The sequence below is a fragment of the Scomber japonicus genome, chromosome 12, assembly GCF_027409825.1.
Source record: "Scomber japonicus isolate fScoJap1 chromosome 12, fScoJap1.pri, whole genome shotgun sequence".
NCBI classification, from domain to species: domain Eukaryota; kingdom Metazoa; phylum Chordata; class Actinopteri; order Scombriformes; family Scombridae; genus Scomber; species Scomber japonicus.
The window spans coordinates 32,902,732-33,039,127 of NC_070589.1; the positions used below are offsets into that span (position 1 = coordinate 32,902,732).

Consider the following 136,396-nt stretch of genomic DNA (forward strand, 5'->3'; position numbering starts at 1 on the left):
CTTCAACAGGAGGTGGAGGCCGTCAGTCGCTCTGCTGATAAAGCAGTGGAGGACAGTGAGAAGATCTTCACTCAGCTGATCCGTCTCCTCCAGAAAAGAAGCTCTGATGTGAAGCAGCAGATCAGATCCCAGCAGGAAACTGAAGTGAATCGAGTCAAAGAGCTTCAGGAGAAGCTGCAGCAGGAGATCACTGAGCTGAAGAGGAAAGACGCTGAACTGAAACAGCTCTCACACACAGAGGATCACAACCAGTTTCTACACAACTACCCCTCAGTGTCACAACTCAGTGACCCTGCAGACTCATCCGGCATTGATATGCGTCTTCTGAGATACTTTGAGGATGTGACAGCAGCTGTGTCAGAGCTCAGAGATAAACTACAGGACATCCTGAAGGAGGAATGGACAAACATCTCACTGGCAGTGACTGAAGTGGACGTTTTACTGTCAGAATCAAAATCAGAGCCCAAGACCAGAGCTGGATTCTTGAGATATTCACGTGAAATCACTCTGGATCCAAACACAGCACACACACAGCTGTTATTATCTGATGGGAACAGAAAAGCAGAAGTAACAGGTCACCAACAGTCTTATTCTAGTCATCCCGAGAGATTCACTGGATGGCAGCAGGTCCTGAGTAGAGAGAGTCTGACTGGACGTTGTTACTGGGAGGTGGAGAGGAGCGGGACAGGAGTTCGTGTAGCAGTCGCATACAAGAATATCAGCAGAACAGGAGGCTCAAATGAATATATATTTGGATGCAATGACAAATCTTGGGCTTTACATTATAACAGTAACAGTTATGAATTCTGGTTCAACAACATTAAAACTCTCGTCTCAGGTCCTCGTTCCTCCAGAGTCGGAGTGTACCTGGATCACAGAGCAGGTATTCTGTCCTTCTACAGCTTCTCTGAAACCATGACTCTCCTCCACAGAGTCCAGACCACATTCACTCACCCTCTCTATGCTGGAGTTTCGCTTTGTTATCAATATGGAGACACAGCTGAGTTGTGTAAAGTGAAATAGTCAGAAGTCATTTGAGGGACAGTCAGTTATTTAGTCTCTGTCATTGTTGCTGAGAGCTCTTTGCTGAGGTGTTTCTGTGCTGCACAGAGATCAGCTGTCAATCAAGTTTGATGGACAACTTTAACATCTTCTCATCTGTTGTTATGTTATGTAAATATTTGAGTTTCTTTATGTGATGCTCTTTCTTGCTTGTGTGTTTCAGCAGAGAGGCTATCACTGCTCATGATGATTTTCTTCATATATAGAAACACAAACTTGCTTTTCTCAACATGGAAACTGAAACTTTGTGCTCTTGTTTCTTTTCCATCTCATCGGTCTTAACAGAGAAAAATCAGACCTTCCTTTATCAAACATATTTTGCTCTCATGACTTTGTGAATCAGTAAAGAAATGTATTGTTGCATTTACATTCATAGTTATACATGTTGTCCAATGTCACATATAAATCAGGTGTTATTAAGTGTTATAAAACAATAATAATCATGATACTAATCAATAAGTAGATCATTTATTAAGTTCTTGTACATAGCTGACATTCTGTGATTGATTGTGTGGTTGAAATGAATCTGAACATGAAATCATTGAACAAGAGTCATTTAACAGACTTTACTGATTGGATGTGTGAACAAACTGAAGCTTTACACAATAAATAAAGTTTAATCATTCAATATTTTCTTCTGTCTTCATTTCAGGATCTCATTCAAAGAGCAAAGTTCATGTTTGTCAGTCAGTCTCTGAACTTTCGGCTTTAATCATTAAAACAGCTTCATCACAGAGAAATGAGCAGAGCTTTCTATCACTTGTTGCTTTTAACTAACTCAGATTTTATTTGTACATTCAGTCAATAAAGAGGATTTCTAACACAGGCCTAAAAAAACTGGAAAAATAGTTTTAAACATTAAATTTGGTCAAGTTTGGATGTGAAGATGTTTTGTTCAGTCATGATGAAGGTAAAACAACAGCATGTTATTGTCAATTTCAGGTAATTACTTTTATATTTACATTAATTTTCAGTATTTATCTTCTGTTAACTCACATTTAAAACAGTTTTTAGTGTTTCTGACAGCTGTGATTGATTTATTGAACCATCACAGTTAAAGTTTCTCCACCTTTTCTAGTACAGATGTAATTTACTATCATTTTATCATAATGTGAACACACACATATGAAAAACTACATTCAGTCTAATCAGAATAAACATCAGAAGAAGAAGTTGAAATGTTTATTCTAGTTTTAAACCATTAATAGTTTATAATAAATATTTGATAAAGATTCATGTTGCTTCTAAGTTTTCTTAGTTGTCACTCAAACTCAGTCTTAAAGAAAACTATAATATTCAACATTAACAACAGCAAATGAAACATATTTAAACTCTATCAGGCCCAGTCATGAAATTATTAAATTATAAACTGAATAAAATCCTTCTTTTCATCTGGTTTCAAGTAGAGAGGTTTACTATCTTATCACTATCTTTACTTTATGGCACCATTTCCAAAAACAAGCTAAGATAACCACCGTCTTCTGGAGTGAAGGAACATGTGACTTTAGACTTTAGACACACACCCACACACACACACACACACACACACACACACACACACACACACACACACACACACACACACACACACACACACACACACACACACACACACACACACACACACACACACATTGGCTTTGGCTCCAAACATGAGATTTTATGACAGTGACTCTGCAAGAATAGAAATAGTAATTCATGATTTATCCACACAACGGTAGAGCGCTTCATGACTTCAAAGTGCCATAAATGACACAAATCTGTTGTCCACAAATCAGCAAAATGACGTCATTATCAAACTAATCACCTGCTCAATATATAAGATATTAACAAGTCATATCTATTGGGATTTATATGAGCCTGAGTGTTTACATCATTATCTAGTGATGTCATCTATGAGGGGGAAAACCTCAGCTTTAGTTACGACACCAAATGTTTTTATTGGGTGGCCACATTTGGCCCATGAGCCAATGTTTGGCTACCACTGCCTAAGACTGCATGTTGGGTTTGAGTCTCAAAATGAACAGCTGATGAACTGTAATATATCCTAGAATTGCTGCTGTAAAATATATTAATATAAGAAGAGAATAGTTTTATTTTCTGGTGTTTTATTCAGATTTTTAGTCCTGTTTCAACTTTGATTTGAATCTTATTTAGACTCTTTCCTTTACGTCTGCTGCATTGACCCGCTTTCTCTTCATGGATCAATAAAGTTCATTTTATGGTATCTTATGGTAGATCTGACTGAGTATCAGCCGTGCTGTGAGTGCTGTGTGTGTATGTCGGGCTACGTGTCGTCTGTTCTGTGTTGTAAAGGCGTGTTGGGACGGATCAGATGAGCTGAACCTGTTTCCTCAGATGCCGGACTGTCAGGAGGTTCAGGGCTTGGATGGCTGCCTTTTAATGAAAGCTGACTAAAGTAGTTTTCTGACTGTGTTTTTATCTGTGAACCTGAATCTGTTACAGCTACAGGAAGTTTCTGTGAAGCTTTATGTGAATGACAAGATGAACAAATGTCTTTAAACCAAAATCAACCAGCTCTGCAGCAACAGACTGTTTTATAGGCTGATATTTATTCTGATGTCACTGTGATTAATGGAATAAATACTTTTGTCATCCTGCAATGATCATGAACAATGGAGAAGTGCTGAGTTGGAAATATATTCCACTGTTAAGCATTAAAATAAATAAATGAATATAAAAATGTGTATAGCACCATTCACAACAAATGTTACAAAAAGTTTCACGTAGCATATAAATACAAGAAAATAAAAGTCAAAATGAGAAGCAACAAGAAATAACATCACTCAGAGACCAAGTACACAGTTATAAAATGACTAAATGAAACAAATATATAATTGCAGGCAAATATATAAAAATATAATGTCTCATTTACAGTAACACTGCAGAAAGATGCTGTAAAAACTATAATTAAACCATCATCCAGTAATCAAAGTTTCTGCTTAACTGCTTTATGGGGACAAAACAATAAATGTAGTGGTGACACATAAAATATACAGTAACATTTCTAATAAGGGTTCATAACACATATTTAAGTAAATCACAGTTAATGCATGATGATTTAATGCAGGATGTTCCATGAATTCCTGTTGTTCACCATTAACAAATGATCAAGTAACTATAATTATATATACATACCACTGCAGACAATAGATTCATTAATGTTAATTCTTTAGATCACTCTCAAACTCCCAACATTACTTTGCCACCAGAAAGCAGGTGAGCAGTGTTTTTAAATAAGATATGAGCTTCATTGTATAAAAAGGGTTAAACACTCAGTATCTCTCTCAGACCGCTCCTCTTCCTGGAATGAATCAACGCTTGATAACTCCTCCCTCTTCTTCCTGCTCTCAAACACAACACGCTCTGATTGGTCCACATATTTCCTTGTTCCCTCCCCTTCAGATCTACAGTTTGAAGATGGGTGTAACCAACATGTGGTGAGCTGCCAGCCTACATTTACTGAAGCAGCACATGCTGTTTAGATCAGAGCTCAAACTAGTATCACTTCTCAGAAAGTGAAACTCAGACAGTCATTGTTACTGAGAGGTGAAATGGCGCAGCAAGGAGCTCAGCTGGACGGAGCTAAATTCTGCTGTTCCATCTGTTTGGATCTACTGAAGGATCCGGTGACTATTCCCTGTGGACACAGCTACTGCATGAGCTGTATTAACAACTTCTGGGATGAAGAGGATAAGAAGGAAATCTACAGCTGTCCTCAGTGCAGACAGACCTTCACACCGAGGCCTGTCCTGGTAAAAAACACTATGTTTGCTGCTTTATTGGAGGAGCTGAAGAAGACTGGACTCCAAGCTGCTCCTGCTGATCACTGCTATGCTGGACCTGAAGATGTGGCCTGTGATGTCTGCACTGGGAGGAAGCTGAAAGCCTTCAAGTCCTGTCTTCAGTGTCTGGTCTCTTACTGTGAGAAACACCTCCAGCCTCATTACACTGTTGGTCAATTTAAAAAACACAAGCTGGTGGACCCCTCGGAGAAGCTCCAGGAGAACATCTGCTCTCGTCATGATGAGGTGATGAAGATGTTCTGCCGTACTGATCAGCAGATTATCTGTTATCTCTGCTCTGTGGATGAACATAAAGGTCATGACACAGTCACAGCTGCAGCAGAAATAACTGAGAGGCAGAGAGAGCTCGAGGTGAGTCGACTAAACATCCAGCAGAAAATCCAGGACAGAGAGAAAGATGTGAAGCTGCTTCAACAGGAGGTGGAGGCCGTCAGTCGCTCTGCTGATAAAGCAGTGGAGGACAGTGAGAAGATCTTCACTCAGCTGATCCGTCTCCTCCAGAAAAGAAGCTCTGATGTGAAGCAGCAGATCAGATCCCAGCAGGAAACTGAAGTGAATCGAGTCAAAGAGCTTCAGGAGAAGCTGCAGCAGGAGATCACTGAGCTGAAGAGGAAAGACGCTGAACTGAAACAGCTCTCACACACAGAGGATCACAACCAGTTTCTACACAACTACCCCTCAGTGTCACAACTCAGTGACCCTGCAGACTCATCCGGCATTGATATGCGTCTTCTGAGATACTTTGAGGATGTGACAGCAGCTGTGTCAGAGCTCAGAGATAAACTACAGGACATCCTGAAGGAGGAATGGACAAACATCTCACTGGCAGTGACTGAAGTGGACGTTTTACTGTCAGAATCAAAATCAGAGCCCAAGACCAGAGCTGGATTCTTGAGATATTCACGTGAAATCACTCTGGATCCAAACACAGCACACACACAGCTGTTATTATCTGATGGGAACAGAAAAGCAGAAGTAACAGGTCACCAACAGTCTTATTCTAGTCATCCCGAGAGATTCACTGGATGGCAGCAGGTCCTGAGTAGAGAGAGTCTGACTGGACGTTGTTACTGGGAGGTGGAGAGGAGCGGGACAGGAGTTCGTGTAGCAGTCGCATACAAGAATATCAGCAGAACAGGAGGCTCAAATGAATATATATTTGGATGCAATGACAAATCTTGGGCTTTACATTATAACAGTAACAGTTATGAATTCTGGTTCAACAACATTAAAACTCTCGTCTCAGGTCCTCGTTCCTCCAGAGTCGGAGTGTACCTGGATCACAGAGCAGGTATTCTGTCCTTCTACAGCTTCTCTGAAACCATGACTCTCCTCCACAGAGTCCAGACCACATTCACTCACCCTCTCTATGCTGGAGTTTCGCTTTGTTATCAATATGGAGACACAGCTGAGTTGTGTAAAGTGAAATAGTCAGAAGTCATTTGAGGGACAGTCAGTTATTTAGTCTCTGTCATTGTTGCTGAGAGCTCTTTGCTGAGGTGTTTCTGTGCTGCACAGAGATCAGCTGTCAATCAAGTTTGATGGACAACTTTAACATCTTCTCATCTGTTGTTATGTTATGTAAACATTTGAGTTTCTTTATGTGATGCTCTTTCTTGCTTGTGTGTTTCAGCAGAGAGGCTATCACTGCTCATGATGATTTTCTTCATATATAGAAACACAAACTTGCTTTTCTCAACATGGAAACTGAAACTTTGTGCTCTTGTTTCTTTTCCATCTCATCGGTCTTAACAGAGAAAAATCAGACCTTCCTTTATCAAACATATTTTGCTCTCATGACTTTGTGAATCAGTAAAGAAATGTATTGTTGCATTTACATTCATAGTTATGCATGTTGTCCAATGTCACATATAAATCAGGTGTTATTAAGTGTTATAAAACAATAATAATCATGATACTAATCAATAAGTAGATCATTTATTAAGTTGTTGTACATAGCTGACATTCTGTGATTGATTGTGTGGTTGAAATGAATCTGAACATGAAATCATTGAACAAGAGTCATTTAACAGACTTTACTGATTGGATGTGTGAACAAACTGAAGCTTTACACAATAAATAAAGTTTAATAATTCAATATTTTCTTCTGTCTTCATTTCAGGATCTCATTCAAAGTGCAAAGTTCATGTTTGTCAGTCAGTCTCTGAACTTTCTAGTTAATCATTAAAACAGCTTCATCACAGAGAAATGAGCAGAGCTTTCTATCACTTGTTGCTTTTAACTAACTCAGATTTTATTTGTACATTCAGTCAATAAAGAGGATTTCTAACACAGGCCTGAAAAAAACTGGAAAAATAGTTTTAAACATTAAATTTGGTCAAGTTTGGATGTGAAGATGTTTTGTTCAGTCATGATGAAGGTAAAACAACAGCATGTTATTGTCAATTTCAGGTAATTACTTTTATATTTACATTAATTTTCAGTATTTATCTTCTTTTAACTCACATTTGAAACAATTTTTAGTGTTTCTGACAGCTGTGATTGATTTATTGAACCATCACAGTTAAAGTTTCTCCACCTTTTCTAGTACAGATGTAATTTACTATCATTTTATCATAATGTGAACACACACATATGAAAAACTACATTCAGTCTAATCAGAATAAACATCAGAAGAAGTTGAAATGTTTATTCTAGTTTTAAACCATTAATAGTTTATAATAAATATTTGATAAAGATTCATGTTGCTTCTAAGTTTTCTTAGTTGTCACTCAAACTCAGTCTTAAAGAAAACTATAATATTTAACATTAACAACAGCAAATGAAACATATTTAAACTCTATCAGGCCCAGTCATGAAATTATTAAATTATAAAGTGAATAAAATCCTTCTTTTCATCTGGTTTCAAGTAGAGAGGTTTACTATCTTATCACTATCTTTACTTTATGGCACCATTTCCAAAAACAAGCTAAGATAACCACCGTCTTCTGGAGTGAAGGAACATGTGACTTTAGACTTTAGACACACACACACACACACTCACACACTCACACACACACACACACACACACACACACACACACACTCATTGGTTTTGGCTCCAAACATGAGATTTTATGACAGTGACTCTGCAACAATAGAAATAGTAATTCATGATTTATCCACACAACGGTAGAGCGCTTCATGACTTCAAAGTGCCATAAATGACACAAATCTGTTGTCCACAAATCAGCAAAATGACGTCATTATCAAACTTATCATCTGCTCAATATATAAGATATTAACAAGTCATATCTATTGTGATTTATATGAGCCTGAGTGTTTACATCATTATCTAGTGATGTCATCTATGAGGGGGGAAAACCTCAGCTTTAGTTACGACACCAAATATCTTTATTGGGCGGCCACATTTAGCCCATGAACCACTGTTTGGCTACGACTGCCTAAAACTGCATGTTGGGTTTGAGTCTCAACATGAACATCTGATGAACTGTAATATATCCTAGAATTGCTGCTGTAAAAGATATTAATATAAGTAGAGAATAGTTTTATTTTCTGGTGTTTTATTCAGATTTTTAGTCCTGTTTCAACTTTGATTTGAATCTTATTTAGACTCTTTCCTTCACGTCTGCTGCATTGACCCGCTTTCTCTTCATGGATCAATAAAGTTCATTTTATGGTATCTTATGGTAGATCTGACTGAGTATCAGCCGTGCTGTGAGTGCTGTGTTTTTATGTCGGGCTACGTGTGGTCTGATCTGTGTTGTAAAGGCGTGTTGGGACGGATCAGACGAGCTGAACCTGTTTCCTCAGATGCCGGACTGTCAGGAGATTCAGGGCTTGGATGGCTGCCTTTTAATGAAAGCTGACTAAAGTAGTTTTCTGACTGTGTTTTTATCTGTGAACCTGAATTTGTTACAGCTACAGGAAGTTTCTGTGAAGCTTTATGTGAATGACAAAAAATGACTAAATGAAACAAATATATAATTGCAGGCAAATATATAAAAATATAATGTCTCATTTACAGCAACACTGTAGAAAGATGCTGTAAAAAAATAACTAAACCATCATCCAGTAATCAAAGTTTCTGCTTAACTGCTTTATGGGGACAAAACAATAAATGTAGTGGTGACACATAAAATATACAGTAACATTTCTAATAAGGGTTCATAACACATATTTAAGTAAATCACAGTTAATGCATGATGATTTAATGCAGGATGTTCCATGAATTCCTGTTGTTCACCATTAACAAATGATCAAGTAACTATAGATTATATATACATATCACTGTAGACAATAGATTCGTTAATGTTAATTCTTTAGATCACTCTCAAACTCCCAACATTACTTTGCCACCAGAAAGCAGGTGAGCAGTGTTTTTAAATAAGATATGAGCTTCATTGTATAAAAAGGGTTAAACACTCAGTATCTCTCTCAGACCGCTCCTCTTCCTGGAATGAATCAATGCTTGATAACTCCTCCCTCTTCTTCCTGCTCTCAAACACAACAAGCTCTGATTGGTCCACGTATTTCCTTGTTCCCTCCCCTTCAGATCTACAGTTTGAAGATGGGTGTAACCAACATGTGGTGAGCTGCCAGCCTACATTTACTGAAGCAGCAACATGCTGTTTAGATCAGAGCTCAAACTAGTTTCACTTCTCAGAAAGTGAAACTCAGACAGTCATTGTTACTGAGAGGTGAAATGGCGCAGCAAGGAGCTCAGCTGGACGGAGCTAAATTCTGCTGTTCCATCTGTTTGGATCTACTGAAGGATCCGGTGACTATTCCCTGTGGACACAGCTACTGCATGAGCTGTATTGACAACTTCTGGGATGAAGAGGATAAGAAGGAAATCTACAGCTGTCCTCAGTGCAGACAGACCTTCACACCGAGACCTGTCCTGGTAAAAAGTACCATGTTAGCAGATATAGTGGAGGAGCTGAAGAAGACTGGACTCCAAGCTGCTGCTGCTGATCTCTGCTATGCTGGACCTGAAGATGTGGCCTGTGATGTCTGCACTGGGAGGAAGCTGAAAGCCTTCAAGTCCTGTCTGGTGTGTCTGGTCTCTTACTGTGAGAATCACCTCCAGCCTCATTATGAATCAACAAAATTTAAGAAACACAAGCTGGTGGAGCCCTCGGAGACGCTCCAGGAGAACATCTGCTCTCGTCATGATGAGGTGATGAAGATGTTCTGTTGTACTGATCAGCAGATTATCTGTTATCTCTGCTCTGTGGATGAACATAAAGGCCACAACACAGTCTCAGCTGCAGCAGAAAGGACTGAGAGGCAGAGAGAGCTTGAGGTGAGTCGACTAAACATCCAGCAGAGAATCCAGGACAGAGAGAAAGATGTGAAGCTGCTTCAACAGGAGGTGGAGGCCGTCAGTCGCTCTGCTGATAAAGCAGTGGAGGACAGTGAGAAGATCTTCACTCAGATGATCCGTCTCCTCCAGAAAAGAAGCTCTGATGTGAAGCAGCAGATCAGATCCCAGCAGGAAACTGAAGTGAGTGGAGTCAAAGAGCTTCAGGAGAAGCTGCAGCAGGAGATCACTGAGCTGAAGAGGAAAGACGCTGAACTGAAGCAGCTCTCACACACAGAGGATCACAACCAGTTTCTACACAACTACCCCTCAGTGTCTCAACTCAGTGAACCTACAGACTCATCCAGCATCAATATCCGTCCTCTGAGATACTTTGAGGATGTGACAGCAGCTGTGTCAGAGCTCAGAGATAAACTACAGGACATCCTGAAGGAGGAATGGACAAACATCTCACTGACAGTGACTGAAGTGGACGTTTTACTGTCAGGACCAGAACCCAAGACCAGAGCTGGATTCTTAAGATATTCACATGAAATCACTCTGGATCCAAACACAGCACACACATATCTGTTATTATCTGATGGGAACAGAAAAGCAACATACATGAATCAACAACAGTATTATTCTAGTCATCCAGACAGATTCACTGGATGGCAGCAGGTCCTGAGTAGAGAGAGTCTGACTGGACGTTGTTACTGGGAGGTGGAGTGGAGCGGGTACGGAGTTCGTGTAGCAGTCGCATACAAGAATATCAGCAGAGCAGGAAACCCAAATGAATATGGATTTGGACACAATGACAAATCTTGGGCTTTATATTATTCCAATAACAAATATGAATTCCGGTTCAACAACATCTCAACTCCCGTCTCAGGTCCTCGTTCCTCCAGAGTCGGAGTGTACCTGGATCACAGAGCAGGTATTCTGTCCTTCTACAGCGTCTCTGAAACCATGACTCTCCTCCACAGAGTCCAGACCACATTCACTCAGCCTCTCTATGCTGGAGTTTCGCTATGTTATGCTATTGGAGACACAGCTGAGTTGTGTAAAGTGAAATAGTCAGAAGTCATTTGAGGGACAGTCAGTTATTTAGTCTCTGTCATTGTTGCTGAGAGCTCTTTGCTGAGGTGTTTCTGTGCTGCACAGAGATCAGCTGTCAATCAAGTTTGATGGACAACTTTAACATCTTCTCATCTGTTGTTATGTGATGTAAATATTTGAGTTTCTTTATGTGATGCTCTTTCTTGCTTGTGTGTTTCAGCAGAGAGGCTATCACTGCTCATGATGATTTTCTTCATATATAGAAACACAAACTTGCTTTTCTCAACATGGAAACTGAAACTTTGTGCTCTTGTTTCTTTTCCATCTCATCGGTCTTAACAGAGAAAAATCAGACCTTCCTTTATCAAACATATTTTTCTCTCATGACTTTGTGAATCAGTAAAGAAATGTATTGTTGCATTTACATTCATAGTTATGCATGTTGTCCAATGTCACATATAAATCAGGTGTTATTAAGTGTTATAAAACAATAATAATCATGATACTAATCAATAAGTAGATCATTTATTAAGTTCTTGTACATAGCTGACATTCTGTGATTGATTGTGTGGTTGAAATGAATCTGAACATGAAATCATTGAACAAGAGTCATTTAACAGACTTTACTGATTGGATGTGTGAACAAACTGAAGCTTTACACAATAAATAAAGTTTAATCATTCAATATTTTCTTCTGTCTTCATTTCAGGATCTCATTCAAAGTGCAAAGTTCATGTTTGTCAATCAGTCTCTGAACTTTCTGGTTAATCATTAAAACAGCTTCATCACAGAGAAATGAGCAGAGCTTTCTATCACGTGTTGCTTTTAACTAACTCAGATTTTATTTGTACATTCAGTCAATAAAGAGGATTTCTAACACAGGCCTAAAAAAACTGGAAAAATAGTTTTAAACATTAAATTTGGTCAAGTTTGGATGTGAAGATGTTTTGTTCAGTCATGATGAAGGTAAAACAACAGCATGTTATTGTCAATTTCAGGTAATTAGGGCCCGAGCGCTGACCAGCGCGAAGCCCTATTGTATCTGTCAAGATTATTAGGGCCCGAGCGCTGACCAGCGCGAAGCCCTATTGTTTTTGCCATGATTATTATTATTATTATTTTTTTTTTTCTCTCCCGACGACGGCCTTTTTGCCCCCCTGAACGTGCCCCGAAACTCACCAAAGTCTGCACGCAAGCCAGACCCGGCGAAAATTTCGATATTTTATGGTTTGCACAAATGGGCGTGCCAAAATGGCTCTCTAGCGCCCCCTACAAAATCAATAAAAGCGAGCCCCTCGTGACAGATTGACATAGAGAAACGAAACTTGGTACACATGTTCAACATGTCAAGACGCACCAAAAAGTCTCTTGGACACATACCCTAACACCAACAGGAAGTCGGCCATTTTGAATCAAAATATTGATTTTAATGCAAATTGTGGCATCATATTTGAACGCACTACTCCTACAGTTTTCTTCCCATCCACTTCAAATTCACACAGAGTCATCTTGAGACATTGGAGATGACAAGTTATCAAAAGCTTTTTCCCCCGTCATTCCTGGTTGCCGTGGTGACGCGGCGAATTTCGATCCTTCGCCATGAAAATTCAAACCCTCATAACTTGACTTCACATGGTCTGAGCTTTACCAAATTTCACATGCTTGTTCAGGGTCCTAGTCTGAACACATGTACAGTCTCATATTTAGTAACAGTCATAGCGCCACCTACTGGCAACAGGAAGTCACTTGCTTCATTCTTTCACTAATTACTCCCATAATCTTCATCCCATCCACTTCAAATTCACACAGGATCATCTTGAGACATTGGAGATGACAAGTTATCAAAAGCTTTTTCCCTCGTCATTCCTGGTTGCCGTGGTGACGCGACGAATTTCGATCCTTCGCCATGAAAATTCAAACCCTCATAACTTGACTCCACATGGTCTGAGCTTCTCCGAATTTCAGATGCTTGTTCAGTGTCCCACTCTGAACAAATGTACAGTCTCATATTTTGTGACAGTCATAGCGCCCCCTACTGGCAACAGGAAGTCACTTGCTTCATTCTTTAACTAATTACTCCCATAATCTTAAGTATTTCCACCTGAAATCGACTCAGCTGAGACATAAGACCTTGGTGATGCTACATTCTGCAACTCGTGACCCATCATCAAATACTGTTGCCATGACAACGCATTCAACGCCATGAAATACGATTACACTTTTCAGGGGCAAAGGATGCCTCCACGGTAACGAAACTCAACACACACGTCTGGAGTGTGGTCATTTAACATCCTATATACTTCAATGGGATGGCCGTGACTAAATGGCTCAATAGCGCCCCCTTGAATATTTCAAAATTGAACCTCAGACTTCCCCATTGACATAGAAGAATGAAATTCGGTAGGTTTATGTATCATCTCCAGACGCACAAAAACGCCATTTGGACCCATACCCTAAGACCAACAGGAAGTCGGCCATCTTGGGAAAAATTCTCAATTTTGGTGAGTGTTTTGGTCATTTCCAGGCCTCATATTTGAACGCACTAGTCCTAGAGATTTCATCCCATCCACTTCAAATTCACACAGAGTCATCTTGAGACATTGGAGATGACAAGTTATCAAAAGCTTTTTTATGACTTCTTCCTGTTGGGCGTGGCTGTGCAAACAATTTCGATGCTTCGCCATAAAGCAGGAAGTCCTTATAACTCCTACAGACATTGTCCCGTCTACACCAAATTGATCACACATGTAGAGGGTCCCGCCCTGAACACATCTATGCATCAATACTGTGTCAAATACACAGCGCCACCTACTGGACACAGGCAGTCAGCCTCACATGACAAACATTATCCTATTTACATGAAATTTATAGGATGTGTTCTCCACATCACACACTGCAACATGACATATAATTGGTGGGTGATCTCTAGCGCCACCTAGTGGACACATGCAATGTAACTTAGCCCCATCACACAACATTCATTACAAGCCCGGGTGCCAAGACGTCTACGTACCCGTTGTGTCTGCATGTGACTGCAGCACGCACCGGCATGCGCGTACAAGGCGGTGCATGGGGGCGCGAGGGCCCGTTCATCACTGCTTGCAGTTTTAATTAGGGCCCGAGCGCTGACCAGCGCGAAGCCCTATTGTATCTGTCAAGATTATTTTTCTTTTTCTTGCACAACGACGGCCTTTTTGCCCCCCTAAACGTGCTCGAAAAGTCACCAAAGTTTGCACGCAAGCCAGGCCCGGCGAAAATTTTGATATTTTATGGTTTGCAGAAATGGGCGTGGCAAAATGGCTCAATAGCGCCCCCTATTGAATATAAAAATGTGAGAGATTGACGTACATGAACGAAATTTGGTATATATATGTATCATGTCCAGACGCACAAAAAAGTCAGTGGGGCCCATGACGTCACTCCAACAGGAAGTCGGCCATTTTGAAAAATATGTGCGATTTTGGCGTTTTCCACTCCTCGTACTTTAACCAACTAGTCCTAGAGTTTTCATCCCATCCACTTCAAATTCACACAGAGTCATCTTGAGATATTGGGGATGAAAAGTTATCAAAAGCTTTTTCGCCCATGACTCCTGGTTGCCGTGGTGACGTGGCGAATTTCGATGCTTCGCCATGAAATTTCAAACCCTCATAACTTGACTCCACATGGTCTGAGCTTTTCCAAATTTAATATGCTTGTTCAGCGTCCTGGTCTGAACACATGTACAGTCTCATATTTAGTGACAGTCATAGCGCCACCTACTGGCAACAGGAAGTCACTTGCGTCATTTGTTCATTAATTACTCCCATAATCTTAAGTATTTCCACCTGAAATTGACTCAGCTGAGACATAAGACCTTGTTGATGCCACAATCTGCAACTCGTGACCCATCATCAAATACTGTTGCCATGACAACGCATTCAACGCCATGAAAATACGATTACAGTTTTCAGGGGCAAAAGATGCCTCCACTGTAACGAAACTCAACACACACGTCTGGAGTGGGGTCATTTACCATCCTATATACTTCAATGGGATGGGCGTGACTAAACGGCTCAATAGCGCCCCCTTGAATATTTCAAAATTGAACCTCAGCCTTCCCGATTGACATAGAAGAATGAAATTCGGTAGGTTTATGTATCATCTCCAGACGCACAAAAATGCCATTTGGACCCATACCCTAAGTCCAACAGGAAGTCGGCCATCTTGGGAAAAAGCTCAATTTTGGTGAATTTTTTGGTCATTTCCAGGCATCATATTTGAACTAACTAGTCCTAGAGTTTTCATCCCATCCACTTCAAATTCACACAGAGTCATCTTGAGACATTGGAGATGAAAAGTTATCAAAAGCTTTTTTATGACTTCTTCCTGTTGGGCGTGGCCATGAGGCAGGAAGTCCTTATAACTCCTACAGACATTGTCCTGTCTACACCAAATTCATCACGCATGTAGAGGGTCCCGCCCTGAACACATCTATGCATCAATACTGTGTCAAATACACAGCGCCACCTACTGGACACAGGAAGTCAGCCTCATATGACAAACATTATCCGATTTATATGAAATTTACAGGATGTCTTCTCCACATCACACACTGCAACATGACATGTAATTGGTGGGTGATCTCTAGCGCCACCTAGTGGACACATGCAATGTGACTTAGCCCCATCACACTACGTTCATTATGAGCCCGGGTGCCAAGACGTCTACGTGCCCGCTGTGTCTGCCGTGTGACTGCAGCACGCACCGGCATGCGCGTACGGCGCGGTGCGTGGGGGCGCGAGGGCCCGTTCATCACTGCTTGCAGTTTTAATTATTATTTTTCTTCTCCCACAACAACGGCCTTTTTTACCCCCTGAACGTGCTCGAAAAGTCACCAAAGTTTGCACGCAAGCCAGACCTGGCGAAAATTTTGATATTTTATGGTCTGCACAAATGGGCGTGGCAAAATGGCTCTCTAGCGCCACCTGCAAAATCAAGAACATCGAGCCCCTCGCGACAGATTGACATAGAGAAACGAAACTCGGTACACATGTTCATCATGTCAAGACGCACAAAAAAGTCTATGGGTTCCATGACGTCACTCCAACAGGAAGTCGGCCATTTTGAATCAAAATATTGATTTTAATGCAAATTGTGGCATCATATTTGAACAAACTACCCCTAGAGTTTTCATCCCATCCACTTCAAATTCACACAGAGTCATCTTGAGACATTGGAGATGAAAAGTTATCAAAAGCTTTTTCCCACGTCATTCCTGGTTGCCGTGGTGACGCGGCGAATTTCGATGCTTCGCCATGAAATTTCAAACCCTTATAACTTGACTCCACATGGTCTCAGCTTTTCCAAATTTCAGATGCTTGTTCAGTGTCTCGGTCTGAACACATGTACAGTCTCATATTTAGTGACAGTCATAGCGCCACCTACTGGCAACAGGAAGTCACTTGCGTCATTTGTTCATTAATTACTCCCATAATCTTAAGTATTTCCACCTGAAATTGACTCAATTGAGACATAAGACCTTGGTGATGCTATATTCTGCAACTCATGACCCATCATCAAATACTGTTGCCATGACAACGCATTCAACGCCATGAAAATACGATTACAGTTTTCAGAGGCAAAGGATGCCTTTACGGTAACGAAACTCAACACACACGTCTGGAGTGGGTTCATTAAACGTCCTATATACTTCAATGGGATGGGCGTGGCTAAACGGCTCAATAGCGCCCCCTTGAATATTTCAAAATTCAACCTCAGCCTTCCCGATTGACATAGAAGAATGAAATTCGGTAGGTTTATGTATCATCTCCAGACGCACAAAAACGCCATTTGGACCCATACCCTAAGTCCAACAGGAAGTCGGCCATCTTGGGAACAATGCTATATTTTGGTGAGTGTTTTGGTCATTTCCACGCATCATACTTGAACGAACTAGTCCTAGGGATTTCGTCTCATCCACTTCAAATTCACACACAATCATCTTGAGACATTGGAGATGAAAAGTTATCAAAAGCTTTTTCGTCCGTCATTCCTGGTTGCCATGGTGACATGGCGAATTTCGATGTCTCGCCATGAAATTTCAAACCCTCATAACTTGACTCTACATAGTCTGAGCTTTTCCAAATTTAATATGCTTGTTCAGTGTCCCAGTCTGAACACATGTACAGTCTCATATTTAGTGACAGTCATAGCGCCACCTACTGGCAACAGGAAGTCACTTGCTTCATTCTTTCACTAATTACTCTCATAATCTTAAGTATTTACACCTGAAATTGACTCAGCTAAGACATAACGCCAGTTATCAAAATCTTTTTTATGACTTATTCCTGTTGGGCGTGGCTGTGCGGACAATTTCGATGCTTCGCCATGAGGCAGGAAGTCCTTATAACTCCTACAGACATTGTCCTGTCTACACCAAATTCATCATGCATGTAGAGGGTCCCGCCCTGAACACATCTACGTATCAATACTGTGTCAAATACACAGCGCCACCTACTGGACACAGGAAGTCAGCCTCATATGACAAACATTATCCGATTTATATAAAATTTACAGGATGTGTTCTCCACATCATACACTGCAACATGACATATAATTGGTGGGTGATCTCTAGCGCCACCTAGTGGACACATGCAATGTGACTTAGCCCCATCACACAACATTCATTACAAGCCCAGGTGCCAAGACGTCTACGTGCCCGCTGTGTCTGCCGTGTGACTGCAGCATGCACCGACATGCGTGTACGGTGCGGTGCGTGGGGGCGCGAGGGCCCGTTCATCACTGCTTGCAGTTTTAATTACATTTACATTTACATTAATTTTCAGTATTTATCTTCTTTTAACTCACATTTAAAACAGTTTTTAGTGTTTCTGACAGCTGTGATTGATTTATTGAACCATCACAGTTAAAGTTTCTCCACCTTTTCTAGTACAGATGTAATTTACTATCATTTTATCATAATGTGAACACACACATATGAAAAACTACATTCAGTCTCATCAGAATAAACATCAGAAGAAGTTGAAATGTTTATTCTAGTTTTAAACCATTAATAGTTTATAATAAATATTTGATAAAGATTCATGTTGCTTCTAAGTTTTCTCAGTTGTCACTCAAACTCAGTCTTAAAGAAAACTATAATATTTAACATTAACAACAGCAAATGAAACATATTTAAACTCTATCAGGCCCAGTCATGAAATTATTAAATTATAAACTGAATAAAATCCTTCTTTTCATCTGGTTTCAAGTAGAGAGGTTTACTATCTTATCACTATCTTTACTTTATGGCACCATTTCCAAAAACAAGCTAAGATAACCACCGTCTTCTGGAGTGAAGGAACATGTGACTTTAGACTTTAGACACACACACACACACACACACACACACACACACACACACACACACACACACACACACACACACACACACACACACACACACACACACACACACACACACACACACTCATTGGTTTTGGCTCCAAACATGAGATTTGATGACAGTGACTCTGCAAGAATAGAAATAGTAATTCATGATTTATCCACACAACGGTAGAGCGCTTCATGACTTCAAAGTGCCATAAATGACACAAATCTGTTGTCCACAAATCAGCAAAATGACGTCATTATCAAACTAATCATCTGCTCAATATATAAGATATTAACAAGTCATATCTATTGGGATTTATATGAGCCTGAGTGTTTACATCATTATCTAGTGATGTCATCTATGAGGGGGGAAAAACCTCAGCTTTAGTTACGACACCAAATATTTTTATTGGGCGGCCACATTTGGCCCATGAACCACTGTTTGGCTACCACTGCCTAAGACTGCATGTTGGGTTTGAGTCTCAACATGAACAGCTGATGAACTGTAATATATCCTAGAATTTCTGCTGTAAAAGATAATAATATAAGAGACCAAGTACACAGTTATAAAATGACTAAATGAAACAAATATATAATTGCATGCAAATATATAAAAATATAATGTCTGATTTACAGTAACACTGTAGAAAGATGCTGTAAAAACAATAATTAAACCATCATCCAGTAATCAAAGTTTCTGCTTAACTGCTTTATGGGGACAAAACAATAAATGTAGTGGTGACACATAAAATATACAGTAACATTTCTAATAAGGGTTCATAACACATATTTAAGTAAATCACAGTTAATGCATGATGATTTAATGCAGGATGTTCCATGAATTCCTGTTGTTCACCATTAACAAATGATCAAGTAACTATAGATTATATATACATATCACTGTAGACAATAGATTCATTAATGTTAATTCTTTAGATCACTCTCAAACTCCCAACATTACTTTGCCACCAGAAAGCAGGTGAGCAGTGTTTTTAAATAAGATATGAGCTTCATTGTATAAAAAGGGTTAAACACTCAGTATCTCTCTCAGACCGCTCCTCTTCCTGGAATGAATCAACGCTTGATAACTCCTCCCTCTTCTTCCTGCTCTCAAACACAACAAGCTCTGATTGGTCCACATATTTCCTTGTTCCCTCCCCTTCAGATCTACAGTTTGAAGATGGGTGTAACCAACATGTGGTGAGCTGCCAGCCTACATTTACTGAAGCAGCACATGCTGTTTAGATCAGAGCTCAAACTAGTATCACTTCTCAGAAAGTGAAACTCAGACAGTCATTGTTACTGAGAGGTGAAATGGCGCAGCAAGGAGCTCAGCTGGACGGAGCTAAATTCTGCTGTTCCATCTGTTTGGATCTACTGAAGGATCCAGTGACTATTCCCTGTGGACACAGCTACTGCATGAGCTGTATTAACAACTTCTGGGATGAAGAGGATAAGAAGGAAATCTACAGCTGTCCTCAGTGCAGACAGTCCTTCACACCGAGGCCTGTCCTGGTAAAAAACACCATGTTAGCAGATTTAGTGGAGGAGCTGAAGAAGACTGGACTCCAATCTGCTCCTGCTGATCTCTGCTATGCTGGACCTGAAGATGTGGCCTGTGATGTCTGCACTGGGAGGAAGCTGAAAGCCTTCAAGTCCTGTCTGGTCTGTCTGGCATCTTACTGTGAGAAACACCTGCAGCGTCACTATAATGTAGCTCCACTGAAGAAACACAAGCTGGTCGATCCCTCCAAGAAGCTCCAGGAGAACATCTGCTCTCATCATGATGAGGTGATGAAGATATTCTGCCGTACAGATAAGAAGTGTATCTGTTATCTGTGCACTATGGATGAACATAAAGGCCACGACACAGTCCCAGTTAAAGCAGAAAGGACTGAGAGGCAGAGAGAGCTCGAGGTGAGTCGACTAAACATCCAGCAGAGAATCCAGGACAGAGAGAAAGATGTGAAGCTGCTTCAACAGGAGGTGGAGGCCGTCAGTCGTTCTGCTGATAAAGCAGTGGAGGACAGTGAGAAGATCTTCACTGAGCTGATCCGTCTCCTCCAGAAAAGAAGCTCTGATGTGAAGCAGCAGATCAGATCCCAGCAGGAAACTGAAGTGAGTGGAGTCAAAGAGCTTCAGGAGAAGCTGCAGCAGGAGATCACTGAGCTGAAGAGGAAAGACGCTGAACTGAAGCAGCTCTCACACACAGAGGATCACAACCAGTTTCTACACAACTACCCCTCAGTGTCACAACTCAGTGAACCTACAGACTCATCCAGCATCAATATCCGTCCTCTCAGATACTTTGAGGATGTGACAGCAGCTGTGTCAGAGCTCAGAGATAAACTACAGGACATCCTGAAGGAGGAATGGACAAACATCTCACTGACAGTGACTGAAGTGGACGTTTTACTGCCAGGACCAGAGCCCAAGACCAGAGCTGAGTTCTTAAGATATTCACATGAAATCACTCTGGATCCAAACACAACAAACACATGGCTGTTATTATCTGATGGGAACAGAAAAGCAACATACACGAGTAAAAAACAGCCTTATTCTAGTCATCCAGACAGATTCAGTAATTATTGTCAGGTCCTGAGTAGAGAGAGTCTGACTGGACGTTGTTACTGGGAGGTGGAGTGGAGCGGAGGAGGAGTCCGTGTAGCAGTCGCATACAAGAATATCAGCAGAGCAGGAGGCTCAAATGAATGTGGATTTGGATACAATGACAAATCTTGGGCTTTACAGTATTACAATAACAGTTATGAATTCTGGTTCAACAACATTGAAACTCCCGTCTCAGGTCCTGTTTCCTCCAGAGTAGGAGTGTACCTGGATCACAGAGCAGGTATTCTGTCCTTCTACAGCGTCTCTGAAACCATGACTCTCCTCCACAGAGTCCAGACCACATTCACTCAGCCTCTCTATGCTGGAGTTCAGTTTTATTCTAATAATTCTGGAGACACCGTTGAGTTGTGTAAAGTGAAATAGTCAGAAGTCATTTGAGGGACAGTCAGTTATTTAGTCTCTGTCATTGTTGCTGAGAGCTCTTTGCTGAGGTGTTTCTGTGCTGCACAGAGATCAGCTGTCAATCAAGTTTGATGGACAACTTTAACATCTTCTCATCTGTTGTTATGTTATGTAAATATTTGAGTTTCTTTATGTGATGCTCTTTCTTGCTTGTGTGTTTCAGCAGAGAGGCTATCACTGCTCATGATGATTTTCTTCATATATAGAAACACAAACTTGCTTTTCTCAACATGGAAACTGAAACTTTGTGCTCTTGTTTCTTTTCCATCTCATCGGTCTTAACAGAGAAAAATCAGACCTTCCTTTATCAAACATATTTTGCTCTCATGACTTTGTGAATCAGTAAAGAAATGTATTGTTGCATTTACATTCATAGTTATACATGTTGTCCAATGTCACATATAAATCAGGTGTTATTAAGTGTTATAAAACAATAATAATCATGATAATAATCAATAAGTAGATCATTTATTAAGTTGTTGTACATAGCTGACATTATGTGATTGATTGTGTGGTAGAAATGAATCTGAACATGAAATCATTGAACAAGAGTCATTTAACAGACTTTACTGATTGGATGTGTGAACAAACTGAAGCTTTACACAATAAATAAAGTTTAATAATTCAATATTTTCTTCTGTCTTCATTTCAGGATCTCAATCAAAGTACAAAGTTCATGTTTATCAAGTCAGTCTCTGAACTTTCAGCTTTAATCATTAAAACAGCTTCATCACAGAGAAATGAGCAGAGCTTTCTATCACTTGTTGCTTTTAACTAACTCAGATTTTATTTGTACATTCAGTCAATAAAGAGGATTTCTAACACAGGCCTAAAAAAACTGGAAAAATAATTTTAAACATTAAATTTGGTCAAGTTTGGATGTGAAGATGTTTTGTTCAGTCATGATGAAGGTAAAACAACAGCATGTTATTGTCAATTTCAGGTAATTACTTTTATATTTACATTAATTTTCAGTATTTATCTTCTTTTAACTCACATTTAAAACAGTTTTAGTGTTTCTGACAGCTGTGATTGATTTATTGAACCATCACAGTTAAAGTTTCTCCACCTTTTCTAGTACAGATGTAATTTACTATCATTTTATCATAATGTGAACACACACATATGAAAAACTACATTCAGTCTAATCAGTATAAACATCAGAAGAAGAAGTTGAAATGTTTATTTTAGTTTTAAACCATTAATAGTTTATAATAAATATTTGATAAAGATTCATGTTGCTTCTAAGTTTTCTTAGTTGTCACTCAAACTCAGTCTTAAAGAAAACTATAATATTTAACATTAACAACAGCAAATGAAACATATTTAAACTCTATCAGGCCCAGTCATGTAATTATTAAATTATAAAATGAATAAAATCCTTCTTTTCATCTGGTTTCAAGTAGAGAGGTTTACTATCTTATCACTATCTTTACTTTATGGCACCATTTCCAAAAACAAGCTAAGATAACCACCGTCTTCTGGAGTGAAGGAACATGTGACTTTAGAGTTTAGACACACACACACACACACACACAGACAGACACAGACACACACACACACACACACATACACACACCAGCTTGCATTTGAGCATTTAGAGTGTCAATATAATTCATATGTATATATATATATAGAGAGAGTATCAATACTAGCGTGGCCGCTACCTCATTTAACTGCAAAACAGACAGACAGGTAGAATTAGCCAATCACAAAAAGGTAACTCAGTTTCTGCCCAGCGACAGATTGCTAAGGGCAGTGAAGGCCCTACGGTTGCTAAGGGGCAGCTAAGGCCCTACGGTTGCTACGGCGATTTGAGAATGTGCTTGGAAAATATTCTCAAAATTCTGAAGTATTTGGCTTCTGACAAGGTCCCGAACAATTGCAAACTGTGAGAAAACCGTAACTCCTGTCCAAAAACCGAAAACACCGTGAGAGACACAGAAGCCGGCAGATTCTGACAGTGTTTATTTTATTCAGATATTCCTTAAAATGAGCGAGTAAGCTCAGTGTGAACACAGAGTGAGATTCTTTTGAAAAAAGAAGACGATTACATTAGGGTCAATGGGGAGCGAGACAGGGATTTCTACCGTCTCAACCCACCCGTTTAAATTTTGTGCAGACCACGCCTGTCAACGTCACATTTTATGAGTCCCAACAACTATGTCTACATTTTGACAAAAAAATATTTGTCTCCTTTTCACGGTTTGGCCGTGAGCTCGAGTTAAAAATAAAAATGAAGGTTATTTTTTACTGCTTCTCACACTCTAGCTAACTGCCGCTTCCACTCTAACTTTGAAGAAAAAGTGATTTCCACTCCTCGTTTGACTGCTCATAGTTTGAAAAGTTTACATTTTATGTAAAAACTGTTTTGTATTTTTCGAGAGAGCACAAATTTTTCTCCGTTTCAAAGTTTGAATCACGTTTCTATCTGCAAGTATGAGAGAGCTAGGTGACTCTGAAAAATGGTGTAAAAAGGTGAAAATTTGTACGTTTTTCAAAAAAATTCCCATTCATTTCCAATGGAGAAATCTCCCGTTTTTTTGGGAATAACTTTGGTAAAAATTGGAATTTCAACACCAAAAGTCATAGCCCCTCTTGCCCCGAGGCACTAATTCATGATTTATCCACACAACGGTAGAGCGCTTCATGACTTCAAAGTGCCATAAATGACACAAACCTGTTGTCCACAAATCAGCAAAATGACGTCATTATCAAACTAATCATCTGCTCAATATATAAGATATTAACAAGTCATATCTATTGGGATTTATATGAGCCTGAGTGATTACATCATTAACTAGTGATGTCATCTATGAGGGGGGGAAAACCTCAGCTTTAGTTACAATGCCAAATATCTTTATTGGGTGGCCACATTTGGTCCATGAACCACTATTTGGCTACCACTGCCTAAGACTGCATGTTGGGTTTGAGTCTCAACATGAACAGCTGATGAACTGTAATATATCCTAGAATTGCTGCTGTAAAAGATATTAATATAAGAAGAGAATAGTTTTATTTTCTGGTGTTTTATTCAGATTTTTAGTCCTGTTTCAACTTTGATTTGAATCTTATTTAGACTGTTTCCTTCACGTCTGCTGCATTGACCCGCTTTCTCTTCATGGATCAATAAAGTTCATTTTATGGTATCTTATGTTAGATCTGACTGAGTATCAGCCGTGTTGTGAGTACTGTGTGTTTATGTCGGGCTAAGTGTGGTCTGATCTGTGTTGTAAAGGCGTGTTGGGACGGATCAGACGAGCTGAACCTGTTTCCTCAGATGCCGGACTGTCAGGAGGTTCAGGGCTTGGATGGCTGCCTTTTAATGAAAGCTGACTAAAGTAGTTTTCTGACTGTGTTTTTATCTGTGAACCTGAATCTGTTACAGCTACAGGAAGTTTCTGTGAAGCTTTATGTGAATGACAAGATGAACAAATGTCTTTAAACCAAAATCAACCAGCTCTGCAGCAACAGACTGTTTTATAGGCTGATATTTATTCTGATGTCACTGTGATTAATGGAATAAATACTTCTGTCATCCTGCAATGATCATGAACAATGGAGAAGTGCTGAGTTGGAAATATATTCCACTGTTAAGCATTAAAATAAATAATTATAAAAATTTGTATCGCACCATTCACAACAAATGTTACGAAAAGTTTCACGTAGCATATAAATACAATAAAATAAAAGGCAAAATGAGAAGAAACAAGAAATAACATCACTCAGAGACCAAGTACACAGTTATAAAATGACTAAATGAAACAAATATATAATTGCAGGCAAATATATAAAAATATAATGTCTCATTTACAATAACACTATAGAGAGATGCTGTAAAAACAATTATTAAACTATCATCCAGTAATCAAAGTTTCTGCTTAACTGCTTTATGGGGACAGAACAATAAATGTAGTGGTGACACATAAAATATACAGTAACATTTCTAATAAGGGTTCATAACACATATTTAAGTAAATCACAGTTAATGCATGATGATTTAATGCAGGATGTTCCATGAATTCCTGTTGTTCACCATTAAAAATGATCAAGTAACTATAGATTATATATACATATCAGTGTAGACAATAGATTCATTAATGTTAATTCTTTAGATCACTCTCAAACTCCCAACATTACTTTGCCACCAGAAAGCAGGTGAGCAGTGTTTTTAAATAAGATATGAGCTTCATTGTATAAAAAGGGTTAAACACTCAGTATCTCTCTCAGACCGCTCCTCTTCCTGGAATGAATCAACGCTTGATAACTCCTCCCTCTTCTTCCTGCTCTCAAACACAACACGCTCTGATTGGTCCACATATTTCCTTGTTCCCTCCCCTTCAGATCTACAGTTTGAAGATGGGTGTAACCAACATGTGGTGAGCTGCCAGCCTACATTTACTGAAGCAGCACATGCTGTTTAGACCAGAGCTCAAACTAGTTTCACTTCTCAGAAAGTGAAACTCAGACAGTCATTGTTACTGAGAGGTGAAATGGCGCAGCAAGGAGCTCAGCTGGACGGAGATAAATTCTGCTGTTCCATCTGTTTGGATCTACTGAAGGATCCGGTGACTATTCCCTGTGGACACAGCTACTGCATGAGCTGTATTAACAACTTCTGGGATGAAGAGGATAAGAAGGAAATCTACAGCTGTCCTCAGTGCAGAGAGGCCTTCACACCGAGGCCTGTCCTGGTAAAAAACACCATGTTAGCAGATTTAGTGGAGGAGCTGAAGAAGACTGGACTCCAAGCTGCTGCTGCTGATCTCTGCTATGCTGGACCTGAAGATGTGGCCTGTGATGTCTGCACTGGGAGGAAGCTGAAAGCCTTCAAGTCCTGTTTGACTTGTCCAGCATCTTACTGTGAGAATCACCTCCAGCTTCACTATAATGTAGCTCCACTGAAGAAACACAAGCTGGTCGACCCCTCCAAGAAGCTCCAGGAGAACATCTGCTCTCGTCACGATGAGGTGATGAAGATATTCTGCCGTACAGATAAGAAGTGTATCTGTTATCTGTGCACTATGGATGATCATAAAGGCCACGACACAGTCCCAGCTGCAGCAGAAAGGACTGAGAGGCAGAGAGAGCTCGAGGTGAGTCGACTAAACATCCAGCAGAGAATCCAGGACAGAGAGAAAGATGTGAAGCTGCTTCAACAGGAGGTGGAGGCCGTCAGTCGCTCTGCTGATAAAGCAGTGGAGGACAGTGAGAAGATCTTCACTCAGCTGATCCGTCTCCTCCAGAAAAGAAGCTCTGATGTGAAGCAGCAGATCAGATCCCAGCAGGAAACTGAAGTGAGTGGAGTCAAAGAGCTTCAGGAGAAGCTGCAGCAGGAGATCACTGAGCTGAAGAGGAAAGACGCTGAACTGAAGCAGCTCTCACACACAGAGGATCACAACCAGTTTCTACACAACTACCCCTCAGTGTCACAACTCAGTGAACCTACAGACTCATCCAGCATCAATATCCGTCCTCTGAGATACTTTGAGGATGTGACAGCAGCTGTGTCAGAGCTCAGAGATAAACTACAGGACATCCTGAAGGAGGAATGGACAAACATCTCACTGGCAGTGACTGAAGTGGACGTTTTACTGTCAGAATCAAAATCAGAGCCCAAGACCAGAGCTGGATTCTTGAGATATTCACATGAAATCACTCTGGATCCAAACACAGCAAACACATATCTGTTATTATCTGATGGGAACAGAAAAGCAACATACATGAGTCAACAACAGTCTTATTCTAGTCATCCAGACAGATTCACTAGTTATCAGGTCCTGAGTAGAGAGAGTCTGACTGGACGTTGTTACTGGGAGGTGGAGAGAAGCGGGACAGGAGTTCGTGTATCAGTCGCATACAAGAATATCAGCAGAGCAGGAAGTTCAAATGATTGTATATTTGGACGCAATGACAAATCTTGGGCTTTATATTATAACAATAACAAATATGAATTCTGGTTCAACAACATTAAAACTCCCGTCTCAGGTCCTGTTTCCTCCAGAGTCGGAGTGTACCTGGATCACAGAGCAGGTATTCTGTCCTTCTACAGCGTCTCTGAAACCATGACTCTCCTCCACAGAGTCCAGACCACATTCACTCAGCCTCTCTATGCTGGAGTTTCGGCTTGTTATGCTTATGGAAACACAGCTGAGTTGTGTAAAGTGAAATAGTCAGAAGTCATTTGAGGGACAGTCAGTTATTTAGTCTCTGTCATTGTTGCTGAGAGCTCTTTGCTGAGGTGTTTCTGTGCTGCACAGAGATCATCTGTCAATCAAGTTTGATGGACAACTTTAACATCTTCTCATCTGTTGTTATGTTATGTAAATATTTGAGTTTCTTTATGTGATGCTCTTTCTTGCTTGTGTGTTTCAGCAGAGAGGCTATCACTGCTCATGATGATTTTCTTCATATATAGAAACACAAACTTGCTTTTCTCAACATGGAAACTGAAACTTTGTGCTCTTGTTTCTTTTCCATCTCATCGGTCTTAACAGAGAAAAATCAGACCTTCCTTTATCAAACATATTTTGCTCTCATGACTTTGTGAATCAGTAAAGAAATGTATTGTTGCATTTACATTCATAGTTATACACGTTGTCCAATGTCACATATAAATCAGGTGTTATTAAGTGTTATAAAACAATAATAATCATGATACTAATCAATAAGTAGATCATTTATGAAGTTGTTGTACATAGCTGACATTCTGTGATTGATTGTGTGGTTGAAATGAATCTGAACATGAAATCATTGAACAAGAGTCATTTAACAGACTTTACTGATTGGATGTGTGAACAAACTGAAGCTTTACACAATAAATAAAGTTTAATCATTCAATATTTTCTTCTGTCTTCATTTCAGGATCTCATTCAAAGTGCAAAGTTCATGTTTGTCAGTCAGTCTCTGAACTTTCAGCTTTAATCATTAAAACAGCTTCATCACAGAGAAATGAGCAGAGCTTTCTATCACTTGTTGCTTTTAACTAACTCAGATTTTATTTGTACATTCAGTCAATAAAGAGGATTTCTAACACAGGCCTAAAAAAACTGGAAAAATAGTTTTAAACATTAAATTTGGTCAAGTTTGGATGTGAAGATGTTTTGTTCAGTCATGATGAAGGTAAAACAACAGCATGTTATTGTCAATTTCAGGTAATTACTTTTATATTTACATTAATTTTCAGTATTTATCTTCTTTTAACTCACATTTAAAACAGTTTTTAGTGTTTCTGACAGCTGTGATTGATTTATCGAACCATCACAGTTAAAGTTTCTCCACCTTTTCTAGTACAGATGTACTTTACTATCATTTTATCATAATGTGAACACACACATATGAAAAACTACATTCAGTCTAATCAGAATAAACATCAGAAGAAGTTGAAATGTTTATTCTAGTTTTAAACCATTAATAGTTTATAATAAATATTTGATAAAGATTCATGTTGCTTCTAAGTTTTCTTAGTTGTCACTCAAACTCAGTCTTAAAGAAAACTATAATATTTAACATTAACAACAGCAAATGAAACATATTTAATCTCTATCAGGCCCAGTCATGAAATTATTAAATTATAAACTGAATAAAATCCTTCTTTTCATCTGGTTTCAAGTAGAGAGGTTTACTATCTTATCACTGTCTTTACTTTATGGCACCATTTCCAAAAACAAGCTAAGATAACCACCGTCTTCTGGAGTGAAGGAACATGTGACTTTAGACTTTAAACACACACACACACACACACACACACACACACACACACACACACACACACAGACAGACACAGACACACACACACACACACACATACACACACCAGCCTGCATTTGAGCATTTAGAGTGTCAATATAATTCCTATGTATATATATAGAGAGAGTATCAATAGTAGCGTGGCCGCTACCTCATTTAACTGGCAAAACACACAGACAGGTAGAATTAGCCAATCACAAAAAGGTAGCTCAGTTTCTGCCCAGCGACAGGTTGCTAAGGGCAGTGAAGGCCCTACGGTTGCTAAGGGGCAGCTAAGGCCCTACGGTTGCTACGGCGATTTGAGAATGTGCTTGGAAAATATTCTCAAAATTCTGAAGTATTTGGCTTCTGACAAGGTCCTGAACAATTGCAAACTGTGAGAAAACCGTAACTCTTGTCCAAAAACCGAAAACACTGTGAGAGACACAGAAGCCGGCAGATTCTGACAGTGTTTATTTTATTCAGATATTCTTTAAAATGAGCGAGTAAGCTCAGTGCGAATAGAGACTGAGAATCTTTTCTTTTAAATAGACGATTACATTAAGGTCAGTGGGGAGTGAGACAGGGATTGCCGCCAGTCTCGGCCCCCCCGTTTAAATTTTGTGCAGACCCTGCCTGTCAAAGTCACATTTTATGAATCCCAACACCTATGTCTACATTTTGACAAAACATTATTTGTCTCCTTTTCACGGTTTGGCCGTGAGCTCGAGTTAAAAATGAAAATGAAGGTTATTTTTTACTGCTTCTCACACTCTAGCTAACTGACGCTTCCACTCTAACTTTGAAGAAGAAGTGATTTCCACTCCTCGTTTGACTGCTCATAGTTTGAAAAGTTTATATTTTATGTAAAAACAGTTTGGTATTTCTCAAGAGAGCACAAGTTTTCCTCTTTTTTAAAGTTTGAATCACGTTTCTACCTGCAAGTATGAGAGAGCTAGGTGACTCTGAAAAAAGGTGTAAAAAGGTGAAAATTTGTATGTTTTTCAAAAAATTCCCGTTCATTTCCAATGGAGAAATCTCCCTTTTTTTGGGGAATAACTTTGGGAAAAATTGGAATTTCAACACCAAAAGTCATAGCACGTCTTGCCCCGAGGCACTAATTCATGATTTATCCACACAACGGTAGAGCGCTTCATGACTTCAAAGTGCCATAAATGACACAAATCTGTTTTCCACAAATCAGCAAAATGACGTCATTATCAAACTAATCACCTGCTCAATATATAAGATATTAACAAGTCATATCTATTGGGATTAATATGAGCCTGAGTGTTTACATCATTGTCTAGTGATGTCATCTATGAGGGGGGAAAACCTCAGCTTTAGTTACGACGCCAAATATCTTTATTAGGCGACCACATTTGGTCCATGAACCACTGTTTGGCTACCACTGCCTAAGACTGCATGTTGGGTTTGAGTCTCAACATAAACAGCTGATGAACTGTAATATATCCTAGAATTGCTGCTGTAAAAGATATTAATATAAGAAGAGAATAGTTTTATTTTCTGGTGTTTTATTCAGATTTTTCGTCCGGTTTCAACTTTGATTTGAATCTTATTTAGACTCTTTCCTTCACGTCTGCTGCATTGACCCACTTTCTCTTCATGGATCAATAAAGTTCATTTTATGGTATCTTATGGTAGATATGACTGAGTATCAGCCGTGCTGTGAGTGCTGTGTGTTTATGGGCTACGTGTCGTCTGATCTGTTATAAAGGCGTGTTGGGACGGATCAGACGAGCTGAACCTGTTTCCTCAGATGCCGGACTGTCAGGAGGTTCAGGGCTTGGATGGCTGCCTTTTAATGAAAGCTGACTAAAGTAGTTTTCTGACTGTGTTTTTATCTGTGAACCTGAATCTGTTACAGCTACAGGAAGTTTCTGTGAAGCTTTATGTGAATGACAAGATGAACAAATGTCTTTAAACCAAAATCAACCAGCTCTGCAGCAACAGACTGTTTTATAGGCTGATATTTATTCTGATGTCACTGTGATTAATGGAATAAATACTTCTATGGATCACTCTCAAACTCCCAACATTACTTTGCCACCAGAAAGCAGGTGAGCAGTGTTTTTAAATAAGATATGAGCTTCATTGTATAAAAAGGGTTAAACACTCAGTATCTCTCTCAGACCGCTCCTCTTCCTGGAATGAATCAACGCTTGATAACTCCTCCCTCTTCTTCCTGCTCTCAAACACAACAAGCTCTGATTGGTCCACATATTTCCTTGTTCTCTCCCCTTCAGATCTACAGTTTGAAGATGGGTGTAACCAACATGTGGAGAGCTGCCAGCCTACATTTACTGAAGCAGCACATGCTGTTTAGACCAGAGTTCAAAGTAGTATCACTTCTCAGAAGGTGAAACTCAGACAGTCATTGTTACTGAGAGGTGAAATGGCGCAGCAAGGACCTCAGCTGGACGGAGCTAAATTCTGCTGTTCCATCTGTTTGGATCTACTGAAGGATCCGGTGACTATTCCCTGTGGACACAGCTACTGCATGAGCTGTATTAGCAACTTCTGGGATGAAGAGGATAAGAAGGAAATCTACAGCTGTCCTCAGTGCAGACAGACCTTCACACCGAGGCCTGTCCTGGTAAAAAGCACCATGTTAGCAGATATAGTGGAGGAGCTGAAGAAGACTGGACTCCAAGCTGCTGCTGCTGATCTCTGCTATGCTGGACCTGAAGATGTGGCCTGTGATGTCTGCACTGGGAGGAAGCTGAAAGCCTTCAAGTCCTGTTTAACTTGTCCAGCATCTTACTGTGAGAAACACCTCCAGCCTCATTATGATGCAGCTCCACTAAAGAAACACAAGCTGGTGGACCCCTCCAAGAATCTCCAGGAAAACATCTGCTCTCGTCATGATAAGGTGATGGAGATATTCTGTCGTACTGATGAGCAGATTATCTGTTATTTCTGCTCTGTGGATGAACATAAAGGTCATGACACAGTCCCAGCTGCAGCAGAAAGGACTGAGAGGCAGAGAGAGCTCGAGGTGAGTCAACTAAACATCCAGCAGAGAATCCAGGACAGAGAGAAAGATGTGAAGCTGCTTCAACAGGAGGTGGAGGCTGTCAGTCGCTCTGCTGATAAAGCAGTGGAGGACAGTGAGAAGATCTTCACTGAGCTGATCCATCTCCTCCAGAAAAGAAGCTCTGATGTGAAGCAGCAGATCAGATCCCAGCAGGAAACTGAAGTGAGTCGAGCCAAAGAGCTTCAGGAGAAGCTGCAGCAGGAGCTCACTGAGCTGAAGAGGAAAGACGCTGAACTGAAGCAGCTCTCACACACAGAGGATCACAACCAGTTTCTACACAACTACCCCTCAGTGTCACAACTCAGTGAACCTACAGACTCATCCAGCATCAATATCCGTCCTCTCAGATACTTTGAGGATGTGACAGCAGCTGTGTCAGAGCTCAGAGATAAACTACAGGACATCCTGAAGGAGAAATGGACAAACATCTCACTGACAGTGACTGAAGTTGACGTTTTACTGTCAGAACCAGAACCAGAACCAGAACCCAAGACCAGAGCTGAGTTCTTAAAATATTCACGTGAAATCACTTTGGATCCAAACACAGCACACACAGAGCTGTTATTATCTGATGGGAACAGAAAAGCAACACTAACAAAACAACAACAGTCTTATTCTAGTCATCCAGACAGATTCACTGGATGGCAGCAGGTCCTGAGTAGAGAGAGTCTGACTAGACGTTGTTACTGGGAGGTGGAGTGCATCGGGACAGCAGTTCGTGTAGCAGTCGCATACAAGAATATCAGCAGAGCAGGAGGCTCAAATGAAAGTAGATTTGGATACAATGACAAATCTTGGATGTTATATTTTTACAATAACAAATATGAATTCTGGTTCAACAACATCACAACTCCCGTCTCAGGTCCTGGTTCCTCCAGAGTCGGAGTGTACCTGGATCACAGAGCAGGTATTCTGTCCTTCTACAGCGTCTCTGAAACCATGACTCTCCTCCACAGAGTCCAGACCACATTCACTCAGCCTCTCTATGCTGGAGTTAGGTTTCACTGTAATAATTATGGAGACACAGCTGAGTTGTGTAAAGTGAAATAGTCAGAAGTCATTTGAGGGACAGTCAGTTATTTAGTCTCTGTCATTGTTGCTGAGAGCTCTTTGCTGAGGTGTTTCTGTGCTGCACAGAGATCAGCTGTCAATCAAGTTTGATGAACAACTTTAACATCTTCTCATCTGTTGTTATGTTATGTAAATATTTGAGTTTCTTTATGTGATGCTCTTTCTTGCTTGTGTGTTTCAGCAGAGAGGCTATCACTGCTCATGATGATTTTCTTCATATATAGAAACACAAACTTGCTTTTCTCAACATGGAAACTGAAACTTTGTGCTCTTGTTTCTTTTCCATCTCATCGGTCTTAACAGAGAAAAATCAGACCTTCCTTTATCAAACATATTTTGCTCTCATGACTTTGTGAATCAGTAAAGAAATGTATTGTTGCATCTACATTCATAGTTATGCATGTTGTCCAATGTCACATATAAATCAGGTGTTATTACGTGTTATAAAACAATAATAATCATGATAATAATCAATAAGTAGATCATTTATTAAGTTGTTGTACATAGCTGACATTCTATGATTGATTGTGTGGTTGAAATGAATCTGAACATGAAATCATTGAACAAGAGTCATTTAACAGACTTTACTGATTGGATGTGTGAACAAACTGAAGCTTTACACAATAAATAAAGTTTAATAATTCAATATTTTCTTCTGTCTTCATTTCAGGATCTCATTCAAAGTGCAAAGTTCATGTTTATCAGTCAGTCTCTGAACTTTCTGGTTAATCATTAAAACAGCTTCATCACAGAGAAATGAGCAGAGCTTTCTATCACTTGTTGCTTTTAACTAACTCAGATTTTATTTGTACATTCAGTCAATAAAGAGGATTTCTAACACAGGCCTAAAAAAACTGGACAAATAGTTTTAAACATTAAATTTGGTCAAGTTTGGATGTGAAGATGTTTTGTTCAGTCATGATGAAGGTAACACAACAGCATGTTATTGTCAATTTCAGGTAATTACTTTTATATTGACATTAATTTTCAGTATTTATCTTCTTTTAACTCACATTTAAAACTGTTTTTAGTGTTTCTGACAGCTGTGATTGATTTATTGAACCATCACAGTTAAAGTTTCTCCACCTTTTCTAGTACAGATGTAATTTACTATCATTTTATCATAATGTGAACACACACATATATGAAAAACTACATTCAGTCTAATCAGAATAAACATCAGAAGAAGAAGTTGAAATGTTTATTCTAGTTTTAAACCATTAATAGTTTATAATAAATATTTGATAAAGATTCATGTTGCTTCTAAGTTTTCTTAGTTGTCACTCAAACTCAGTCTTAAAGAAAACTATAATATTTAACATTAACAACAGCAAATGAAACATATTTAAACTCTATCAGGCCCAGTCATGAAATTATTAAATTATAAACTGAATAAAATCCTTCTTTTCATCTGGTTTCAAGTAGAGAGGTTTACTATCTTATCACTATCTTTACTTTATGGCACCATTTCCAAAAACAAGCTAAGATAACCACCGTCTTCTGGAGTGAAGGAACATGTGACTTTAGACTTTAGATAGACACACACACACACACATACACACACACACACACACACACACAAACACACACACACACTCACACACACACACACACACACACACACACACACACACACAACACACACATACACATACATACACACATACACACATACACACACACACACACACTGGTTTTGGCTCCAAACATGAGATTTGATGACAGTGACTCTGCAAGAATAGAAATAGTAATTCATGATTTATCCACACAACGGTAGAGCGCTTCATGACTTCAAAGTGCCATAAATGACACAAATCTGTTGTCCACAAATCAGCAAAATGACGTCATTATCAAACTAATCACCTGCTCAATATATAAGATATTAACAAGTCATATCTATTGGGATTTATATGAGCCTGAGTGATTACATCATTATCTAGTGATGTCATCTATGAGGGGGAAAACCTCAGCTTTAGTTATAACCAGGCGGGGAGTTCTGGTCCTCTGAAATGAAGCCAACGTAGAAGTAACTTAGAGCTGCATTCTATCAAAAGGCCACCAGGGGGCGACCGTCTCTATACAAGTCAATGGAGAATTCACCAACTTCTCACTTGATTTCTAACCTCAGTAAACGTTTTCAAAATGTGTTTATGGTCTCAATCGCTAGTTTAAAGCCTTCTTCAATGCAGTATGATGTTCATTTGGGACATTTTGGCCCCCCTGATTTTATATTTGACGATAAAGCAGGGTATGCATTAGGGCGTGGCTACGTCCTGATTGACAGATTGATTGACCAATGTCCTCGAGATCCAGACCTCGTAACCATAGCAACCTCCCCACTCCGCCCATGACTCTGCCCATGGCCCTGCCTCATGCCCATATGAGTAGAATCTGTGTTTTTATTTTTCCCAGCATGCACCTGAAATTTTCAAGATGGCGCTGCCCACATTCGAAACTATTGTCTTCCGAGCAGCAGTCCACAAACCAATGGGTGACGTCACGGATGTTACGTCCATTTCTTTTATACAGTCTATTGTTACGACGCCAAATACTTTTATTGGGCGGCCACATTTGGCCCATGAACCACTGTTTGGCTACCACTGCCTAAGACTGCATGTTGGGTTTGAGTCTCAACATGAACAGCTGATGAACTGTATTATATCCTAGAATTGCTGCTGTAAAAGATATTAATATAAGAAGAGAATAGTTTTATTTTCTGGTGTTTTATTCAGATTTTTAGTCCTGTTTCAACTTTGATTTGAATCTTATTTAGACTCTTTCCTTCACGTCTGCTGCATTGACCCACTTTCTCTTCATGGATCAATAAAGTTTTATGGTATCTTATGTTAGATCTGACTGAGTATCAGCCGTGCTGTGAGTTTATGTCGGGCTAAGTGTCGTCTGATCTGTGTTGTAAAGGCGTGTTGGGACGGATCAGACGAGCTGAACCTGTTTCCTCAGATGCCGGACTGTCAGGAGGTTCAGGGCTTGGATGGCTACCTTTTAATGAAAGCTGACTAAAGTAGTTTTCTGACTGTGTTTTTATCTGTGAACCTGAATCTGTTACAGCTACAGGAAGTTTCTGTGAAGCTTTATGTGAATGACAAGATGAACAAATGTCTTTAAACCAAAATCAACCAGCTCTGCAGCAACAGACTGTTTTATAGGCTGATATTTATTCTGATGTCACTGTGATTAATGGAATAAATAATTCTATAGATCACTCTCAAACTCCCAACATTACTTTGCCACCAGAAAGCAGGTGAGCAGTGTTTTTAAATAAGATATGAGCTTCATTGTATAAAAAGGGTTAAACACTCAGTATCTCTCTCAGACCGCTCCTCTTCCTGGAATGAATCAACGCTTGATAACTCCTCCCTCTTCTTCCTGCTCTCAAACACAACAAGCTCTGATTGGTCCACATATTTCCTTGTTCCCTCCCCTTCAGATCTACAGTTTGAAGATGGGTGTAACCAACATGTGGTGAGCTGCCAGCCTACATTTACTGAAGCAGCACATGCTGTTTAGACCAGAGCTCAAACTGGTTTCACCTCTCAGAAGGTGAAACTCAGACAGTCATTGTTACTGAGAGGTGAAATGGCGCAGCAAGGAGCTCAGCTGGACGGAGCTAAATTCTGCTGTTCCATCTGTTTGGATCTACTGAAGGATCCGGTGACTATTCCCTGTGGACACAGCTACTGCATGAGCTGTATTAACAACTTCTGGGATGAAGAGGATAAGAAGGAAATCTACAGCTGTCCTCAGTGCAGACAGACCTTCACACCGAGGCCTGTCCTGGTAAAAAGCACCATGTTAGCAGATTTAGTGGAGGAGCTGAAGAAGACTGGACTCCAAGCTGCTGCTGCTGATCTCTGCTATGCTGGACCTGAAGATGTGGCCTGTGATGTCTGCACTGGGAGGAAACTGAAAGCCTTCAAGTCCTGTCTGACTTGTCCAGCATCTTACTGTGAGAAACACCTTCAGCTTCACTATAATGTAGCTCCACTGAAGAAACACAAGCTGGTCGATCCCTCCAAGAAGCTCCAGGAGAACATCTGCTCTCGTCATGATGAGGTGATGAAGATGTTCTGTCGTACTGATCAGCAGATTATCTGTTATCTCTGCCCTGTGGATGAACATAAAGGCCACGACACAGTCTCTGCTGCAGTAGAAAGGACTGAGAGGCAGAGAGAGCTCGAGGTGAGTCGACTAAACATCCAGCAAAGAATCCAGGACAGAGAGAAAGATGTGAAGCTGCTTCAACAGGAGGTGGAGGCTGTCAGTCGCTCTGCTGATAAAGCAGTGGAGGACAGTGAGAAGATCTTCACTGAGCTGATCCGTCTCCTCCAGAAAAGAAGCTCTGATGTGAAGCAGCAGACCAGATCCCAGCAGGGAACTGAAGTGAGTCGAGTCAAAGAGCTTCAGGAGAAGCTGCAGCAGGAGATCACTGAGCTGAAGAGGAAAGACGCTGAACTGAAGCAGCTCTCACACACAGAGGATCACAACCAGTTTCTACACAACTACCCCTCAGTGTCACAACTCAGTGAACCTACAGACTCATCCAGCATCAATATCCGTCCTCTGAGATACTTTGAGGATGTGACAGCAGCTGTGTCAGAGCTCAGAGATAAACTACAGGACATCCTGAAGGAGGAATGGACAAACATCTCACTGACAGTGACTGAAGTGGACGTTTTACTGTCAGAACCAGAACCCAAGACCAGAACTGATTTCTTAAGATATTCACATGAAATCACTCTGGATCCAAACACAGCACACACACATCTGTTATTATCTGATGGGAACAGAAAAGCAACATTCTCGAGTCAACAACAGTCTTATTCTAGTCATCCAGACAGATTCAGTGAATGGGCTCAGGTCCTGAGTAGAGAGAGTCTGACTGGACGTTGTTACTGGGAGGTGGAGTGGAGCGGGAAAAGAGTTTATGTAGCAGTCGCATACAAGAATATCAGCAGAGCAGGAAGTTCAAATGAATGTTTATTTGGATACAATGACAAATCTTGGGCTTTACATTATAACAGTAACAGTTATGAATTCTGGTTCAACAACATCTCAACTACCGTCTCAGGTCCTCGTTCCTCCAGAGTCGGAGTGTACCTGGATCACAGAGCAGGTATTCTGTCCTTCTACAGCGTCTCTGAAACAATGACTCTCCTCCACAGAGTCCAGACCACATTCACTCAGCCTCTCTATGCTGGACTTTGGCTTGGTAATCATATTTATGGAGACACAGCTGAGTTGTGTAAAGTGAAATAGTCAGAAGTCATTTGAGGGACAGTCAGTTATTTAGTCTCTGTCATTGTTGCTGAGAGCTCTTTGCTGAGGTGTTTCTGTGCTGCACAGAGATCAGCTGTCAATCAAGTTTGATGGACAACTTTAACATCTTCTCATCTGTTGTTATGTTATGTAAATATTTGAGTTTCTTTATGTGATGCTCTTTCTTGCTTGTGTGTTTCAGCAGAGAGGCTATCACTGCTCATGATGATTTTCTTCATATATAGAAACACAAACTTGCTTTTCTCAACATGGAAACTGAAACTTTGTGCTCTTGTTTCTTTTCCATCTCATCGGTCTTAACAGAGAAAAATCACACCTTCCTTTATCAAACATATGTTGCTCTCATGACTTTGTGAATCAGTAAAGAAATGTATTGTTGCATTTACATTCATAGTTATGCATGTTGTCCAATGTCACATATAAATCAGGTGTTATTAAGTGTTATAAAACAATAATAATCATGATAATAATCAATAAGTAGATCATTTATTAAGTTCTTGTACATAGCTGACATTCTGTGATTGATTGTGTGGTTGAAATGAATCTGAACATGAAATCATTGAACAAGAGTCATTTAACAGACTTTACTGATTGGATGTGTGAACAAACTGAAGCTTTACACAATAAATAAAGTTTAATAATTCAATATTTTCTTCTGTCTTCATTTCAGGATCTCATTCAAAGTGCAAAGTTCATGTTTGTCAGTCAGTCTCTGAACTTTCAGCTTTAATCATTAAAACAGCTTCATCACAGAGAAATGAGCAGAGCTTTCTATCACTTGTTGCTTTTAACTAACTCAGATTTTATTTGTACATTCAGTCAATAAAGAGGATTTCTAACACAGGCCTAAAAAAACTGGAAGAAGAGTTTTAAACATTAAATTTGGTCAAGTTTGGATGTGAAGATGTTTTGTTCAGTCATGATGAAGGTAAAACAACAGCATGGTATTGTCAATTTCAGGTAATTACTTTCATATTTACATTAATTTTCAGTATTTATCTTCTTTTAACTCACATTTCAAACAGTTTTTAGTGTTTCTGACAGCTGTGATTGATTTATTGAACCATCACAGTTAAAGTTTCTCCACCTTTTCTAGTACAGATGTAATTTACTATCATTTTATCATAATGTGAACACACACATATGAAAAACTACATTCAGTCTAATCAGAATAAACATCAGAAGAAGTTGAAATGTTTATTCTAGTTTTAAACCATTAATAGTTTATAATAAATATTTGATAAAGATTCATGTTGCTTCTAAGTTTTCTTAGTTGTCACTCAAACTCAGTCTTAAAGAAAACTATAATATTTAACATTAACAACAGCAAATGAAACATATTTAAACTCTATCAGGCCCAGTCATGAAATTATTAAATTATAAAGTGAATAAAATCCTTCTTTTCATCTGGTTTCAAGTAGAGAGGTTTACTATCTTATCACTATCTTTACTTTATGGCACCATTTCCAAAAACAAGCTAAGATAACCACCGTCTTCTGGAGTGAAGGAACATGTGACTTTAGACTTTAGACACACACACACACACACTCACACACTCACACACACACACACACACACACACACACACACACACACACACACACACACACACACACACACTCATTGGTTTTGGCTCCAAACATGAGATTTGATGACAGTGACTCTGCAAGAATAGAAATAGTAATTCATGATTTATCCACACAACGGTAGAGCGCTTCATGACTTCAAAGTGCCATAAATGACACAAATCTGTTGTCCACAAATCAGCAAAATGACGTCATTATCAAACTAATCATCTGCTCAATATATAAGATATTAACAAGTCATATCTATTGGGATTCATATGAGCCTGAGTGATTACATCATTATCTAGTGATGTCATCTATGAGGGGGGAAAACCTCAGCTTTAGTTACGACACCCAATATCTTTATTAGGCGACCACATTTGGCCCATGAACCACTGTTTGGCTTCCACTGCCTAAGACTGCATGTTCGGTTTGAGTCTCAACATGAACAGCTGATGAACTATAATATATCCTAGAATTGCTGCTGTAAAAGATAATAATATAAGAGACCAAGTACACAGTTAGAAACTTACTAAATGAAACAAATATATAATTGCAGGCAAATATATAAAATATAATGTCTCATTTACAGTAACACTGTAGAAAGAAGCTGTAAAAACAATAATTAAACCATCATCCAGTAATCAAAGTTTCTGCTTAACTGCTTCATGGGGACAACACAATAAATGTAGTGGTGACACATAAAATATACAGTAACATTTCTAATAAGGGTTCATAACACATATTCAAGTAAATCACAGTTAATGCATGATGATTTAATGCAGGATGTTCCATGAATTCCTGTTGTTCACCATTAACAAATGATCAAGTAACTATAGATTATATATACATATCACTGTAGACAATAGATTCATTAATGTTAATTCTTTAGATCACTCTCAAACTCCCAACACTACTTTGCCACCAGAAAGCAGGTGAGCAGTATTTTTAAATAAGATATGAGCTTCATTGTATAAAAAGGGTTAAACACTCAGTATCTCTCTCAGACCGCTCCTCTTCCTGGAATGAATCAACGCTTGTTAACTCCTCCCTCTTCTTCCTGCTCTCAAACACAACAAGCTCTGATTGGTCCACACATTTCCTTGTTCCCTCCCCTTCAGATCTACAGTTTGAAGATGGGTGTAACCAACATGTGGTGAGCTGCCAGCCTACATTTACTGAAGCAGCACATGCTGTTTAGATCAAAGCTCAAACTAGTTTCACTTCTCAGAAAGTGAAACTCAGACAGTCATTGTTACTGAGAGGTGAAATGGCGCAGCAAGGAGCTCAGCTGGACGGAGCTAAATTCTGCTGTTCCATCTGTTTGGATCTACTGAAGGATCCGGTGACTATTCCCTGTGGACACAGCTACTGCATGAGCTGTATTAACAACTTCTGGGATGAAGAGGATAAGAAGGAAATCTACAGCTGTCCTCAGTGCAGACAGACCTTCACACCGAGACCTGTCCTGGTAAAAAGCACCATGTTAGCAGATATAGTGGAGGAGCTGAAGAAGACTGGACTCCAAGCTGCTGCTGCTGATCTCTGCTATGCTGGACCTGAAGATGTGGCCTGTGATGTCTGCACTGGGAGGAAGCTGAAAGCCTTCAAGTCCTGTCTGCAGTGTCTCATCTCTTACTGTGAGAATCACCTCCAGCCTCACTTTGAATCAACCAAATTAAAGAAACACAAGTTGGTCGACCCCTCGGAGACGCTCCAGGAGAACATCTGCTCTCATCATGATGAGGTGATGAAGATGTTCTGTCGGACTGATCAGCAGATTATCTGTTATCTCTGCCCTGTGGATGAACATAAAGGCCATGACACAGTCTCAGCTGCAGTAGAAAGGACTGAGAGGCAGAGAGAGCTCGAGGTGAGTCGACTAAACATCCAGCAGAGAATCCAGGACAGAGAGAAAGATGTGAAGCTGCTTCAACAGGAGGTGGAGGCCGTCAGTCGGTCTGCTGATAAAGCAGTGGAGGACAGTGAGAAGATCTTCACTGAGCTGATCCGTCTCCTCCAGAAAAGAAGCTCTGATGTGAAGCAGCAGATCAGATCCCAGCAGGAAACTGAAGTGAGTGGAGTCAAAGAGCTTCAGGAGAAGCTGCAGCAGGAGATCACTGAGCTGAAGAGGAAAGACGCTGAACTGAAGCAGCTCTCACACACAGAGGATCACAACCAGTTTCTACACAACTACCCCTCAGTGTCACAACTCAGTGAACCTACAGACTCATCCAGCATCAATATCCGTCCTCTGAGATACTTTGAGGATGTGACAGCAGCTGTGTCAGAGCTCAGAGATAAACTACAGGACATCCTGAAGGAGGAATGGACAAACATCTCACTGACAGTGACTGAAGTGGACGTTTTACTGTCAGATTCAAAATCAGAGCCCAAGACCAGAGCTGGATTCTTGAGATATTCACATGAAATCACTCTGGATCCAAACACAGCACACATAAATCTGTTATTATCTGATGGGAACAGAAAAGCAGAACTAACAAAACAACAACAGTCTTATTCTAGTCATCCAGACAGATTCACTAATCAGTGGCAGGTCCTGAGTAGAGAGAGTCTGACTGGACGTTGTTACTGGGAGGTGGAGTGGAGCGGGACAGCAGTTCGTGTAGCAGTCGCATACAAGAATATCAGCAGAACAGGAAGTACAAATGAATGTAAATTTGGATGTAATAACAAATCTTGGGCTTTATATTATTACAATAACAGTTATGCATTCTGGTTCAACAACATCTCAACTCCCGTCTCAGGTCCTGTTTCCTCCAGAGTCGGAGTGTACCTGGATCACAGAGCAGGTATTCTGTCCTTCTACAGCGTCTCTGAAACCATGACTCTCCTCCACAGAGTCCAGACCACATTCACTCAGCCTCTCTATGCTGGAGTTTCGCCTTATTATGCTTATGGAGACACAGCTGAGTTGTGTAAAGTGAAATAGTCAGAAGTCATTTGAGGGACAGTCAGTTATTTAGTCTCTGTCATTGTTGCTGAGAGCTCTTTGCTGAGGTGTTTCTGTGCTGCACAGAGATCAGCTGTCAATCAAGTTTGATGGACAACTTTAACATCTTCTCATCTGTTGTTATGTTATGTAAATATTTGAGTTTCTTTATGTGATGCTCTTTCTTGCTTGTGTGTTTCAGCAGAGAGGCTATCACTGCTCATGATGATTTTCTTCATATATAGAAACACAAACTTGCTTTTCTCAACATGGAAACTGAAACTTTGTGCTCTTGTTTCTTTTCCATCTCATCGGTCTTAACAGAGAAAAATCAGACCTTCCTTTATCAAACATATTTTGCTCTCATGACTTTGTGAATGAAACAATAATAATCATGATACTAATCAATAAGTAGATCATTTATTAGGTTCTTGTACATAGCTGACATTCTGTGATTGATTGTGTGGTTGAAATGAATCTGAACATGAAATCATTGAACAAGAGTCATTTAACAGACTTTACTGATTGGATGTGTGAACAAACTGAAGCTATACACAATAAATAAAGTTTAATAATTCAATATTTTCTTCTGTCTTCATTTCAGGATCTCATTCAAAGTGCAAAGTTCATGTTTGTCAGTCAGTCTCTGAACTTTCTGGTTAATCATTAAAACAGCTTCATCACAGAGAAATGAGCAGAGCTTTCTATCACTTGTTGCTTTTAACTAACTCAGATTTTATTTGTACATTCAGTCAATAAAGAGGATTTCTAACACAGGCCTAAAAAAACTGGAAAAATAGTTTTAAACATTAAATTTGGTCAAGTTTGGATGTGAAGATGTTTTGTTCAGTCATGATGAAGGTAAAACAACAGCATGTTATTGTCAATTTCAGGTAATTACTTTTATATTTACATTAATTTTCAGTATTTATCTTCTTGTAACTCACATTTAAAACAGTTTTTAGTGTTTCTGACAGCTGTGATTGATTTATTGAACCATCACAGTTAAAGTTTCTCCACCTTTTCTAGTACAGATGTAATTTACTATCATTTTATCATAATGTGAACACACACATATGAAAAACTACATTCAGTCTAATCAGAATAAACATCAGAAGAAGTTGAAATGTTTATTCTAGTTTTAAACCATTAATAGTTTATAATAAATATTTGATAAAGATTCATGTTGCTTCTAAGTTTTCTTAGTTGTCACTCAAACTCAGTCTTAAAGAAAACTATAATATTTAACATTAACAACAGCAAATGAAACATATTTAAACTCTATCAGGCCCAGTCATGAAATTATTAAATTATAAACTGAATAAAATCCTTCTTTTCATCTGGTTTCAAGTAGAGAGGTTTACTATCTTATCACTATCTTTACTTCATGGCACCATTTCCAAAGACAAGCTAAGATAACCACCGTCTTCTGGAGTGAAGGAACATGTGACTTTAGACATTGGACACGCACACACACACACACACACACACACACACACACACACACACACACACACACACACACACACACACACACACACACACACACACACACACACACACACACACACACACACACACACACACACACACACACACACACACACACTCATTGGTTTTGGCTCCTAACATGAGATTTGATGACAGTGACTCTGCAAAAATAGAAATAGTAATTCATGATTTATCCACACAACGGTAGAGCGCTTCATGACTTCAAAGTGCCATAAATGACACAAATCTGTTGTCCACAAATCAGCAAAATGACGTCATTATCAAACTAATCACCTGCTCAATATATAAGATATTAACAAGTCATATCTATTGGGATTTATATGAGCCTGAGTGTTTACATCATTATCTAGTGATGTCATCTATGAGGGGGGGAAAACCTCAGCTTTAGTTACGACGCCAAATATCTTTATTGGGCGGCCACATTTGGCCCATGAACCACTGTTTGGCTACCACTGCCTAAGACTGCATGTTGGGTTTGAGTCTGAACATGAACAGCTGATGAACTGTAATATATCCTAGAATTGCTGCTGTAAAAGATATTAATATAAGAAGAGAATAGTTTTATTTTCTGGTGTTTTATTCAGATTTTTAGTCCTGTTTCAACTTTGATTTGAATCTTATTTAGACTCTTTCCTTTACGTCTGCTGCATTGACCCGCTTTCTCTTCATGGATCAATAAAGTTCATTTTATGGTATCTTATGTTAGATCTGACTGAGTATCAGCCGTGCTGTGAGTGCTGTGTGTTTATGTCGGGCTAAGTGTCGTCTGATCTGTGTTGTAAAGGCGTGTTGGGACGGATCAGACGAGCTGAACCTGTTTCCTCAGATGCCGGACTGTCAGGAGGTTCAGGGCTTGGATGGCTGCCTTTTAATGAAAGCTGACTAAAGTAGTTTTCTGACTGTGTTTTTATCTGTGAACCTGAATCTGTTACAGCTACAGGAAGTTTCTGTGAAGCTTTATGTGAATGACAAAAAATTACTAAATGAAACAAATATATAATTGCAGGCAAATATATAAAAATATAATGTCTCATTTACAGTAACACTGTAGAAACATGATGTAAAAACAATAATTAAACCATCATCCAGTAATCAAAGTTTCTGCTTAACTGCTTTATGGGGACAAAACAATAAATGTAGTGGTGACACATAAAATATACAGTAACATTTCTAATAAGGGTCCATAACACATATTTAAGTAAATCACAGTTAATGCATGATGATTTAATGCAGGATGTTCCATGACTTCCTGTTGTTCACCATTAACAAATGATCAAGTAACTATAGATTATATATACATATCACTGCAGACAATAGATTCATTAATGTTAATTCTTTAGATCACTCTCAAATTCCCAACATTACTTTGCCACCAGAAAGCAGGTGAGCAGTGTTTTTAAATAAGATATGAGCTTCATTGTATAAAAAGGGTTAAACACTCAGTATCTCTCTCAGACCGCTCCTCTTCCTGGAATGAATCAACGCTTGATAACTCCTCCCTTTTCTTCCTGCTCTCAAACACAACAAGCTCTGATTGGTCCACATATTTCCTTGTTCCCTCCCCTTCAGATCTACAGTTTGAAGATGGGTGTAACCAACATGTGGTGAGCTACTGCCTTCATTTACTGAAGCAGCACATGCTGTTTAGATCAGAGCTCAAACTAGTTTCACTTCTCAGAAAGTGAAACTCAGACAGTCATTGTTACTGAGAGGTGAAATGGCGCAGCAAGGAGCTCAGCTGGACGGAGCTAAATTCTGCTGTTCCATCTGTTTGGATCTACTGAAGGATCCGGTGACTATTCCCTGTGGACACAGCTACTGCATGAGCTGTATTAACAACTTCTGGGATGAAGAGGATAAGAAGGAAATCTACAGCTGTCCTCAGTGCAGACAGACCTTCACACCGAGGCCTGTCCTGGTAAAAAGCACCATGTTAGCAGATTTATTGGAGGAGCTGAAGAAGACTGGACTCCAAGCTGCTGCTGCTGCTGATCTCTGCTATGCTGGACCTGAAGATGTGGCCTGTGATGTCTGCACTGGGAGGAAGCTGAAAGCCTTCAAGTCCTGTCTGGTGTGTCTGGCTTCTTACTGTGAGAATCACCTCCAGCCTCATTATGATGCAGCTCCATTAAAGAAACACAAGCTGGTCGACCCCTCCAAGAAGCTCCAGGAGAACATCTGCTCTCGTCATGATGAGGTGATGAAGATATTCTGCCGTACTGATAAGAAGTGTATCTGTTATCTGTGCACTATGGATGAACATAAAGGCCATGACACAGTCCCAGCTGCAGCAGAAATAACTGAGAGGCAGAGAGAGCTCGAGGTGAGTCGACTAAACATCCAGCAGAGAATCCAGGACAGAGAGAAAGATGTGAAGCTGCTTCAACAGGAGGTGGAGGCCGTCAGTCGCTCTGCTGATAAAGCAGTGGAGGACAGTGAGAAGATCTTCACTCAGCTGATCCGTCTCCTCCAGAAAAGAAGCTCTGACGTGAAGCAGCAGATCAGATCCCAGCAGGAAACTGAAGTGAGTGGAGTCAAAGAGCTTCAGGAGAAGCTGCAGCAGGAGATCACTGAGCTGAAGAGGAAAGACGCTGAACTGAAGCAGCTCTCACACACAGAGGATCACAACCAGTTTCTACACAACTATCCCTCAGTGTCACAACTCAGTGAACCTACAGACTCATCCAGCATCAATATCCGTCCTCTCAGATACTTTGAGGATGTGACAGCAGCTGTGTCAGAGCTCAGAGATAAACTACAGGACATCCTGAAGGAGGAATGGACAAACATCTCACTGACAGTGACTGAAGTGGACGTTTTACTGTCAGGCCCAGAACCCAAGACCAGAGCTGGATTCTGCAGATATTCACATGAAATCACTCTGGATCCAAACACAGCATACACAGAGCTGTTATTATCTGAGGGGAACAGAAAAGTAGAAGTAACAAGACAACACCAGTCTTATTCTAGTCATCCAGACAGATTCACTGGATGTCATCAGGTCCTGAGTAGAGAGAGTCTGACTGGACGTTGTTACTGGGAGGTGGAGTGGAGCGGGACAGCAGTTCGTGTAGCAGTCGCATACAAGAATATCAGCAGAACAGGAAAATCAAATGAATGTACATTTGGATTCAATGACAAATCTTGGGCTTTACATTATTACAATAAAAAATATGAATTCTGGTTCAACAACATTAAAACTATCGTCTCAGGTCCTGTTTCCTCCAGAGTCGGAGTGTACCTGGATCACAGAGCAGGTATTCTGTCCTTCTACAGCGTCTCTGAAACCATGACTCTCCTCCACAGAGTCCAGACCACATTCACTCAGCCTCTCTATGCTGGACTTTGGTTTGGTTTTTATGGAGACTCAGCTGAGTTGTGTAAAGTGAAATAGTCAGAAGTCATTTGAGGGACAGTCAGTTATTTAGTCTCTGTCATTGTAGCTGAGAGCTCTTTGCTGAGGTGTTTCTGTGCTGCACAGAGATCAGCTGTCAATCAAGTTTGATGGACAACTTTAACATCTTCTCATCTGTTGTTATGTTATGTAAATATTTGACTTTCTTTATGTGATGCTCTTTCTTGCTTGTGTGTTTCAGCAGAGAGGCTATCACTGCTCATGATGATTTTCTTCATATATAGAAACACAAACTTGCTTTTCTCAACATGGAAACTGAAACTTTGTGCTCTTGTTTCTTTTCCATCTCATCGGTCTTAACAGAGAAAAATCAGACCTTCCTTTATCAAACATATTTTGCTCTCATGACTTTGTGAATCAGTAAAGAAATGTATTGTTGCATTTACATTCATAGTTATGCATGTTGTCCAATGTTACATATAAATCAGGTGTTATTAAGTGTTATAAAACAATAATAATCATGATAATAATCAATAAGTAGATCATTTATTAAGTTCTTGTACATAGCTGACATTCTGTGATTGATTGTGTGGTTGAAATGAATCTGAACATGAAATCATTGAACAAGAGTCATTTAACAGACTTTACTGATTGGATGTGTGAACAAACTGAAGCTTTACACAATAAATAAAGTTTAATAATTCAATATTTTCTTCTGTCTTCATTTCAGGATCTCATTCAAAGTGCAAAGTTCATGTTTGTCAGTCAGTCTCTGAACTTTCTGGTTAATCATTAAAACAGCTTCATCACAGAGAAATGAGCAGAGCTTTCTATCACTTGTTGCTTTTAACTAACTCAGATTTTATTTGTACATTCAGTCAATAAAGAGGATTTCTAACACAGGCCTAAAAAAACTGGAAAAATAGTTTTAAACATTAAATTTGGTGAAGTTTGGATGTGAAGATGTTTTGTTCAGTCATGATGAAGGTAAAACAACAGCATGTTATTGTCAATTTCAGGTAATTACTTTTATATTTACATTAAGTTTCAGTATTTATCTTCTTTTAACTCACATTTAAAACAGTTTTTAGTGTTTCTGACAGCTGTGATTGATTTATTGAACCATCACAGTTAAAGTTTCTCCACCTTTTCTAGTACAGATGTAATTTACTATCATTTTATCATAATGTGAACACACACATATGAAAAACTGTATTCAGTCTAATCAGAATAAACATCAGAAGAAGTTGAAATGTTTATTCTAGTTTTAAACCATTAATAGTTTATAATAAATATTTGATAAAGATTCATGTTGCTTCTAAGTTTTCTTAGTTGTCACTCAAACTCAGTCTTAAAGAAAACTATAATATTTAACATTAACAACAGCAAATGAAACATATTTAAACTCTATCAGGCCCAGTCATGAAATTATTAAATTATAAACTGAATAAAATCCTTCTTTTCATCTGGTTTCAAGTAGAGAGGTTTACTATCTTATCACTATCTTTACTTTATGGCACCATTTCCAAAAACAAGCTAAGATAACCACCGTCTTCTGGAGTGAAGGAACATGTGACTTTAGACTTTAGACACACACACACACACACACACACACACACACACACACTCTCACACACACACACACATTCATTGGTTTTGGCTCCAAACATGAGATTTGATGACAGTGACTCTGCAAGAATAGAAATAGTAATTCATGATTTATCCACACAACGGTAGAGCGCTTCATGACTTCAAAGTGCCATAAATGACACAAATCTGTTGTCCACAAATCAGCAAAATGACATCATTATCAAACTAATCATCTGCTCAATATATAAGATATTAACAAGTCATATCTATTGGGATTCATATGAGCCTGAGTGTTTACATCATTATCTAGTGATGTCATCTATGAGGGGGGAAAACCTCAGCTTTAGTTATAACCAGGTGGGGAGTTCTGGTCCTCTGAAATGAGGCCAACACGGAAGTAACTTAAAACTGCATTCTATCAAAAGGCCACCAGGGGGCGACCGTCTCTATACAAGTTAATGGAGAATTCACCAACTTCTCACTTGATTTCTAACCTCAGTAAACGTTTTCAAAATGTGTTTATGGTCTCAATCGCTAGTTTAAAGCCTTCTTCAATGCAGTATGATGTTCATTTGGGACATTTTGGCCTCCCTGATTTTATATGTGACGATAAAGCAGGGTATGCATTAGGGCGTGGCTACGTCCTGATTGACAGGTTGATTGACCAATGTCCTCCAGATCCAGCCCTCGTAACCATAGCAACCTCCCCACTCCGCCCATGACTCTGCCCATGGCCCTGCCTCATGCCCATATAAGTAGAATCAATGTTTTTATTTTTCCCAGCATGCACCTGAAATTTTCAAGATGGCGCTGCCCACATTCGAAACTATTGTCTTCCGAGCAGCAGTCCACAAACCAATGGGTGACGTCACGGATGTTACGTCCATTTCTTTTATACAGTCTATTGTTACGACGCCAAATACTTTTATTTGGCGGCCACATTTGGTCCATGAACCACAGTTTGACTACCACTGCCTAAGACTGCATGTTGGGTTTGAGTCTCAAAATGAACAGCTGGTGAACTGTAATATATTCTAGAATTGCTGCTGTAAAAGATATTAATATAAGAAGAGAATAGTTTTATTTTCTGGTGTTTTATTCAGATTTTTAGTCCTGTTTCAACATTGATTTGAATCTTATTTAGACTCTTTCCTTCACGTCTGCTGCATTGACCCGCTTTCTCTTCATGGACCCATAAAGTTCATTTTATGGTATCTTATCGTAGATCTGACTGAGTATCAGCCATGCTGTGAGTGCTGTGTGTTTATGGGCTAAGTGTGGTCTGATCTGTGTTGTAAAGGCGTGTTGGGACGGATCAGACGAGCTGAACCTGTTTCCTCAGATGCCGGACTGTCAGGAGGTTCAGGGCTTGGATGGCTGCCTTTTAATGAAAGCTGACTAAAGTAGTTTTCTGACTGTGTTTTTATCTGTGAACCTGAATCTGTTACAGCTACAGGAAGTTTCTGTGAAGCTTTATGTGAATGACAAGATGAACAAATGTCTTTAAACCAAACTCAACCAGCTCTGCAGCAACAGACTGTTTTATAGGCTGATATTTATTCTGATGTCACTGTGATTAATGGAATAAATACTTCTGTCATCCTGCAATGATCATGAACAATGGAGAAGTGCTGAGTTGGAAACATATTGCACTGTTAAGCATTAAAATAAATAAATAAATATAAAAATTTGTATATCACCATTCACAACAAATGTTACAAAAAGTTTCACGTAGCATATAAATACAAGAAAATAAAAGTCAAAATGAGAAGCAACAAGAAATAACATCACTCAGAGACCAAGTACACAGTTATAAAATGACTAAATGAAACAAATATATAATTGCAGGCAAATATATAAAAATATAATGTATCATTTACAGTAACACTGTAGAAAGATGCTGTAAAAACAATAATTAAACCATCATCCAGTAATCAAAGTTTCTGCTTAACTGCTTTATGGGGACAAAACAATAAATGTAGTGGTGACACATAAAATATACAGTAACATTTCTAATAAGGGTTCATAACACATATTTAAGTAAATCACAGTTAATGCATGATGATTTAATGCAGGATGTTCCATGAATTCCTGTTGTTCACCATTAACAAATGATGAAGTAACTATAGATTATATATACATATCACTGCAGACAATAGATTCATTAATGTTAATTCTTTAGATCACTCTCAAACTCCCAACATTACTTTGCCACCAGAAAGCAGGTGAGCAGTGTTTTTAAATAAGATATGTGCTTCATTGTATAAAAAGGGTTAAACACTCAGTATCTCTCTCAGACCGCTCCTCTTCCTGGAATGAATCAACGCTTGATAACTCCTCCCTCTTCTTCCTGCTCTCAAACACAACAAGCTCTGATTGGTCCACATATTTCCTTGTTCCCTCCCCTTCAGATCTACAGTTTGAAGATGGGTGTAACCAACATGTGTTGAGCTGCCAGCCTACATTTACTGAAGCAGCACATGCTGTTTAGATCAGAGCTCAAACTAGTTTCACTTCTCAGAAAGTGAAACTCAGACAGTCATTGTTACTGAGAGGTGAAATGGCGCAGCAAGGAGCTCAGCTGGACGGAGCTAAATTCTGCTGTTCCATCTGTTTGGATCTACTGAAGGATCCGGTGACTATTCCCTGTGGACACAGCTACTGCATGAGCTGTATTAACAACTTCTGGGATGAAGAGGATAAGAAGGAAATCTACAGCTGTCCTCAGTGCAGACAGATCTTCACACCGAGACCTGTCCTGGTAAAAAACACCATGTTAGCAGATATAGTGGAGGAGCTGAAGAAGACTGGACTCCAAGCTACTGATCACTGCTATGCTGGACCTGAAGATGTGGCCTGTGATGTCTGCACTGGGAGGAAGCTGAAAGCCTTCAAGTCCTGTTTGGTCTGTCTGGCTTCATACTGTGAGAATCACCTCCAGCCTCATTATGATGCAGCTCCACTGAAAAAACACAAGCTGGTCAACCCCTCCAAAAAGCTCCAGGAGAACATCTGCTCTCGTCATGATGAGGTGATGAAGATGTTCTGCCGTACAGATAAGAAGTGTATCTGTTATCTATGCACTATGGATGAACATAAAGGCCACGACACAGTCCCAGCTGCAGCAGAAAGGACTGAGAGGCAGAGAGAGCTCGAGGTGAGTCGACTAAACATCCAGCAGAGAATCCAGGACAGAGAGAAAGATGTGAAGCTGCTTCAACAGGAGGTGGAGGCCGTCAGTCGCTCTGCTGATAAAGCAGTGGAGGACAGTGAGAAGATCTTCACTGAGCTGATCCGTCTCCTCCAGAAAAGAAGCTCTGATGTGAAGCAGCAGATCAGATCCCAGCAGGAAACTGAAGTGAATCGAGTCAAAGAGCTTCAGGAGAAGCTGCAGCAGGAGATCACTGAGCTGAAGAGGAAAGACGCTGAACTGAAGCAGCTCTCACACACAGAGGATCACAACCAGTTTCTACACAACTACCCCTCAGTGTCACAACTCAGTGAACCTACAGACTCATCCAGCATCAATATCCGTCCTCTGAGATACTTTGAGGATGTGACAGCAGCTGTGTCAGAGCTCAGAGATAAACTACAGGACATCCTGAAGGAGGAATGGACAAACATCTCACTGACAGTGACTGAAGTGGACGTTTTACTATCAGAACCGAAATCAGAGCCCAAGACCAGAGCTGGATTCTTAAGATATTCACATGAAATCACTCTGGATCCAAACACAGCAAACACACGGCTGTTATTATCTGATGGGAACAGAAAAGCAAAACTAACAAGACAACAACAGTCTTATTCTAGTCATCCAGACAGATTCACTGGATGGCAGCAGGTCCTGAGTAGAGAGAGTCTGACTGGACGTTGTTACTGGGAGGTGGAGTGCAGCGGGACAGGAGTTTATGTAGCAGTCGCATACAAGAATATCAGCAGAGCAGGAAACTCAAATGAATGTGTATTTGGATACAATGACAAATCTTGGGCTTTACATTGTTACAGTAACAGTTATGAATTCTGGTCCAACAACATTAAAACTCCCGTCTCAGGTCCTGTTTCCTCCAGAGTCGGAGTGTACCTGGATCACAGAGCAGGTATTCTGTCCTTCTACAGCGTCTCTGAAACCATGACTCTCCTCCACAGAGTCCAGACCACATTCACTCAGCCTCTCTATGCTGGACTTTGGTTTGGTTATAATCGTTATGGAGACACAGCTGAGTTGTGTAAAGTGAAATAGTCAGAAGTCATTTGAGGGACAGTCAGTTATTTAGTCTCTGTCATTGTTGCTGAGAGCTCTTTGCTGAGGTGTTTCTGTGCTGCACAGAGATCAGCTGTCAATCAAGTTTGATGGACAACTTTAACATCTTGTCATCTGTTGTTATGTTATGTAAATATTTGAGTTTCTTTATGTGATGCTCTTTCTTGCTTGTGTGTTTCAGCAGAGAGGCTATCACTGCTCATGATGATTTTCTTCATATATAGAAACACAAACTTGCTTTTCTCAACATGGAAACTGAAACTTTGTACTCTTGTTTCTTTTCCATCTCATCGGTCTTAACAGAGAAAAATCAGACCTTCCTTTATCAAACATATTTTGCTCTCATGACTTTGTGAATCAGTAAAGAAATGTATTGTTGCATTTACATTCATAGTTATACATGTTGTCCAATGTCACATATAAATCAGGTGTTATTAAGTGTTATAAAACAATAATAATCATGATACTAATCAATAAGTAGATCATTTATTAAGTTCTTGTACATAGCTGACATTCTGTGATTGATTGTGTGGTTGAAATGAATCTGAACATGAAATCATTGAACAAGAGTCATTTAACAGACTTTACTGATTGGATGTGTGAACAAACTGAAGCTTTACACAATAAATAAAGTTTAATCATTCAATATTTTCTTCTGTCTTCATTTCAGGATCTCATTCAAAGTGCAAAGTTCATGTTTGTCAGTCAGTCTCTGAACTTTCAGCTTTAATCATTAAAACAGCTTCATCACAGAGAAATGAGCAGAGCTTTCTATCACTTGTTGCTTTTAACTAACTCAGATTTTATTTGTACATTCAGTCAATAAAGAGGATTTCTAACACAGGCCTAAAAAAACTGGAAAAATAGTTTTAAACATTAAATTTGGTCGAGTTTGGATGTGAAGATGTTTTGTTCAGTCATGATGAAGGTAAAACAACAGCATGTTATTGTCAATTTCAGGTAATTACTTTTATATTTACATTAATTTTCAGTATTTATCTTCTTTTAACTCACATTTAAAGCAGTTTTTATTGTTTCTGACAGCTGTGATTGATTTATTGAACCATCACAGTTAAAGTTTCTCCACCTTTTCTAGTACAGATGTAATTTACTATCATTTTATCATAATGTGAACACACACATATGAAAAACTACATTCAGTCTAATCAGAATAAACATCAGAAGAAGTTGAAATGTTTATTCTAGTTTTAAACCATTAATAGTTTATAATAAATATTTGATAAAGATTCATGTTGCTTCTAAGTTTTCTTAGTTGTCACTCAAACTCAGTCTTAAAGAAAACTATAATATTTAACATTAACAACAGCAAATGAAACATATTTAAACTCTATCAGGCCCAGTCATGAAATTATTAAATTATAAACTGAATAAAATCCTTCTTTTCATCTGGTTTCAAGTAGAGAGGTTTACTATCTTATCACTATCTTTACTTTATGGCACCATTTCCAAAAACAAGCTAAGATAACCACCATCTTCTGGAGTGAAGGAACATGTGACTTTAGACTTTAGACACACACACACACACACACACTCATTGGTTTTGGCTCCAAACATGAGATTTGATGACAGTGACTCTGCAAGAATAGAAATAGTAATTCATGATTTATCCACACAACGGTAGAGCGCTTCATGACTTCAAAGTGCCATAAATGACACAAATCTGTTGTCCACAAATCAGCAAAATGACGTCATTATCAAACTAATCACCTGCTCAATATATAAGATATTAACAAGTCATATCTATTGGGATTTATATGAGCCTGAGTGTTTACATCATTATCTAGTGATGTCATCTATGAGGGGGGGGAAACCTCAGCTTTAGTTACGACATCAAATATCTTTATTAGGCGGCCACATTTGGTCCATGAACCACTGTTTGGCTACCACTGCCTAAGACTGCATGTTGGGTTTGAGTCTCAGCATGAACAGCTGATGAACTGTAATATATGCTAGAATTGCTGCTGTAAAAGATATTAATATAAGAAGAGAATAGTTTTATTTTCTGGTGTTTTATTCAGATTTTTAGTCCTGTTTCAACTTTGATTTGAATCTTATTTAGACTCTTTCCTTCACATCTGCTGCATTGACCCGCTTTCCCTTCATAGACCAATAAAGTTCATTTTATGGTATCTTATGGTAGATCTGACTGAGTATCAGCCGTGCTGTGAGTGCTGTGTGTTTATGTCGGGCTAAGTGTGGTCTGATCTGTGTTGTAAAGGCGTGTTGGGACGGATCAGACGAGCTGAACCTGTTTCCTCAGATGCCGGACTGTCAGGAGGTTCAGGGCTTGGATGGCTGCCTTTTAATGAAAGCTGACTAAAGTAGTTTTCTGACTGTGTTTTTATCTGTGAACCTCAATCTGTTACAGCTACAGGAAGTTTCTGTGAAGCTTTATGTGAATGACAAAAACTTACTAAATGAAACAAATATATAATTGCAGGCAAATATATAAAATATAATGTCTCATTTACAGCAACACTGTAGAAAGATGTTGTAAAAACAATAATTAAACCATCATCCAGTAATCAAAGTTTCTGCTTAACTGCTTTATGGGGACAAAACAATAAATGTAGTGGTGACACATAAAATATACAGTAACATTTCTAATAAGGGTTCATAACACATATTTAAGTAAATCACAGTTAATGCATGATGATTTAATGCAGGATGTTCCATGAATTCCTGTTGTTCACCATTAACAAATGATCAAGTAACTATAGATTATATATACATATCACTGTAGACAATAGATTCATTAATGTTAATTCTTTAGATCACTCTCAAACTCCCAACATTACTTTGCCACCAGAAAGCAGGTGAGCAGTGTTTTTAAATAAGATATGAGCTTCATTGTATAAAAAGGGTTAAACACTCAGTATCTCTCTCAGACCGCTCCTCTTCCTGGAATGAATCAACGCTTGATAACTCCTCCCTCTTCTTCCTGCTCTCAAACACAACAAGCTCTGATTGGTCCACGTATTTCCTTGTTCCCTCCCCTTCAGATCTACAGTTTGAAGATGGGTGTAACCAACATGTGGTGAGCTGCCAGCCTACATTTACTGAAGCAGCACATGCTGTTTAGATCAGAGTTCAAACTAGTTTCACTTCTCAGAAAGTGAAACTCAGACAGTCATTGTTACTGAGAGGTGAAATGGCGCAGCAAGGAGCTCAGCTGGACGGAGCTAAATTCTGCTGTTCCATCTGTTTGGATCTACTGAAGGATCCGGTGACTATTCCCTGTGGACACAGCTACTGCATGAGCTGTATTAACAACTTCTGGGATGAAGAGGATAAGAAGGAAATCTACAGCTGTCCTCAGTGCAGACAGACCTTCACACAGAGGCCTGTCCTGGTAAAAAGCACCATGTTAGCAGATTTAGTGGAGGAGCTGAAGAAGACTGGACTCCAAGCTGCTGCTGCTGATCTCTGCTATGCTGGACCTGAAGATGTGGTCTGTGATGTCTGCACTGGGAGGAAGCTGAAAGCCTTCAAGTCCTGTTTGACGTGTCTGATGTCTTACTGTGAAAATCACCTCCAGTCTCACTTTGAATCAACCAAATTAAAGAAACACAAGCTGGTGGAGCCCTCAGAGAATCTCCAGGAGAACATCTGCTCTCGTCATGATGAGGTGATGAAGATGTTCTGTCGTACTGATCAGCAGATTATCTGTTATCTCTGCCCTGTTGATGAACATAAAGGTCATGATACAGTTTCCGCTGCAGTAGAAAGGACTGAGAGGCAGAGAGAGCTCGAGGTGAGTCGACTAAACATCCAGCAGAGAATCCAGGACAGAGAGAAAGATGTGAAGCTGCTTCAACAGGAGGTGGAGGCCGTCAGTCGCACTGCTGATAAAGCAGTGGAGGACAGTGAGAAGATCTTCACTGAGCTGATCCATCTCCTCCAGAAAAGAAGCTCTGATGTGAAGCAGCAGATCAGATCCCAGCAGGAAACTGAAGTGAGTGGAGTCAAAGAGCTTCAGGAGAAGCTGCAGCAGGAGATCACTGAGCTGAAGAGGAAAGACGCTGAACTGAAGCAGCTCTCACACACAGAGGATCACAACCAGTTTCTACACAACTACCCCTCAGTGTCACAACTCAGTGAACCTACAGACTCATCCAGCATCAATATCCGTCCTCTCAGATACTTTGAGGATGTGACAACAGCTGTGTCAGAGCTCAGAGATAAACTACAGGACATCCTGAAGGAGGAATGGACAAACATCTCACTGACAGTGACTGAAGTGGACGTTTTACTGTCAGAACCAAAATCAGAGCCCAAGACCAGAGCTGGATTCTTGAGATATTCACATGAAATCACTCTGGATTCAAACACAGCACACACACAGGTGTTATTATCTGATGGGAACAGAAAAGCAGAACTAACAAATCAACAACAGTCATATTCTAGTCATCCAGACAGATTCTTTGTAAGATTTCAGGTCCTGAGTAGAGAGAGTCTGACTGGACGTTGTTACTGGGAGGTGGAGTGGAGCGGGTTAGGAGTTCGTGTAGCAGTCGCGTACAAGAATATCGGCAGAGCACGAGACTCAAATGAATGTCAATTTGGACGTAATGACAAATCTTGGGCTTTATATTATTACAATAACAGTTATGAATTCTGGTTCAACAACATTAAAACTGCCGTTTCAGGTCCTGTTTCCTCCAGAGTCGGAGTGTACCTGGATCACAGAGCAGGTATTCTGTCCTTCTACAGCGTCTCTGAAACCATGACTCTCCTCCACAGAGTCCAGACCACATTCACTCAGCCTCTCTATGCTGGACTTTGGTTTTATTATCAGTACGGAGACACAGCTGAGTTGTGTAAAGTGAAATAGTCAGAAGTCATTTGAGGGACAGTCAGTTATTTAGTCTCTGTCATTGTTGCTGAGAGCTCTTTGCTGAGGTGTTTCTGTGCTGCACAGAGATCAGCTGTCAATCAAGTTTGATGGACAACTTTAACATCTTCTCATCTGTTGTTATGTTATGTAAATATTTGAGTTTCTTTATGTGATGCTCTTTCTTGCTTGTGTGTTTCAGCAGAGAGGCTATCACTGCTCATGATGATTTTCTTCATATATAGAAACACAAACTTGCTTTTCTCAACATGGAAACTGAAACTTTGTGCTCTTGTTTCTTTTCCATCTCATCGGTCTTAACAGAGAAAAATCAGACCTTCCTTTATCAAACATATTTTGCTCTCATGACTTTGTGAATCAGTAAAGAAATGTATTGTTGCATTTACATTCATAGTTATGCATGTTGTCCAATGTCACATATAAATCAGGTGTTATTAAGTGTTGTAAAACAATAATAATCATGATAATAATCAATAAGTAGATCATTTATTAAGTTGTTGTACATAGCTGACATTCTGTGATTGATGGTGTGGTTGAAATGAATCTGAACATGAAATCATTGAACAAGAGTCATTTAACAGACTTTACTGATTGGATGTGTGAACAAACTGAAGCTTTACACAATAAATAAAGTTTAATCATTCAATATTTTCTTCTGTCTTCATTTCAGGATCTCATTCAAAGTGCAAAGTTCATGTTTGTCAGTCAGTCTCTGAACTTTCTGGTTAATCATTAAAACAGCTTCATCACAGAGAAATGAGCAGAGCTTTCTATCACTTGTTGCTTTTAACTAACTCAGATTTTATTTGTACATTCAGTCAATAAAGAGGATTTCTAACACAGGCCTAAAAAAACTGGAAAAATAGTTTTAAACATTAAATTTGGTCAAGTTTGGATGTGAAGATGTTTTGTTCAGTCATGATGAAGGTAAAACAACAGCATGTTATTGTCAATTTCAGGTAATTACTTTTATATTTACATTAATTTTCAGTATTTATCTTCTTTTAACTCACATTTAAAACAGTTTTTATTGTTTCTGACAGCTGTGATTGATTTATTGAACCATCACAGTTAAAGTTTCTCCACCTTTTCTAGTACAGATGTAATTTACTATCATTTTATCATAATGTGAACACACACATATGAAAAACTACATTCAGTCTAATCAGAATAAACATCAGAAGAAGTTGAAATGTTTATTCTAGTTTTGAACCATTAATAGTTTATAATAAATATTTGATAAAGATTCATGTTGCTTCTAAGTTTCCTTAGTTGTCACTCAAACTCAGTCTTAAAGAAAACTATAATATTTAACATTAACAACAGCAAATGAAACATATTTAAACTCTATCAGGCCCAGTCATGAAATTATTAAATTATAAACTGAATAAAATCCTTCTTTTCATCTGGTTTCAAGTAGAGAGGTTTACTATCTTATCACTATCTTTACTTTATGGCACCATTTCCAAAAACAAGCTAAGATAACCACCGTCTTCTGGAGTGAAGGAACATGTGACTTTAGACTTTAGACACACTCACACACTCACACACACACACACACACACACACACACACACACACACACACACACACGCACACACACACACGCACACACACACAGACACACACACACACACACACACACACACATTCATTGGTTTTGGCTCCAAACATGAGATTTGATGACAGTGACTCTGCAACAATAGAAATAGTAATTCATGATTTGTCCACACAACGGTAGAGCGCTTCATGACTTCAAAGTGCCATAAATGACACAAATCTGTTGTCCACAAATCAGCAAAATGACGTCATTATCAAACTAATCATCTGCTCAATATATAAGATATTAACAAGTCATATCTATTGGGATTTATATGAGCCTGAGTGTTTACATCATTATCTAGTGATGTCATCTATGAGGGGGGAAAACCTCAGCTTTAGTTACGACACCAAATATCTTTATTGGGTGGCCACATTTGGCCCATGAACCACTGTTTGGCTACCACTGCCTAAGACTGCATGTTGGGTTTGAGTCTCAACATGAACAGCTGATGAACTGTAATATATCCTAGAATTGCTGCTGTAAAAGATATTAATATAAGAAGAGAATAGTTTTATTTTCTGGTGTTTTATTCAGATTTTTAGTCCTGTTTCAACTTTGATTTGAATCTTATTTAGACTCTTTCCTTCACGTCTGCTGCATTGACCCGCTTTCTCTTCATGGATCAATAAAGTTCATTTTATGGTATCTTATGGTAGATCTGACTGAGTATCAGCCGTGCTGTGAGTGCTGTGTGTTTATGTCGGGCTACGTGTCGTCTGATCTGTGTTGTAAAGGCGTGTTGGAACGGATCAGACGAGCTGAACCTGTTTCCTCAGATGTCGGACTGTCAGGAGGTTCAGGGCTTGGATGGCTGCCTTTTAATGAAAGCTGACTAAAGTAGTTTTCTGACTGTGTTTTTATCTGTGAACCTGAATCTGTTACAGCTACAGGAAGTTTCTGTGAAGCTTTATGTGAATGACAAAAAATTACTAAATGAAACAAATATATAATTGCAGGCAAATATATAAAAATATAATGTCTCATTTACAGCAACACTGTAGAAAGATGCTGTAGAAACAATAATTAAACCATCATCCAGTAATCAAAGTTTCTGCTTAACTGCTTTATGGGGACAAAACAATAAATGTAGTGGTGACACATAAAATATACAGTAACATTTCTAATAAGGGTTCATAACACATATTTAAGTAAATCACAGTTAATGCATGATGATTTAATGCAGGATGTTCCATGAATTCCTGTTGTTCACCATTAACAAATGATCCAGTAACTATAGATTATATATACATATCAATGTAGACAATAGATTCATTAATGTTAATTCTTTAGATCACTCTCAAACTCCCAACATTACTTTGCGACCAGAAAGCAGGTTAGCAGTGTTTTTAAATAAGATATGAGCTTCATTGTATAAAAAGGGTTAAACACTCAGTATCTCTCTCAGACCGCTCCTCTTCCTGGAATGAATCAACGCTTGATAACTCCTCCCTCTCCTTCCTGCTCTCAAACAAATCACGCTCTGATTGGTCCACGTATTTCCTTGTTCCCTCCCCTTCAGATCTACAGTTTGAAGATGGGTGTAACCAACATGTGGTGAGCTGCCAGCCTACATTTACTGAAGCAGCACATGCTGTTTAGATCAGAGCTCAAACTAGTTTCACTTCTCAGAAAGTGAAACTCAGACAGTCATTGTTACTGAGAGGTGAAATGGCGCAGCAAGGAGCTCAGCTGGACGGAGCTAAATTCTGCTGTTCCATCTGTTTGGATCTACTGAAGGATCCGGTGACTATTCCCTGTGGACACAGCTACTGCATGAGCTGTATTAACAACTTCTGGGATGAAGAGGATAAGAAGGAAATCTACAGCTGTCCTCAGTGCAGACAGACTTTCACACCGAGACCTGTCCTGGTAAAAAACACCATGTTAGCAGATATAGTGGAGGAGCTGAAGAAGACTGGACTCCAAGCTGCTGCTGCTGCTGATCTCTGCTATGCTGGACCTGAAGATGTGGCCTGTGATGTCTGCACTGGGAGGAAGCTGAAAGCCTTCAAGTCCTGTTTGACGTGTCTGATGTCTTACTGTGAAAATCACCTCCAGTCTCACTTTGAATCAACCAAATTAAAGAAACACAAGCTGGTGGAGCCCTCGGAGACGCTCCAGGAGAACATCTGCTCTCGTCATGATGAGGTGATGAAGATGTTCTGTCGTACTGATCAGCAGATTATCTGTTATCTCTGCCCCGTTGATGAACATAAAGGTCATGATACAGTTTCCGCTGCAGTAGAAAGGACTGAGAGGCAGAGAGAGCTCGAGGTGAGTCGACTAAACATCCAGCAGAGAATCCAGGACAGAGAGAAAGATGTGAAGCTGCTTCAACAGGAGGTGGAGGCCGTCAGTCGCTCTGCTGATAAAGCAGTGGAGGACAGTGAGAAGATCTTCACTCAGCTGATCCATCTCCTCCAGAAAAGAAGCTCTGATGTGAAGCAGCAGATCAGATCCCAGCAGGAAACTGAAGTGAGTGGAGTCAAAGAGCTTCAGGAGAAGCTGCAGCAGGAGATCACTGAGCTGAAGAGGAAAGACGCTGAACTGAAGCAGCTCTCACACACAGAGGATCACAACCAGTTTCTACACAACTACCCCTCAGTGTCTCAACTCAGTGAACCTACAGACTCATCCAGCATCAATATCCGTCCTCTGAGATACTTTGAGGATGTGACAGCAGCTGTGTCAGAGCTCAGAGATAAACTACAGGACATCCTGAAGGAGGAATGGACAAACATCTCACTGACAGTGACTGAAGTGGACGTTTTACTGTCAGATTCAAAATCAGAGCCCAAGACCAGAGCTGGATTCTTAAGATATTCACATGAAATCACTTTGGATCCAAATACAGCAACCACACAGCTGTTATTATCTGATGGGAACAGAAAAGCAGAACTAACAACTCAACGACAGTCTTATTCTAGTCATCCAGACAGATTCTCTCATTGGCATCAGGTCCTGAGTAGAGAGAGTCTGACTGGACGTTGTTACTGGGAGGTGGAGTGGAGCGGGACAGGAGTTCGTGTTGCAGTCGCATACAAGAATATCAGCAGAACAGGAAGCTCAAATGAATGTCAATTTGGACGCAATGACCAATCTTGGGCTTTATATTATAACAAGAACAGTTATGAATTCTGGTTCAACAACATCTCAACTCCCGTCTCAGGTCCTCGTTCCTCCAGAGTCGGAGTGTACCTGGATCACAGAGCAGGTATTCTGTCCTTCTACAGCGTCTCTGAAACCATGACTCTCCTCCACAGAGTCCAGACCACATTCACTCAGCCTCTCTATGCTGGACTTTGGCTTTATAATAATTGGGGAGACACAGCTGAGTTGTGTAAAGTGAAATAGTCAGAAGTCATTTGAGGGACAGTCAGTTATTTAGTCTCTGTCATTGTTGCTGAGAGCTCTTTGCTGAGGTGTTTCTGTGCTGCACAGAGATCAGCTGTCAATCAAGTTTGATGGACAACTTTAACATCTTCTCATCTGTTGTTATGTTATGTAAATATTTGAGTTTCTTTATGTGATGCTCTTTCTTGCTTGTGTGTTTCAGCAGAGAGGTTATCACTGCTCATGATGATTTTCTTCATATATAGAAACACAAACTTGCTTTTCTCAACATGGAAACTGAAACTTTGTGCTCTTGTTTCTTTTCCATCTCATCGGTCTTAACAGAGAAAAATCAGACCTTCCTTTATCAAACATATTTTGCTCTCATGACTTTGTGAATCAGTAAAGAAATGTATTGTTGCATTTACATTCATAGTTATGCATGTTGTCCAATGTCACATATAAATCAGGTGTTATTAAGTGTTATAAAACAATAATAATCATGATACTAATCAATAAGTAGATCATTTATTAAGTTGTTGTACATAGCTGACATTCTGTGATTGATTGTGTGGTTGAAATGAATCTGAACATGAAATCATTGAACAAGAGTCATTTAACAGACTTTACTGATTGGATGTGTGAACAAACTGAAGCTTTACACAATAAATAAAGTTTAATCATTCAATATTTTCTTCTGTCTTCATTTCAGGATCTCATTCAAAGTGCAAAGTTCATGTTTGTCAGTCAGTCTCTGAACTTTCAGCTTTAATCATTAAAACAGCTTCATCACAGAGAAATGAGCAGAGCTTTCTATCACTTGTTGCTTTTAACTAACTCAGATTTTATTTGTACATTCAGTCAATAAAGAGGATTTCTAACACAGGCCTAAAAAAACTGGAAAAATAGTTTTAAACATTAAATTTGGTCAAGTTTGGATGTGAAGATGTTTTGTTCAGTCATGATGAAGGTAAAACAACAGCATGTTATTGTCAATTTCAGGTAATTACTTTTATATTTACATTAATTTTCAGTATTTATCTTCTTTTAACTCACATTTAAAACAGTTTTTAGTGTTTCTGACAGCTGTGATTGATTTATTGAACCATCACAGTTAAAGTTTCTCCACCTTTTCTAGTACAGATGTAATTTACTATCATTTTATCATAATGTGAACACACACATATGAAAAACTACATTCAGTCTAATCAGAATAAACATCAGAAGAAGTTGAAATGTTTATTCTAGTTTTAAACCATTAATAGTTTATAATAAATATTTGATAAAGATTCATGTTGCTTCTAAGTTTTCTTAGTTGTCACTCAAACTCAGTCTTAAAGAAAACTATAATATTTAACATTAACAACAGCAAATGAAACATATTTAAACTCTATCAGGCCCAGTCATGAAATTATTAAATTATAAACTGAATAAAATCCTTCTTTTCATCTGGTTTCAAGTAGAGAGGTTTACTATCTTATCACTATCTTTACTTTATGGCACCATTTCCAAAAACAAGCTAAGATAACCACCGTCTTCTGGAGTGAAGGAACATGTGACTTTAGACTTTACACACACACACACACACACAGACACACACACACACACAGACACACACACACACACACACACTCATTGGTTTTGGCTCCAAACATAAGATTTGATGACAGTGACTCTGCAAAAATAGAAATAGTAATTCATGATTTATCCACACAACGGTAGAGCGCTTCATGACTTCAAAGTGCCATAAATGACACAAATCTGTTGTCCACAAATCAGCAAAATGACGTCATTATCAAACTAATCACCTGCTCAATATATAAGATATTAACAAGTCATATCTATTGGGATTTATATGAGCCTGAGTGTTTACATCATTATCTAGTGATGTCATCTATGAGGGGGGAAAACCTCAGCTTTAGTTACGACGCCAAATATCTTTATTGGGCGGCCACATTTGACCCATGAACCACTACATAATTTTTTGTCAAAATGTAGACATAGGTGTTGGGATTCATAAAATGTGACGTTGAGAGGCGGGGTCTGCACAAAATTTAAACGGAGGGGCTGAGACCGGCAGCAATAACTGTCTCGCTCCCCATTGACCCTAATGTAATCGTCTTTTTAAAAAAAAGAATCTCACTCTGTGTTCACACTGAGCTTACTCGCTCATTTTAAGGAATATCTGAATAAAATAAACTCTGTCAGAATCTGCTGGCTTCTGTGTCTCTCACGGTGTTTTCGGTTTTTGGACAGGAGTTACGGTTTTCTCACAGTTTGCAATTGTTCGGGACCTTGTCAGAAGCCAAATTCTTCAGAATTTTGAGAATATTTTCCAAGCACATTCTCAAATCGCCGTAGCAACCGCAGGGCCTTAACTGACCTTGGCAACCGTAGGGCCTTAGCAACCTGTCGCTGGGCAGAAACTGAGCTACTCTTTTGTGATTGGATAATTCCTGTCTGTCTGTTTTGCCAGTTAACTGAGCTAATTCATTTGAATGGAGTTAGTAATTCATGTTTACTGAGGACACAATAAATAGTTTTATTGTTTTGTATTATAGTTATATGATTTGTGGTATATAAAAATATTCAACATTTATCAATAGAAGATGAACAAAATGTACATAATATAATTTTATACAACAAAGTAATTTAAAATAAAAAGTATGATAAAATCTATTCTCTAAATGATTTGAAGATTTACTTAATTTCATAACAGTGATGTTCCTGTATGGAAAAAACTAAGTAGACTTTAATTAATAAGTTTAAATTAATATTATTTATGCTTAAATGTGATAATAACATTCACTTAATATTTTCAGGGATGTTAAGTTGAGAATAAAGTACATTCATAAAGAAAAAATAAATCACATACTCATCCCAGCAGTAGTCCAGTGGCACTCAAAATTCCCCTGGAATTTTCTAGTAGAAATCAGTAGAGAGATCAGCAGCAGCAGCAGTAGCTGCTGCTGCTGATCTCTGCTATGCTGGACCTGAAGATGTGGCCTGTGATGTCTGCACTGGGAGGAAGCTGAAAGCCTTCAAGTCCTGTTTGACTTGTCCAGCATCTTACTGTGAGAAACACCTCCAGCTTCACTATCATGTAGCTCCTCTGAAGAAACACAAGCTGGTCGACCCCTCCAAGAAGCTCCAGGAGAACATCTGCTCTCGTCATGATGAGGTGATGAAGATATTCTGTCGTACAGATAAGAAGTGTATCTGTTATCTCTGCCCTGTGGATGAACATAGAGGCCACGACACAGTCCCAGCTGCAGCAGAAATAAGTGAGAGGCAGAGAGAGCTCGAGGTGAGTCGACTAAACATCCAGCTGAGAATCCAGGACAGAGAGAAAGATGTGAAGTTGCTTCAACAGGAGGTGGAGGCCGTCAGTCGCTCTGCTGATAAAGCAGTGGAGGACAGTGAGAAGATCTTCACTGAGCTGATCCGTCTCCTCCAGAAAAGAAGCTCTGATGTGAAGCAGCAGATCAGATCCCAGCAGGAAACTGAAGTGAGTGGAGTCAAAGAGCTTCAGGAGAAGCTGCAGCAGGAGATCACTGAGCTGAAGAGGAAAGACGCTGAACTGAAGCAGCTCTCACACACAGAGGATCACAACCAGTTTCTACACAACTATCCCTCAGTGTCACAACTCAGTGAACCTACAGACTCATCCAGCATCAATATCCGTCCTCTCAGATACTTTGAGGATGTGACAGCAGCTGTGTCAGAGCTCAGAGATAAACTACAGGACATCCTGAAGGAGGAATGGACAAACATCTCACTGACAGTGACTGAAGTGGAAGTTTTACTGTCAGAATCAAAAGCAGAGCCCAAGACCAGAGCTGGATTCTTAAAATATTCACGTGAAATCACTCTGGATCCAAACACAGCAAACACATGTCTGTTATTATCTGATGGGAACAGAAAAGCAGAAGTAACAACTCAACAACAGTCTTATTCTAGTCATCCAGACAGCACATACACACATACACACACACACACACACACACACACACACACACACACACACACACACCAGCCTGCATTTGAGCAGTTAGAGTGTCAGTATAATTCATATGTATATATATATATATAGAGAGAGTATCAATACTAGCTCGGCCGCTACCTCAGTTAACTGGCAAAACAGACAGACAGGTAGAATTAGCCAATCACAAGAAGGTAGCTCAGTTTCTGCCCAGCGACAGGTTGCTAAGGGCAGCTAAGGCCCTGCGGTTGCTAAGGGCAGCTAAGGCCCTACGGTTGCTACGGCGATTTGAGAATCTGCTTGGAAAATATTCTCAAAATTCTGAAGTATTTGGCTTCTGACAAGGTCCCAAACAATTGCAAACTGTGAGAAAACCGTAACTCCTGTCCAAAAACCGAAAACACCGTGAGAGACACAGAAGCCGGCAGATTCTGACAGTGTTTATTTTATTCAGATATTCCTTAAAATGAGCGAGTAAGCTCAGTGCGAAGACAGACTGAGAATCTTTTTTTTTAGAAAGACGATTACATTACAGTCAATGGGGAGCGAGACAGGTATTGCCGCCAGTCTCGGCCCCACCGTTTAAATTTTGTGCAGACCCCGCCTGTCAACGTCACATTTTATGAATCCCAACAACTATGTCTACAATTTGACAAAAAATTATTTGTCTCCTTTTCACAGTTTGGCCGTGAGCTCGAGTTAAAAATGAAAATGAAGGTTATTTTTTACTGCTTCTCGCACTCAAGCTAACTGCTGCTTCCACTCTAACTTTGAAGAAAAAGTGATTTCCACTCCTCATTTGACTGCTCATAGTTTGAAATGTTCATATTTTATGTAAAAACAGTTTGGTATTTTTCGAGAGAGCACAAGTTTTCCTCCGTTTTAAAGTTTGAATCACGTTTCTACCTGCAAGTATGAGAGAGCTAGGTGACTCTGAAAAAAGGTGTAAAAAGGTGAACATTTGTACGTTTAAAAAAAAATTCCCATTCATTTCCAAATGGAGAAATCTCCCGGTTTTTTGGGAATAACTTTGGGAAAAATTGGAATTTCAACACCAAAAGTCATAGCACCTCTTGCCCCGAGGCACTAATTCATGATTTATCCACACAACGGTAGAGCACTTCATGACTTCAAAGTGCCATAAATGACACAAATCTGTTGTCCACAAATCAGCAAAATGACGTCATTATCAAACTAATCATCTGCTCAATATATAAGATATTAACAAGTCATATCTATTGGGATTTATATGAGCCTGAGTGTTCACATCATTATCTAGTGATTTCATCTATGAGGGGGGAAAACCTCAGCTTTAGTTACGACGCCAAATATCTTTATTGGGCGGCCACATTTGGTCCATGAACCACTATTTGGCTACCACTGCCTAAGACTGCATGTTGGGTTTGAGTCTCAACATGAACAGCTGATGAACTGTAATATATCCTAGAATTGCTGCTGTAAAAGATATTAATATAAGAAGAGAATAGTTTTATTTTCTGGTGTTTTATTCAGATTTTTAGTCCTGTTTCAACTTTGATTTGAATCTTATTTAGACTCTTTCTTTCACGTCTGCTGCATTGACCCGCTTTCTCTTCATGGATCAATAAAGTTCATTTTATGGTATCTTATGGTAGATCTGACTGAGTATCAGCCGTGCTGTGAGTGCTGTGTGTTTATGTCGGGCTACGTGTCGTCTGATCTGTGTTGTAACGGCGTGTTGGGACGGATCAGACGAGCTGAACCTGTTTCCTCAGATGCCGGACTGTCAGGAGGTTCAGGGCTTGGATGGCTGCTTTTTAATGAAAGCTAACTAAAGTAGTTTTCTGACTGTGTTTTTATCTGTGAACCTGAATCTGTTACAGCTACAGGAAGTTTCTGTGAAGCTTTATGTGAATGACAAAAACTTACTTAATGAAACAAATATATAATTGCAGGCAAATATATAAAAATATAATGTCTCATTTACAGTAACACTGTAGAAAGATGCCGTAGAAACAATAATTAAACCATCATCCAGTAATCAAAGTTTCTGCTTAACTGCTTTATGGGGACAAAACAATAAATGTAGTGGTGACACATAAAATATACAGTAACATTTCTAATAAGGGTTCATAACACATATTTAAGTAAATCACAGTTAATGCATGATGATTTAATGCAGGATGTTCCATGAATTCCTGTTGTTCACCATTAACAAATGATCAAGTAACTATAGATTATATATACATATCACTGTAGACAATAGATTCATTAATGTTAATTCTTTAGATCACTCTCAAACTCCCAACATTACTTTGCCACCAGAAAGCAGGTGAGCAGTGTTTTTAAATAAGATATGAGCTTCATTGTATAAAAAGGGTTAAACACTCAGTATCTCTCTCAGACCGCTCCTCTTCCTGGAATGAATCAACGCTTGATAACCCCTCCCTCTTCTTCCTGCTCTCAAACACAACACGCTCTGATTGGTCCACATATTTCCTTGTTCCCTCCCCTTCAGATCTACAGTTTGAAGATGGGTGTAACCAACATGTGGTGAGCTGCCAGCCTACATTTACTGAAGCAGCACATGTTGTTTAGATCAGAGCTCAAACTAGTTTCACTTCTCAGAAGGTGAAACTCAGACAGTCATTGTTACTGAGAGGTGAAATGGCGCAGCAAGGAGCTCAGCTGGACGGAGCTAAATTCTGCTGTTCCATCTGTTTGGATCTACTGAAGGATCCGGTGACTATTCCCTGTGGACACAGCTACTGCATGAGCTGTATTAACAACTTCTGGGATGAAGAGGATAAGAAGGAAATCTACAGCTGTCCTCAGTGCAGACAGGCCTTCACACCGAGGCCTGTCCTGGTAAAAAACACCATGTTAGCAGATTTAGTGGAGCAGCTGAAGAAGACTGGACTCCAAGCTGCTGCTGATGATCTCTGCTATGCTGGACCTGAAGATGTGGCCTGTGATGTCTGCACTGGGAGGAAGCTGAAAGCCTTCAAGTCCTGTCTGACGTGTCTGATGTCTTACTGTGAGAATCACCTCCAGTCTCACTTTGAATCAACCAAATTAAAGAAACACAAGCTGGTCGAGCCCTCGGAGACGCTCCAGGAGAACATCTGCTCTCGTCATGATGAGGTGATGAAGATGTTCTGTCGTACTGATCAGCAGATTATCTGTTATCTCTGCTCTGTGGATGAACATAAAGGCCATGACACAGTCTCAGCTGCAGCAGAAAGGACTGAGAGGCAGAGAGAGCTCGAGGTGAGTCGACTAAACATCCAGCAGAGAATCCAGAACAGAGAGAAAGATGTGAAGCTGCTTCAACAGGAGGTGGAGGCCGTCAGTCGTTCTGCTGATAAAGCAGTGGAGGACAGTGAGAAGATCTTCACTCAGCTGATCCGTCTCCTCCAGAAAAGAAGCTCTGATGTGAAGCAGCAGATCAGATCCCAGCAGGAAACTGAAGCGAGTCGAGTCAAAGAGCTTCAGGAGAAGCTGCAGCAGGAGATCACTGAGCTGAAGAGGAAAGACGCTGAACTGAAGCAGCTCTCACACACAGAGGATCACAACCAGTTTCTACACAACTACCCCTCAGTGTCACAACTCAGTGAACCTACAGACTCATCCAGCATTAATATCCGTCCTCTCAGATACTTTGAGGATGTGACAGCAGCTGTGTCAGAGCTCAGAGATAAACTACAGGACATCCTGAAGGAGGAATGGACAAACATCTCACTGACAGTGACTGAAGTGGACGTTTTACTGTCAGAACCGAAATCAGAACCCAAGACCAGAGCTGGATTCTTAAGATATTCACATGAAATCACTCTGGATCCAAACACAGCACACACATATCTGTTATTATCTGATGGGAACAGAAAAGCAGAACTAACACTTCAACAACAGTCTTATTCTAGTCATCCAGACAGATTCACTGCTAGGTGGCAGGTCCTGAGTAGAGAGAGTCTGACTGGACGTTGTTACTGGGAGGTGGAGTGGAGCGGGACAGGAGTTCGTGTAGCAGTCGCATACAAGAATATCAGCAGAGTAGGAGACTCAAATGAATGTGGATTTGGACGCAATGACAAATCTTGGGCTTTATATTATAACAATAACAGTTATGAATTCTGGTTCAACAGCATCTCAACTACCGTCTCAGGTCCTGTTTCCTCCAGAGTCGGAGTGTACCTGGATCACAGAGCAGGTATTCTGTCCTTCTACAGCGTCTCTGAAACCATGACTCTCCTCCACAGAGTCCAGACCACATTTACTCAGCCTCTCTATGCTGGACTTTGGCTTTGTTATGATTATGGAAACTCAGCTGAGTTGTGTAAAGTGAAATAGTCAGAAGTCATTTGAGGGACAGTCAGTTATTTAGTCTCTGTCATTGTTGCTGAGAGCTCTTTGCTGAGGTGTTTCTGTGCTGCACAGAGATCAGCTGTCAATCAAGTTTGATGGACAACTTTAACATCTTCTCATCTGTTGTTATGTTATGTAAATATTTGAGTTTCTTTATGTGATGCTCTTTCTTGCTTGTGTGTTTCAGCAGAGAGGCTATCACTGCTCATGATGATTTTCTTCATATATAGAAACACAAACTTGCTTTTCTCAACATGGAAACTGAAACTTTGTGCTCTTGTTTCTTTTCCATCTCATCGGTCTTAACAGAGAAAAATCAGACCTTCCTTTATCAAACATATTTTGCTCTCATGACTTTGTGAATCAGTAAAGAAATGTATTGTTGCATTTACATTCATAGTTATGCATGTTGTCCAATGTCACATATAAATCAGGTGTTATTAAGTGTTATAAAACAATAATAATCATGATACTAATCAATAAGTAGATCATTTATTAAGTTGTTGTACATAGCTGACATTCTGTGATTGATTGTGTGGTTGAAATGAATCTGAACATGAAATCATTGAACAAGAGTCATTTAACAGACTTTACTGATTGGATGTGTGAACAAACTGAAGCTTTACACAATAAATAAAGTTTAATAATTCAATATTTTCTTCTGTCTTCATTTCAGGATCTCATTCAAAGTGCAAAGTTCATGTTTGTCAGTCAGTCTCTGAACTTTCAGCTTTAATCATTAAAACAGCTTCATCACAGAGAAATGAGCAGAACTTTCTATCACTTGTTGCTTTTAACTAACTCAGATTTTATTTGTACATTCAGTCAATAAAGAGGATTTCTAACACAGGCCTAAAAAAACTGGAAAAATCGTTTTAAACATTAAATTTGGTCAAGTTTGGATGTGAAGATGTTTAGTTCAGTCATGATGAAGGTAAAACAACAGCATGGTATTGTCAATTTCAGGTAATTACTTTTATATTTACATTAATTTTCAGTATTTATCTTCTTTTAACTCACATTTAAAACAGTTTTTAGTGTTTCTGACAGCTGTGATTGATTTATTGAACCATCACAGTTAACATTTCTCCATCTTTTCTAGTACAGATGTAATTTACTATCATTTTATCATAATGTGAACACACACATATGAAAAACTACATTCAGTCTAATCAGAATAAACATCAGAAGAAGTTGAAATGTTTATTCTAGTTTTAAACCATTAATAGTTTATAATAAATATTTGATAAAGATTCATGTTGCTTCTAAGTTTTCTTAGTTGTCACTCAAACTCAGTCTTAAAGAAAACTATAATATTTAACATTAACAACAGCAAATGAAACATATTTAAACTCTATCAGGCCCAGTCATGAAATTATTAAATTATAAACTGAATAAAATCCTTCTTTTCATCTGGTTTCAAGTAGAGAGGTTTACTATCTTATCACTATCTTTACTTTATGGCACCATTTCCAAAAACAAGCTAAGATAACCACCGTCTTCTGGAGTGAAGGAACATGTGACTTTAGAGTTTAGACACACACACACACACACACACACACACACACACACACACACACACACACACACACACACACACACACACACACACACACACACACACTCTCACACACACACACACATTCACTGGTTTTGGCTCCTAACATGAGATTTGATGACAGTGACTCTGCAAGAATAGAAATAGTAATTCATGATTTATCCACACAACGGTAGAGCGCTTCATGACTTCAAAGTGCCATAAATGACACAAATCTGTTGTCCACAAATCAGCAAAATGACGTCATTATCAAACTAATCATCTGCTCAATATATAAGATATTAACAAGTCATATCTATTGGGATTTATATGAGCCTGAGTGATTACATCATTATCTAGTGATGTCATCTATGAGGGGGGAAAACCTCAGCTTTAGTTATAACCAGGCGAGGAGTTCTGGTCCTATGAAATGAGGCCAACGCGAAAGTAACTTAAAACTGCATTTTATCAAAAGGCCACCAGGGGGCGACCGTCTCTATACAAGTCAATGGAGAATTCACCAACTTCTCACTTGATTTCTAACCTCAGTAAACATTTTCAAAATGTGTTTATGGTCTCAATCGCTAGTTTAAAGCCTTCTTCAATGCAGTATGATGTTCATTTGGGACATTTTGGCCTCCCTGATTTTATATGTGACGATAAAGCAGGGTATGCATTAGGGCGTGGCTACGTCCTGATTGACAGGTTGATTGACCAATGTCCTCGAGATCCAGACCTCGTAACCTTAGCAACCTCCCCACTACGCCCCATGGCCCCGCATCATGCCCATATAAGTAGAATCCGTGTTTTTATTTTTCCCAGCATGCATCTGAAATTTTCAACATGGCGCTGCCCACATTCGAAACTATTGTCTTCCGAGCAGCAGTCCACAAACCAATGGGTGACGTCACGGATGTTACGTCCATTTCTTTTATACAGTCTATTGTTACGACGCCAAATCCTTTTATTGGGCGGCCACATTTAGCCCATGAACCACTGTTTGGCTACCACTGACTAAGACTGCATGTTGGGTTTGAGTCTCAAAATGAACAGCTGATGAACTGTAATATATCCTAGAATTGCTGCTGTAAAAGATATTAATATAAGAAGAGAATAGTTTTATTTTCTGGTGTTTTATTCAGATTTTTAGTCCTGTTTCAACTTTGATTTGAATCTTATTTAGACTCTTTCCTTTACGTCTGCTGCATTGACCCGCTTTCTCTTCATGGATCAATAAAGTTCATTTTATGGTATCTTATGGTAGATCTGACTGAGTATCAGCCATGCTGTGAGTGCTGTGTGTTTATGGGCTACGTGTCGTCTGATCTGTGTTGTAAAGGCGTGTTGGGACGGATCAGACGAGCTGAACCGGTTTCCTCAGATGCCGGACTGTCAGGAGGTTCAGGGCTTGGATGGCTGCCTTTTAATGAAAGCTGACTAAAGTAGTTTTCTGACTGTGTTTTTATCTGTGAACCTGAATCTGTTACAGCTACAGGAAGTTTCTGTGAAGTTTTATGTGAATGACAAGATGAACAAATGTCTTTAAACCAAAATCAACCAGCTCTGCAGCAACAGACTGTTTTATAGGCTGATATTTATTCTGATGTCACTGTGATTAATGGAATAAATACTTCTATAGATCACTCTCAAACTCCCAACATTACTTTGCCACCAGAAAGCAGGTGAGCAGTGCTTTTAAATAAGATATGAGCTTCATTGTATAAAAAGGGTTAAACACTCAGTATCTCTCTCAGACCGCTCCTCTTCCTGGAATGAATCAACGCTTGATAACTCCTCCCTCTTCTTCCTGCTCTCAAACACAACACGATCTGATTGGTCCACATATTTCCTTGTTCTCTCCCCTTCAGATCTACAGTTTGAAGATGGGTGTAACCAACATGTGGTGAGCTGCCAGCCTACATTTATTGAAGCAGCACATGCTGTTTAGATCAGAGCTCAAACTAGTTTCACTTATCAGAAAGTGAAACTCAGACAGTCATTGTTACTGAGAGGTGAAATGGCGCAGCAAGGAGCTCAGCTGGACGGAGCTAAATTCTGCTGTTCCATCTGTTTGGATCTACTGAAGGATCCGGTGACTATTCCCTGTGGACACAGCTACTGCATGAGCTGTATTAACAACTTCTGGGATGAAGAGGATAAGAAGGAAATCTACAGCTGTCCTCAGTGCAGACAGTCCTTCACACCGAGACCTGTCCTGGTAAAAAGCACCATGTTAGCAGATTTAGTGGAGGAGCTGAAGAAGACTGGACTCCAAGCTGCTGCTGCTGATCTCTGCTATGCTGGACCTGAAGATGTGGCCTGTGATGTCTGCACTGGGAGGAAGAGGAAAGTCTTCAAGTCCTGTCTGACGTGTCTGATGTCTTACTGTGAAAATCACCTCCAGTCTCACTTTGAATCAACCAAATTAAAGAAACACAAGCTGGTGGAGCCCTCGGAGAATCTCCAGGAGAACATCTGCTCTCGTCATGATGAGGTGATGAAGATGTTCTGTCGTACTGATCAGCAGATTATCTGTTATCTCTGCTCTGTGGATCAACATAAAGGTCATGACACAGTCTCAGCTGCAGCAGAAAGGACTGAGAGGCAGAGAGAGCTCGAGGTGAGTCGACTAAACATCCAGCAGAGAATCCAGCACAGAGAGAAAGATGTGAAGCTGCTTCAACAGGAGCTGAAGGCCGTCAGTTGCTCTGCTGATGAAGCAGTGGAGGACAGTGAGAAGATCTTCACTGAGCTGATCCGTCTCCTCCAGAAAAGAAGCTCTGATGTGAAGCAGCAGATCAGATCCCAGCAGGAAACTGAAGTGAGTCGAGCCAAAGAGCTTCAGGAGAAGCTGCAGCAGGAGATCACTGAGCTGAAGAGGAAAGACGCTGAACTGAAGCAGCTCTCACACACAGAGGATCACAACCAGTTTCTACACAACTACCCCTCAGTGTCACAACTCAGTGAACCTACAGACTCATCCAGCATCAATATCCGTCCTCTGAGATACTTTGAGGATGTGACAGCAGCTGTGTCAGAGCTCAGAGATAAACTACAGGACATCCTGAAGGAGGAATGGACAAACATCTCACTGACAGTGACTGAAGTGGACGCTTTACTGTCAGAATCAAAATCAGAGCCCAAGACCAGAGCTGGATTCTTAAGATATTCACATGAAATCACTCTGGATCCAAACACTGCTTACCCAAAGCTGTTATTATCTGATGGGAACAGAAAAGCAGAACTAACAACTCAACATCAGTCTTATTCTAGTCATCCAGACAGATTCACTGATCAGTGGCAGGTCCTGAGTAGAGAGAGTCTGACTGGACGTTGTTACTGGGAGGTGGAGAGGAGCGGGAGAGGAGTTCGTGTAGCAGTCGCATACAAGAATATCAGCAGAGCAGGAGGCCCAAATGAATGTGCATTTGGATGCAATGACAATTCTTGGTCTTTAACATATTACAATAACAGTTATCGATTCTGGTTCAACAGCATCTCAACTCCCGTCTCAGGTCCTGGTTCCTCCAGAGTCGGAGTGTACCTGGATCACAGAGCAGGTATTCTGTCCTTCTACAGCGTCTCTGAAACCATGACTCTCCTCCACAGATTCCAGACCACATTCACTCAGCCTCTCTATGCTGGACTTAGCCTTTATAGTAAGTTTGGAGACACAGCTGAGTTGTGTAAAGTGAAATAGTCAGAAGTCATTTGAGGGACAGTCAGTTATTTAGTCTCTGTCATTGTTGCTGAGAGCTCTTTGCTGAGGTGTTTCTGTGCTGCACAGAGATCAGCTGTCAATCAAGTTTGATGGACAACTTTAACATCTTCTCATCTGTTGTTATGTTATGTAAATATTTGAGTTTCTTTATGTGATGCTCTTTCTTGCTTGTGTGTTTCAGCAGAGAGGCTATCACTGCTCATGATGATTTTCTTCATATATAGAAACACAAACTTGCTTTTCTCAACATGGAAACTGAAACTTTGTGCTCTTGTTTCTTTTCCATCTCATCGGTCTTAACAGAGAAAAATCAGACCTTCCTTTATCTAACATATTTTGCTCTCATGACTTTGTGAATCGGTAAAGAAATGTATTGTTGCATTTACATTCATAGTTATGCATGTTGTCCAATGTCACATATAAATCAGGTGTTATTAAGTGTTATAAAACAATAATAATCATGATACTAATCAATAAGTAGATCATTTATTAAGTTCTTGTACATAGCTGACATTCTGTGATTGATTGTGTGGTTGAAATGAATCTGAACATGAAATCATTGAACAAGAGTCATTTAACAGACTTTACTGATTGGATGTGTGAACAAACTGAAGCTTTACACAATAAATAAAGTTTAATAATTCAATATTTTCTTCTGTCTTCATTTCAGGATCTCATTCAAAGTGCAAAGTTCATGTTTGTCAGTCAGTCTCTGAACTTTCAGCTTTAATCATTAAAACAGCTTCATCACAGAGAAATGAGCAGAGCTTTCTATCACTTGTTGCTTTTAACTAACTCAGATTTTATTTGTATATTCAGTCAATAAAGACGATTTCTAACACAGGCCTAAAAAAACTGGAAAAATAGTTTTAAACATTAAATTTGGTCAAGTTTGGATGTGAAGATGTTTTGTTCAGTCATGATGAAGGTAAAACAACAGCATGTTATTGTCAATTTCAGGTAATTACTTTTATATTTACATTAATTTTCAGTATTTATCTTCTTTTAACTCACATTTAAAACAGTTTTTAGTGTTTCTGACAGCTGTGATTGATTTATTGAACCATCACAGTTAAAGTTTCTCCACCTTTTCTAGTACAGATGTAATTTACTATCATTTTATCATAATTGAACACACACAAATGAAAAACTACATTCAGTCTAATCAGAATAAACATCAGAAGAAGAAGTTGAAATGTTTATTCTAGTTTTAAACCATTAATAGTTTATAATAAATATTTGATAAAGATTCATGTTGCTTCTAAGTTTTCTTAGTTGTCACTCAAACTCAGTCTTAAAGAAAACTATAATATTTAACATTAACAACAGCAAATGAAACATATTTAAACTCTATCAGGCCCAGTCATGAAATTATTAAATTATAAACTGAATAAAATCCTTCTTTTCATCTGGTTTCAAGTAGAGAGGTTTACTATCTTATCACTATCTTTACTTTATGGCACCATTTCCAAAAACAAGCTAAGATAACCACCGTCTTCTGGAGTGAAGGAACATGTGACTTTAGACTTTAGACACACACACACACACACACACACACACACACACACACACACACACACACACACACACACACACACACACACACACACACACACACACACACACACACACACACACACACACACACACTCATTGGTTTTGGCTCCTAACATGAGATTTGATGACAGTGACTCTGCAAAAATAGAAATAGTAATTCATGATTTATCCACACAACGGTAGAGCGCTTCATGACTTCAAAGTGCCATAAATGACACAAATCTGTTGTCCACAAATCAGCAAAATGACGTCATTATCAAACTAATCACCTGCTCAATATATAAGATATTAACAAGTCATATCTATTGGGATTTATATGAGCCTGAGTGTTTACATCATTATCTAGTGATGTCATCTATGAGGGGGGAAAACCTCAGCTTTAGTTACGACGCCAAATATCTTTATTGGGCGGCCACATTTGGCCCATGAACCACTGTTTGGCTACCACTGCCTAAGACTGCATGTTGGGTTTGAGTCTGAACATGAACAGCTGATGAACTGTAATATATCCTAGAATTGCTGCTGTAAAAGATATTAATATAAGAAGAGAATAGTTTTATTTTCTGGTGTTTTATTCAGATTTTTAGTCCTGTTTCAACTTTGATTTGAATCTTATTTAGACTCTTTCCTTTACGTCTGCTGCATTGACCCGCTTTCTCTTCATGGATCAATAAAGTTCATTTTATGGTATCTTATGTTAGATCTGACTGAGTATCAGCCGTGCTGTGAGTGCTGTGTGTTTATGTCGGGCTAAGTGTCGTCTGATCTGTGTTGTAAAGGCGTGTTGGGACGGATCAGACGAGCTGAACCTGTTTCCTCAGATGCCGGACTGTCAGGAGGTTCAGGGCTTGGATGGCTGCCTTTTAATGAAAGCTGACTAAAGTAGTTTTCTGACTGTGTTTTTATCTGTGAACCTGAATCTGTTACAGCTACAGGAAGTTTCTGTGAAGCTTTATGTGAATGACAAAAAATTACTAAATGAAACAAATATATAATTGCAGGCAAATATATAAAAATATAATGTCTCATTTACAGTAACACTGTAGAAACATGATGTAAAAACAATAATTAAACCATCATCCAGTAATCAAAGTTTCTGCTTAACTGCTTTATGGGGACAAAACAATAAATGTAGTGGTGACACATAAAATATACAGTAACATTTCTAATAAGGGTCCATAACACATATTTAAGTAAATCACAGTTAATGCATGATGATTTAATGCAGGATGTTCCATGACTTCCTGTTGTTCACCATTAACAAATGATCTAGTAACTATAGATTATATATACATATCACTGCAGACAATAGATTCATTAATGTTAATTCTTTAGATCACTCTCAAACTCCCAACATTACTTTGCCACCAGAAAGCAGGTGAGCAGTGTTTTTAAATAAGATATGAGCTTCACTGTATAAAAAGGGTTAAACACTCAGTATCTCTCTCAGACCGCTCCTCTTCCTGGAATGAATCAACGCTTGATAACTCCTCCCTTTTCTTCCTGCTCTCAAACACAACAAGCTCTGATTGGTCCACATATTTCCTTGTTCCCTCCCCTTCAGATCTACAGTTTGAAGATGGGTGTAACCAACATGTGGTGAGCTACTGCCTTCATTTACTGAAGCAGCACATGCTGTTTAGATCAGAGCTCAAACTAGTTTCACTTCTCAGAAAGTGAAACTCAGACAGTCATTGTTACTGAGAGGTGAAATGGCGCAGCAAGGAGCTCAGCTGGACGGAGCTAAATTCTGCTGTTCCATCTGTTTGGATCTACTGAAGGATCCGGTGACTATTCCCTGTGGACACAGCTACTGCATGAGCTGTATTAACAACTTCTGGGATGAAGAGGATAAGAAGGAAATCTACAGCTGTCCTCAGTGCAGACAGACCTTCACACCGAGGCCTGTCCTGGTAAAAAGCACCATGTTAGCAGATTTATTGGAGGAGCTGAAGAAGACTGGACTCCAAGCTGCTGCTGCTGCTGATCTCTGCTATGCTGGACCTGAAGATGTGGCCTGTGATGTCTGCACTGGGAGGAAGCTGAAAGCCTTCAAGTCCTGTCTGGTGTGTCTGGCTTCTTACTGTGAGAATCACCTCCAGCCTCATTATGATGCAGCTCCATTAAAGAAACACAAGCTGGTCGACCCCTCCAAGAAGCTCCAGGAGAACATCTGCTCTCGTCATGATGAGGTGATGAAGATATTCTGCCGTACTGATAAGAAGTGTATCTGTTATCTGTGCACTATGGATGAACATAAAGGCCATGACACAGTCCCAGCTGCAGCAGAAATAACTGAGAGGCAGAGAGAGCTCGAGGTGAGTCGACTAAACATCCAGCAGAGAATCCAGGACAGAGAGAAAGATGTGAAGCTGCTTCAACAGGAGGTGGAGGCCGTCAGTCGCTCTGCTGATAAAGCAGTGGAGGACAGTGAGAAGATCTTCACTCAGCTGATCCGTCTCCTCCAGAAAAGAAGCTCTGACGTGAAGCAGCAGATCAGATCCCAGCAGGAAACTGAAGTGAGTGGAGTCAAAGAGCTTCAGGAGAAGCTGCAGCAGGAGATCACTGAGCTGAAGAGGAAAGACGCTGAACTGAAGCAGCTCTCACACACAGAGGATCACAACCAGTTTCTACACAACTATCCCTCAGTGTCACAACTCAGTGAACCTACAGACTCATCCAGCATCAATATCCGTCCTCTCAGATACTTTGAGGATGTGACAGCAGCTGTGTCAGAGCTCAGAGATAAACTACAGGACATCCTGAAGGAGGAATGGACAAACATCTCACTGACAGTGACTGAAGTGGACGTTTTACTGTCAGGCCCAGAACCCAAGACCAGAGCTGGATTCTGCAGATATTCACATGAAATCACTCTGGATCCAAACACAGCATACACAGAGCTGTTATTATCTGAGGGGAACAGAAAAGTAGAAGTAACAAGACAACACCAGTCTTATTCTAGTCATCCAGACAGATTCACTGGATGTCATCAGGTCCTGAGTAGAGAGAGTCTGACTGGACGTTGTTACTGGGAGGTGGAGTGGAGCGGGACAGCAGTTCGTGTAGCAGTCGCATACAAGAATATCAGCAGAACAGGAAAATCAAATGAATGTACATTTGGATTCAATGACAAATCTTGGGCTTTACATTATTACAATAAAAAATATGAATTCTGGTTCAACAACATTAAAACTATCGTCTCAGGTCCTGTTTCCTCCAGAGTCGGAGTGTACCTGGATCACAGAGCAGGTATTCTGTCCTTCTACAGCGTCTCTGAAACCATGACTCTCCTCCACAGAGTCCAGACCACATTCACTCAGCCTCTCTATGCTGGACTTTGGTTTGGTTTTTATGGAGACTCAGCTGAGTTGTGTAAAGTGAAATAGTCAGAAGTCATTTGAGGGACAGTCAGTTATTTAGTCTCTGTCATTGTAGCTGAGAGCTCTTTGCTGAGGTGTTTCTGTGCTGCACAGAGATCAGCTGTCAATCAAGTTTGATGGACAACTTTAACATCTTCTCATCTGTTGTTATGTTATGTAAATATTTGACTTTCTTTATGTGATGCTCTTTCTTGCTTGTGTGTTTCAGCAGAGAGGCTATCACTGCTCATGATGATTTTCTTCATATATAGAAACACAAACTTGCTTTTCTCAACATGGAAACTGAAACTTTGTGCTCTTGTTTCTTTTCCATCTCATCGGTCTTAACAGAGAAAAATCAGACCTTCCTTTATCAAACATATTTTGCTCTCATGACTTTGTGAATCAGTAAAGAAATGTATTGTTGCATTTACATTCATAGTTATGCATGTTGTCCAATGTTACATATAAATCAGGTGTTATTAAGTGTTATAAAACAATAATAATCATGATAATAATCAATAAGTAGATCATTTATTAAGTTCTTGTACATAGCTGACATTCTGTGATTGATTGTGTGGTTGAAATGAATCTGAACATGAAATCATTGAACAAGAGTCATTTAACAGACTTTACTGATTGGATGTGTGAACAAACTGAAGCTTTACACAATAAATAAAGTTTAATAATTCAATATTTTCTTCTGTCTTCATTTCAGGATCTCATTCAAAGTGCAAAGTTCATGTTTGTCAGTCAGTCTCTGAACTTTCTGGTTAATCATTAAAACAGCTTCATCACAGAGAAATGAGCAGAGCTTTCTATCACTTGTTGCTTTTAACTAACTCAGATTTTATTTGTACATTCAGTCAATAAAGAGGATTTCTAACACAGGCCTAAAAAAACTGGAAAAATAGTTTTAAACATTAAATTTGGTCAAGTTTGGATGTGAAGATGTTTTGTTGAGTCATGATGAAGGTAAAACAACAGCATGTTATTGTCAATTTCAGGTAATTACTTTTATATTTACATTAAGTTTCAGTATTTATCTTCTTTTAACTCACATTTAAAACAGTTTTTAGTGTTTCTGACAGCTGTGATTGATTTATTGAACCATCACAGTTAAAGTTTCTCCACCTTTTCTAGTACAGATGTAATTTACTATCATTTTATCATAATGTGAACACACACATATGAAAAACTGTATTCAGTCTAATCAGAATAAACATCAGAAGAAGTTGAAATGTTTATTCTAGTTTTAAACCATTAATAGTTTATAATAAATATTTGATAAAGATTCATGTTGCTTCTAAGTTTTCTTAGTTGTCACTCAAACTCAGTCTTAAAGAAAACTATAATATTTAACATTAACAACAGCAAATGAAACATATTTAAACTCTATCAGGCCCAGTCATGAAATTATTAAATTATAAACTGAATAAAATCCTTCTTTTCATCTGGTTTCAAGTAGAGAGGTTTACTATCTTATCACTATCTTTACTTTATGGCACCATTTCCAAAAACAAGCTAAGATAACCACCGTCTTCTGGAGTGAAGGAACATGTGACTTTAGACTTTAGACACACACACACACACACACACACACACACACACACACTCTCACACACACACACACATTCATTGGTTTTGGCTCCAAACATGAGATTTGATGACAGTGACTCTGCAAGAATAGAAATAGTAATTCATGATTTATCCACACAACGGTAGAGCGCTTCATGACTTCAAAGTGCCATAAATGACACAAATCTGTTGTCCACAAATCAGCAAAATGACGTCATTATCAAACTAATCATCTGCTCAATATATAAGATATTAACGAGTCATATCTATTGGGATTCATATGAGCCTGAGTGTTTACATCATTATCTAGTGATGTCATCTATGAGGGGGGAAAACCTCAGCTTTAGTTATAACCAGGTGGGGAGTTCTGGTCCTCTGAAATGAGGCCAACACGGAAGTAACTTAAAACTGCATTCTATCAAAAGGCCACCAGGGGGCGACCGTCTATATACAAGTTAATGGAGAATTCACCAACTTCTCACTTGATTTCTAACCTCAGTAAACGTTTTCAAAATGTGTTTATGGTCTCAATCGCTAGTTTAAAGCCTTCTTCAATGCAGTATGATGTTCATTTGGGACATTTTGGCCTCCCTGATTTTATATGTGACGATAAAGCAGGGTATGCATTAGGGCGTGGCTACGTCCTGATTGACAGGTTGATTGACCAATGTCCTCCAGATCCAGCCCTCGTAACCATAGCAACCTCCCCACTCCGCCCATGACTCTGCCCATGGCCCTGCCTCATGCCCATATAAGTAGAATCAATGTTTTTATTTTTCCCAGCATGCACCTGAAATTTTCAAGATGGCGCTGCCCACATTCGAAACTATTGTCTTCCGAGCAGCAGTCCACAAACCAATGGGTGACGTCACGGATGTTACGTCCATTTCTTTTATACAGTCTATTGTTACGACGCCAAATACTTTTATTTGGCGGCCACATTTGGTCCATGAACCACAGTTTGACTACCACTGCCTAAGACTGCATGTTGGGTTTGAGTCTCAAAATGAACAGCTGGTGAACTGTAATATATTCTAGAATTGCTGCTGTAAAAGATATTAATATAAGAAGAGAATAGTTTTATTTTCTGGTGTTTTATTCAGATTTTTAGTCCTGTTTCAACATTGATTTGAATCTTATTTAGACTCTTTCCTTCACGTCTGCTGCATTGACCCGCTTTCTCTTCATGGACCCATAAAGTTCATTTTATGGTATCTTATCGTAGATCTGACTGAGTATCAGCCATGCTGTGAGTGCTGTGTGTTTATGGGCTAAGTGTGGTCTGATCTGTGTTGTAAAGGCGTGTTGGGACGGATCAGACGAGCTGAACCTGTTTCCTCAGATGCCGGACTGTCAGGAGGTTCAGGGCTTGGATGGCTGCCTTTTAATGAAAGCTGACTAAAGTAGTTTTCTGACTGTGTTTTTATCTGTGAACCTGAATCTGTTACAGCTACAGGAAGTTTCTGTGAAGCTTTATGTGAATGACAAGATGAACAAATGTCTTTAAACCAAACTCAACCAGCTCTGCAGCAACAGACTGTTTTATAGGCTGATATTTATTCTGATGTCACTGTGATTAATGGAATAAATACTTCTGTCATCCTGCAATGATCATGAACAATGGAGAAGTGCTGAGTTGGAAACATATTGCACTGTTAAGCATTAAAATAAATAAATAAATATAAAAATTTGTATATCACCATTCACAACAAATGTTACAAAAAGTTTCACGTAGCATATAAATACAAGAAAATAAAAGTCAAAAAGAGAAGCAACAAGAAATAACATCACTCAGAGACCAAGTACACAGTTATAAAATGACTAAATGAAACAAATATATAATTGCAGGCAAATATATAAAAATATAATGTATCATTTACAGTAACACTGTAGAAAGATGCTGTAAAAACAATAATTAAACCATCATCCAGTAATCAAAGTTTCTGCTTAACTGCTTTATGGGGACAAAACAATAAATGTAGTGGTGACACATAAAATATACAGTAACATTTCTAATAAGGGTTCATAACACATATTTAAGTAAATCACAGTTAATGCATGATGATTTAATGCAGGATGTTCCATGAATTCCTGTTGTTCACCATTAACACATGATCAAGTAACTATAGATTATATATACATATCACTGCAGACAATAGATTCATTAATGTTAATTCTTTAGATCACTCTCAAACTCCCAACATTACTTTGCCACCAGAAAGCAGGTGAGCAGTGCTTTTAAATAAGATATGAGCTTCATTGTATAAAAAGGGTTAAACACTCAGTATCTCTCTCAGACCGCTCCTCTTCCTGGAATGAATCAACGCTTGATAACTCCTCCCTCTTCTTCCTGCTCTCAAACACAACAAGCTCTGATTGGTCCACATATTTCCTTGTTCCCTCCCCTTCAGATCTACAGTTTGAAGATGGGTGTAACCAACATGTGGTGAGCTGCCAGCCTACATTTACTGAAGCAGCACATGCTGTTTAGATCAGAGCTCAAACTAGTTTCACTTCTCAGAAAGTGAAACTCAGACAGTCATTGTTACTGAGAGGTGAAATGGCGCAGCAAGGAGCTCAGCTGGACGGAGCTAAATTCTGCTGTTCCATCTGTTTGGATCTACTGAAGGATCCGGTGACTATTCCCTGTGGACACAGCTACTGCATGAGCTGTATTAACAACTTCTGGGATGAAGAGGATAAGAAGGAAATCTACAGCTGTCCTCAGTGCAGACAGACCTTCACACCGAGGCCTGTCCTGGTAAAAAGCACCATGTTAGCAGATATAGTGGAGGAGCTGAAGAAGACTGGACTCCAAGCTGCTGCTGCTGATCTCTGCTATGCTGGACCTGAAGATGTGGCCTGTGATGTCTGCACTGGGAGGAAGTTGAAAGCCTTCAAGTCCTGCCTGGTCTGTCTGGCTTCTTACTGTGAGAAACACCTGCAGCGTCACTATAATGTAGCTCCACTGAAAAAACACAAGTTGGTCGACCCCTCCAAGAAGCTCCAGGAGAACATCTGCTCTCGTCATGATGAGGTGATGAAGATGTTCTGCCGTACTGATCAGCAGATTATCTGTTATCTCTGCTCTGTGGATGAACATAAAGGTCACGACACAGTCTCAGCTGCAGCAGAAATAACTGAGAGGCAGAGAGAGCTCGAGGTGAGTCGACTAAACATCCAGCAGAGAATCCAGGACAGAGAGAAAGATGTGAAGCTGCTTCAACAGGAGGTGGAGGCTGTCAGTCGCTCTGCTGATAAAGCAGTGGAGGACAGTGAGAAGATCTTCACTGAGCTGATCCGTCTCCTCCAGAAAAGAAGCTCTGATGTGAAGCAGCAGATCAGATCCCAGCAGGAAACTGAAGTGAGTCGAGTCAAAGAGCTTCAGGAGAAGCTGCAGCAGGAGATCACTGAGCTGAAGAAGAAAGACGCTGAACTGAAGCAGCTCTCACACACAGAGGATCACAACCAGTTTCTACACAACTACCCCTCAGTGTCACAACTCAGTGAACCTACAGACTCATCCAGCATCAATATCCGTCCTCTGAGATACTTTGAGGATGTGACAGCAGCTGTGTCAGAGCTCAGAGATAAACTACAGGACATCCTGAAGGAGGAATGGACAAACATCTCACTGACAGTGACTGAAGTGGACGTTTTACTGTCAGGACCAGAACCCAAGACCAGAGCTGGATTCTTAAGATATTTACATGAAATCACTCTGGATCCAAACACAGCAAACACACACCTGTTATTATCTGAGGGAAACAGAAAAGCAGAACGAGTGAGACAACAACAGTCTTATTCTAGTCATCCAGACAGATTCACTGGCTGGCAGCAGGTCCTGAGTAGAGAGAGCCTGACTGGACGTTGTTACTGGGAGGTGGAGTGGAGCGGGACAGCAGTTCGTGTAGCAGTCGCATACAAGAATATCAGCAGAGCAGGAAACTCAAACGACTGTATATTTGGATACAATGACAAATCTTGGGCTTTACATTGTTGCAGTAACAGTTATACATTCTGGTTCAACACAACCTCAACTCCCGTCTCAGGTCCTGTTTCCTCCAGAGTCGGAGTGTACCTGGATCACAGAGCAGGTATTCTGTCCTTCTACAGCGTCTCTGAAACCATGACTCTCCTCCACAGAGTCCAGACCACATTCACTCAGCCTCTCTATGCTGGAGTTTGGCTTTTTTATAATTATGGAGACACAGCTGAGTTGTGTAAAGTGAAATAGTCAGAAGTCATTTGAGGGACAGTCAGTTATTTAGTCTCTGTCATTGTTGCTGAGAGCTCTTTGCTGAGGTGTTTCTGTGCTGCACAGAGATCAGCTGTCAATCAAGTTTGATGGACAACTTTAACATCTTCTCATCTGTTGTTATGTTATGTAAATATTTGAGTTTCTTTATGTGATGCTCTTTCTTGCTTGTGTGTTTCAGCAGAGAGGCTATCACTGCTCATGATGATTTTCTTCATATATAGAAACACAAACTTGCTTTTCTCAACATGGAAACTGAAACTTTGTGCTCTTGTTTCTTTTCCATCTCATCGGTCTTAACAGAGAAAAATCAGACCTTCCTTTATCAAACATATTTTGCTCTCATGACTTTGTGAATCAGTAAAGAAATGTATTGTTGCATTTACATTCATAGTTATGCATGTTGTCCAATGTCACATATAAATCAGGTTTTATTAAGTGTTATAAAACAATAATAATCATGATACTAATCAATAAGTAGATCATTTATTAAGTTGTTGTACATAGCTGACATTCTGTGATTGATTGTGTGGTTGAAATGAATCTGAACATGAAATCATTGAACAAGAGTCATTTAACAGACTTTACTGATTGGATGTGTGAACAAACTGAAGCTTTACACAATAAATAAAGTTTAATAATTCAATATTTTCTTCTGTCTTCATTTCAGGATCTCATTCAAAGTGCAAAGTTCATGTTTGTCAGTCAGTCTCTGAACTTTCAGCTTTAATCATTAAAACAGCTTCATCACAGAGAAATGAGCAGAGCTTTCTATCACTTGTTGCTTTTAACTAACTCAGATTTTATTTGTACATTCAGTCAATAAAGAGGATTTCTAACACAGGCCTAAAAAACCTGGAAAAATAGTTTTAAACATTAAATTTGGTCAAGTTTGGATGTGAAGATGTTTTGTTCAGTCATGATGAAGGTAAAACAACAGCATGGTATTGTCAATTTCAGGTAATTACTTTTATATTTACATTAATTTTCAGTATTTATCTTCTTTTAACTCACATTTAAAACAGTTTTTAGTGTTTCTGACAGCTGTGATTGATTTATTGAACCATCACAGTTAAAGTTTCTCCACCTTTTCTAGTACAGATGTAATTTACTATCATTTTATCATAATGTGAACACACACATATGAAAAACTACATTCAGTCTAATCAGAATAAACATCAGAAGAAGTTGAAATGTTTATTCTAGTTTTAAACCATTAATAGTTTATAATAAATATTTGATAAAGATTCATGTTGCTTCTAAGTTTTCTTAGTTGTCACTCAAACTCAGTCTTAAAGAAAACTATAATATTTAACATTAACAACAGCAAATGAAACATATTTAAACTCTATCAGGCCCAGTCATGAAATTATTAAATTATAAACTGAATAAAATCCTTCTTTTCATCTGGTTTCAAGTAGAGAGGTTTACTATCTTATCACTATCTTTACTTTATGGCACCATTTCCAAAAACAAGCTAAGATAACCACCGTCTTCTGGAGTGAAGGAACATGTGACTTTAGACTTTAGACACACACACACACACACATACACAAACACACACACGAACACACACACACACACACACACACACACACACACACACACACACACACACACATACACACTCATTGGTTTTGGCTCCAAACATGAGATTTGATGACAGTGACTCTGCAAGAATAGAAATAGTAATTCATGATTCATCCACACAACGGTAGAGCGCTTCATGACTTCAAAGTGCCATAAATGACACAAATCTGTTGTCCACAAATCAGCAAAATGACGTCATTATCAAACTAATCATCTGCTCAATATTTAAGATATTAACAAGTCATATCTATTGGGATTGATATGAGCCTGAGTGTTTACATCATTATCTAGTGATGTCATCTATGAGGGGGGAAAACCTCAGCTTTAGTTACAACCAGGCGGGGAGCTCTGGTCCTCTGAAATGAGGCCAACACGGAAGTAACTTAGAGCTGCATTCTATCAAAAGACCACCAGGGGGCGACCGTCTCAATACAAGTCAATGGAGAATTCACCAACTTCTCACTTGATTTCTAACCTCAGTAAACGTTTTCAAAATGTGTTTATGGTCTCAATCGCTAGTTTAAAGCCTTCTTCAATGCAGTATGATGTTCATTTGGGACATTTTGGCCTCCCTGATTTTATATTTGACGATAAAGCAGGGTATGCATTGCCCAATGTCCTCGAGATCCAGCCCTCGCTACCATAGCAACTTCACCGCTCCGCCTACGGCTCTGCCCATGGCCCTGCCTCATGCCCATATAAGTAGAATCCGTGTTTTTATTTTTCCCAGCATGCACCTGAAAGTTTCAAGTTGGCGCTGCCTAGATTCGAAACTATTGGCTTCCGAGCAGCAGTCCACAAACCAATGGGCGACGTCACGGATGTTACGTCCAATTCTTTTATACAGTCTACGGTTAGGACGCCAAATATTTTTTTGGGCGGCCACATTTGGCCCATGAACCACTGTTTGGCTACCACTGCCTAAGACTGCATGTTGGGTTTGAGTCTCAACATGAACAACTGATGAACTGTAATATATCCTAGAATTGCTGCTGTAAAAGATATTAATATAAGAAGAGAATAGTTTTATTTTCTGGTGTTTTATTCAGATTTTTAGTCCTGTTTCAACTTTGATTTGAATCTTATTTAGACTCGTTACTTCACGTCTGCTGCATTGACGCGCTTTCTCTTCATGGATCAATAAAGTTCATTTTGTGGTATCTTATGGTAGATCTGACTGAGTATCAGCCGTGCTGTGAGTGCTGTGTGTTTATGGGCTAAGTGTCGTCTGATCTGTGTTGTAAAGGCGTGTTGGGACGGATCAGACGAGCTGAACCTGTTTCCTCAGATGCCCTGACTGTCAGGAGGTTCAGGGCTTGGATGGCTGCGTTTTAATGAAAGCTGACTAAAGTAGTTTTCTGACTGTGTTTTTATCTGTGAACCTGAATCTGTTAAGGCTACAGGAAGTTTCTGTGAAGCTTTATGTGAATGACAAAAAATTACTAAATGAAAAAAATATATGATTGCAGGCAAATATATGAAAATATAATGTCTCATTTACAGTAACACTGTAGAAAGATGCTGTAGAAACAATAATTAAACCATCATCCAGTAATCAAAGTTTCTGCTTAACTGCTTTATGGGGACAAAACAATAAATGTAGTGGTGACACATAAAATATACAGTAACATTTCTAATAAGGGTTCATAACACATATTTAAGTAAATCACAGTTAATGCATGATGATTTAATGCAGGATGTTCCATGAATTCCTGTTGTTCACCATTAACAAATGATCAAGTAACTATAGATTATATATACATATCACTGCAGACAATAGATTCATTAATGTTAATTCTTTAGATCACTCTCAAACTCCCAACATTACTTTGCCACCAGAAAGCAGGTGAGCAGTGTTTTTAAATAAGATATGAGCTTCATTGTATAAAAAGGGTTAAACACTCAGTATCTCTCTCAGACCGCTCCTCTTCCTGGAATGAATCAACACTTGATAACTCCTCCCTCTTCTTCCTGCTCTCAAACACAACAAGCTCTGATTGGTCCACATATTTCCTTGTTCCCTCCCCTTCAGATCTACAGTTTGAAGATGGGTGTAACCAACATGTGGTGAGCTGCCAGCCTACATTTACTGAAGCAGCACATGCTGTTTAGATCAGAGCTCAAACTAGTTTCACTTCTCAGAAAGTGAAACTCAGACAGTCATTGTTACTGAGAGGTGAAATGGCGCAGCAAGGAGCTCAGCTGGACGGAGCTAAATTCTGCTGTTCCATCTGTTTGGATCTACTGAAGGATCCGGTGACTATTCCCTGTGGACACAGCTACTGCATGAGCTGTATTAACAACTTCTGGGATGAAGAGGATAAGAAGGAAATCTACAGCTGTCCTCAGTGCAGACAGACCTTCACACCGAGGCCTGTCCTGGTAAAAAACACCATGTTAGCAGATTTAGTGGAGGAGCTGAAGAAGACTGGACTCCAAGCTGCTGCTGCTGATCACTGCTATGCTGGACCTGAAGATGTGGCCTGTGACTTCTGCACTGGGAGGAAGCTGAAAGCCTCCAAGTCCTGTCTGGTGTGTCTCGTCTCTTACTGTGAGAATCACCTCCAGCCTCACTATGAATCAACAAAATTTAAGAAACACAAGTTGGTCGACCCCTCGGAGACGCTCCAGGAGAACATCTGCTCTCGTCATGATGAGGTGATGAAGATGTTCTGTCGTACTGATCAGCAGATTATCTGTTATCTCTGCTCTGTGGATGAACATAAAGGCCATGACACAGTTTCAGCTGCAGTAGAAAGGACTGAGAGGCAGAGAGAGCTCGAGGTGAGTCGACTAAACATCCAGCAGAGAATCCAGGACAGAGAGAAAGATGTGAAGCTGCTTCAACAGGAGGTGGAGGCTGTCAGTCGCTCTGCTGATAAAGCAGTGGAGGACAGTGAGAAGATCTTCACTGAGCTGATCCATCTCCTCCAGAAAAGAAGCTCTGATGTGAAGCAGCAGATCAGATCCCAGCAGGAAACTGAAGTGAGTCAAGTCAAAGAGCTTCAGGAGAAACTGCAGCAGGAGATCACTGAGCTGAAGAGGAAAGACGCTGAACTGAAGCAGCTCTCACAAACAGAGGATCACAACCAGTTTCTACACAACTACCCCTCAGTGTCACAACTCAGTGAACCTACAGACTCATCCAGCATCAATATCCGTCCTCTGAGATACTTTGAGGATGTGACAGCAGCTGTGTCAGAGCTCAGAGATAAACTACAGGACATCCTGAAGGAGGAATGGACAAACATCTCACTGGCAGTGACTGAAGTGGACGTTTTACTGTCAGAATCAAAATCAGAGCCCAAGACCAGAGCTGGATTCTTGAGATATTCACATGAAATCACTCTGGATCCAAACACAGCAAACACATATCTGTTATTATCTGATGGGAACAGAAAAGCAGAACTAACACTTCAACAACAGTCTTATTCTAGTCATCCAGACAGATTCACTGCTAAGTGGGAGGTCCTGAGTAGAGAGAGTCTGACTGGACGTTGTTACTGGGAGGTGGAGTGGAGCGGGACAGCAGTTCGTGTAGCAGTCGCATACAAGAATATCAGCAGAGCAGGAAGTTCAAATGAAAATGAATTTGGATACAATGACAAATCTTGGGCTTTAGATTATTATAATAACAAATATGAATTCTGGTTCAACAGCATTAAAACTCCCGTCTCAGGTCCTTATTCCTCCAGAGTCGGAGTGTACCTGGATCACAGAGCAGGTATTCTGTCCTTCTACAGCGTCTCTGAAACCATGACTCTCCTCCACAGAGTCCAGACCACATTCACTCAGCCTCTCTATGCTGGAGTTAGACTTAATTATAATTATGGAAACACAGCTGAGTTGTGTAAAGTGAAATAGTCAGAAGTCATTTGAGGGACAGTCAGTTATTTAGTCTCTGTCATTGTTGCTGAGAGCTCTTTGCTGAGGTGTTTCTGTGCTGCACAGAGATCAGCTGTCAATCAAGTTTGATGGACAACTTTAACATCTTCTCATCTGTTGTTATGTTATGTAAATATTTGAGTTTCTTTATGTGATGCTCTTTCTTGCTTGTGTGTTTCAGCAGAGAGGCTATCACTGCTCATGATGATTTTCTTCATATATAGAAACACAAACTTGCTTTTCTCAACATGGAAACTGAAACTTTGTGCTCTTGTTTCTTTTCCATCTCATCGGTCTTAACAGAGAACAATCAGACCTTCCTTTATCAAACATATTTTGCTCTCATGACTTTGTGAATCAGTAAAGAAATGTATTGTTGCATTTACATTCATAGTTATGCATGTTGTCCAACATCACATATAAATCAGGTGTTATTGAGTGTCATAAAACAATAATAATCATGATAATAATCAATAAGTAGATCATTTATTAAGTTGTTGTACATAGCTGACATTATGTGATTGATTGTGTGGTTGAAATGAATCTGAACATGAAATCATTGAACAAGAGTCATTTAACAGACTTTACTGATTGGATGTGTGAACAAACTGAAGCTTTACACAATAAATAAAGTTTAATCATTCAATATTTTCTTCTGTCTTCATTTCAGGATCTCATTCAAAGTGCAAAGTTCATGTTTGTCAGTCAGTCTCTGAACTGTCAGCTTAATCATTAAAACAGCTTCATCACAGAGAAATGAGCAGAGCTTTCTATCACTTGTTGCTTTTAACTAACTCAGATTTTATTTGTACATTCAGTCAATAAAGAGGATTTCTAACACAGGCCTAAAAAAACTGGAAAATTAGTTTGAAACATTAAATTTGGTCAAGTTTGGATGTGAAGATGTTTTGTTCAGTCATGATGAAGGTAAAACAACAGCATGTTATTGTCAATTTCAGGTAATTACTTTTATATTTACATTAATTTTCAGTATTTATCTTCTTTTAACTCACATTTAAAACAGTTTTTAGTGTTTCTGACAGCTGTGATTGATTTATTGAACCATCACAGTTAAAGTTTCTCCACCTTTTCTAGTACAGATGTAATTTACTATCATTTTATCATAATGTGAACACACACATATGAAAAACTACATTCAGTCTAATCAGAATAAACATCAGAAGAAGTTGAAATGTTTATTCTAGTTTTAAACCATTAATAGTTTATAATAAATATTTGATAAAGATTCATGTGGCTTCTAAGTTTTCTTAGTTGTCACTCAAACTCAGTCTTAAAGAAAACTATAATATTTAACATTAACAACAGCAAATGAAACATATTTAAACTCTATCAGGCCCGGTCATGAAATTATTAAATTATTAACTGAATAAAATCCTTCTTTTCATCTGGTTTCAAGTAGAGAGGTTTACTATCTTATCACTATCTTTACTTTATGGCACAATTTCCAAAAACAAGCTAAGATAACCACCGTCTTCTGGAGTGAAGGAACATGTGACTTTAGACTTTAGACACACACACACACACACACACACACACACACACACACACACACATTCATTGGTTTTGGCTCCTAACATGAGATTTGATGACAGTGACTCTGCAAGAATAGAAATAGTAATTCATGATTTATCCACACAACGGTAGAGCGCTTCATGACTTCAAAGTGCCATAAATGACACAAATCTGTTGTCCACAGATCAGCAAAATGACGTCATTATCAAACTAATCACCTGCTCAATATATAAAATATTAACAAGTCATATCTATTGGGATTCATATGAGCCTGAGTGTTTACATCATTATCTAGTGATGTCATCTATGAGGGGGGAAAACCTCAGCTTTAGTTACGACGCCAAATATCTTTATTGGGCGGCCACATTTGACCCATGAACCACTACATAATTTTTTGTCAAATTGTAGACATAGGTGTTGGGATTCATAAAATGTGACGTTGACAGGCGGGGTCTGCACAAAATTTAAACGGGGGGGCCGAGACCGGCAGCAATAACTGTCTCGCTCCCCATTGACCCTAATGTAATCGTCTTTTTAAAAAAAAGAATCTCACTCTGTGTTCGCACTGAGCTTACTCGCTCATTTTCGGTAATATCTGAATAAAATAAACACTGTCAGAATCTGCCGGCTTCTGTGTCTCTCACGGTGTTTTCGGTTTTTGGACAGGAGTTACGGTTTTCTCACAGTTTGCAATTGTTCGGGACCTTGTCAGAAGCCAAATTCTTCAGAATTTTGAGAATATTTTCCAAGCACATTCTCAAATCGCCGTAGCAACCGCAGGGCCTTAACTGACCTTGGCAACCGTAGGGCCTTAGCAACCTGTCGCTGGGCAGAAACTGAGCTACTCTTTTGTGATTGGATAATTCCTGTCTGTCTGTTTTGCCAGTTAACTGAGCTAATTCATTTGAATGGAGTTAGTAATTCATGTTTACTGTGGACAAAATAAATAGTTTTATTGTTTTGTATTATAGTTATATGATTTGTGGTATATAAAAATATTCAACATTTATCAATAGAAGATGAACAAAATGTACATAATATAATTTTATACAACAAAGTAATTTAAAATAAAAAGTATGATAAAATCTATTCTTTAAATGATTTGAAGATTTACTTAATTTCATAACAGTGATGTTCCTGTCTGGAAAAAACTTAGTAGACTTTAATTAATAAGTTTAAATTAATATTATTTATGCTTAAATGTGATAATAACATTCACTTAATATTTTCAGGGATGTTAAGTTGAGAATAAAGTACATTCATAAAGAAAAAATAAATCACATACTCATCCCAGCAGTAGTCCAGTGGCTCTCAAAGTTTCCCTGGGATTTTTATAGTATATACATATCACTGCAGAAAATAGATTAATTAATGTTAATTCTTTAGATCACTCTCAAACTCCCAACATTACTTTGCCACCAGAAAGCAGGTGAGCAGTGTTTTTAAATAAGATATGAGCTTCATTGTATAAAAAGGGTTAAACACTCAGTATCTCTCTCAGACCGCTCCTCTTCCTGGAATGAATCAACGCTTGATAACTCCTCCCTCTTCTTCCTGCTCTCAAACACAACACGCTCTGATTGGTCCACATATTTCCTTGTTCCCTCCCCTTCAGATCTACAGTTTGAAGATGGGTGTAACCAACATGTGGTGAGCTGCCAGCCTACATTTACTGAAGCAGCACATGCTGTTTAGATCAGAGCTCAAACTAGTTTCACTTCTCAGAAAGTGAAACTCAGACAGTCATTGTTACTGAGAGGTGAAATGGCGCAGCAAGGAGCTCAGCTGGACGGAGATAAATTCTGCTGTTCCATCTGTTTGGATCTACTGAAGGATCCGGTGACTATTCCCTGTGGACACAGCTACTGCATGAGCTGTATTAACAACTTCTGGGATGAAGAGGATAAGAAGGAAATCTACAGCTGTCCTCAGTGCAGACAGACCTTCACACCGAGACCTGTCCTGGTAAAAAGCACCATGTTAGCAGATTTAGTGGAGGAGCTGAAGAAGACTGGACTCCAAGCTGCTGCTGCTGATCTCTGCTATGCTGGACCTGAAGATGTGGCCTGTGATGTCTGCACTGGGAGGAAACTGAAAGCCTTCAAGTCCTGTCTTCAGTGTCTGATCTCTTACTGTGAGAAACACCTCCAGGGTCATTACACTATCACTCAATTTAAAAAACACAAGCTGGTGGAGCCCTCGGAGAAGCTCCAGGAGAACATCTGCTCTCGTCATGATGAGGTGATGAAGATGTTCTGTCGTACTGATCAGCAGATTATCTGTTATCTCTGCCCTGTGGATGAACATAAAGGCCACGACACAGTCTCAGCTGCAGTAGAAAGGACTGAGAGGCAGAGAGAGCTCGAGGTGAGTCGACTAAACATCCAGCAGAGAATCCAGGACAGAGAGAAAGATGTGAAGCTGCTTCAACAGGAGGTGGAGGCCGTCAGTCGCTCTGCTGATAAAGCAGTGGAGGACAGTGAGCAGATCTTCACTCAGCTGATCCGTCTCCTCCAGAAAAGGACCTCTGATGTGAAGCAGCAGATCAGATCCCAGCAGGAAACTGAAGTGAGTGGAGTCAAAGAGCTTCAGGAGAAGCTGCAGCAGGAGATCACTGAGCTGAAGAGGAAAGACGCTGAACTGAAGCAGCTCTCACACACAGAGGATCACAACCAGTTTCTACACAACTACCCCTCAGTGTCACAACTCAGTGAACCTACAGACTCATCCAGCATCAATATCCGTCCTCTGAGATACTTTGAGGATGTGACAGCAGCTGTGTCAGAGCTCAGAGATAAACTACAGGACATCCTGAAGGAGGAATGGACAAACATCTCACTGACAGTGACTGAAGTGGACGTTTTACTGTCAGATTCAAAATCAGAACCCAAGACCAGAGCTGGATTCTTAAGATATTCACATGAAATCTCTCTGGATCCAAACACAGCAAACACACAGCTATTATTATCTGATGGGAACAGAAAAGCAGAACTAACAAAACAACAACAGTCTTATTCTAGTCATCCAGACAGATTCACTAATCAGTGGCAGGTCCTGAGTAGAGAGAGTCTGACTGGACGTTGTTACTGGGAGGTGGAGTGGAGCGGGACAGCAGTTCGTGTAGCAGTCGCATACAAGAATATCAGCAGAACAGGAAGTACAAATGAATGTAAATTTGGATGTAATAACAAATCTTGGGCTTTATATTATTACAATAACAGTTATGCATTCTGGTTCAACAACATCTCAACTCCCGTCTCAGGTCCTGTTTCCTCCAGAGTCGGAGTGTACCTGGATCACAGAGCAGGTATTCTGTCCTTCTACAGCGTCTCTGAAACCATGACTCTCCTCCACAGAGTCCAGACCACATTCAATCAGCCTCTCTATGCTGGAGTTAGGTTTTATTATAATTATGGAGACACAGCTGAGTTGTGTAAAGTGAAATAGTCAGAAGTCATTTGAGGGACAGTCAGTTATTTAGTCTCTGTCATTGTTGCTGAGAGCTCTTTGCTGAGGTGTTTCTGTGCTGCACAGAGATCAGCTGTCAATCAAGTTTGATGGACAACTTTAACATCTTCTCATCTGTTGTTATGTTATGTAAATATTTGAGTTTCTTTATGTGATGCTCTTTCTTGCTTGTGTGTTTCAGCAGAGAGGCTATCACTGCTCATGATGATTTTCTTCATATATAGAAACACAAACTTGCTTTTCTCAACATGGAAACTGAAACTTTGTGCTCTTGTTTCTTTTCCATCTCATCGGTCTTAACAGAGAAAAATCAGACCTTCCTTTATCAAACATATTTTGCTCTCATGACTTTGTGAATCAGTAAAGAAATGTATTGTTGCATTTACATTCATAGTTATGCATGTTGTCCAATGCCACATATAAATCAGGTGTTATTAAGTGTTATAAAACAATAATAATCATGATACTAATCAATAAGTAGATCATTTATTAAGTTCTTGTACATAGCTGACATTCTGTGATTGATTGTGTGGTTGAAATGAATCTGAACATGAAATCATTGAACAAGAGTCATTTAACAGACTTTACTGATTGGATGTGTGAACAAACTGAAGCTTTACACAATAAATAAAGTTTAATCATTCAATATTTTCTTCTGTCTTCATTTCAGGATCTCATTCAAAGTGCAAAGTTCATGTTTGTCAGTCAGTCTCTGAACTTTCAGCTTTAATCATTAAAACAGCTTCATCACAGAGAAATGAGCAGAGCTTTCTATCACTTGTTGCTTTTAACTAACGCAGATTTTATTTGTACATTCAGTCAATAAAGAGGATTTCTAACACAGGCCTAAAAAAAACTGGAAAAATAGTTTTAAACATTAAATTTGGTCAAGTTTGGATGTGAAGATGTTTTGTTCAGTCATGATGAAGGTAAAACAACAGCATGGTATTGTCAATTTCAGGTAATTACTTTTATATTTACATTAATTTTCAGTATTTATCTTCTTTTAACTCACATTTCAAACAGTTTTTAGTGTTTCTGACAGCTGTGATTGATTTATTGAACCATCACAGTTAAAGTTCCTCCACCTTTTCTAGTACAGATGTAATTTACTATCATTTTATCATAATGTGAACACACACATATGAAAAACTACATTCAGTCTAATCAGAATAAACATCAGAAGAAGTTGAAATGTTTATTCTAGTTTTAAACCATTAATAGTTTATAATAAATATTTGATAAAGATTCATGTTGCTTCTAAGTTTTCTTAGTTGTCACTCAAACTCAGTCTTAAAGAAAACTATAATATTTAACATTAACAACAGCAAATGAAACATATTTAAACTCTATCAGGCCCAGTCATGAAATTATTAAATTATAAACTGAATAAAATCCTTCTTTTCATCTGGTTTCAAGTAGAGAGGTTTACTATCTTATCACTATCTTTACTTTATGGCACCATTTCCAAAAACAAGCTAAGATAACCACCGTCTTCTGGAGTGAAGGAACATGTGACTTTAGACTTTAGACACACACCCACACACACACACACACACACTCATTGGTTTTGGCTCCTAACATGAGATTTGATGACAGTGACTCTGCAAGAATAGAAATAGTAATTCATGATTTATCCATACAACGGTAGAGCGCTTCATGACTTCAAAGTGCCATAAATGACACAAATCTGTTGTCCACAAATCAGCAAAATGACGTCATTATCAAACTAATCATCTGCTCAATATATAAGATATTAACAAGTCATATCTATTGGGATTTATATGAGCCTGAGTGTTTACATCATTATCTAGTGATGTCATCTATGAGGGGGGAAAAACCTCAGCTTTAGTTACGACACCAAATATTTTTATTGGGCGGCCACATTTGGCCCATGAACCACTGTTTGGCTACCACTGCCTAAGACTGCATGTTGGGTTTGAGTCTCAACATGAACAGCTGATGAACTGTAATATATCCTAGAATTGCTGCTGTAAAAGATAATAATATAAGAGACCAAGTACACAGTTATAAAATGACTAAATGAAACAAATATATAATTGCATGCAAATATATAAAAATATAATGTCTCATTTACAGTAACACTGTAGAAAGATGCTGTAAAAACAATAATTAAACCATCATCCAGTAATCAAAGTTTCTGCTTAACTGCTTTATGGGGACAAAACAATAAATGTAGTGGTGACACATAAAATATACAGTAACATTTCTAATAAGGGTTCATAACACATATTTAAGTAAATCACAGTTAATGCATGATGATTTAATGCAGGATGTTCCATGAATTCCTGTTGTTCACCATTAACAAATGATCAAGTAACTATAGATTATATATACATATCACTGCAGACAATAGATTCATTAATGTTAATTCTTTAGATCACTCACAAACTCCCAACATTACTTTGCCACCAGAAAGCAGGTGAGCAGTGTTTTTAAATAAGATATGAGCTTCATTGTATAAAAAGGGTTAAACACTCAGTATCTCTCTCAGACCGCTCCTCTTCCTGGAATGAATCAACACTTGATAACTCCTCCCTCTTCTTCCTGCTCTCAAACACAACAAGCTCTGATTGGTCCACATATTTCCTTGTTCCCTCCCCTTCAGATCTACAGTTTGAAGATGGGTGTAACCAACATGTGGTGAGCTGCCAGCCTACATTTACTGAAGCAGCAACATGCTGTTTAGATCAGAGCTCAAACTAGTTTCACTTCTCAGAAAGTGAAACTCAGACAGTCATTGTTACTGAGAGGTGAAATGGCGCAGCAAGGAGCTCAGCTGGACGGAGCTAAATTCTGCTGTTCCATGTGTTTGGATCTACTGAAGGATCCGGTGACTATTCCCTGTGGACACAGCTACTGCATGAGCTGTATTAACAACTTCTGGGATGAAGAGGATAAAAAGGAAATCTACAGCTGTCCTCAGTGCAGACAGACCTTCACACCGAGGCCTGTCCTGGTAAAAAGCACCATGTTAGCAGATTTATTGGAGGAGCTGAAGAAGACTGGACTCCAAGCTGCTGCTGCTGATCTCTGCTATGCTGGACCAGAGGATGTGGCCTGTGATGTCTGCACTGGGAGGAAGCTGAAAGCCTTCAAGTCCTGTCTGGTGTGTCTCGTCTCTTACTGTGAGAATCACCTCCAGCCTCACTATGAATCAACAAAATTTAAGAAACACAAGCTGGTCGACCCCTCGGAGACGCTCCAGGAGAACATCTGCTCTCGTCATGATGAGGTGATGAAGATGTTCTGTCGTACTGATCAGCAGATTATCTGTTATCTCTGCTCTGTGGATGAACATAAAGGTCATGACACAGTCTCAGCTAAAGCCGAAAGGACTGAGAGGCAGAGAGAGCTCGAGGTGAGTCGACTAAACATCCAGCGGAGAATCCAGGACAGAGAGAAAGATGTGAAGCTGCTTCAACAGGAGGTGGAGGCCATCAGTCGCTCTGCTGATAAGGCAGTGGAGGACAGTGAGAAGATCTTCACTGAGCTGATCCGTCACCTCCAGAAAAGAAGCTCTGATGTGAAACAGCAGATCAGATCCCAGCAGGAAACTGAAGTGAGTGGAGTCAAAGAGCTTCAGGAGAAGCTGCAGCAGGAGATCACTGAGCTGAAGAGGAAAGACGCTGAACTGAAGAAGCTCTCACACACAGAGGATCACAACCAGTTTCTACACAACTACCCCTCAGTGTCTCAACTCAGTGAAGCAACAGACTCATCCAGCATCAATATCCGTCCTCTGAGATACTTTGAGGATGTGACAGCAGCTGTGTCAGAGCTCAGAGATAAACTACAGGACATCCTGAAGGAGGAATGGACAAACATCTCACTGACAGTGACTGAAGTGGACATTTTACTGTCAGATTCAAAATCAGAGCCCAAGACCAGAGCTGGATTCTTAAGATATTCACATGAAATCACTCTGGATCCAAACACAGCATTCACACTGCTGTTATTATCTGATTGGAACAGAAAAGCAACATACACAAGTCAACAACAGTCTAATTCTAGTCACCCAGACAGATTCACTGGATGGCAGCAGGTCCTGAGTAGAGAGAGTCTGACTGGACGTTGTTACTGGGAGGTGGAGTGGAGCGGGACAGGACTTTGTGTAGCAGTCGCATACAAGAATATCAGCAGAGCAGGCTCAAAAGAATGTAGATTTGGATTCAATGACAAATCTTGGGCTTTACATTATTACAATAACAAATATGAATTGTGGTTCAACAGCATCTCAACTCCCGTCTCAGGTCCTGGTTCCTCCAGAGTCGGAGTGTACCTGGATCACAGAGCAGGTATTCTGTCCTTCTACAGCGTCTCTGAAACCATGACTCTCCTCCACAGAGTCCAGACCACATTCACTCAGCCTCTCTATGCTGGAGTTAGACTTAATGCTTATGGAAACACAGCTGAGTTGTGTAAAGTGAAATAGTCAGAAGTCATTTGAGGGACAGTCAGTTATTTAGTGTCTGTCATTGTTGCTGAGAGCTCTTTGCTGAGGTGTTTCTGTGCTGCACAGAGATCAGCTGTCAATCAAGTTTGATGGACAACTTTAACATCTTCTCATCTGTTGTTATGTTATGTAAATATTTGAGTTTCTTTATGTGATGCTCTTTCTTGCTTGTGTGTTTCAGCAGAGAGGCTATCACTGCTCATGATGATTTTCTTCATATATAGAAACACAAACTTGCTTTTCTCAACATGGAAACTGAAACTTTGTGCTCTTGTTTCTTTTCCATCTCATCGGTCTTAACAGAGAACAATCAGACCTTCCTTTATCAAACATATTTTGCTCTCATGACTTTGTGAATCAGTAAAGAAATGTATTGTTGCATTTACATTCATAGTTATGCATGTTGTCCAATGTCACATATAAATCAGGTGTTATTAAGTGTTATAAAACAATAATAATCATGATACTAATCAATAAGTAGATCATTTATTAAGTTGTTGTACATAGCTGACATTCTGTGATTGATTGTGTGGTTGAAATGAATCTGAACATGAAATCATTGAACAAGAGTCATTTAACAGACTTTACTGATTGGATGTGTGAACAAACTGAAGCTTTACACAATAAATAAAGTTTAATCATTCAATATTTTCTTCTGTCTTCATTTCAGGATCTCATTCAAAGTGCAAAGTTCATGTTTGTCAGTCAGTCTCTGAACTTTCAGCTTTAATCATTAAAACAGCTTCATCACAGAGAAATGAGAAGAGCTTTCTATCACTTGTTGCTTTTAACTAACTCAGATTTTATTTGTACATTCAGTCAATAAAGAGGATTTCTAACACAGGCCTAAAAAAACTGGAAAAATAGTTTTAAACATTAAATTTGGTCAAGTTTGGATGTGAAGATGTTTTGTTCAGTCATGATGAAGGTAAAACAACAGCATGTTATTGTCAATTTCAGCTAATTACTTTTATATTTACATTAATTTTCAGTATTTATCTTCTTTTAACTCACATTTCAAACAGTTTTTAGTGTTTCTGACAGCTGTGATTGATTTATTGAACCATCACAGTTAAAGTTTCTCCACCTTTTCTAGTACAGATGTAATTTACTATCATTTTATCATAATGTGAACACACGCAAATGAAAAACTACATTCAGTCTAATCAGAATAAACATCAGAAGAAGTTGAACTGTTTATTCTAGTTTTAAACCATTAATAGTTTATAATAAATATTTGATAAAGATTCATGTTGCTTCTAAGTTTTCTTAGTTGTCACTCAAACTCAGTCTTAAAGGAAACTATAATATTTAACATTAACAACAGCAAATGAAATATATTTAAACTCTATCAGGCCCAGTCATGAAATTATTAAATTATAAACTGAATAAAATCCTTCTTTTCATCTGGTTTCAAGTAGAGAGGTTTACTATCTTATCACTATCTTTACTTTATGGCACCATTTCCAAAAACATGCTAAGCTAACCACCGTCTTCTGGAGTGAAGGAACATGTGACTTTAGACTTTAGACACACAAACACACACACACACACACACACACACACACACACACACACACAGGTTTTGGCACCAAACATGAGATTTGATGACAGTGACTCTGCAAGAATAGAAATAGTAATTCATGATTTATCCACACAACGGTAGAGCGCTTCATGACTTCAAAATGCCATAAATGACACAAATCTGTTGTCCACAAATCAGCAAAATGACGTCATTATCAAACTAATCATCTGCTCAATATATAAGATATTAACAAGTCATATCTATTGGGATTTATATGAGCCTGAGTGTTTACATCATTATCTAGTGATGTCATCTATGAGGGGGGAAAACCTCAGCTTTAGTTACAAACAGGCGAGGAGTTCTGGTCCTCTGAAATGAGGCCAACACGGAAGTAACTTAAAACTGCATTCTATCAAAAGGCCACCAGGGGGCGACCGTCTCTATACAAGTCAATGGAGAATTCACCAACTTCTCACTTGATTTCTAACCTCAGTAACCGTTTTCAAAATGTGTTTATGGTCTCAATCGCTAGTTTAAAGCCTTCTTCAATGCAGTATGATGTTCATTTGGGACATTTTGGCCTCCCTGATTTTATATGTGACGATAAAGCAGGGTATGCATTAGGGCGTGGCTACGTCCTGATTGACAGGTTGATTGACCAACGTCCTCGAGATCCAGACCTCGTAACCTTAGCAACCTCCCCACTCCGCCCATGACTCTGCCCATGGCCCTGCCTCATGCCCATATAAGTAGAATCAATGTTTTTATTTTTCCCAGCATGCACCTGAAATTTTCAAGATGGCGCTGCCCACATTCGAAACTATTGTCTTCCGAGCAGCAGTCCACAAACCAATGGGTGACGTCACATATGTTATGTCCATTTCTTTTATACAGTCTATTGTTACGACGCCAAATACTTTTATTAGGCGTCCACATTTGGTCCATGAACCACTGTTTGGCTACCACTGCCTAAGACTGCATGTTGGGTTTGAGTCTCAACATGAACAGCTGGTGAACTGTAATATATCCTAGAATTGCTGCTGTAAAAGATATTAATATAAGAAGAGAATAGTTTTATTTTCTGGTGTTTTATTCAGATTTTTAGTCCTGTTTCAACTTTGATTTGAATCTTATTTAGACTCTTTCCTTCACGTCTGCTGCATTGACCCGCCTTCTCTTCATGGATCAATAAAGTTCATTTTATGGTATCTTATGGTAGATCTGACTGAGTATCAGCCGTGCTGTGAGTGCTGTGTGTTTATGTCGGGCTACGTGTGGTCTGATCTGTGTTGTAAAGGCGTGTTGGGACGGATCAGACGAGCTGAACCTGTTTCCTCAGATGCCGGACTGTCAGGAGGTTCAGGGCTTGGATGGCTGCCTTTTAATGAAAGCTGACTAAAGTAGTTTTCTGACTGTGTTTTTATCTGTGAACCTGAATCTGTTACAGCTACAGGAAGTTTCTGTGAAGCTTTATGTGAATGACAAAAAATGACTAAATGAAACAAATATATAATTGAAGGCAAATATATAAAAATATAACGTCTCATTTACAGTAACACTGTAGAAAGATGCTGTAAAAACAATAATTAAACCATCATCCAGTAATCATTGTTTCTGCTTAACTGCTTTATGGGGACAAAACAATAAATGTCGTGGTGACACATAAAATATACAGTAACATTTCTAATAAGGGTTCATAACACATATTTAAGTAAATCACAGTTAATGCATGATGATTTAATGCAGGATGTTCCATGAATTCCTGTTGTTCACCATTAACAAATGATCAAGTAACTATAGATTATATATACAGTCAAGCCCGAAATTATTCATACCCCTGGCAAATTTTGACTTAAAGTTACTTTTATTCAACCAGCAAGTTGTTTTTTGACCGGAAGTGACACAGGCGTCTCTAAGAAGATAAAAACACGATTTACAAAAGGCATCATTGTGGTAAAAAAAATATTTCAGTCAGCTTTTATTTACATTTGAACAAAAAGTGGCATGTCCAAAAGGGGTATGAATAATTTCGGGCTTGACTGTACATATCACTGCAGACAATAGATTCATTAATGTTAATTCTTTAGATCACTCTCAAACTCCCAACATTACTTTGTCACCAGAAAGCAGGTGAGCAGTGTTTTTAAATAAGATATGAGCTTCATTGTATAAAAAGGGTTAAACACTCAGTATCTCTCTCAGACCGCTCCTCTTCCTGGAATGAATCAACGCTTGATAACTCCTCCCTCTTCTTCCTGCTCTCAAACACAACAAGCTCTGATTGGTCCACATATTTCCTTGTTCCCTCCCCTTCAGATCTACAGTTTGAAGATGGGTGTAACCAACATGTGGTGAGCTGCCAGCCCACATTTACTGAAGCAGCACATGCTGTTTAGATCAGAGCTCAGACTAGTTTCACTTCTCAGAAAGTGAAACTCAGACAGTCATTGTTACTGAGAGGTGAAATGGCGCAGCAAGGAGCTCAGCTGGACGGAGCTAAATTCTGCTGTTCCATCTGTTTGGATCTACTGAAGGATCCGGTGACTATTCCCTGTGGACACAGCTACTGCATGAGCTGTATTAACAACTTCTGGGATGAAGAGGATAAGAAGGAAATCTACAGCTGTCCTCAGTGCAGACAGACCTTCACACCGAGGCCTGTCCTGGTAAAAAACACCCTGTTAGCAGATTTAGTGGAGCAGCTGAAGAAGACTGGACTCCAAGCTGCTGCTGCTGATCTCTGCTATGCTGGACCTGAAGATGTGGCCTGTGATGTCTGCACTGGGAGGAAGCTGAAAGCCTTTAAGTCCTGTTTGACTTGTCCAGCATCTTACTGTGAGAATCACCTCCAGCCTCATTATGATGCAGCTCCACTGAAGAAACACAAGCTGGTCGACCCCTCCAAGAAGCTCCAGGAGAACATCTGCTCTCGTCATGATGAGGTGATGAAGATGTTCTGTCGTACTGACCAGCAGATAATCTGTTATCTCTGCCCTGTGGATGAACATAAAGGCCATGACACTGTTTCAGCTGCAGTAGAAAGGACTGAGAGGCAGAGAGAGCTCGAGGTGAGTCGACTAAACATCCAGCAGAGAATCCAGGACAGAGAGAAAGATGTGAAGCTGCTTCAACAGGAGGTGGAGGCCGTCAGTCGCTCTGCTGATAAAGCAGTGGAGGACAGTGAGAAGATCTTCACTGAGCTGATCCATCATCTCCAGAAAAGAAGCTCTGATGTGAAGCAGCAGATCAGATTCCAGCAGGAAACTGAAGTGAGTGGAGTCAAAGGGCTTCAGGAGAAGCTGCAGCAGGAGATCACTGAGCTGAAGAGGAAAGACGCTGAACTGAAGCAGCTCTCACACACAGAGGATCACAACCAGTTTCTACACAACTACCCCTCAGTGTCACAACTCAGTGAACCTACAGACTCATCCAGCATCAATATCCGTCCTCTCAGATACTTTGAGGATGTGACAGCAGCTGTGTCAGAGCTCAGAGATAAACTACAGGACATCCTGAAGGAGGAATGGACAAACATCTCACTGACAGTGACTGAAGTGGACGTTTTACTGTCAGAATCAAAATCAGAGCCCAAGACCAGAGCTGGATTCTTGAGATATTCACATGAAATCACTCTGGATCCAAACACAGCAAACACACAGGTGTTATTATCTGATGGGAACAGAAAAACAACATTCATGAGGAAACATCAGTCTTATTCTAGTCATCCAGACAGATTCACTGGATTGTCTCAGGTCCTGAGTAGAGAGAGTCTGATTGGACGTTGTTACTGGGAGGTGGAGTGGAGAGGAGGAGGAGTTTGTGTAGCAGTTGCATACAAGAATATCAGCAGAGCAGGAGGCTCAAATGAATGTAAATTTGGAGGCAATGACAAATCTTGGGCTTTATATTATTACAATAACAGTTATGAATTCTGGTTCAACAACATTAAAACTCCTGTCTCAGGTCCTGTTTCCTCCAGAGTCGGAGTGTACCTGGATCACAGAGCAGGTATTCTGTCCTTCTACAGCGTCTCTGAAACCATGACTCTCCTCCACAGAGTCCAGACCACATTCACTCAGCCTCTCTATGCTGGACTTTCGCCTTATTATGATTATGGAGACACAGCTGAGTTGTGTAAAGTGAAATAGTCAGAAGTCATTTGAGGGACAGTCAGTTATTTAGTCTCTGTCATTGTTGCTGAGAGCTCTTTGCTGAGGTGTTTCTGTGCTGCACAGAGATCAGCTGTCAATCAAGTTTGATGGACAACTTTAACATCTTCTCATCTGTTGTTATGTTATGTAAATATTTGAGTTTCTTTATGTGATGCTCTTTCTTGCTTGTGTGTTTCAGCAGAGAGGCTATCACTGCTCATGATAATTTTCTTCATATATAGAAACACAAACTTGCTTTTCTCAACATGGAAACTGAAACTTTGTGCTCTTGTTTCTTTTCCATCTCATCGGTCTGAACAGAGAAAAATCAGACCTTCCTTTATCAAACATATTTTGCTCTCATGACTTTGTGAATGAAACAATAATAATCATGATACTAATCAATAAGTAGATCATTTATTAAGTTCTTGTACATAGCTGACATTCTGTGATTGATTGTGTGTTTGAAATGAATCTGAACATGAAATCATTGAACAAGAGTCATTTAACAGACTTTACTGATTGGATGTGTGAACAAACTGAAGCTTTACACAATAAATAAAGTTTAATCATTCAATATTTTCTTCTGTCTTCATTTCAGGATCTCATTCAAAGTGCAAAGTTCATGTTTATCAAGTCAGTCTCTGAACTTTCTGGTTAATCATTAAAACAGCTTCATCACAGAGAAATGAGCAGAGCTTTCTATCACTTGTTGCTTTTAACTAACTCAGATTTTATTTGTACATTCAGTCAATAAAGAGGATTTCTAACACAGGCCTAAAAAAACTGGAAAAATAGTTTTAAACATTAAATTTGGTCAAGTTTGGATGTGAAGATGTTTTGTTCAGTCATGATGAAGGTAAAACAACAGCATGTTATTGTCAATTTCAGGTAATTACTTTTATATTTACATTAATTTTCAGTATTTATCTTCTTTTAACTCACATTTAAAACAGTTTTTAGTGTTTCTGACAGCTGTGATTGATTTATTGAACCATCACAGTTAAAGTTTCTCCACCTTTTCTAGTACAGATGTAATTTACTATCATTTTATCATAATGTGAACACACACATATGAAAAACTACATTCAGTCTAATCAGAATAAACATCAGAAGAAGTTGAAATGTTTATTCTAGTTTTAAACCATTAATAGTTTATAATAAATATTTGATAAAGATTCATGTTGCTTCTAAGTTTCCTTAGTTGTCACTCAAACTCAGTCTTAAAGAAAACTATAATATTTAACATTAACAACAGCAAATGAAACATATTTAAACTCTATCAGGCCCAGTCATGAAATTATTAAATTATAAACTGAATAAAATCCTTCTTTTCATCTGGTTTCAAGTAGAGAGGTTTACTATCTTATCACTATCTTTACTTTATGGCACCATTTCCAAAAACAAGCTAAGATAACCACCGTCTTCTGGAGTGAAGGAACATGTGACTTTAGACTTTAGACACACACACACACACACACACACACACACACACACACACACACACACACACACAAACACACACACACACACACACACTCATTGGTTTTGGCTCCAAACATGAGATTTGATGACAGTGACTCTGCAAGAATAGAAATAGTAATTCATGATTTATCCACACAACGGTAGAGCGCTTCATGACTTCAAAGTGCCATAAATGACACAAATCTGTTGTCCACAAATCAGCAAAATGACGTCATTATCAAACTAATCATCTGCTCAATATATAAGATATTAACAAGTCATATCTATTGGGATTCATATGAGCCTGAGTGTTTACATCATTATCTAGTGATGTCATCTATGAGGGGGGAAAACCTCAGCTTTAGTTACGACGCCAAATACTTTTATTGGGCGGCCACATTTGGTCCATGAACCACTATTTGGCTACCACTGCCTAAGACTGCATGTTGGGTTTGAGTCTCAACATGAACAGCTGATAAACTGTAATATATCCTAGAATTGCTGCTGTAAAAGATATTAATATGAGAGACCAAGTACACAGTTATAAAATGACTAAATGAAACAAATATATAATTGCATGCAAATATATTAAAATATAATGTCTCATTTACAGTAACACTGTAGAAAATTGCTGTAGAAACAATAATTAAACCATCATCCAGTAATCAAAGTTTCTGCTTAACTGCTTTATGGGGACAAAACAATAAATGTAGTGGTGACACATAAAATATACAGTAACATTTCTAATAAGGGTTCATAACACATATTTAAGTAAATCACAGTTAATGCATGATGATTTAATGCAGGATGTTCCATGAATTCCTGTTGTTCACCATTAACAAATGATCAAGTAACTATAGATTATATATACATATCACTGCAGACAATAGATTCATTAATGTTAATTCTTTAGATCACTCACAAACTCCCAACATTACTTTTCCACCAGAAAGCAGGTGAGCAGTGTTTTTAAATAAGATATGAGCTTCATTGTATAAAAAGGGTTAAACACTCAGTATCTCTCTCAGACCGCTCCTCTTCCTGGAATGAATCAACGCTTGATACTCCTCCCTCTTCTTCCTGCTCTCAAACACAACAAGCTCTGATTGGTCCACATATTTCCTTGTTCCCTCCCCTTCAGATCTACAGTTTGAAGATGGGTGTAACCAACATGTGGTGAGCTGCCAGCCTACATTTACTGAAGCAGCACATGCTGTTTAGATCAGAGCTCAAACTAGTTTCACTTCTCAGAAAGTGAAACTCAGACAGTCATTGTTACTGAGAGGTGAAATGGCGCAGCAAGGAGCTCAGCTGGACGGAGCTAAATTCTGCTGTTCCATCTGTTTGGATCTACTGAAGGATCCGGTGACTATTCCCTGTGGACACAGCTACTGCATGAGCTGTATTAACAACTTCTGGGATGAAGAAGATAAGAAGGAAATCTACAGCTGTCCTCAGTGCAGACAGACCTTCACACCGAGGCCTGTCCTGGTCAAAAACACCATGTTAGCAGATTTAGTGGAGGAGCTGAAGAAGACTGGACTCCAAGCTGCTCCTGCTGATCACTGCTATGCTGGACCTGAAGATGTGGCCTGTGATGTCTGCACTGGGAGGAAGCTGAAAGCCTTCAAGTCCTGTCTGGTGTGTCTGGCTTCTTACTGTGAGAATCACCTCCAGCCTCATTATGATGCAGCTCCACTGAAGAAACACAAGTTGGTCGACCCCTCCAAGAAGCTCCAGGAGAACATCTGCTCTCGTCATGATGAGGTTATGAAGATGTTCTGTCGTACTGATAAGAAGTGTATCTGTTATCTCTGCTCTGTGGATGAACATAAAGGTCACGACACAGTCACAGCTGCAGCAGAAAGGACTGAGAGGCAGAGAGAGCTTGAGGTGAGTCGACTAAACATCCAGCAGAGAATCCAGGACAGAGAGAAAGATGTGAAGCTGCTTCAACAGGAGGTGGAGGCCGTCAGTCGCTCTGCTGATAAAGCAGTGGAGGACAGTGAGAAGATCTTCACTCAGCTGATCCGTCTCCTCCAGAAAAGAAGCTCTGATGTGAAGCAGCAGATCAGATCCCAGCAGGAAACTGAAGTGAGTGGAGTCAAAGAGCTTCAGGAGAAGCTGCAGCAGGAGATCACTGAGCTGAAGAGGAAAGACGCTGAACTGAAGCAGCTCTCACACACAGAGGATCACAACCAGTTTCTACACAACTACCCCTCAGTGTCACAACTCAGTGAACCTACAGACTCATCCAGCATCAATATCCGTCCTCTCAGATACTTTGAGGATGTGACAGCAGCTGTGTCAGAGCTCAGAGATAAACTACAGGACATCCTGAGGGACAAATGGACAAACATCTCACTGACAGTGACTGAAGTGGACGCTTTACTGTCAGATCCAAAATCAGAGCCCAAGACCAGAGCTGGATTCTTAAGATATTCACTTGAAATCACTCTGGATCCAAACACAGCACACACACAGGTGTTATTATCTGATGGGAACAGAAAAACAACATTCATGAGGAAACATCAGTCTTATTCTAGTCACTCAGACAGATTCACTCATTATCCTCAGGTCCTGAGTAGAGAGAGTCTGACTGGACGTTGTTACTGGGAGGTGGAGTGGAGCGGGACAGCAGTTCGTGTTGCAGTCGCATACAAGAATATCAGCAGAGCAGACGCAAATGAATGTAGATTTGGATACAATGACAAATCTTGGGCTTTATATTATTACAATAACAAATATGAATTCTGGTTCAACAGCATTAAAACTCCCGTCTCAGGTCCTGTTTCCTCCAGAGTCGGAGTGTACCTGGATCACAGAGCAGGTATTCTGTCCTTCTACAGCGTCTCTGAAACCATGACTCTCCTCCACAGAGTCCAGACCACATTCACTCAGCCTCTCTATGCTGGACTTTGGTTTGGTTATTATGGAGACACAGCTGAGTTGTGTAAAGTGAAATAGTCAGAAGTCATTTGAGGGGCAGTCAGTTATTTAGTCTCTGTCATTGTTGCTGAGAGCTCTTTGCTGAGGTGTTTCTGTGCTCCACAGAGATCAGCTGTCAATCAAGTTTGATGGACAACTTTAACATCTTCTCATCTGTTGTTATGTGATGTAAATATTTGAGTTTCTTTATGTGATGCTCTTTCTTGCTTGTGTGTTTCAGCAGAGAGGCTGTCACTGCTCATGATGATTTTCTTCATATATAGAAACACAAACTTGCTTTTCTCAACATGGAAACTGAAACTTTGTGCTCTTGTTTCTTTTCCATCTCATCGGTCTTAACAGAGAAAAATCAGACCTTCCTTTATCAAACATATTTTGCTCTCATGACTTTGTGAATCAGTAAAGAAATGTATTGTTGCATTTACATTCATAGTTATGCATGTTGTCCAATGTTACATATAAATCAGGTGTTATTAAGTGTTATAAAACAATACTAATCATGATACTAATCAATAAGTAGATAATTTATTAAGTTCTTGTACATAGCTGACATTCTGTGATTGATTGTGTGGTTGAAATGAATCTGAACATGAAATCATTGAACAAGAGTCATTTAACAGACTTTACTGATTGGATGTGTGAACAAACTGAAGCTTTACACAATAAATAAAGTTTAATCATTCAATATTTTCTTCTGTCTTCATTTCAGGATCTCATTCAAAGTGCAAAGTTCATGTTTGTCAATCAGTCTCTGAACTTTCTAGTTAATCATTAAAACAGCTTCATCACAGAGAAATGAGCAGAGCTTTCTATCACTTGTTGCTTTTAACTAACTCAGATTTTATTTGTACATTCAGTCAATAAAGAGGATTTCTAACACAGGCCTAAAAAAACTGGAAAAATAGTTTTAAACATTAAATTTGGTCAAGTTTGGATGTGAAGATGTTTAGTTCAGTCATGATGGAGGTAAAACAACAGCATGTTATTGTCAATTTCAGGTAATTACTTTTATATTTACATTAATTTTCAGTATTTATCTTCTTTTAACTCACATTTCAAACAGTTTTTAGTGTTTCTGACAGCTGTGATTGATTTATTGAACCATCACAGTTAAAGTTCCTCCACCTTTTCTAGTACAGATGTAATTTACTATCATTTTATCATAATGTGAACACACACATATGAAAAACTACATTCAGTCTAATCAGAATAAACATCAGAAGAAGTTGAAATGTTTATTCTAGTTTTAAACCATTAATAGTTTATAATAAATATTTGATAAAGATTCATGTTGCTTCTAAGTTTTCTCAGTTGTCACTCAAACTCAGTCTTAAAGAAAACTATAATATTTAACATTAACAACAGCAAATGAAACATATTTAAACTCTATCAGGCCCAGTCATGAAATTATTAAATTATAAAGTGAATAAAATCCTTCTTTTCATCTGGTTTCAAGTAGAGAGGTTTACTATCTTATCACTATCTTTACTTTATGGCACCATTTCCAAAAACAAGCTAAGATAACCACCGTCTTCTGGAGAGAAGGAACATGTGACTTTAGACTTTAGACACACACACACACACACACACACACACACACACACACTCATTGGTTTTGGCTCCAAACATGAGACTTGATGACAGTGACTCTGCAAGAATAGAAATAGTAATTCATGATTTATCCACACAATGGTAGAGCGCTTCATGACTTCAAAGTGCCATAAATGACACAAATCTGTTGTCCACAAATCAGCAAAATGACGTCATTATCAAACTAATCACCTGCTCAATATATAAGATATTAACAAGTCATATCTATTGGGATTTATATGAGCCTGAGTGTTTACATCATTATCTAGTGATGTCATCTATGAGGGGGGGAAACCTCAGCTTTAGTTACGACACCAAATGTTTTTATTGGGCGGCCACATTTGGCCCATGAACCACAGTTTGACTACCACTGCCTAAGACTGCATGTTGGGTTTGAGTCTCAACATGAACAGCTGATGAACTGTAATATATCCTAGAATTGCTGCTGTAAAAGATATTAATATAAGAAGAGAATAGTTTTATTTTCTGGTGTTTTATTCAGATGTTTAGTCCTGTTTCAACTTTGATTTGAATCTTATTGAGACTCTTTCCTTCACGTCTGCTGCATTGACCCGCTTTCTCTTCATGGATCCATAAAGTTCATTTTATGGTATCTTATGGTAGATCTGACTGAGTATCAGCCGTGCTGTGAGTGCTGTGTGTTTATGGGCTACGTGTGGTCTGATCTGTGTTGTAAAGGCGTGTTGGGACGGATCAGACGAGCTGAACCTGTTTCCTCAGATGCCGGACTGTCAGGAGGTTCAGGGCTTGGATGGCTGCCTTTTAATGAAAGCTGACTAAAGTAGTTTTCTGACTGTGTTTTTATCTGTGAACCTGAATCTGTTACAGCTACAGGAAGTTTCTGTGAAGCTTTATGTGAATGACAAGATGAACAAATGTCTTTAAACCAAAATCAACCAGCTCTGCAGCAACAGACTGTTTTATAGGCTGATATTTATTCTGATGTCACTGTGATTAATGGAATAAATACTTCTGTCATCCTGCAATGATCATGAACAATGGAGAAGTGCTGAGTTGGAAATATATTCCACTGTTAAGCATTAAAATAAATAAATAAAAATAAAAATGTGTATATCACCATTCACCACAAATGTTACAAAAAGTTTCACGTAGCATATAAATACAAGAAAATAAAAGGCAAAATGAGAAGCAACAAGAAATAACATCACTCAGAGACCAAGTACACAGTTATAAAACGACTAAATGAAACAAATATATAATTGCAGGCAAATATGTTCAAGGTTAGACTAATGCAATACAATTTATATCGGCGTCTCTCAGTCGCCTTCAACTTGTGCAAAATGCTGCTGCCCGTCTTTTAACCAATACTAACAGACGTGTGCACATCACTCCTGTTCTTAACTCCCTCCATTGGCTACCTGTCCTTTATAGAATTGATTTTAAACTTTTAATGTTTGTTTTTAAAGCTCTTAACGGCCTCGCCCCATCGTATTTATCTGAGCTTTTAACTGTTCGTAATCCTGGTAGAGTTCTGAGGTCAACAGGAACTGTCCAGGTCAAAGTACAAACCCTCGGGTGACTGAGCCTTTTCTGTCGCTTCCCCCAGGCTCTGGAATAAGCTCCTCGCCTAGACGCGTACTATTTCTGACCTGGGCCTCTTTAAGTCCAGGCTAGAAAACTACTTTTTTAGGATGGCTTTTAACACCTAGTAGTATGACACTTTTATCTTATTTTATTTTATTTTATCTTACTTTACCTTATTTGATTTTGTTGTATTTTATTGCTTTCACTGTTATTTTATTGTTTTTAATTGTTTTTACTTATTCCTCTTTTTATTTATTACCTGCTGTAAAGCACTTTGGTACACCAAAAGGACTGTTGTAAAGGGCTGTGTAAATAAAGTACATTTACAAATATATAAAAATATAATGTCTCATTTACAGTAACACTGTAGAAAGATGCTGTAAAAACAATAATTAAACCATCATCCAGTAATCAAAGTTTCTGCTTCACTGCTTTATGAGGACAAAACAATAAATGTAGTGGTGACACATAAAATATACAGTAACATTTCTAATAAGGGTTCATAACACATATTTAAGTAAATCACAGTTAATGCATGATGATTTAATGCAGGATGTTCCATGAATTCCTGTTGTTCACCATTAACAAATGATCAAGTGACTATAGATTATATATACATATCACTGCAGACAATAGATTCATTAATGTTAATTCTTTAGATCACTCTCAAAATCCCAACATTACTTTGCCATCAGAAAGCAGGTGAGCAGTGTTTTTAAATAAGATATGAGCTTCATTGTATAAAAAGGGTTAAACACTCAGTATCTCTCTCAGACCGCTCCTCTTCCTGGAATGAATCAACGCTTGATAACTCCTCCCTCTTCTTCCTGCTCTTAAACACAACAAGCTCTGATTGGTCCACATATTTCCTTGTTCCCTCCCCTTCAGATCTACAGTTTGAAGATGGGTGTAACCAACATGTGGTGAGCTGCCAGCCTACATTTACTGAAGCAGCACATGCTGTTTAGATCAGAGCTCAAACTAGTTTCACTTCTCAGAAGGTGAAACTCAGACAGTCATTGTTACTGAGAGGTGAAATGGCGCAGCAAGGAGCTCAGCTGGACGGAGCTAAATTCTGCTGTTCCATCTGTTTGGATCTACTGAAGGATCCGGTGACTATTCCCTGTGGACACAGCTACTGCATGAGCTGTATTAACAACTTCTGGGATGAAGAGGATAAGAAGGAAATCTACAGCTGTCCTCAGTGCAGACAGTCCTTCACACCGAGGCCTGTCCTGGTAAAAAGCACCATGTTAGCAGATTTAGTGGAGGAGCTGAAGAAGACTAGATTCCAAGCTGCTGCTGCTGATCTCTGCTATGCTGGACCTGAAGATGTGGCCTGTGATTTCTGCACTGGGAGGAAGCTGAAAGCCTTCAAGTCCTGTTTGACTTGTCCAGCATCTTACTGTGAGAAACACCTCCAGCCTCATTATGATGTAGCTCCACTGAAGAAACACAAGCTGGTCGACCCCTCCAAGAAGCTCCAGGAGAACATCTGCTCTCATCATGATGAGGTGATGAAGATGTTCTGTCGTACTGATCAGCAGATTATCTGTTATCTCTGCTCTGTGGATGAACATAAAGGCCACGACACAGTCTCAGCTAAAGCAGAAAGGACTGAGAGGCAGAGAGAGCTCGAGGTGAGTCGACTAAACATCCAGCAGAGAATCCAGGACAGAGAGAAAGATGTGAAGCTGCTTCAACAGGAAGTGGAGGCCGTCAGTCGCTCTGCTGATAAAGCAGTGGAGGACAGTGAGAAGATCTTCACTGAGCTGATCCGTCTCCTCCAGAAAAGAAGCTCTGATGTGAAGCAGCAGATCAGATCCCAGCAGGAAACTGAAGTGGGTCGAGTCAAAGAGCTTCAGGAGAAGCTGCAGCAGGAGATCACTGAGCTGAAGAGGAAAGACGCTGAACTGAAGCAGCTCTCACACACAGAGGATCACAACCAGTTTCTACACAACTACCCCTCAGTGTCTCAACTCAGTGAACCTACAGACTCATCCAGCATCAATATCCGTCCTCTCAGATACTTTGAGGATGTGACAGCAGCTGTGTCAGAGCTCAGAGATAAACTACAGGACATCCTGAAGGAGGAATGGACAAACATCTCACTGACAGTGACTGAAGTGGACGCTTTACTGTCAGAATCAAAATCAGAACCCAAGACCAGAGCTGGATTCTTAAGATATTCACATGAAATCACTCTGGATCCAAACAATGCAGACACGCAGCTGTTATTATCTGATGGGAACAGAAAAGCAAAACTAACAACTCAACAACAGTCTTATTCTAGTCACACAGACAGATTCACTGCATGTGGTCAGGTCCTGAGCAGGGAGAGTCTGACTGGACGTTGTTACTGGGAGGTGGAGTGGAGTGGGACAGGAGTTCGTGTAGCAGTCGCATACAAGAATATCAGCAGAGCAGGAAACTCAAGTGAATGTGCATTTGGATGCAATGACAAATCTTGGGCTTTATATTATTACAATAACAGTTATACATTCTGGTTCAACAGCATCTCAACTCCCGTCTCAGGTCCTGTTTCCTCCAGAGTCGGAGTGTACCTGGATCACAGAGCAGGTATTCTGTCCTTCTACAGCGTCTCTGAAACCATGACTCTCCTCCACAGAGTCCAGACCACATTCACTCAGCCTCTCTATGCTGGATTTCAATTTTATTCTAATAATTACGGAGACACAGCTGAGTTGTGTAAAGTGAAATAGTCAGAAGTCATTTGAGGGACAGTCAGTTATTTAGTCTCTGTCATTGTTGCTGAGAGCTCTTTGCTGAGGTGTTTCTGTGCTGCACAGAGATCAGCTGTCAATCAAGTTTGATGGACAACTTTAACATCTTCTCATCTGTTGTTATGTTATGTAAATATTTGAGTTTCTTTATGTGATGCTCTTTCTTGCTTGTGTGTTTCAGCAGAGAGGCTATCACTGCTCATGATGATTTTCTTCATATATAGAAACACAAACTTGCTTTTCTCAACATGGAAACTGAAACTTTGTGCTCTTGTTTCTTTTCCGTCTCATCGGTCTTAACAGAGAAAAATCAGACCTTCCTTTATCAAACATATTTTGCTCTCATGACTTTGTGAATCAGTAAAGAAATGTATTGTTGCATTTACATTCATAGTTATGCATGTTGTCCAATGTCACATATAAATCAGGTGTTATTAAGTGTTATAAAACAATAATAATCATGATACTAATCAATAAGTAGATCATTTATTAAGTTGTTGTACATAGCTGACATTCTGTGATTGATTGTGTGGTTGAAATGAATCTGAACATGAAATCATTGAACAAGAGTCATTTAACATACTTTACTGATTGGATGTGTGAACAAACTGAAGCTTTACACAATAAATAAAGTTTAATAATTCAATATTTTCTTCTGTCTTCATTTCAGGATCTCATTCAAAGTGCAAAGTTCATGTTTGTCAGTCAGTCTCTGAACTTTCTGGTTAATCATTAAAACAGCTTCATCACAGAGAAATGAGCAGAGCTTTCTATCACTTGTTGCTTTTAACTAACTCACATTTTATTTGTACATTCAGTCAATAAAGAGGATTTCTAACACAGGCCTAAAAAAACTGGAAAAATAGTTTTAAACATTAAATTTGGTCAAGTTTGGATGTGAAGATGTTTTGTTCAGTCATGATGAAGGTAAAACAACAGCATGGTATTGTCAATTTCAGGTAATTACTTTTATATTTACATTAATTTTCAGTATTTATCTTCTTTTAACTCACATTTAAAACAGTTTTTTATTGTTTCTGACAGCTGTGATTGATTTATTGAACCATCACAGTTAAAGTTTCTCCACCTTTTCTAGTACAGATGTAATTTACAATCATTTTATCATAATGTGAACACACACATATGAAAAACTACATTCAGTCTAATCAGAATAAACATCAGAAGAAGTTGAAATGTTTAGTCTAGTTTTAAACCATTAATAGTTTATAATAAAAATTTGATAAAGATTCATGTTGCTTCTAAGTTTTCTTAGTTGTCACTCAAACTCAGTCTTAAAGAAAACTATAATATTTAACATTAACAACAGCAAATGAAACATATTTAAACTCTATCAGGCCCAGTCATGAAATTATTAAATTATAAACTGAATAAAATCCTTCTTTTCATCTCGTTTCAAGTAGAGAGGTTTACTATCTTATCACTATCTTTACTTTATGGCACCATTTCCAAAAACAAGCTAAGATAACCACCGTCTTCTGGAGTGGAGGAACATGTGACTTTAGACTTTAGACACACACACACACACGAGCTTCATGAGCTTCATTGTATAAAAAGGGTTAAACACTCAGTATCTCTCTCAGACCGCTCCTCTTCCTGGAATGAATCAACGCTTGATAACTCCTCCCTCTTCTTCCTGCTCTCAAACACAACAAGCTCTGATTGGTCCACATATTTCCTTGTTCCCTCCCCTTCAGATCTACAGTTTGAAGATGGGTGTAACCAACATGTGGTGAGCTGCCAGCCTACATTTACTGAAGCAGCACATGCTGTTTAGATCAGAGCTCAAACTAGTTTCACTTCTCAGAAAGTGAAACTCAGACAGTCATTGTTACTGAGAGGTGAAATGGCGCAGCAAGGAGCTCAGCTGGACGGAGCTAAATTCTGCTGTTCCATCTGTTTGGATCTACTGAAGGATCCGGTGACTATTCCCTGTGGACACAGCTACTGCATGAGCTGTATTAACAACTTCTGGGATGAAGAGAATAAGAAGGAAATCTACAGCTGTCCTCAGTGCAGACAGACCTTCACACCGAGACCTGTCCTGGTAAAAAACACCATGTTAGCAGATATAGTGGAGGAGCTGAAGAAGACTGGACTCCAAGCTGCTGCTGCTGATCACTGCTATGCTGGACCTGAAGATGTGGCCTGTGATGTCTGCACTGGGAGGAAGCTGAAAGCCTTCAAGTCCTGTTTGACTTGTCCAGCATCTTACTGTGAGAATCACCTCCAGCTTCACTATAATGTCGCTCCACTGAAGAAACACAAGCTGGTGGAGCCCTCAGAGAAGCTCCAGGAGAACATCTGCTCTCATCATGATGAGGTGATGAAGATGTTCTGCCGTACTGATCAGCAGACTATCTGTTATCTCTGCTCTGTGGATGAACATAAAGGTCATGACACAGTCTCAGCTAAAGCAGAAAGGACTGAGAGGCAGAGAGAGCTCGAGGTGAGTCGACTAAACATCCAGCAGAGAATCCAGGACAGAGAGAAAGATGTGAAGCTGCTTCAACAGGAGGTGGAGGCCGTCAGTCTCTCTGCTGATAAAGCAGTGGAGGACAGTGAGAAGATCTTCACTCAGATGATCCGTCTCCTCCAGAAAAGAAGCTCTGATGTGAAGCAGCAGATCAGATCCCAGCAGGAAACTCAAGTGAGTGGAGTCAAAGAGCTTCAGGAGAAGCTGCAGCAGGAGATCACTGAGCTGAAGAGGAAAGACGCTGAACTGAAGCAGCTCTCACACACAGAGGATCACAACCAGTTTCTACACAACTACCCCTCAGTGTCACAACTCAGTGAACCTACACTCTCATCCAGCATCAATATCCGTCCTCTCAGATACTTTGAGGATGTGACAGCAGCTGTGTTAGAGCTCAGAGATAAACTACAGGACATCCTGAAGGAGGAATGGACAAACATCTCACTGACAGTGACTGAAGTGGACGTTTTACTGTCAGAATCAAAATCAGAGCCCAAGACCAGAGCTGGATTCTTGAGATATTCACATGAAATCACTCTGGATCCAAACACAGCACACACAAATCTGTTATTATCTGATGGGAACAGAAAAGCAGAACGAACACTTCAACAACAGTCTTATTCTAGTCATCCAGACAGATTCACTGCTAAGTATCAGGTCCTGAGTAGAGAGAGTCTGACTGGACGTTGTTACTGGGAAGTGGAGTGGAGCGGAGGAGTTTGTGTAGCAGTCGCATACAAGAATATCAGCAGAGCAGACGTAAATGAATGTAGATTTGGATGCAATGACAAATCTTGGGCTTTATATATTTTAACTGACGGTTATCGATTCTGGTTCAACAACATCTCAACTCCCGTCTCAGGTCCTGTTTCCTCCAGAGTCGGAGTGTACCTGGATCACAGAGCAGGTATTTTGTCCTTCTACAGCGTCTCTGAAACCATGACTCTCTTCCACAGAGTCAAGACCACCTTCACTCAGCCTCTCTATGCTGGAGTTAGGCTTTTTGATAATGGAAACACAGCTGAGTTGTGTAAAGTGAAATAGTCAGAAGTCATTTGAGGGACAGTCAGTTATTTAGTCTCTGTCATTGTTGCTGAGAGCTCTTTGCTGAGGTGTTTCTGTGCTGCACAGAGATCAGCTGTCAATCAAGTTTGATGGACAACTTTAACATCTTCTCATCTGTTGTTATGTTATGTAAATATTTGAGTTTCTTTATGTGATGCTCTTTCTTGCTTGTGTGTTTCAGCAGAGAGGCTATCACTGCTCATGATGATTTTCTTCATATATAGAAACACAAACTTGCTTTTCTCAACATGGAAACTGAAACTTTGTGCTCTTGTTTCTTTTCCATCTCATCGGTCTTAACAGAGAAAAATCAGACCTTCCTTTATCAAACATATTTTGCTCCCATGACTTTGTGAATGAAACAATAATAATCATGATAATAATCAATAAGTAGATCATTTATTAAGTTGTTGTACATAGCTGACATTCTGTGATTGATTGTGTGGTTGAAATGAATCTGAACATGAAATCATTGAACAAGAGTCATTTAACAGACTTTACTGATTGGATGTGTGAACAAACTGAAGCTTTACACAATAAATAAAGTTTAATCATTCAATATTTTCTTCTGTCTTCATTTCAGGATCTCATTCAAAGTGCAAAGTTCATGTTTGTCAGTCAGTCTCTGAACTTTCAGCTTTAATCATTAAAACAGCTTCATCACAGAGAAATGAGCAGAGCTTTCTATCACTTGTTGCTTTTAACTAACTCAGATTTTATTTGTACATTCAGTCAAGAAAGAGGATTTCTAACACAGGCCTAAAAAAACTGGAAAAATAGTTTTAAACATTAAATTTGGTCAAGTTTGGATGTGAAGATGTTTAGTTCAGTCATGATGAAGGTAAAACAACAGCATGTTATTGTCAATTTCAGGTAATTACTTTTATATTTACATTAATTTTCAGTATTTATCTTCTTTTAACTCACATTTAAAACAGTTTTTAGTGTTTCTGACAGCTGTGATTGATTTATTGAACCATCACAGTTAAAGTTTCTCCACCTTTTCTAGTACAGATGTAATTTACAATCATTTTATCATAATGTGAAAACACACATATGAAAAACTACATTCAGTCTAATCAGAATAAACATCAGAAGAAGTTGAAATGTTTAGTCTAGTTTTAAACCATTAATAGTTTATAATAAAAATTTGATAAAGATTCATGTTGCTTCTAAGTTTTCTTAGTTGTCACTCAAACTCAGTCTTAAAGAAAACTATAATATTTAACATTAACAACAGCAAATGAAACATATTTAAACTCTATCAGGCCCAGTCATGAAATTATTAAATTATAAACTGAATAAAATCCTTCTTTTCATCTGGTTTCAAGTAGAGAGGTTTACTATCTTATCACTATCTTTACTTTATGGCACCATTTCCAAAAACAAGCTAAGATAACCACCGTCTTCTAGAGTGAAGGAACATGTGACTTTAGACTTTAGATACACACACACACACACACACACACACACACACACACACACACACACACACACACACTCATTGGTTTTGGCTCCAAACATGAGATTTGATGACAGTGACTCTGCAAGAATAGAAATAGTAATTCATGATTTATCCACACAATGGTAGAGCGCTTCATGACTTCAAAGTGCCATAAATGACACAAATCTGTTGTCCACAAATCAGCAAAATGACGTCATTATCAAACTAATCATCTGCTCAATATATAAGATATTAACAAGTCATATCTATTGGGGTTAATATGAGCCTGAGTGTTTACATCATTATCTAGTGATGTCATCTATGAGGGGGGAAAACCTCAGCTTTAGTTATAACCAGGCGGGGAGTTCTGGTCCTCTGAAATGAAGCCAACCAGGAAGTAACTTAGAGCTGCATTCTATCAAAAGGCCACCAGGGGGCGACCGTCTCTATACAAGTCAATGGAGAATTCACCAACTTCTCACTTGATTTCTAACCTCAGTAACCGTTTTCAAAATGTGTTTATGGTCTCAATCGCTAGTTTAAAGCCTTCTTCAATGCAGTATGATGTTCATTTGGGACATTTTGGCCTCCCTGATTTTATATGTGACGATAAAGCAGGGTATGCATTAGGGCGTGGCTACGTCCTGATTGACAGGTTGATTGACCAATGTCCACGAGATCCAGACCTCGTAACTTTAGCAACCTCCCCGCTTCGCCCATGGCTCCGCCTCATGCCCATATAAGTCGAATCAATGTTTTTACTTTTCCCAGCATGCACCTGAAATTTTCAAGATGGCACTGCCCACATTCGAAACTATTGTCTTCCGAGCAGCAGTCCACAAACCAATGGGTGACGTCACGGATGTTACGTCCATTTCTTTTATACAGTCTATTGTTACGACGCCAAATACTTTAATTGGACGGCCACATTTGGTTCATGAACCACTGTTTGGCTACCACTGCCTAAGACTGCATGTTGGGTTTGAGTCTCAACATGAACAGCTGATGAACTGTAATATATCTTAGAATTGCTGCTGTAAAAGATATTAATATAAGAAGAGAATAGTTTTATTTTCTGGTGTTTTATTCTGATTTTTAGTCCTGTTTCAACTTTGATTTGAATCTTATTTAGACTCTTTCCTTCACGTCTGCTGCATTGACCCGCTTTCTCTTCATGGATCAATAAAGTTCATTTTATGGTATCTTATGGTAGATCTGACTGAGTATCAGCCGTGCTGTGAGTGCTGTGTGTTTATGTCGGGCTACGTGTCGTCTGATCTGTGTTGTAAAGGCGTGTTGGGACGGATCAGATGAGCTGAACCTGTTTCCTCAGATGCCGGACTGTCAGGAGGTTCAGGGCTTGGATGGCTGCCTTTTAATGAAAGCTGACTAAAGTAGTTTTCTGACTGTGTTTTTATCTGTGAACCTGAATCTGTTACAGCTACAGGAAGTTTCTGTGAAGCTTTATGTGAATGACAAGATGAACAAATGTCTTTAAACCAAAATCAACCAGCTCTGCAGCAACAGACTGTTTTATAGGCTGATATTTATTCTGATGTCACTGTGATTAATGGAATAAATACTTCTGTCATCCTGCAATGATCATGAACAATGGAGAAGTGCTGAGTTGGAAATATATTCCAATGTTAACCATTAAAATGAATAAATAAATATAAAAATGTGTATAGCACTATTCACAACAAGTGTTACAAAAAGATTCACGTAGCATATAAATACAAGAAAATAAAAGGCAAAATGAGAAGCAACAAGAAATAACATCACTCAGAGACCAAGTACACAATTATAAAATAACTAAATGAAACAAATATATAATTGCAGGCAAATATATAAAAATATAATGTCTCATTTACAGTAACACTGTAGAAAGATGCTGTAAAAACAATAATTAAACCATCATCCAGTAATCAAAGTTTCTGCTTAACTGCTTTATGGGGACAAAACAATAAATGTAGTGGTGACACATAAAATATACAGTAACATTTCTAATAAGGGTTCATAACACATATTTAAGTAAATCACAGTTAATGCATGATGATTTAATGCAGGATGTTCCATGAATTCCTGTTGTTCACCATTAACAAATGATCCAGTAACTATAGATTATATATACATATCACTGTAGACAATAGATTCATTAATGTTAATTCTTTAGATCACTCTCAAATTCCCAACATTACTTTGCCACCAGAAAGCAGGTGAGCAGTGTTTTTAAATAAGATATGAGCTTCATTGTATAAAAAGGGTTAAACACTCAGTATCTCTCTCAGACCGCTCCTCTTCCTGGAATGAATCAACGCTTGATAACTCCTCCCTCTTCTTCCTGCTCTCAAACACAACAAGCTCTGATTGGTCCACATATTTCCTTGTTCCCTCCCCTTCAGATCTACAGTTTGAAGATGGGTGTAACCAACATGTGGTGAGCTGCCAGCCTACATTTACTGAAGCAGCACATGCTGTTTAGATCAGAGCTCAAACTAGTTTCACTTCTCAGAAAGTGAAACTCAGACAGTCATTGTTACTGAGAGGTGAAATGGCGCAGCAAGGAGCTCAGCTGGACGGAGCTAAATTCTGCTGTTCCATCTGTTTGGATCTACTGAAGGATCCGGTGACTATTCCCTGTGGACACAGCTACTGCATGAGCTGTATTAACAACTTCTGGGATGAAGAGGATAAGAAGGAAATCTACAGCTGCCCTCAGTGCAGACAGACCTTCACACCGAGGCCTGTCCTGGTAAAAAGCACCATGTTAGCAGATTTAGTGGAGGAGCTGAAGAAGACTGGACTCCAAGCTGCTGCTGCTGCTGATCTCTGCTATGCTGGACCTGAAGATGTGGCCTGTGATGTCTGCACTGGGAGGAAGCTGAAAGCCTTCAAGTCCTGTTTGACTTGTCCAGCATCTTACTGTGAGAAACACCTCCAACCTCATTATGATGCACCTCCACTAAAGAAACACAAGCTGGTCGACCCCTCAGAGAAGCTCCAAGAGAACATCTGCTCTCGTCATGATGAGGTGATGAAGATGTTCTGCCGTACTGATCAGCAGATTATCTGTTATCTCTGCTCTGTGGATGAACATAAAGGCCACGACACAGTCTCAGCTGCAGCAGAAAAGACTGAGAGGCAGAGAGAGCTCGAGGTGAGTCGACTAAACATCCAGCAGAGAATCCAGGACAGAGAGAAAGATGTGAAGCTGCTTCAACAGGAGGTGGAGGCCGTCAGTCGCTCTGCTGATAAAGTAGTGGAGGACAGTGAGAAGATCTTCACTGAACTGATCCGTCTCCTCCAGAAAAGAAGCTCTGATGTGAAGCAGCAGATCAGATCCCAGCAGGAAACTGAAGTGAGTGGAGTCAAAGAGCTTCAGGAGAAGCTGCAGCAGGAGATCACTGAGCTGAAGAGGAAAGACGCTGAACTGAAGCAACTCTCACACACAGAGGATCACAACCAGTTTCTACACAACTACCCCTCAGTGTCACAACTCAGTGAAGCTACAGACTCATCCGGCATCAATATCCGTCCTCTGAGATACTTTGAGGATGTGACAGCAGCTGTGTCAGAGCTCAGAGATAAACTACAGGACATCCTGAAGGAGGAATGGACAAACATCTCACTGGCAGTGACTGAAGTGGACGTTTTACTGTCAGAATCAAAATCAGAGCCCAAGACCAGAACTGAGTTCTTGAGATATTCACATAAAATCACTCTGGATCGAAACACAGCATACATACAGCTGTTATTATCTGATGGGAACAGGAAAGCAGAAGTAACAAGACAACAACAGTCTTATTCTAGTCATCCAGACAGATTCACTAATTATTGGCAGGTCCTGAGTAGAGAGAGTCTGACTGGACGTTGTTACTGGGAGGTGGAGTGGAGCGGGTTAGGAGTTCGTGTAGCAGTCGTATACAAGAATATCAGCAGAGCAGGAAGTTCAAATGAATGTCAATTTGGATGCAATGACAAATCTTGGGCTTTACATTGTTACAATAGCAGTTATGGATTCTGGTTCAACAACATTAAAACTCCCGTCTCAGGTCCTGTTTCCTCCAGAGTCGGAGTGTACCTGGATCACAGAGCAGGTATTCTGTCCTTCTACAGCGTCTCTGAAACCATGACTCTCCTCCACAGAGTCCAGACCACATTCACTCAGCCTCTCTATGCTGGATTTCAATTTTATTCTAATAATTACGGAGACACAGCTGAGTTGTGTAAAGTGAAATAGTCAGAAGTCATTTGAGGGACAGTCAGTTATTTAGTCTCTGTCATTGTTGCTGAGAGCTCTTTGCTGAGGTGTTTCTGTGCTGCACAGAGATCAGCTGTCAATCAAGTTTGATGGACAACTTTAACATCTTCTCATCTGTTGTTATGTTATGTAAATATTTGAGTTTCTTTATGTGATGCTCTTTCTTGCTTGTGTGTTTCAGCAGAGAGGCTATCACTGCTCATGATGATTTTCTTCATATATAGAAACACAAACTTGCTTTTCTCAACACGGAAACTGAAACTTTGAGCTCTTGTTTCTTTTCCATCTCATCGGTCTTAACAGAGAAAAATCAGACCTTCCTTTATCAAACATATTTTGCTCTCATGACTTTGTGAATCAGTAAAGAAATGTATTGTTGCATTTACATTCATAGTTATGCATGTTGTCCAATGTCACATATAAATCAGGTGTTATTAAGTCTTATAAAACAATAATAATCATGATACTAATCAATAAGTAGATCATTTATTAAGTTGTTGTACATAGCTGACATTCTGTGATTGATTGTGTGGTTGAAATGAATCTGAAATGAAATCATTGAACAAGAGTCATTTAACAGACTTTACTGATTGGATGTGTGAACAAACTGAAGCTTTACACAATAAATAAAGTTTAATCATTCAATATTTTCTTCTGTCTTCATTTCAGGATCTCATTCAAAGTGCAAAGTTCATGTTTGTCAGTCAGTCTCTGAACTTTCTGGTTAATCATTAAAACAGCTTCATCACAGAGAAATGAGCAGAGCTTTCTATCACTTGTTGCTTTTAACTAACTCACATTTTATTTGTACATTCAGTCAATAAAGAGGATTTCTAACACAGGCCTAAAAAAACTGGACAAATAGTTTTAAACATTAAATTTGGTCAAGTTTGGATGTGAAGATGTTTAGTTCAGTCATGATGAAGGTAAAACAACAGCATGGTATTGTCAATTTCAGGTAATTACTTTTATATTTACATTAATTTTCAGTATTTATCTTCTTTTAACTCACATTTAAAACAGTTTTTAGTGTTTCTGACGGCTGTGGTTGATTTATTGAACCATCACAGTTAAAGTTTCTCCACCTTTTCTAGTACAGATGTAATTTACTATCATTTTATCATAATGTGAACACACACATATGAAAAACTACATTCAGTCTAATCAGAATAAACATCAGAAGAAGTTGAAATGTTTATTCTAGTTTTAAACCATTAATAGTTTATAATAAATATTTGATAAAGATTCATGTTGCTTCTAAGTTTTCTTAGTTGTCACTCAAACTCAGTCTTAAAGAAAACTATAATATTTAACATTAACAACAGCAAATGAAACATATTTAAACTCTATCAGGCCCAGTCATGAAATTATTAAATTATAAACTGAATAAAATCCTTCTTTTCATCTGGTTTCAAGTAGAGAGGTTTACTATCTTATCACTATCTTTACTTTATGGCACCATTTCCAAAAACAAGCTAAGATAACCACCGTCTTCTGGAGTGAAGGAACATGTGACTTTAGACTTTAGATACACACACACACACACACACACACACACACACACACACACACACACACACACACACACATTCATTGGTTTTGGCTCCAAACATGAGATTTGATGACAGTGACTCTGCAAGAATAGAAATAGTAATTCATGATTCATCCACACAACGGTAGAGCGCTTCATGACTTCAAAGTGCCATAAATGACACAAATCTGTTGTCCACAAATCAGCAAAATGACGTCATTATCAAACTAATCATCTGCTCAATATATAAGATATTAACAAGTCATATCTATTGGGATTTATATGAGCCTGAGTGTTTACATCATTATCTAGTGATGTCATCTATGAGGAGGGAAAACCTCAGCTTTAGTTACAATGCCAAATATCTTTATTGGGCGGCCACATTTGACCCATGAACCACTGTTTGGCTACCACTGCCTAAGACTGCATGTTGGGTTTGAGTCTCAACATGAGCAGCTGATGAACTGTAATATATCCTAGAATTGCTGCTGTAAAAGATATTAATATAAGAAGAGAATAGTTTTATTTTCTGGTGTTTTATTCAGATGTTTAGTCCTGTTTCAACTTTGATTTGAATCTTATTTAGACTCTTTCCTTCACGTCTGCTGCATTGACCCGCTTTCTCTTCATGGATCCATAAAGTTCATTTTATGGTATCTTATGGTAGATCTGACTGAGTATCAGCCGTGCTGTGAGTGCTGTGTGTTTATGTCGGGCTACGTGTCGTCTGATCTGTGTTGTAAAGGCGTGTTGGGACGGATCAGACGAGCTGAACCTGTTTCCTCAGATGCCGGACTGTCAGGAGGTTCAGGGCTTGGATGGCTGCCTTTTAATGAAAGCTGACTAAAGTAGTTTTCTGACTGTGTTTTTATCTGTGAACCTGAATCTGTTACAGCTACAGGAAGTTTCTGTGAAGCTTTATGTGAATGACAAAAAATGACTAAATGAAACAAATATATAATTGCCGGCAAATATATAAAAATATAATGTCTCATTTACAGTAACACTGTAGAAAGATGCTGTAGAAACAATAATTAAACCATCATCCAGTAATCAAAGTTTCTGCTTAACTGCTTTATGGGGACAAAACAATAAATGTAGTGGTGACACATAAAATATACAGTAACATTTCTAATAAGGGTTCATAACACATATTTAAGTAAATCACAGTTAATGCATGATAATTTAATGCAGGATGTTCCATGAATTCCTGTTGTTCACCATTAACAAATGATCAAGTAACTATTGATTATATATACATATCACTGCAGACAATAGATTCATTAATGTTAATTCTTTAGATCACTCTCAAACTCCCAACATTACTTTGCCACCAGAAAGCAGGTGAGCAGTGTTTTTAAATAAGATATGAGCTTCATTGTATAAAAAGGGTTAAACACTCAGTATCTCTCTCAGACCGCTCCTCTTCCTGGAATTAATCAACGCTTGATAACTCCTCCCTCTTCTTCCTGCTCTCAAACACAACATGCTCTGATTGGTCCACATATTTCCTTGTTCCCTCCCCTTCAGATCTACAGTTTGAAGATGGGTGTAACCAACATGTGGTGAGCTGCCAGCCTACATTTACTGAAGCAGCACATGCTGTTTAGATCAGAGATCAAACTAGTTTCACTTCTCAGAAAGTGAAACTCAGACAGTCATTGTTACTGAGAGGTGAAATGGCGCAGCAAGGAGCTCAGCTGGACGGAGCTAAATTCTGCTGTTCCATCTGTTTGGATCTACTGAAGGATCCGGTGACTATTCCCTGTGGACACAGCTACTGCATGAGCTGTATTAACAACTTCTGGGATGAAGAGGATAAGAAGGAAGTCTACAGCTGTCCTCAGTGCAGACAGACCTTCACACCGAGGCCTGTCCTGGTAAAAAACACCATGTTAGCAGATTTAGTGGAGGAGCTGAAGAAGACTGGACTCCAAGCTGCTGCTGCTGATCTCTGCTATGCTGGACCTGAAGATGTGGCCTGTGATGTCTGCACTGGGAGGAAGCTGAAAGCCTTCAAGTCCTGTCTGGTGTGTCTTGTCTCTTACTGTGAGAATCACCTCCAGCCTCATTATGAATCACCTTCATTTAAAAAACACAAGCTGGTCGAGCCCTCGAAGAAGCTTCAGGAGAACATCTGCTCTCATCATGATGAGGTGATGAAGATGTTCTGTCGCACTGATCAGCAGATTATCTGTTATCTCTGCTCTGTTGATGAACATAAAGGTCATGACACAGTCTCAGCTGCAGCAGAAAGGACTGAGAGACAGAGAGAGCTCGAGGTGAGTCGACTAAATATCCAGCAGAGAATCCAGGACAGTGAGGGAGATGTGAAGCTGCTTCAACAGGAGGTTCAGGCTGTCAGTCGCTCTGCTGATAAAGCAGTGGAGGACAGTGAGAAGATCTTCACTGAGCTGATCCGTCTCCTCCAGAAAAGAAGCTCTGATGTGAAGCAGCAGATCAGATCCCAGCAGGAAACTGAAGTGAGTCGAGTCAAAGAGCTTCAGGAGAAGCTGCAGCAGGAGATCACTGAGCTGAAGAGGAAAGACGCTGAACTGAAGAAGCTCTCACACACAGAGGATCACAACCAGTTTCTACACAACTACCCCTCAGTGTCACAACTCAGTCAACCTACAGACTCATCCAGCATCAATATCCGTCCTCTCAGATACTTTGAGGATGTGACAGCAGCTGTGTCAGAGCTCAGAGATAAACTACAGGACATCCTGAAGGAGGAATGGACAAACATCTCACTGACAGTGACTGAAGTGGACGTTTTACTGTCAGATTCAAAATCAGAGCCCAAGACCAGAGCTGAGTTCTTGAGATATTCACATGAAATCACTCTGGATCCAAACACAGCACACACACGGCTGTTATTATCTGATGGGAACAGAAAAGCAGAAGTAACACTTCAAAAACAGTCTTATTCTAGTCATCCGGACAGATTCACTGGATGTGATCAGGTCCTGAGTAGAGAGAGTCTGACTGGACGTTGTTACTGGGAGGTGGAGTGGAGCGGAGGAGGAGTTTGTGTAGCAGTCACATACAAGAATATCAGCAGAGCAGGAAACTCAAATGAATGTAAATTTGGACGCAATGACAAATCTTGGGCTTTACATTATAGCAATAACAGTTATGAATTCTGGTTCAACAGCATTAAAACTACTGTCTCAGGTCCTGTTTCCTCCAGAGTCGGAGTGTACCTGGATCACAGAGCAGGTATTCTGTCCTTCTACAGCGTCTCTGAAACCATGACTCTCCTCCACAGAGTCCAGACCACATTCACTCAGCCTCTCTATGCTGGACTTTGGTTTTATTATGCCTTTGGAGACACAGCTGAGTTGTGTAAAGTGAAATAGTCAGAAGTCATTTGAGGGACAGTCAGTTATTTAGTCTCTGTCATTGTTGCTGAGAGCTCTTTGCTGAGGTGTTTCTGTGCTGCACAGAGATCAGCTGTCAATCAAGTTTGATGGACAACTTTAACATCTTCTCATCTGTTGTTATGTTATGTAAATATTTGAGTTTCTTTATGTGATGCTCTTTCTTGCTTGTGTGTTTCAGCAGAGAGGCTATCACTGCTCATGATGATTTTCTTCATATATAGAAACACAAACTTGCTTTTCTCAACATGGAAACTGAAACTTTGTGCTCTTGTTTCTTTTCCATCTCATCGGTCTTAACAGAGAAAAATCAGACCTTCCTTTATCAAACATATTTTGCTCTCATGACTTTGTGAATCAGTAAAGAAATGTACTGATGCATTTACATTCATAGTTATGCATATTGTCCAATGTCACATATAAATCAGGTGTTATTAAGTGTTATAAAACAATAATAATCATGATACTAATCAATAAGTAGATCATTTTTTAAGTTCTTGTACATAGCTGACATTCTGTGATTGATTGTGTGGTTGAAATGAATCTGAACATGAAATCATTGAACAAGAGTCATTTAACAGACTTTACTGATTGGATGTGTGAACAAACTGAAGCTTTACACAATAAATAAAGTTTAATAATTCAATATTTTCTTCTGTCTTCATTTCAGGATCTCATTCAAAGTGCAAAGTTCATGTTTGTCAGTCAGTCTCTGAACTTTCAGCCTTAATCATTAAAACAGCTTCATCACAGAGAAATGAGCAGAGCTTTCTATCACTTGTTGCTTTTAACTAACTCAGATTTTATTTGTACATTCAGTCAATAAAGAGGATTTCTAACACAGGCCTAAAAAAACTGGAAAAATAGTTTTAAACAGTATATTTGGTCAAGTTTGGATGTGAAGATGTTTTGTTCAGTCATGATGAAGGTAAAACAACAGCATGTTATTGTCAATTTCAGGTAATAACTTTTATATTTACATTAATTTTCAGTATTTATCTTCTTTTAACTCACATTTAAAACAGTTTGTAGTGTTTCTGACAGCTGTGATTGATTTATTGAACCATCACAGTTAAAGTTTCTCCACCTTTTCTAGTACAGATGTAATTTACTATCATTTTATCATAATGTGAACACACACATATGAAAAACTACATTCAGTCTAATCAGAATAAACATCAGAAGAAGAAGTTGAAATGTTTATTCTAGTTTTAAACCATTAATAGTTTATAATAAATATTTGATAAAGATTCATGTTGCTTCTAAGTTTTCTTAGTTGTCACTCAAACTCAGTCTTAAAGAAAACTATAATATTTAACATTAACAACAGCAAATGAAACATATTTAAACTCTATCAGGCCCAGTCATGAAATTATTAAATTATAAAGTGAATAAAATCCTTCTTTTCATCTGGTTTCAAGTAGAGAGGTTTACTATCTTATCACTATCTTTACTTTATGGCACCATTTCCAAAAACAAGCTAAGATAACCACCGTCTTCTGGAGTGAAGGAACATGTGACTTTAGACTTTAGACACACACACACACACACACACACACACACACACACACACACACACACACACACACACACACACACACACACACACACACACACACACACACACACACACACACCCACACCCACACCCACACCCACACACACATTCATTGGTTTTGGCTCCAAACATGAGATTTGATGACAGTGACTCTGCAAGAATAGAAATAGTAATTCATGATTCATCCACACAACGGTAGAGCGCTTCATGACTTCAAAGTGCCATAAATGACACAAATCTGTTTTCCACAAATCAGCAAAATGACGTCATTATCAAACTAATCATCTGCTCAATATATAAGATATTAACAAGTCATATCTATTGGGATTTATATGAGCCTGAGTGATTACATCATTATCTAGTGATGTCATCTATGAGGGGGAAAACCTCAGCTTTAGTTACGACGCGAAATATCTTTATTGGGCGGCCACATTTGGTCCATGAACCACTGTTTGGCTACCACTGCCTAAGACTGCATGTTGGGTTTGAGTCTCAACATGAACAGCTGATGATCTGTAATATATCCTAGAATTGCTGCTGTAAAAGATATTAATATAAGAAGAGAATAGTTTTATTTTCTGGTGTTTTATTCAGATTTTTAGTCCTGTTTCAACTTTGATTTGAATCTTATTGAGACTCTTTCCTTCACGTCTGCTGCATTGACCCGCCTTCTCTTCATGGATCAATAAAGTTCATTTTATGGTATCTTATGTTAGATCTGACTGAGTATCAGCCGTGCTGTGAGTGCTGTGTGTTTATGGGCTAAGTGTGGTCTGATCTGTGTTGTAAAGGCGTGTTGGGACGGATCAGACGAGCTGAGCCTGTTTCCTCAGATGCCGGACTGTCAGGAGGTTCAGGGCTTGGATGGCTGCCTTTTAATGAAAGCTGACTAAAGTAGTTTTCTGACTGTGTTTTTATCTGTGAACCTGAATCTGTTACAGCTACCGGAAGTTTCTGTGAAGCTTTATGTGAATGACAAGATGAACAAATGTCTTTAAACCAAAATCAACCAGCTCTGCAGCAACAGACTGTTTTATAGGCTGATATTTATTCTGATGTCACTGTGATTAATGGAATAAATACTTCTGTCATCCTGCAATGATCATGAACAATGGAGAAGTGCTGAGTTGGAAATATATTCCATTGTTAATCATTAAAATAAATGAATATAAAAATGTGTATAGCACCATTCACAACAAGTGTTACAAAAAGTTTCACGTAGCATATAAATACAAGAAAATAAAAGGCAAAAAGAGAAGCAACAAGAAATAACATCACTCAGAGACCAAGTACACAGTTATAAAATTACTAAATGAAACAAATATATAATTGCAGGCAAATATATAAAAATATAATGTCTCATTTACAGTAACACTGTAGAAAGATGCTGTAAAAACAATAATTAAACCATCATCCAGTAATCAAAGTTTCTGCTTAACTGCTTTATGGGGACAAAACAATAAATGTAGTGGTGACACATAAAATATACAGTAACATTTCTAATAAGGGTTCATAACACATATTTAAGTAAATCACAGTTAATGCATGATGATTT

General features: G+C 39.1%; 20 protein-coding genes across 20 annotated transcripts in view; all 20 read left to right on the plus strand.

Moving 5' to 3' along the window:
• Positions 1-1,023, plus strand: part of LOC128369787 (uncharacterized) — a 6,496-nt gene extending 5,473 nt beyond the window's left edge. The window contains exon 3 of the mRNA XM_053330864.1: positions 1-1,023. This exon is cut by the window's left edge and continues 729 nt beyond it. Within this exon, the coding sequence (XP_053186839.1) occupies positions 1-1,023 (1,023 nt within the window).
• Positions 1,024-4,568: 3,545 nt separating this feature from the next.
• On the plus strand, positions 4,569-11,232 carry LOC128369788 (E3 ubiquitin/ISG15 ligase TRIM25-like). The gene is made up of 2 exons (XM_053330865.1): positions 4,569-5,840; positions 9,517-11,232. Exons 1-2 carry the CDS (start codon positions 4,638-4,640, stop codon positions 11,230-11,232), a joined length of 2,919 nt encoding a protein of 972 aa, XP_053186840.1. The 5' UTR covers positions 4,569-4,637.
• Positions 11,233-19,833: 8,601 nt separating this feature from the next.
• Positions 19,834-21,582, plus strand: LOC128368640 (tripartite motif-containing protein 16-like). The gene has a single exon (XM_053329493.1). It carries the CDS (start codon positions 19,903-19,905, stop codon positions 21,580-21,582), a length of 1,680 nt encoding a protein of 559 aa, XP_053185468.1. The 5' UTR covers positions 19,834-19,902.
• A 4,532-nt stretch (positions 21,583-26,114) lies between these two features.
• On the plus strand, positions 26,115-27,794 carry LOC128368641 (tripartite motif-containing protein 16-like). Its single transcript, XM_053329494.1, has one exon. It carries the CDS (start codon positions 26,115-26,117, stop codon positions 27,792-27,794), a length of 1,680 nt encoding a protein of 559 aa, XP_053185469.1.
• A 3,971-nt stretch (positions 27,795-31,765) lies between these two features.
• LOC128368631 (tripartite motif-containing protein 16-like) lies at positions 31,766-33,457 on the plus strand. Its single transcript, XM_053329484.1, has one exon. It carries the CDS (start codon positions 31,766-31,768, stop codon positions 33,455-33,457), a length of 1,692 nt encoding a protein of 563 aa, XP_053185459.1.
• Positions 33,458-37,075: 3,618 nt separating this feature from the next.
• LOC128369789 (uncharacterized) lies at positions 37,076-43,327 on the plus strand. Its single transcript, XM_053330866.1, has 2 exons — positions 37,076-38,746; positions 41,573-43,327. Exons 1-2 carry the CDS (start codon positions 37,076-37,078, stop codon positions 43,292-43,294), a joined length of 3,393 nt encoding a protein of 1,130 aa, XP_053186841.1. The 3' UTR covers positions 43,295-43,327.
• Positions 43,328-46,508: 3,181 nt separating this feature from the next.
• LOC128368667 (tripartite motif-containing protein 16-like) lies at positions 46,509-48,200 on the plus strand. Its single transcript, XM_053329525.1, has one exon. It carries the CDS (start codon positions 46,524-46,526, stop codon positions 48,198-48,200), a length of 1,677 nt encoding a protein of 558 aa, XP_053185500.1. The 5' UTR covers positions 46,509-46,523.
• Positions 48,201-52,296: 4,096 nt separating this feature from the next.
• LOC128368663 (tripartite motif-containing protein 16-like) lies at positions 52,297-53,991 on the plus strand. The gene has a single exon (XM_053329521.1). It carries the CDS (start codon positions 52,312-52,314, stop codon positions 53,989-53,991), a length of 1,680 nt encoding a protein of 559 aa, XP_053185496.1. The 5' UTR covers positions 52,297-52,311.
• Positions 53,992-57,184: 3,193 nt separating this feature from the next.
• LOC128368637 (tripartite motif-containing protein 16-like) lies at positions 57,185-58,867 on the plus strand. Its single transcript, XM_053329491.1, has one exon. The coding sequence runs from the start codon at positions 57,185-57,187 to the stop codon at positions 58,865-58,867; it is 1,683 nt and encodes a 560-aa protein (XP_053185466.1).
• Positions 58,868-62,159: 3,292 nt separating this feature from the next.
• LOC128368632 (tripartite motif-containing protein 16-like) lies at positions 62,160-64,335 on the plus strand. Its single transcript, XM_053329485.1, has one exon. It carries the CDS (start codon positions 62,160-62,162, stop codon positions 63,843-63,845), a length of 1,686 nt encoding a protein of 561 aa, XP_053185460.1. The 3' UTR covers positions 63,846-64,335.
• Positions 64,336-70,452: 6,117 nt separating this feature from the next.
• Positions 70,453-72,173, plus strand: LOC128368636 (tripartite motif-containing protein 16-like). Its single transcript, XM_053329490.1, has one exon. It carries the CDS (start codon positions 70,453-70,455, stop codon positions 72,133-72,135), a length of 1,683 nt encoding a protein of 560 aa, XP_053185465.1. The 3' UTR covers positions 72,136-72,173.
• A 3,531-nt stretch (positions 72,174-75,704) lies between these two features.
• Positions 75,705-77,387, plus strand: LOC128369790 (tripartite motif-containing protein 16-like). The gene has a single exon (XM_053330867.1). It carries the CDS (start codon positions 75,705-75,707, stop codon positions 77,385-77,387), a length of 1,683 nt encoding a protein of 560 aa, XP_053186842.1.
• Positions 77,388-80,662: 3,275 nt separating this feature from the next.
• LOC128368665 (tripartite motif-containing protein 16-like) lies at positions 80,663-82,354 on the plus strand. Its single transcript, XM_053329523.1, has one exon. It carries the CDS (start codon positions 80,678-80,680, stop codon positions 82,352-82,354), a length of 1,677 nt encoding a protein of 558 aa, XP_053185498.1. The 5' UTR covers positions 80,663-80,677.
• A 181-nt stretch (positions 82,355-82,535) lies between these two features.
• On the plus strand, positions 82,536-98,618 carry LOC128369791 (uncharacterized). Its single transcript, XM_053330868.1, has 6 exons — positions 82,536-82,777; positions 86,461-88,141; positions 90,484-90,503; positions 91,930-92,585; positions 96,957-97,401; positions 97,483-98,618. The coding sequence occupies exons 1-6, from the start codon at positions 82,744-82,746 to the stop codon at positions 98,616-98,618; spliced, it is 3,972 nt and encodes a 1,323-aa protein (XP_053186843.1). The 5' UTR covers positions 82,536-82,743.
• Positions 98,619-101,418: 2,800 nt separating this feature from the next.
• LOC128368674 (tripartite motif-containing protein 16-like) lies at positions 101,419-103,095 on the plus strand. Its single transcript, XM_053329534.1, has 2 exons — positions 101,419-102,498; positions 102,547-103,095. Exons 1-2 carry the CDS (start codon positions 101,419-101,421, stop codon positions 103,093-103,095), a joined length of 1,629 nt encoding a protein of 542 aa, XP_053185509.1.
• A 4,011-nt stretch (positions 103,096-107,106) lies between these two features.
• Positions 107,107-108,794, plus strand: LOC128368635 (tripartite motif-containing protein 16-like). Its single transcript, XM_053329489.1, has one exon. It carries the CDS (start codon positions 107,107-107,109, stop codon positions 108,787-108,789), a length of 1,683 nt encoding a protein of 560 aa, XP_053185464.1. The 3' UTR covers positions 108,790-108,794.
• A 2,737-nt stretch (positions 108,795-111,531) lies between these two features.
• LOC128368666 (tripartite motif-containing protein 16-like) lies at positions 111,532-113,223 on the plus strand. Its single transcript, XM_053329524.1, has one exon. The coding sequence runs from the start codon at positions 111,547-111,549 to the stop codon at positions 113,221-113,223; it is 1,677 nt and encodes a 558-aa protein (XP_053185499.1). The 5' UTR covers positions 111,532-111,546.
• A 4,175-nt stretch (positions 113,224-117,398) lies between these two features.
• On the plus strand, positions 117,399-119,084 carry LOC128368633 (tripartite motif-containing protein 16-like). Its single transcript, XM_053329486.1, has one exon. The coding sequence runs from the start codon at positions 117,399-117,401 to the stop codon at positions 119,082-119,084; it is 1,686 nt and encodes a 561-aa protein (XP_053185461.1).
• Positions 119,085-120,969: 1,885 nt separating this feature from the next.
• LOC128369793 (E3 ubiquitin/ISG15 ligase TRIM25-like) lies at positions 120,970-128,348 on the plus strand. The gene is made up of 2 exons (XM_053330869.1): positions 120,970-122,634; positions 126,621-128,348. The coding sequence occupies exons 1-2, from the start codon at positions 120,970-120,972 to the stop codon at positions 128,346-128,348; spliced, it is 3,393 nt and encodes a 1,130-aa protein (XP_053186844.1).
• Positions 128,349-131,579: 3,231 nt separating this feature from the next.
• LOC128368634 (tripartite motif-containing protein 16-like) lies at positions 131,580-133,272 on the plus strand. Its single transcript, XM_053329487.1, has one exon. The coding sequence runs from the start codon at positions 131,580-131,582 to the stop codon at positions 133,260-133,262; it is 1,683 nt and encodes a 560-aa protein (XP_053185462.1). The 3' UTR covers positions 133,263-133,272.
• Positions 133,273-136,396: the final 3,124 nt, after the last annotated feature.

What these genes read in the sequence shown, in the direction of transcription:
- LOC128369788 (XM_053330865.1), top strand. Translation starts at nt 4,638, where the DNA reads ATGGCGCAGCAAGGAGCTCAGCTGGACGGAGCTAAATTCTGCTGTTCC. An exon ending in CACACACACAGCTGTTATTA is followed by an intron (nt 5,841 to 9,516) that starts TCTGATGGGAAC and finishes TTCACTTCTCAG; the next exon opens with AAAGTGAAACTCAGACAGTC.
- LOC128368640 (XM_053329493.1), top strand. Translation starts at nt 19,903, where the DNA reads ATGGCGCAGCAAGGAGCTCAGCTGGACGGAGCTAAATTCTGCTGTTCC.
- LOC128368641 (XM_053329494.1), top strand. Translation starts at nt 26,115, where the DNA reads ATGGCGCAGCAAGGAGCTCAGCTGGACGGAGATAAATTCTGCTGTTCC.
- LOC128368631 (XM_053329484.1), top strand. Translation starts at nt 31,766, where the DNA reads ATGGCGCAGCAAGGACCTCAGCTGGACGGAGCTAAATTCTGCTGTTCC.
- LOC128369789 (XM_053330866.1), top strand. Translation starts at nt 37,076, where the DNA reads ATGGCGCAGCAAGGAGCTCAGCTGGACGGAGCTAAATTCTGCTGTTCC. An exon ending in ACACAGCTGAGTTGTGTAAA is followed by an intron (nt 38,747 to 41,572) that starts GTGAAATAGTCA and finishes TTCACTTCTCAG; the next exon opens with AAAGTGAAACTCAGACAGTC.
- LOC128368667 (XM_053329525.1), top strand. Translation starts at nt 46,524, where the DNA reads ATGGCGCAGCAAGGAGCTCAGCTGGACGGAGCTAAATTCTGCTGTTCC.
- LOC128368663 (XM_053329521.1), top strand. Translation starts at nt 52,312, where the DNA reads ATGGCGCAGCAAGGAGCTCAGCTGGACGGAGCTAAATTCTGCTGTTCC.
- LOC128368637 (XM_053329491.1), top strand. Translation starts at nt 57,185, where the DNA reads ATGGCGCAGCAAGGAGCTCAGCTGGACGGAGCTAAATTCTGCTGTTCC.
- LOC128368632 (XM_053329485.1), top strand. Translation starts at nt 62,160, where the DNA reads ATGGCGCAGCAAGGAGCTCAGCTGGACGGAGCTAAATTCTGCTGTTCC.
- LOC128368636 (XM_053329490.1), top strand. Translation starts at nt 70,453, where the DNA reads ATGGCGCAGCAAGGAGCTCAGCTGGACGGAGCTAAATTCTGCTGTTCC.
- LOC128369790 (XM_053330867.1), top strand. Translation starts at nt 75,705, where the DNA reads ATGGCGCAGCAAGGAGCTCAGCTGGACGGAGCTAAATTCTGCTGTTCC.
- LOC128368665 (XM_053329523.1), top strand. Translation starts at nt 80,678, where the DNA reads ATGGCGCAGCAAGGAGCTCAGCTGGACGGAGCTAAATTCTGCTGTTCC.
- LOC128369791 (XM_053330868.1), top strand. Translation starts at nt 82,744, where the DNA reads ATGTATTGTTGCATTTACATTCATAGTTATGCAT. An exon ending in GAGTTGTGTAAAGTGAAATA is followed by an intron (nt 88,142 to 90,483) that starts GTCAGAAGTCAT and finishes TATTTTTCCCAG; the next exon opens with CATGCACCTGAAAGTTTCAA. An exon ending in CCAGGAGAACATCTGCTCTC is followed by an intron (nt 97,402 to 97,482) that starts GTCATGATGAGG and finishes ATGAACATAAAG; the next exon opens with GCCACGACACAGTCTCAGCT.
- LOC128368674 (XM_053329534.1), top strand. Translation starts at nt 101,419, where the DNA reads ATGGCGCAGCAAGGAGCTCAGCTGGACGGAGCTAAATTCTGCTGTTCC. An exon ending in GGACAAACATCTCACTGACA is followed by an intron (nt 102,499 to 102,546) that starts GTGACTGAAGTG and finishes TCAGAGCCCAAG; the next exon opens with ACCAGAGCTGGATTCTTAAG.
- LOC128368635 (XM_053329489.1), top strand. Translation starts at nt 107,107, where the DNA reads ATGGCGCAGCAAGGAGCTCAGCTGGACGGAGCTAAATTCTGCTGTTCC.
- LOC128368666 (XM_053329524.1), top strand. Translation starts at nt 111,547, where the DNA reads ATGGCGCAGCAAGGAGCTCAGCTGGACGGAGCTAAATTCTGCTGTTCC.
- LOC128368633 (XM_053329486.1), top strand. Translation starts at nt 117,399, where the DNA reads ATGGCGCAGCAAGGAGCTCAGCTGGACGGAGCTAAATTCTGCTGTTCC.
- LOC128369793 (XM_053330869.1), top strand. Translation starts at nt 120,970, where the DNA reads ATGGCGCAGCAAGGAGCTCAGCTGGACGGAGCTAAATTCTGCTGTTCC. An exon ending in ACACAGCTGAGTTGTGTAAA is followed by an intron (nt 122,635 to 126,620) that starts GTGAAATAGTCA and finishes TTCACTTCTCAG; the next exon opens with AAAGTGAAACTCAGACAGTC.
- LOC128368634 (XM_053329487.1), top strand. Translation starts at nt 131,580, where the DNA reads ATGGCGCAGCAAGGAGCTCAGCTGGACGGAGCTAAATTCTGCTGTTCC.